Source organism: Mobula hypostoma, chromosome 5, assembly GCF_963921235.1.
Source record: "Mobula hypostoma chromosome 5, sMobHyp1.1, whole genome shotgun sequence".
NCBI classification, from domain to species: domain Eukaryota; kingdom Metazoa; phylum Chordata; class Chondrichthyes; order Myliobatiformes; family Myliobatidae; genus Mobula; species Mobula hypostoma.
The window spans coordinates 5,901,370-6,045,548 of record NC_086101.1 but is presented as its reverse complement, the minus strand read 5'-3'; the positions used below and the strand labels follow the sequence as shown (position 1 = coordinate 6,045,548).

Below are 144,179 nucleotides of genomic sequence, written 5' to 3'. Positions count from 1 at the left end.
AAACACCCTCAACATTCCTGATAACCCTGCAGTCCCTCTCATTCAATTCCACTTAGACAATTATTGTGAATCCCAAAGATATAAGCTGTGATCCCGGTGCGGGTCAATGGGAAAAGGTAGTTTAAATTGTTTCACAAGGTACTAGATGGGTCAAAGGGCCTGTTTCTGTGCTGTACTTCTTTGTAATTCTATAATAAAAATCACATGAACTGACACCATCACAACCTGAGAATATATTGGAATCAGTTTTGTAGGACTGTTCAACTTCTATTCCATTTTGCCATTCAAAGTGTACGTTAATCACCGATTAAAGCGTTGAAAAAGATTGAAACATCGAGACGAACGCGGAGGGTGAGGGAGTAAGAGTTTCGGTGTCGACTGCCTGCCTTTTGATCACTGCTGGAGAAGGAGTCTGTGAGTGGCCTATCGCTGTGGTAGGCAGGTAGGGTCTCTGCCTCGTGTGGTGTCCCTCTTTCTCGATGAGGATAGTATCATGGTTCTGTGTTTATGGATTGGACCATTGCGTTTCTGGACTGTGGACTTATTCAGACTTATGGGCTTTATGTGTGTTTTTATTACCTGTTCCTTTCTGTTTTGTTGCATGAGGGGAGGGTGTTTGTGGGTTGATGATCTGTTAGTTTTTTGTGCGGGGGAGGGGTTTTTTTGGGGGGGGGCTGATGTTCCTGCTTGTTTTTCTATGCAGCAGGGTTTTTTTTTGGGGGGGGGTCAATGTTGTTCTTTTATTGTACAGGGGGTGAGTTTGATGTTTCTCTCTGAATGTCATTCCTGTTCTTTCTTTGTTTCGTGGCTAGCTGGAGATTACAAATTTCAGAGTTGTATATGGATACATGCTTTGAGAATAGATCAATGTTTGAACCGTTGAACATACAGGACCTGAGCCAAATAATGTCTCGTGACCCCAAACATAATCTGAATGCATGCCTGTTGAGTAGGAAGCAACCACACAGAACAAGGAGGAAATCACTTTCTGTTTTATTGCAACACTCTAGTGAAAGGTACACGCAAAATGTCACAACCTTAATCAAATTGTTCAAGATTCCCAGAATAAAGATAATAAATCATCTTTTACAACATGATGTGGTTTTATTTTGTGTGTGGATGCAGCAAGCAGAAGATTGTTTGCAATTCCCACAATATAAAGCATGAAAATAAAATTTTGTAAAAGATTTGGAGCATTTTGTTTGGATCCAACAAACAGGATGGATAAAGATGAACCAGTGAGTGTGCTGGCTATTCAGTGAGGTGTTATATAAAAGAGCAGAGAAGTTGATAATGCAGAGGAAGGCCTCTGGGTTGTTTCCTAGGATGGAGTGCTACTTTATGAGGAATTGTCAAGCTATGTACCCTGACACTTTTTGGGATTATAAAAGCGGGAGATGACATTTCTGAAATATATAAGACTCTGCAGAACATAAAACAGAAGAGATGCTGAGTAGACATTGTCTCTCAAGGGCAATCAGAAACCAGGGGGTTGCAGTTTCATGATAAGGAATTGCCTATTTGTGTCAGAGGTGAAGTGGGATTACACTTCACAGAGAGTCACATGAGACATTGGAATCCTCTTATGAACAGGACTAGGGGGTCAAGTCATTGGAACATGCCAGGGGATGTAGTGGACACATCTACAGGAATATGCTGCCTTCATTTTAATGTCAACGAGGGGTTGAACGTCTAGAAGCACCAACAGTTCTGTGGTCAGCATATGAACAAATAATTTGAATGAAGGCACAGACTGTGCAATACAACTGGGATTTCTGCTCCTGGTTTTCCAGACTCTCCCTGTTGATGTCAGAGAGGTCTCCCAGAACCTGCACCACTGCCAGGTCCCCACACTGTCCCGCTGAGTCCTGGGGCAGAATATCGGCTACTCATTGCAGACTTCTAATTCTCTCTGGGTTTCCTGTGAGGGCTCCCTATCAATACAAGGTCTGGGAATGTTGTACCCGATGCTGGCTACTGTTTTATTCCAGGTTGGATCTTAATTCTCCTGGATTGTTACTCTGCGGTGACAGATTATCAGTGGGTCAGAATTCTTGCCGTCAGAATTAAGATATGGAGAGAAGTAAGGATATAGTTTCCCAGTAAATGTAGCAATGAAAGTGTAGATGTGGGACTGGTTATCCACATCATGAAAGGACACTTTCCTTCCTTCATAATCCAGGCAGATCCGGATCTTTCTCGGGTGAACACTCAGTGCTAGGCGTTTCCATGGCTGAGTACAGGCCGAGTACTCTGTCCCATTTCTCAGTGCCACCGCCCAATATCCATTATCCGGATTCAGGATGATATCCCCCTTCCTGTTGATGGAATCCTTGGCTATGCCAATGTCCCAGTTAGTCTTATTCCCCACGTCCACCTCCCAGGAATGTCTTCCTGATGTGAATCCTTCTGATCCCAGGACAGACACACAGGGATCAAACCTCTGTGGGTTCCTGGGAAGGTCCCTCCGTTTCCCGGTGTATCTCACACTTCTCAGATCATCGGACAGCAGAAGATACGGACTGGCTGTGTTGGGGTCAAGGATGACTGGAGCTGGGAACAGATGGACACAGAATGTCAGTCAGTCACACTCACCACCCTCCCGACAGCACATTGGCGGCTGTGGAATCAGTAGGGATCCAAAGATCTAAACACAGAGACAGACCGATGACCGGTCTGCTCCCCACCTGCACAACAGGTAAAGGAGAGCACGTTCCTACCCGATGCAGCTGGGGGAGAGTGAAAGGCAGAGAGCGTGCGCAGAAAGACCAGAGGCTCTGTGTGAGGTCATGTGCAACACAGAAAGGCCGTGTCTGAGTTGGAGAGTGCTCAAAGGACAGCTGTACACATGCACCCCCAGTGGCATTGATACCTCCTGATCCAGCCCTTCCCCACATCTCTCAACACTGGTCATCACCCTCCATTCCCTCTGTCCCTCTGTCCTGATGAAAGCTCCAGACCTGCAATGTCAACTGTCCGTCATCCTGACATCCCTCTGCATCTTTCTCACAGCCCACAATGGAAATTCGGTCTGTTTCATCAGCAGACTTGGATACTTTGCACCCCACTGTCACATCAAATCATTCATACAGATTGTAAAGGATCTGAGGCCCCTTTGACATCACACCTCACAGCTGACTGCATTCCATTAAAGAGCCCTTTCCAAATTCTCATTTCTCCAAAACTAACTGGAGATGCTCTCAGGACATTCTGTGGAACTGCACTCAATTCCATGGTAAAGAAACCACCTTGGTCTTCAGCCCTGGTGAGAGGGAACCCCCCTTCCGTACAGTGGTCGGATTAATTTGGGGAAGGAAAAGTGAACATCTGCAGTTTTCCTCATTTAACAGCTATGCGGGTTTGCCTTGTTCCGACAGCAGGAAAGTGAGAAGGTGTGCTATAGGTGGAAACAGGCACAGTTGAAGAAGCAACACACACAGCCTCTTTAATTCCAAATGACTGCAAATGGATGGTGAATGTCGGTGCATGGCGGTGGAGACGGTGGAGGAGGGTGTAAATCACAGAAACTGAAAGCACAAGAGATCAGAGACTAGTTTCTTGTGTTTGTCCTGAGTCTTTGAACATGCAGTCACACACACACCACTCACACTAACTTTTATCTGAAACTGCTCAAGAATCCTTTCATTTCTCCTTTGAAATGATCACTGGGGTAAAGGATGACTAGAACTGTGAAGAGATAGATGAATAATGTCAGTTATTCTCAAGTGAAGTCTCTGCCTCCTGACCATCACATTTCTTATCAGTCCATCCCACCTACAAAGTCTGCACTGCCAACAGGAAATAACACGGGCATGGACGAGCCATGTGCAAATAACCAACATTCGACAGACTGCCACCAGGCCAACAGACATCACGAGGTCAGCGTTCCCCACATCTGCTCCTTCATGCTTCAACGAGATTTCTGGCCCCAGGGATTTACCCATTAAAAGCTACAAGTCAAGTAATGCTGTAAATTGGCAAAAATATCAATTGAAATCAAATCAATGAGAGGTTTAAGAGCTGCATCACGAAGTCTCCACCCCACCTGCATTGATGATGGTCAGCATCTTCTTCCACACTCTGTACTGCAGTGAGCCAACATGCTTCCCCACATTTATTAAAGGGTAAACCTTCTGCAGCTCTGGCACAGGTCGCTTTGCTCTGGAAGAGATGACAATGTCAGTAGTGATCCATTGCCTCGGAGTTAAACCAAGTTAGAAATAGAAGTTTCAACTCATATCAACACTGGAAGTAAGTTACAGTATACCTTTTCTGTGTTTCTGGAAATCTCTGTGGAATAAAAACAAGTATTAATATTTATGTAGAGATAAGATTTCAATCACAAAGTAATCAGAATGTTCCTGGGAGACAACATCTCTAAGATTCTATCCTGGGCCCAATATGGTGATGCAGTTACAAAGAAGGCATGTTTGTGACTGCATTTCATTAGGAGTTAGAGGAGATTTGGTTTGTCACCAAAGATTCACAAATTTCTACAAAAGTACTGTGGAGAGCATCTTAACTGGTTGCATCACCATCTGGTATAGAGGGGTTACTGCATAGTATCAGAAAAATATGCAGAACGTTGCAAACCCAGCCAGCCCCATCATGGGCACCAGCCTCCCCAGCATTGAGGAGATCTTCAAAAGGTGAGGCCTCATCTGTCATAAAGGATCCACATCACCTCTTCTCACTGAGGCCGTCAAGGAGGAGGTACAGGAACCTGAAGATACACACACATCGTTTTAGGAACAGCTTCTTCCCTTCTGACACCAGGATTCTGAATGGACACTGAACCCATGTACACTATCTCACTATTTTTTTCTTTTTTGCCTCTCTTTTTCACTAATTATTTATTTTTCATATATCTCTAATTTTAAAACATTGTATTAGAATGTATTGCTGCTGCAAGCAACACATTTTTAATGACAATTGCCAGTGATACTAAACCGGATTCTGATTCTGATTCTGTGATTCTACAGACGGATATCCCACAACAGGAGGAATAGTACCAACACGAGTTTCCTGTCAGGAACTGACAGGATTAAAAACTGGAGGCATCACAGGGTGGTTAGAGCAGAAAACTGGCTCAGTCAGAAGACATTTGTCCTGCGTTCCCTCTTGGATTTACTTCTGATGCTCAGAACAATCAGAGCATTCTCCCACACTGCACAGTTATGGTCAAACTCCCGGTCTGAGACCAGTGAGTAGGGACAGACTGGACAGTGGTCACTGGAGTTTCACTGTAGATGTGCCGTGATTGAGAATGTTGCTGTTATTTCCAGATGAAGTTAACTTGATGAACCATGTGTTATTCTTATCACCCATTAGAAGAATGATGTGAAAACATTGGAAAGGATGCGTGTGACGTTCACCACGTTCACCAGGATGCTGCCTGGATTAGAGGGTATGAAATTTAAAATACGAGAGGACAAGACTTTAGGTAGTAGCGGAAAGTTTAAAGGAGATATACTGGGCAAAGATTTCACACAGAGAGTGGTGGATGCCTGGAACTTGCTGCAAGGGCTGCTGCTGGAGCTAGATAATGGTGGTTTAGAGACTTTTAGATAGACGTGAATAAACAGGAGGAGTGTGGTCCAGGTACATGAAGGAGGGGTTCAGATTAATATGGTATCATGTTCAGCAAAAACATCATGGGTCAAAGGGTGTCACCTGATGCGATGTGAGAGACGCTGAAGCAGATCGATATTTCACAGACTTCAATGCGAACAATGTTAAAGGGAAAAAGAAAACAATAAACAGGGCCATTGACTAAACACCCAAATTGAAAACGAAGCCTACACTGCGGCTGAAAAGAACAACTAAGAATAAAACGAATACCGCTGGTCTTCAGAGTCAGTTGACACGACAGTACAATTTCTCAGGCAAGGCGGAATGCATAATAGGTATGTCTAAGTCTCGACAAACATCAGGACGGAATGAATGGAGTTAAATACTATCACAATGAAATAATAATTAGCTGACACTTGCATGTTCACGAGTGCAATTGCCGAATCGGTGGTTGTGACAAAGGGTTGATCCTGTGCGGTTCTGTTCTATGTTCTTCACATTTTCATAATTTCACAGCAACAAGCTGGGACGAGATTTTAAAACTAGGTGGAATACTTATGCTACTGGACACCAGATTTAGTGAACCAAATGACACAAATGATGCACAAATGAATCTCAAGTTAGTATAAAGTGTCATCTACCTAATTTGATAATAAATGTGAATATGACAGGGGTTAGTGCATTTTATACTAGTGAGCAATGGGCATGTATTTTGAGATGGCTCTCTTGGTGTAACAAGTTTAGCACTGTGATCTCTAGTGCTACATTTTCCTCTTCCTGGTGAAGTATAACACGTCCTCTTTCTCAGCATTGAATTTCACCAGGCACCAAGCTACCACCCACCATCCTGTTTACATTACCATAACGTCTATTCATCACCATCTCATCTCATCATTTCACCAAACATGGTGGATCCAAAATATGTATTAGTTGAATAGATGGTGAAGCAGGGGATTCAAAGGGAAGGGGTCGCTTGCTCAAATTCAGATAATTAACTGAAGTAAAAGAAGTTTAAAACAGATAGAGAATAAGAGAGAGTTTTCAAACTGTAAAATTTGAGGTGAGACTGAAGCTGGATCATATAGTCATGGGTGTCAGGGGGTGGTAATGCTAGTAAACATCGCTGTGGGCCTGATGAGAGGAATGGCCTGACTCCATACCATTAGAGTAATAATAGTTTACGGTTGAATGGCAAACTGTTTGATCTTAATAGCAGTGCTAACAAAAGAATGGAGAGAATAAAATCAGGTCGAGGTACTGTTAAAAATTTGATGCTGTCCTCTTCCTTCAGCCCTTCTTCAATGTCCTGAATGGTGTCTGAAAGTGATGAGATGACTTCTGTTGCATCCTTGATCTTTCCCTTCATCTCCAGGAAGTTTCTCTCTCTCTCCAGTTCGAGATCTTCCAGCGCGATCCTTTCTTGGTCACGGAGAAACCGACGCAGTGTTTCGAACTCTGCTTTAATCTGTTTCTCTGCCATTTCTCCCTGGTCCTTTGGAAAATAAGAGAGAGTTTGAGCACTGACAGATATTGTGTTGTTACCAGAACCAGTGACCTCTCACTACTGGAAGCCAGGCAACAACTTAGTCTGAAGAGGAGGCTCTAACTAAGGTTAAGGTGGAGGCATATTAGTTTTCTCAGGATTTACCAGTACAGGAGGTCAGTGAGGGATAATTATGTTGACTGAATTATTCACTCGCAGTTTGAGTTTCAAAGCAAAACAAAATGTGATTGCAGCTTATGGAACAATGTGATATTATTATGTACCTGAATATGCTTTAATGTTTTCTCATAATCACTTTTTACAACAGCACATTCCTCCTTCTTGTCCAGGATTGGCTTCAGTGAGGTTTTCAGTTCTTCCTGCAAGAGATCAATTTCCTTTTACAATTTGGTGTCTCTGGAGGTCTGAAAACTAAATACTTTGTTAACAGAGATTCTTAGAAAGGTTTCATTCTCTTGAATAAAGCAGTATAAGTATTTCATATAAAGTGAGAAGTATGAGCACAATAGAATGAAACGATCTCCCCTAATATTTCAACCACGGAATTAATAATATCTGTGAACAAAACATTGGGAAAAGAGTTTTTAAGGATGCGCTTACAGGAAGAAAGACAGAAATGCAGTGACAGAGTTTAGGTGCCTGGTAGTGAAAGGCACGACCATCAATATGGATTATGATGGATATCAGCTGGGCTGTAAGATATCATCATTAGACCATGGCTGTGTCAGGCTTTTCCTTCTCTATGTGGCGTTCAAGATTATTTATTTGGAATTTAAGTCCAGAGATTATAACCCTGAACTCTCTCCATGTAGAATGTTACTTAATTGTAATGTTTTAAAATGAGATTATTGATGAAGAATATTAATAACATTACAATCAATTCAGTTAATGGAAATAATATGTGGAATTAGTAGGTTGTCCCATGAGAAATTGATCAGATTTAGGGTCTCAGCATGGACAGAGGTGCTTCATCTCTTTCTAGCTGTACTAATCCCACTTTATTGCCCTCAGATTCCACCCATCCAGTCTTATACTCAGCTACACACCACAAACAATTTATGGTGGCCAATTAAACCAATATCCTGCATACCTTTGTGATGTGGAAAGAAACTGGAGCACCTAGTGGAAACTCCCAAGGTAACAGACAGAATGTGAAACTCCACACAGACAGTAAATGGGTCTCTGGAACTACAGCTCCTAGAGCACTGTACCGCACGTGACTGACAGATATAAGATCCTGAAGGGTAATGATAGAGTGGATGTGGAGATTATGTCTATTCCTGTGACAGAATCTTGAACTTAGGGTCATATTCAAAACTAAGGCACTAGCCACTCCTAAAAGATTATTTTTCATTCCCTTAGAAGGTCATAAATGGTTGGAACTCCCTTCCAGTGAAAATGGCCCTGAATGTGGAGGTATCTTCTTGTGAAGCAAAAGGATGAAGGGTTCCTGGGGATGACAGGAATTGGATTGAGTCTACAATCCAATCACCCCTGATCCTATAAGCTGGTGTCATGAGGTTGGGGTCTCACCTATGACTGCTCATGTTTCCAAAAGAAGATTTTTTTTAAAAACTGAAGCTGGAAATCTGAAATCGACTGTAAATGTTGGAAATAATCAGTCTCTGAGTTTATGACCCAGTAAGTCTCTTTCAATGATTTCATGTGATTCTATGTTTGCACCTAACAATCTATCTATCTGTCTGCCTATCTTTCTAATGGAAGGACATTTCAATGGGTACATTCAATGTCAGAGAAATGTATTTAGATTAGATTAGATTTACAATATACATCCTGAATTTGTTTCCAGACTGATTCCCAAGTTGCTCAGGGAAGAGCATTTCCCGTACCCGGTTAAAGTGGATCGTGTACTTCGCTCTCTCCAGCTGAATCCGGCTGACGACGCTAAGCCGCGCACCATCTTGGCACGTATCCATCACTTTCAAGTGAAAGAGCTGATCCTGCTCTGCAGCAGACTACGACCTATGGGGTACAAGGGAAATAAAGTCTTGATCTTCCCGGACTATACTAATGAGGCGATGACTCAACGTCGTGCCTTTCCTGATGTACTGCAAACTCTGCGTGATGGAGGAATCAAGCACACCCTGCGGTATCCGGCTAGGCTCTATATTTATCATCAAGATGCCAGAGCGCCTATAGTATGCGACGACCCGATGCAACAGGATTCTTGGAAAGGAATAATGCACGCAAAAGGGGTAGATATATTGACACTGTTTATTCAGCTTATACTTGCGCCGGTTTGCATGTTGGGATAAGGGGAGGGACCTGCTTGTTATATGCAGTTTTATAATGCTGTATGCCGCACTGGGATTTCATTGCAGAGAATGTTCTAAATATGTCTGTTATTGTAATGGTTAAAGTTGAGTTGGTGTCATGAATGTCCAGCTTCAGGTGCGGACGCTGGATAACTCTCCCAAGCCCTAACAGCATTTGTTTAATGGTGTTATATAGTTTGTATTATAAATTTTCTCGGAGAGGGGTTTATGATAATTGTGTAATGTTAGTTACCCGCCCAGCAGCTCCTTTTGGGATGGAAATGGGGAACTATGTGTCTGGTTTAGGGAGACACGAAGGGGGGTAGGTTAGGGTGTGTGTTGTTCTTGTTTATGGCTCAGACATGTTTCTTTTGTGTACGTTGTGTTTTTATGAGGCTGCCAGCCATCTTGCATTGTCTGCTATGTTTGTACTCAACTCTAATAATCTCTTTTTTATTCTCATATGCAGAGGCCTTGCGGTAAAACGCAGCTGGGGGGTAAAGATATTACAATAGTCTCGTGGAATGTTAAGGGGCTTGGTCATGTTGTTAAGAGGGATAAAGTTTTTAGACATCTCAAATCTCTATCTGCAGATGTGATTTTTCTACAGGAAACCCACATCAAAGTAACTGAGCAACACAGATTGAGGTCTAGCTGGATATCACTGGTTTACCAGTCACCACTTACTTCTCATGCCCATGGTGTGGCTATCCTCTCTAGGAAAAATATTCCATTTCAACTCACTTCCATGACCACAGATCCTCTCGGCAGGTTTATCATGACCTCTGGCACCATTAATTCGTTTCCACTAACCTTCCTTAATATTTACGGTCCAAACACAGACGAGCCAAATATTTTTTAGGAAAGTTTTTGATTTACTTCTGGATGCCAGTAATTGAAATATAATAATTGGCGGTGACTTGAATTGCTATCTCGATGCATATTTAGATAGATTGTCCTCCCGCTCACCCTTAAATATCGTGTCAGTGCAGGTCCTGAATAATTTGAATTTAGTAGATATCTGGCGAGTTTAACATCCCACCAACAAGGACTATTCTTATTATTCGCATGTTCACAAATCTTATAGTAGAAGAGACTATTTTTCGGTTGACTCTCATTTAATTTCTCGTGTTACTAATACAAATTATCATAATAGATTAATTTCTGATCATAGCCCCTTGACAATGTCCCTAAATCCCTCCCTTTCCAAATGAATCTATTCCTGGCATTTTAACCCCTCCCTACTCACTGATAAGAAATTTATAAGACCATAAGACCATAAGACAAAGGAGCAGAAGTAGGCCATTCGGCCCATCGAGTCTGCTCCGCCATTTTATCATGAGCTGATCCATTTTCTCCTATTTAGTCCCACTCCCTGCCTTCTCACCATTACCTTTGATGCCCTGGCTACTCAGATACCTATCAATCTCTGCCTTAAATACACCCAATGACTTGGCCTCCACTGCTGCCCGTGGCAACAAATTCCATAGATTCACCACCCTCTGACTAAAAAAAATCTCTTCGCATTTCTGTTCTGAAAGGGCGCCCTTCAATCCTTAAGTCATGCCCTCTCGTACTAGACTCCCCCATCATGGGAAACAACTTTGCCACATCCACTCTGTCCATGCCTTTCAACATTCGAAATGTTTCTATGAGGTCTCCTCTCATTCTTCTAAACTTAAAGGAATACAGTCCAAATAGAATATATCCCCACCAGATTAAAAGATTTTATAGAAATTAACGATAACGGCGAGGTGTCAGCTTCCACACTCTAGGAGGCATTAAAAGTTGCAATTCGTGGGTATATAATTTCATACTGTATATGCTGATCATGGGAAAGCTACTGGGGCAGCAATTTTATCCCTTGATGCACAAAAGGCTTTTGACCAGATTGAGTGGCCTTACATGTTTGATTATAACACTGTTACAGGTTTGGGTTCAGTGAGTCATTTGTATCTTGGGTAAAACTGATATACGCCAGCCCAATTGTGTTCTATTATAACTAATGATGACAATTCAACTCTGTTTCCCCTACACCGTTCCGTCCAGCAGGGGTGCCCTCTCTCGCTGGCTCTTTTTGCCATTGCGGTAGAGCCCCTTGCCCTAAAAATAAGAAGTCACCCAAATATTGTGGGTTTGAAAGTGGGAGGTATTGAAACACTTATTAGTTTATATGTCAAAGATGTGATACTCTGCTTACAAAACTTAGAATAGTCAGTCCCTGTTCTTCTAGATTTAATCACCTCTTTTGGCAGACTATCGGGATATTCATTCAATTGGACAAAATGTGACTTCGTGCCCCTCTCCAATGTCTACACTCAGGGTTACCTGGAAAGTGTCCCGTTCAAAGTAGTTAAAGATCACTTTACTTATCTTGGCTTGGCAATCCCCAAAGATCTTAAGTTAATATTTAAATTAAACTTTACGAAGTTTATTTAAAAAGTTAAACAGAATATAAAAAGTTGGAAAACCCTACCTCTGTCCATGATCGGTCGTATAAATTCAATTAAAATGGTTTCCCTTCCTAGGTTTCTCTATCTTTGTCAAAATCTCCTCATTTTTCTTACATCAGCCTTCTTTAAAGAATTGGACTCCATAATTTTGTCTTATATCTGGAATTATAAGAATCACAGGATTTCGAAAATCCATTTACAAAAGCCCAAGTCTGAAAGAGGGCTGGGTATTCAGACAGTATTACTGGGCTGTCAATGCTAGGGCTTTAATATTTTGGCAACAGAGGGCTCTGGATAACTTAGCCCCTGGGGCTCCCTTGTGGCTATGTATGGAGTCTAACTCTGTTGTCAATTCCTCCTTGCCAACCATGCTGTTCTCTAAGTTAGAAAAGCCTGGGACTTCAAATAGTTTGAATTTTGTTTTGAAAAATTCTGTCAGAATTCTAAATCAGATTAGGAGCATTCTGAATTTACCAGAGACCTCTGTACAAACACCAATCTGTTTCAATCACTCCTTTCTACCCTCATGGTCAGATAAAACCTACCATGCTTGGAGGGAAAGTGTCTAGTTTCTATTGAAGACCTGTACATAGAGGGACAGTTTGCAACATTTAATCTGCTGAAACAGAAATTTGACCTGCCTCATTTGTACTTTTTTTGTAACTTACAAATTAGACACTACATTCAATCTAAGATTTATAATTTTGAAATCCCTCCAGGGAAGCATATATTTTTTGATATTTAAAAGATCCCTTGTGACTCCAAGCATCTCGTTTCTAAGTTTGTACTTTCGTTTGATAATTGCACTGTAGCACCTACTGTGAAGATTAGAGACACCTGGAGAGAGGAATTGGACATTGAGTTATCTGAAGCTGCCTGGGAGAAGAGTTTGTCTATGATACAGGCTTGCTCTGTTACCATCAGACACCAAATGATCCAATTAAATTTGTCCACCGTCTCCACTACTCTAAACTTTGATTGCACAGGATTTACCCTCCTGTCTTGCCAATGTGTCATAGATGCCAAGGGACAGAGGCCACCTTGTCACACACCTTTTGGTTTCGCCCATTACTGAGTGGATTTTCATCCAAAATACTTAACTGGTACTCAAAGGCCTATAAAAGATCCTTTCCCTTGGAAGCTGGTCTTGCCATCTTTGGCTGCTCGCAATCTACTATTTGTTTCTCTACAGCCATACAACAGTCTCTGATGCTGGGGATGACTGTCGCCAAAAGACTTATCTTGAGGGAATGGAAATCACCCTCTCCCCATTCCTTTCGGAGATGGATGGCTGACATGATCTCAGTCATACAGATTGAGAAACTTCGGTTCTTGAGAACCAATTCAATTTTTTTTAAAATCGGCTATCTGGGATCCATGTCTTGCCTATCTGGATGAGGCCATGGGCGGATGAACACCCCCCCCCCCCCAGCTGATTTCTCACGGCCCTCATTTGAGATTTAATGTTTAGTATGTTTGAGCACTTTGTGTAATAGGGATCCCTCTAAGGTTATATCCTTTTTTTTGCTTATTTCATTTTTACACATATCTGAGCTGGTATGTTCTTGATGATTTCATTTTTTTTTCAAAAATATTGAAAATGAAGTATATATAAAAAGCAGCAGCAAAGCCTCAATAAAGACACAAAATTGCAGTACCCTAAAGACTACTTGCTCACCTGGTCATTCAACACACCACAGGCTCTCTGTCTCTCTCCCTAATCAGGGAAAAAGAGGTCTCCCCATTTTACAGCGAGAGGGGAGACATAACAAACAACTCGCCGATTTATGGTGTTAAAAGCCTGTTCCATCGCTTCTTCGGAGCTCTGTGCCCAAAGAACTCGGGTCTCCAGGCACACAGCCAGCAGCCAACTCACAGCTTTCAATCAGAAGGACATTTCATGAGAACTGGGGGAATTTGTCAACAAGGTTGTGATGTGTAGGACATTCTTTCTCAAGATTGTAGTTCAATTGTTGAAACACCTACAGTTGGTGAGCTGTGTATCTGGGATGGGAAGTCCATGTGGTTTACAGAGCTGAGGAAAAGTTTAAGATGCATCTGGCTCACATCGATGTTTGCCCCCCAAGTTTTCAACTGATTTCCCTCAGCCTATCTGGTGCAGTGAGATCCCTGTCCAGGGAGCCTTCTGCATGAGGGTAGCTCTCAGAACCCTCACAAATGGATTCACTGATACAGTATGTATCTGCATCAGTCTTGACTCAACACATGCAAATGTCCTGGGCTGTTAATTATTTTCTGATTCGTGTTTGGTGTTCAAAGTACAAGACACCATGTGCACAAAACCTTCATTAGCAGAATCAGATTTTGCGATTATCAAGGGAATTTCTATAAATTATTTGGAATCTTTAAATAATTTATGCTTGGTACAGACTATATGATGTATGGTCATTTCAGGACTCAACACAGTGAAGCAAGAGTTTCAGATCATTCTGAAAGGAATTTTGCAGATCAGTGTGAATTTGTTGGTACCTGAATACAAACCCCACTCTGCAGAACAGTAGAGCACTAATGATATGAGGTTGGGTTATTCACAGAGAGTTACATATGTATGAATGTTGTGAATGTTGGGAAAAAGTTATTTGAACCACAAATGTGAGAAAATCTGCAAATGCTGTAAATCCAAAGCAACATACACACACACAATGCTGGAAGAACTCAGCAGGTCAGGCAGCATCGACACAATAGAGTAAACAGTGGACATTCTGAGCCAAGAATCTTCAAGGATCTTCATTATTTTAACTTTGGCATGCTAGGTTTCCCAGACTTGTTCAGGGAGAGTCCAGAATTCCAGCAACCGAAAGAATAATTCTTGCGGAATGCATCAGCTTAATGTGCAAGACTGTGTTGGTTTCATCAAGGAGAGGAAAACAAAAGGGGATGCGTTGCTCAGGGAGATTAAGAATCAATGTAATCACCCTACATAACATGAAAATTACAGCACTAATATTGCAGACAATTAAAATGCAGATGACATTCCAAGGAAAGGTCACATAAAGGTTATTTGCTGAACTGGTTGAACTGGTATTGGGCCAATTGATGGGAAGGTTTAGTCACAAACAAGAGATAATCTGCAAATGCTGGAAAGCTGAGCAGCACACACAAAATGTTGGAGGACTGAAGGCAGGATAATCTTGCCAAGGAGTTTCAGCCTGAAATGTCCACTGTACTCCTTTCCTTGAAGCTGCCTGGCCTGCTGAGTTCCTCCAGCATTTTGTGGGAAGGTTTAGTCATCATTTACCAGTTTTGCTTCAGTGAATACATATCCTCTTCTTGTCAGACCACTCCTTGGTGTCAAGGATGATGTGTTTCCATGCCCATTTAACTAATTAATGAATTAATTTATTGAGATTCACTGTGGGTCGACCCTTCTGGCCCTTCGAGCCACATTGCCCATCAATCCTCCAATTTATTGGTAGCCTAATCGTGGGACAATTTATGATTAAGTCCAACCGGTATGTCTTTGGATTGTGGGAGGAAACTGGAGCATCCAAAAGAAACACACGCAGTCACAGGGAGAAAGTATAAATTCCTTACCGGCACTGGCAGGAAAGTAGAAGAAGCACGAATTCTTTGAATGTTCCTGGCCACTGTGCAACAACTACCAGACAACACAGACAGAGTGGAATCTTTTCCATCATTGTTTCACTTTCCATCAGAGTACTTTGTGTGACTAAACTCTGGTTTTGGGAGGACATCTAGCAGTTTAACCTGAAGCATCACCCCACTGTTGTATCACTGTTCACCAGTGTAAACAAGGTCAGACCCTGTAGGAAGGTCTCTGAACATTTCCCCAGTATCTTCTCATAAGGACAAGGTGAGAGAGGATGTTTACAGATTAAAAAAAAAAATTATTGAGAAACAGAGTGAATTAGGCCCTTCCGGCCCTTTGAGACCCCTGGTTAACACCAGCCTAATCATGGGACAATTTACAATGGACAATTCACCTACCAAGGGAGAAAACCAGAGCATGTGAAGGAAACCCACATGGTCAAGTTGAGAATATACAAACTCAGTGGACCCAGATAATAAGGTTCATTTCCCACTGTGCCAGATAGAGGCAGTGGCCTGTGGGGTCTGTCTGAGATGATCACCTGCTCCACACCTGAGGACATCTCTGCCCCAGGGCAGATGGGAAGAGAGAGTACATGGATGTGGAGAGGATGTTAGTCTAAGACCAGAGGACACAGCCTCAGAATAGAGGGATATCCTTGTAGACCAGAGATGAGCAGGAATTTCTTTAGCCAGAGTAGTGAAACTACGGAATTCGTTGCCACCGGCCGTTTTCAAGTCTATTGAAGGCAAAGGCAGATAGATTCTTGATTGGTTAGGGCATAAAGGGATATGGGAGAAGGCAGGAGACTAGGTCTGAGAGGAAAATTGTATCAGTCATGAGGAAGCGGTGGAGCAGACTCAATGGGCCAAATTGCCTAATTCTGCTCCTATATCTCATGGTGTGTGTTGGCTCATTGGAAGCCTTCTGAGTGGCTGGGTTCACCCCAGATACGAAGAGTTGTATCTTTTTAATGTTGGGCATATTGCAAAAAGAATTACAAGGGGAGGATTGGGAAACATCAATGTTCAGGGACCTCCTGCGATTTGAACTCGAATTAGTTAAAACTCCGACACACAAAAAAAAATGGAGGAGGAATTCAGCGGGTCCGGCTCCATCTACAGAGGAAAATAAGCAATCGATGTTTCGGTCTCATTCTGGCTTCTGCTCCTGCCTTTCTAGTCCCGATTAAAGGTCTCAGCCAACACTTTGTTCCCCTTGAATTGCTGAGTTTCACCAGCACTTTGTGTGTTCTGGACCCTGTTCACCTGCGTTCCGAATAACGTTGTACAGAACTACGCCTTTAAACGGAAACCCATTACCTAAAGTTCGGACTCTGGAGATAAAACTGACACGTTTGGATGTTTTGATTTTCACAGTCTGCTCACCTTGAACTCCTGCACGGCCTCTTCCAGCAGCAACAGCTTGTGGCCACGATGATTCTTTGAATGCTGACAGAGCACACAGAGGGGCTGCTTGTCGGTCTGACAAAACAGGGTCAGAGTCTCCTTGTGGCGGTTGCATTCCTGCTGAGTTGTCTCCCGTTTCGCAAACGACTCTACGATGCCGGCGAGGGTGCGATTTGGCCTCAGAATTTTGGAGGAAGTCTCTCTCCTACATAGGGGACAAGCCGCTGTTCCGGGTCGCTTCCAGTACTGAGTAATACAGGATCGGCAGAAGCTGTGATCACAGTCGATTAAGACAGGATCTTGGAACAGATTATGACACACAGCACAAGACAGATGATCTTCCATATCCAAGGACTCACTGAGTTCTCAGTGACCAACTAAATTGGTGCCCGAAGAGCGAAAAACGCTGGCTTTCACTTTCTGTTCCTGTCTTCTTTGCACTACCCGGAACTACAGGACCAATCAACACACCGACTCAAATTATTCCTTCAAGTGGTCTTTCCCCCAGCTCGCATGCACCTCCGGCCATGCAGTACACGCAAAAAAAGCGGACGTGATAGAGTAGAAGTGGTGGATGCACGCTTGATTTCAGCATTTAAAATAAGTTTATATTAGTACAAGAATGGGAGAGCTATGGTCCAGGTGCAGATCAAAGGGGTAGGCAGAGCAGTTCAGCACAGACTAGATGAGTCGAATGGCATGTTCCACTCTCTATCTATGAACGTCTATGACTTAGCGTGCAAAGCAAATTCCACAAAGCAGAACACGGGAAACACAGCCGGCAGTAAGGAGAGATATAGATTTCCTTTACAGTAATGATTTCCATTACACATAGTGATTAGAAAAAACGTGCCAATATAACGAGCTGAGGGGAAATGGAAGAGCTAAAGCACGGAAGTGATAGGTGGATCCACCTGAGGAATATTGACAGGAGAATGGGAGAGGAGAGGGGCTGGAAGGCGATAGGTGGATCCAGCTGAGGACTGTTGACAGGAGAATGGGAGAGGAGAGAGGCTGGGAGGTGATATGTGGATCCAGCTGAGGAATATTGACAGGAGAATGAGAGAGGAGAGCGGCTGGGAGGTGATATGTGGATCCAGCTGAGGAATGTTGACAGGAGAATGGGAGAGGAGAGAGGCTGGGAGGTGATAAGTGGATCCAGTTAGGAATGTTGGCAGGAGAATGGGAGAGGAGAGAGGCTGGGAGGTGATAAGTGGATCCAGTTAGGAATGTTGGCAGGAGAATAGGAGAAGAGAGAGTCTGGGAGGTGATATGTGGATCCAGCTGAGGAATGTTGATAGGAGAATGAGAGAGGAGAGAGGCTGGGAGGTGATATGTGGATCCAGCTGAGGAATATTGACAGGAGAATGAGAGAGGAGAGGGGCTGGAAGGCGATAGGTGGATCCAGCTGAGGAATGTTGACAGGAGAATGGGAGAGGAGAGAGGCTGGGAGGTGATAGGTGGATCCAGTTAGGAATGTTGGCCGGAGAATAGGAGAGGAGAGAGGCTGGGAGGTGATATGTGGATCCAGCTGAGGAATGTTGACAGGAGAATGGGAGAGGAGAGAGGTTGGGAGGTGATAGGTGGATCCAGTTAGGAATGTTGGCAGGAGAATAGGAGAGGAGAGAGTCTGGGAGGTGATATGTGAATCCAGCTGAGGAATATTGACAGGAGAATGAGAGAGGAGAGGGGCTGGAAGGCGATAGGTGGATCCAGCTGAGGAATGTTGACAGGAGAATGGGAGAGGAGAGAGGCTGGGAGGTGATAGGTGGATCCAGTTAGGAATGTTGGCCGGAGAATAGGAGAGGAGAGAGGCTGGGAGGTGATATGTGGATCCAGCTGAGGAATGTTGACAGGAGAATGGGAGAGGAGAGAGGTTGGGAGGTGATAGGTGGATCCAGTTAGGAATGTTGGCCGGAGAATAGGAGAGGAGAGAGTCTGGGAGGTGATATGTGAATCCAGCTGAGGAATGTTGACAGGAGAATGGGAGAGGAGAGCGGCTGGGAGGTGATAGTTGGATCCAGCTGAGGAATGTTGACAGGAGAATGGGAGAGGAGAGAGGCTGGGAGGTGATAGGTGGATCCAGTTAGGAATGTTGGCAGGAGAATGGGAGAGGAGAGAGTCTGGGAGGTGATAGGTGGATCCAGGTGAGGAATGTTGACAGGAGAATGGGAGAGGAGAGAGTCTGGGAGGTGAGAGGTGGATCCAGCTGAGGAATGTTGACAGGAGAATGGGAGAGGAGAGAGGCTGGGAGGTGATATGTGGATCCAGCTGAGGAATGTTGCCAGGAGAATGGGAGAGGAGAGAGTCTGGGAGGTGATATGTGGACCCAGCTGAGGAATGTTGACAGGAGAATGGGAGAGGAGAGAGTCTGGGAGGTGAGAGATGGATCCGGCTGAGGAATGTTGCCAGGAGAATGGGAGAGGAGAGAGGCTGGGAGGTGATATGTGGACCCAGCTGAGGAATGTTGACAGGAGAATGGGAGAGGAGAGAGTCTGGGAGGTGAGAGATGGATCCGGCTGAGGAATGTTGCCAGGAGAATGGGAGAGGAGAGAGGCTGGGAGGTGATAGGTGGATCCAGCTGAGGAATGTTGACAGGAGAATGGGAGAGGAGAGAGTCTGGGAGGTGAGAGTTGGATCCGGCTGAGAAATGTTGCCAGGAGATTGGGAGAGGAGAGAGTCTGAGAGGTGATATGTGGAGGTGACACAGGTCTGCAGGTAGTGTAGTCTGATGGGAGAGGAACCTGGAGCATGGAACCACAGTGGGAGGTGGGCAGGGAAACAGGAAGAGTGGGATGATGGGACATAGTAGGATGGGTATTGGGGTAATGGACAGATGGAATGGGTGGAGGTGAGGAAAGAAATTGTCATGGGGACTGTGGGGACCTTGTCATGAGGACCAGGGTCTGGAACAAATCTTTTTCAGGAAAGCAGAGAACTTTCACAGTGACTGGGCATTAATTCTCCCCTGTTTGACCACAGTTTGTCCACCCCTGTTTGGACATGGATAGGAGAGCTTTGGAAGGATATGAGCCAAATATGGAAAATGGGACAAGTTTGTTGGCTCCATAGCCGGCAAAGAGGAGATGGCTGAAGGGCACATTTCTATTTTGTGTTAAACTGTGACTACATTGCTCGAAGCCCTGAGTTCACTGAGGCCCTCAGCTGTGTCATTCCCACTCGGCTCCAAACTTTCACCCTCATGGCATCCAGCAGTCATTCACCAACTTCCCACTTTTTCCCAGCAGCAACAGCAGGAAAGGCTCCAGTGAACCTGCAGCAGTTTAGAGCTTGTAGAGATTCAATGATTCTGTTCATCTTGAGAGGTAAGGTTCAATGCATACAGTTTGAGTTAACTGTATGAATTTAAATATCTATAAATGTTTTTGAATTTCACGAACTTGCTAATAGTGTGTTTAATGTTTCAGGGACGTTGAATAACTTTTAAATTCATGAATGTGGGGTGTCCACGAGCTGGAAGATGTTCAGCACTGAACTCAACAGAAGCACAAGGTGGGAATCATTAACATCCTCCTGGTGAAGGGCTTTGTTTGCGAGAGACTGGATTTTATTTATAAAAACTGTTGATTTTCCTTATAATCCCCAAATGGATGATGTTGCAGCAGGGACAGAGATGGTTACTAACAGAGCAGCATGGCATGGGAACATAGCCCGTGCCCCGTGTTGACTATTATATTTCCACAAGATATGAATATTCTCGGTGGCAAGAGTACTCTGAGGACTCTGGGGTTGGGGATGGGCCCCAGTGATGGGACAATCAGGCTCACGGTGAGCTGCTGACTGATTATCCAACTAAAGGAGGTGGGGAGTATTTTGTTGTCAGTCTTCTTTATGTTGGCCCCTGCACCCAAAGCAGTAAATGCTTTCCTGGTGGGCGTAACATTCACAGCTGCAGGCCCAGAGCATCAGTTAGTGTCCCTGATTCTTAACCAGGGTTATTTCAGACAACAACTGTTGACCTCAGGGATAGAAAAACAGAACCCAAGGCCAAGATACCAACTCAACAGTACTGCTTCGGCCATCTTCCAGTTGTAACTGCAGTATCGGATGTCTATATCAGGTAGAAAGTGAATGCTAATATTAATGTTTCTCCAGAATGGATGCACAGAGGAGTTTAAGCTTTAGATATGTTGTGGTGAATCTGGTAAAGGGACATTACCTCCAATTCTTCCCTCTTGAAATTTTGGCTTCCAATTAATATATTACTAATTACTCATTATTCAATTAACTAGCGTGTTTCCTGAATGAGAACACTTTCAGCTCTATGGATGAAAAAGCATTTAATTGTTTCTTTAGCCACTAAATAATATTTTGCTCCCTGCTTGAGTAATTTTATATCTGATACCTGGCGTCAAAGACGGCAGTGAGCTTGAACTGTTTGACAATTTTTCTGACAATCATAAATACGAAGCAAAACAGTTAAAAGCATAATTTACAAGTATGAAAAACTCATGAAATAATTATATTCAGACTAAATAACAATCAAACAATTCCATACATCTATAGGCTTTTATGAGAAGAATTAACTCCATTTAATCAACTCTTTTAATTTCACAAATGTAAACAGCATGAAACTTACCCATCTGAGTGTTAAATGAGTTGCCAGCACAAATGATGCCTGTGAGCTCGAATTCAACGTTTAAGAAAAGTTTGGATAAGTACATGGATGGTAGGGGTGTGGTGGGTTATGGTCCTGGTGCAGGTTTGGGAGTAAGCAGTTTAAATGGCTTAGCACAGATCAGATGGGCTGAAGTGCCTGTTTCTGTCTGTACTTTTCTATGACTCTGTGACTATAAACTCCCTTGAAACCAAAACCAAAACTGGTTCAATGTCCGGAACTCTGCGTCACTGCGGGGAAACGGTGGGAGGCCTGGCCCTATTCAGTCCAATCCTGACACACAATCAGTCTGAGAGTGGCAAGGATGTCTCAGGATTGGCAGCACTACAGTGTTTGCACATCCACCGGTCGGAGGTGAGTTGGTTTGTCAACCTGCTCATTTCTACAAAAGAACTGAACCTTTTATATCAAATGATTCACAAGAGTAATACGTGACGAAGTTTAAATACTTCCTCTCGTGAAAAAGACAGAATTATACAGAGTTGCACCATTCAGTACTGAAGTTCAGAAAAGATCTTTATAAACAAATTGAATTTAAGAGCCAGACAATGAATCGTTCTCTGTTATCTAGGGCGGTAAATTTACTGTGCAGTCTTGTAGTCCAGGAAATGTGCAGGCATGTCTCATATTGATGGGGCACTGGAATCACTGTCAATGCCACTATTCACTGTGAAGTCTTCATTGCCATGTGGCCACCTTGAGCAGGAAGGATATGCTCAGGATGCTGATAAATCAGGAGATGATTCACTCAACACTGGATACCTCAACTCCAACTTGCCCTTCAGTCACGTGTCTGATCCAGTAACATTTCTGGTCAAAGATCGTCACTCAGCATGTTAATGGTGGAGGGCTCACTGAGAACAACATTGTTTAAAGTGAAAGGTAGATTGTTAGACTTTGTCCTTTTGGAGATGTTAATACAGCTACTTTTGTGACTTGGCTGAGAATTGCCTCTTATCAGCCTCTGCAGGAATATTATCTGGGTCTTGCTGCATGTAGGCAATGTCTGGCTCTTCTAGGAGGAGCTTTTAATAAAACTGAACAATCTGTGGATGTCATTGCACATCTCATTTCTGATGGAAGGAAGGTCAGTGATGAGGACGCTGTCTGCAGTTCCCTACACAGTGTGTGTGGAAGCCATCTCTTCAGGAGATGTACTTAAAGTGAAGGTAGATAAAATTTTGCTAGATTGAGAAATGGAGTGTAGGAAGAAAAGGTTCAAAAGGATCATGGAGACCAGCCATAATCCATTAAATGGTGAGGCAGGATTGAAATATCTGTAGCCTGCCCCTCTTCCATTTTCCTGTGATCTTAAGACAGCTGGTCCAGGAAATTGCACTGAGGGGGATATTGTGGGGCTGGTTAAGTGACATATTTTATAAATCTACTGATTCCCAAAGTTACCTGGACTGTATTTCTTTCTACCCTATCTCCTGTTAAAATGCTATTTCCTTTTATCAGTTTCTTTGCCTCCACCACATCTGTTCTCATTTTTTTCCATTCCAGATCATCAGAGCTGTCCTCCTTCTGTAAAGAATGGGGTTTCGCTCCCTCTGCTATTTGTGTTGCCCTCATCCACACCTCCTCTATTTCCTGTACATCTGCACTCACTCCATCTTCTCAGCAATCATAATGTCCCACTTGTCCTACCACTCCATGAGCCCCCACATCCAACACATTATCCTCTGCAACTTTCACCATCTCCAAAGGAACCCTACCGCTAAACATATCTTATGTCCCCCTCCCCACAATTTCCATAGAGATCACTCCCTCTGTGATTCCCTTGTTCATTTGTCCCTCCCCACATCTCCCTCCAGTTGCTTATCCCTGCAAGTGGCCAAAGTGCTTACACCAGCCCATGTACCTGCTCCCTCACTTCCATTCAGGCCCCAAAGGCTCCCTCCAGGTGAGGCAACAGTTCACCTGTGAATCTGCTGTGAATCTACTGTGTCTGGTGCTCCCAATGCGGCATCCTCTACATTGGTGAGACCCATCAGAAATTGGGGTCCACTTCATCGAGCATCTCCTCACCATCTGCCACAAGTGGGACTTCCCAGTGGCCAAACATTTTAATTCCATTTCCCATTCCCATGCTGACGTGTTGATCCATGGCCTGCTCTTGTGCCAAGATGAGGCCGTCCTCAGGGTGGAGGAGCAACACCTTCTATTCCATCTGGGTACTATGCAAATTGATGGTATGAATATCAATTTCTCCTTCCTGTGAACAAAACTCCCCTCCCCACCCCCATCTGTTCTTCACTCTGACCTTCTTCTTCTTCTCAGCTGCCTATCACTTCCCTATTGGTCCCCTCCTCCTTCCCAATTTCTTGTCCACTCTCCTCTTTTGCCATATTGTTTCTTTTCCAGGCCTTGACCTGTCCCATCCACCTGGGTTCACCTATCACCTTCCAGCCGGCCTCTTTCCCTCCCTTAACAATTTAATTCAGACACCTCTCCCTTTGCCTCTCAGTCTGGGAGAATGGTTTTGGGCCAAAACGTTGACAGTTTGCTCTTTTCTGTTGACCCTGCCTGACCTACTGTGTTCCTCCAGCACGTTGTGTGTGTTGCATCCAACAATGTTGTTTAGTTTGGACCAAAGCTAAATGAAATCTGGAACAGGCTTTTCTGATTAAACCTCAATTAAGCTTTAGTAAGCAGGGTCTACGATGTACCAGCGGTGCTGTTAGATCTGCTAGCACCTTCCACAAATTTCACTGTTGATTGGGAACTGACAGGTTCTGCAGAACTTCCCCAGATTTGGTCTGATCTGCTCTTTGCAGGCAAATGTGCTGAGGTAACATTGCAGTACAGTTATGTTACCGGCATCTGTCTGTGAGGCAGGTTGGCTGCAAGTTGTGCCATTCATTCTACAGGTAGGAGAAATTAATGTGGGGAGAGAGTGAGGAATGGAGAATGGATTTTGATATCTTGGTCTGTCTCTATTGGTTTATTCATGTCCAACCTCCGGTAGGATTTCTGTCCATCCCTTTGGCTGTATTTGTTATTTGTTAGAATTTGGTTTCATTTCCCTTCTTCTACATGTTCCCATTAACCCTTTGACTAGTCATACTACACGACTTATCTCAATGACAACTCTGATCTCACCTCATTACCGAAATTCTTTTTGTCTAATCCAGCTCTCCTCAAGCTTTTCTGCAATTTAATGCTAACTTATTTTCACTATTCCACAATTCTTTGACATGAAATGTCAACTACTTTTGCCCTTTTCCATTTGCTGTTTCCATCATTTTCTGTTTTCCAGTGGTTTTTAGCTGAGCAGGGTTGGCACCCTACATTGTAATATAAAATAGAAATCCTGAAGCATCCCCACTGGTCAGGTAACAAATGTGGGGAAAACAGGGTCAACGTTACACATAAGGAACCTTTCATCAGAGCCAGAAAAGGACGATGACAAACTTGTTTTGATTTGCAGAGAAGAGAAAGCTGAGAGAAGACGGAATATCTTTGACAGGCTGTAGACAATGCTCATTAATGCTACAATATATTTAAAAGCAGCAAATGGAGGCAGGAAAGATAAATGAAATGAATTGAGACAAACAGATAGAGCTTTGGAGGGAGAGGCCATTGTGAATCTTGCAATGTTAAATCACTGATGGGTGTAATGCACTGTTAATGATGAGGGCAGTCTCTCAATATACTGTACATTGCACAATGCAGGATGTGGAAAACAGATGGGTCCATGTGGGACTGTGGTGAGGTATTCCAGTGACTGGAATTTTAATGCTCACACACTCAGATAGATAGAGACTTTTTGCAGCGTCATCATTCTACACCAGGGCTTTCCAACCTGGAGTCCATGGACCACTCAGTTAAAGGTTGGGGTCCATGGCATAAATAAGGTTGGGAACTTCTGCTCTACACAGTCATTGGACTATACAAAAGAATAATATGTCCTCTGGCACAACCTGTTTGGCAAAGTTGTCTTTCTGACTTTGTCCTATTGGCCTGTACTTGGCTGAAATGTCTCATCCATATGCTTGTCTAAATATCCTTTAAATATTGTTATTATACCTATCTTTACACCTACTCTGTCTATAGGTTTACTATACCAACAAGGTCAGAATGAAAATATTTCCTTTTATCGGTAGAGGGAGCTCTATCCCCTCTGAGGTTTTGGGTGTGTGTTCTAATTTTAGACACCTTTATTCTCGGGAAAAGAATGCAACCATCTAACTTATCTGTGTCTGTCATGATTTTATATCCTGTGTTTGGTTTCCCCAGTGTAGAGAGGATCACACTGTGAACACAGAATATAATACAAGTCTACCCCATCTAATTAAGTGGTTGATAGAAATTACAGTCATAGAAAAGTACAGCACAGAACCAGGCCCCTCATCCCATCTAGTCCATTTAAACTGCCTACTCCTAGGAACCTGCACGCAGACCATAGCCCTCGATGTTCCTTCCATCCATTCCATCCATGTACCTACCCAAACTTCTCTTAAACATTAAAATCAAGCCACAGGGACCGCTTGTGCTGGCAGTTTGATCCACATCCTCAAGACACTGAGTTAAAAGGTTCCCTTTCATATTCCCTTTAAACTTTTCAACTTTCATCCTTAACCCTTAATCCATGAGTTCTAGTTCTAGTCCCCTTGATGTTGCCAAAGAACACACTATCTAGTGAAACTTTGTGTAGCGGGAGGTATAGTGTTAACATGAAAAAGTTTGTGGGGGAAGGAGTGAGCTGACAGGAACTACAGATGCAAACAGTAGAATTGTGGTTATGTGACTCTGCATCATGCGGGATGGAAAGGAGAGGTTACACCTGAACATGAGAGGCAACAATATTCTGGCAAACAACTTGGAAAAGTTTCTGACAAATCTTTTGCAATTCTTTGAGGAAATATCAGACAGGATGGACAAAGAACGAAGGAAATAAAACGGTTTAAAGGCACTGACCTTTTTCTCTGTAGAATAGACTAGATACTGCACACCTTTTTCTGCTTCTTTTAGCAGAGGTTATCTCATGCAGATCACTCTTACTTGAACAAATTCAATAATGGTCGATTCTCTCCAAAACCGCCAAACGATTCCTTCAGGTTCCCGTCTTCACTCTTCAATATTACTGAAAAGTTACATCAACAAATCTGGCAGCTATTGGTGAAACTACCGGCCCAACACTTCTGTACCTAACTGAAAACTAACTGCGTCACCAGGGGTTTACACTTATATACCTGGTGAGAACGGGTCATCATGTGACCTCACATCGGCGGGCAAATTACATCATGTGTCCTCCGCAAGACCATTACATCATCCTTGTAAGACAATCACAAGATATCCATGAGTTATGCAACAATATTATGATTACGATTATGAGGACACACAGTCCCCTTTTATTGTCATTTAGTAATGCATGCATTAAGAAATGATTAAATGTTTTTTCAGAATGATATCACGAAAACACATGACAAACCGACTTAAAAACTAAAAAAAACCACATAATTATAACATATAGTTACAACAGTGCAAAGCAATACCGTAATTTGATAAGAACAGACCATGGCTCAGTAAAAGTCTCAGAGTCTCTTGAAAGTCCCATCATCTCATGCAGACGGTAAACCTCCAGCGCCGCAAGCTTGCTGGTGCAGCATCTTGGAAGCATCCGACCACAGTCCGACTCCGAGTCCATCCGAAAACTCCTAGCCTTCGACCACCTCTTTGACACCGAGCACCATCTCTGCCGAGCGTTTTGACCCTGGCCCCGGCAACAGGCGATACACAAAGCCGAGGATTTGGGGCCTTCGTCTCCGGAGATTCTCGATCGCACAGTAGCAGCGGCAGCGAAGCAGGCATTTCAAAAGTTACCCCAGATGTTCCTCTGTGCTTCTCACAGCTACCTTCATCAAATCCGGATTGTGCATGGCTCCCTAGTTAACACATTCGATATTCATTCGGAACGGCCACGCGTGCTGCGTCGTGTCGCCATCTCCTCCTCCCTGCTTTATAACAGGCACATAAAAGTTTCATATCTCAGAACTTACTTTGTTTCTGTCATTGTCTGAGGTCTTATAACATCTGTCTCCAGCACCTCTCCATGAACTGTTCTGGCCCACTGGTTCCCATCCTCTGCAACTCTAGTTTAAAATGCATGCACACATGGTCAAAAAATTCAGTTGTTCAGATCAAAGATCAGAATGGGGAAGGAATGTGATCCAAGTACCTTTAAATATGGAATGATTGTTGCTGTCAGACGGGACAGAGTGTCTCAGAAAATGCTGATCTTCTCAGATTTTCATGCACAACAATCTCTAAAGTTTACAGAGAATGGTGCCAGGTTCTGTGAGAGGAACACCTTGTTAATGAGAGAGGTAGAGGAGACTTGCAGACTGGTTCAAGCTGACAGGAAGGTGACAGTAACTAAGATAACCACGTTACAACAGCAGTGTGCAGAAGAGCATCTCTGAATGTATAACACGTCAAAGCTTGAAGTGGACGGGCTACAGCAGCAGAAGACCATGAACATACACTCTGCGGCCACTTTATTAGTTACAGGAGGGACCCAGTGATACTGTTCTCGAGATGCTCAGAAGATAAAGAGAATCAGTTTCCAGAGGATGCAGAAGCGGTATGGTTAATGGATGGAATTCCAGGACTTGGGATCTAACCAGGGTCTGAGAGTAGGAACGCCAGCGGTGGAGTGATGGAAGCTGTGAATGCAGAAGACCATGAATAAGTAAATCAATTCTGTATATTAAATAGATTTTTAAAATGTGCAAAAACAGATACTGCATATTATAAAAAGGTGAGGTAGTGTCCAAACATTCAATGTCCATTTAGGAATCGGATGGCAGAGAGGAAGAAGCTGTTCCTGAATTGCTGAGTGTGTGCCTTCAGGCTTCTGTACCTCCTTCCTGATGGTAACAGTGAGAAAAGGGCATGCCCTGGGTGCTGGAGGCCCTTAATAATAGACGCTGCCTTTCTGAGACACCGATCCTTGAAGATGTCCTGGGTATTTTGTAAGCTAGTACCCAAGATGGAGCTGACTAGATTTACAACCCTCTGCAGCTTCTTTTGGTCCTGTGCAGTACCGCCCGCCCCGCCCCTGCCAATACCAGACGGTGATGCAGCCTGTCAGAATGCTCTCCACGGAACAACTATAGAAGTTTTTGAGTGTATTTGTTGACATACCAAATCACGTCAAACTCCTAATGAAGTATAGTCACTGTCTTGTCTTCTTTATAACTACATTGATATGTTGGGACCAGGTTAGATCCTTAGAGATCTTGACACCCAGGAACTTGAAACTGCTCACTCTCTCCACTTCCCATCTCTCTGTGAGGATTGGTATGTGTCCCTTTGTCTTACCCTTCCTCAAGTCCACAATCAGCTCTTTCGTCTTACTGACGTTGAGTGCCAGGTTGTTGCTGTGACACCACTCCACTAGTTGGCATATCTCAGTCCTGTATGCCTCTCATCTCCATCTAAGATTCTACCAATGACGTTTGTATTGTCAGCAAATTCATAGATGGTATTTGAGCGATGCCTAGCCACACAGTCATGGGTATAGAGAGAGTAGGGAATGTGGTCACCCCAGCACAACCAGCATTTACTGTATGGTAAGGCAGTTCCCAAGTTGCTGCTCGGCAGTGAGATTTGCACTCCATGACCATGAAGGATCGGCTGATATGTTAATCAGCTAGAACTGTTTTCCAGGGTAAAGGGAAATTGGAGGAGAGAGAATGAACAAATTCCGATGTTAGATACCTTCACCAACCTGGGAGCAGCGGCAGAGACAGGAGCATAATGCAGGATTCTGGGAGACAAAGGGGCAGGAGAGAGAGCAAACTGATGGGTCAGTGAGGATTTTCACTCTGTGTGTAGACATTGGGATAGAAAGTTGCACTGATAGTAGTGTTCATTATTCAATCACCACCTGTTAATGGAATTCTGACCTCAGTAAACACTATTTAACATTTGTGTTAGGTATTAATTTAAATGGATGAGACCACACGGACTGTATCAGCTGAACTTGTTCATTTTCACGTTTTCAAGGGCAGTCTGCTGGCAGACTCACAGGTGAATTTTCACCACACCTGGAACTAGTGCTTTGGACCCTGGATGGTGGTGAGTGAGATGCCTGGGCTGGTGTAGCCCTTATCTCTCTTGCAGGGATGAGTGCCAGGAAGGAGATCAGTGGAGAGGGACAACTGGACAAGGGAGTCGCGTAGAGAGCTATCCCAACAGGAATCTGATGTTCGGCTCTCGTGGAAATATTTATGGCAGGTGGGTGACACGGCAACCTGGTGGTATCGCAATTGCTTTACAGCGCCACTGATCCCTGAGAGAATTCAATTCCTGCTGCTGTCTGTAAGCTGTTCATACATTCTTCCCATAACCGTGTAGGTTTCCACTGTGTGAACCAGTTTCCTCCCACATTCCAACAGTGGATGGGACCAGCAGGGAGAGTGGGCAGATTCCAATGTTCAGTGCCTTCACTGATCAGGGGCGTCAGCGGGGACAGAAGCACAATCTGGGATTCCGTGGGATGAGAGAGAGGAAATTGATTGGTCAGTGGGGATTTTCAGACTGGGCATAGAGGTGGAGATAGAAAATTGTACCAATAATAGTGTTGTTTTTCTCCCTGGAGCGATGGAGGTTGAGTGGTGACCTGATAGAGGTGTATAAGATGATGAGAGGCATTGATCGTGTGGATAGCCAGAGGCTTTTCCCCAGGGCTGAAATGGCTAACAAAAGGGGGAATAGTTTTAAGGTGCTTGGAAGTAGGTACCAGGAAAATGTCAGAGAGTAGTTTTTCGCACAGAGTGTTGGGTGCATAGAATGCATTGCCAGCAACAGTGGTGGAAGCAGATACAATAGGGTATTTTAAGAGATTCTTAGATAGGTACATGGAACTTAGGAAAATAGATAGTCATGTGGTAGGGATATTCGAGGCAGTTCCTAGAGTAGGTTACATGGTCGGCAGAATATTGTGGGCCAAATGGCCTGTAATGTACTGTAGATTTCTATGTTCTATGTTCTATTATCCAATCACTTCATCTATTAACAGAATACTAACCTCGATATTGCATTATTATTAAGGAATTGATTTAAATAGATGACAGCACACGAACTGTAGCAACCAATGTCATTCGTTTTGATCTTCTCAAGGACAGTCGGTGGGCAGTAAATGTTGGTCCTGCTGACGATGCCCATATTCCATAAACAATAAATTCTTGCCTGTTTCTTTCACTTGGACAATAAATTTACCCTACAAATATACCTCCTGAACTGGTGTGGATAAATTCATACACCTCATTTATTTATTTGCCTTTTGTTTGCATCTCTCAGAGTGGATGCCTGTGACGAGTGATGTGCCCCAGGGATCAGTGTTGGGTCCACTGTTGTTTGTCTTCAATATCAATGACCTGAGTGATATTATGGAAAACTGAATGATCAATCTTGGGATAGCTCCAAGATTGAGCCATAGCGGACTGCAAGGAAGACTAAAAATGGCAGATGAAATGTAATCCAAACAAGAGTTGCTGCAGTTTTTGGAGGACAATCCAGGGTAGTACTTACATGGTTAATGTTAGTGAACTAAGGAGAGCAGTAGAGCAGAGGAATCTGGGAATACAGTACCAGAATACCTTGAAAGTGGTATCACAGGTAGAAAGGTTGTAAAGAGATATTTTGGGAGATTTCCCTTTTATAAACTAAAGCAACTTTTGAGCTGGGATGTTAGGGTAAAGTTGTATAAGAAGTCATTGAGGTCTAATTTGGAGTATTGTCTGTAGTTCTTGTCACCTACCTACAGGAGAGATATCAGTAAGATCGAAGGAGTATTTAGAGGAAATGTATAAGATTATTGCCAGGATTTGAGGACCTGGGTTATAGCGTAATGTTGAACGGATGATTACTTAATTCCCTAGAGTTTAGGTGTGTGAGGACCGATTTGATAGATATACAAAATAATGAGCGGCACAGGACATATAGGGGAAGTACATGCAGGCTTTTCCACTATGTTTGGATAAGACTACAACTAGGGTGAAATATTGAAGGAGAATCTGGAGGGGAATGTGTTCACTGAGAGAGAGGTATGAGTGCGGAACAAGCTGCCAGAGGAAGAGGTTTGATGTCTGTATTTAAGTTTGGATAAGTACATGCAGGGGAAGCGTATGGTGGGCTGTTGTCCCGGTGTAGGTCGATGGCATTAGGCAGAATAACAGTTCGACATGGACTCGGTGTTCCAAAGGAGCTGATTCTGTGTTGTAGTTCTCCACGAATGGATGCCTATTTGCAGAATTTGTCCTCTTTTGCACATCGATTGCTTGTTTGTTTACGTATATTTTTCCAGAAATTCTATTGTATTTATTTTTCTGTAAACACTGACAGAAAATTAATTTCAAGGCTGTACATCGTGACATACTTTGATAATAAATTCGCTTTGATTTTACTCTCGCTGAGAGTGGCATTTTGTTTCTTTCCTTCCTGCAGTATTGGTTTCCAGCAGCAGATGGCGATCCTGCACCGTGAAACCGCACAGATAGTCCGGATGCTCGCCTCCCCATCCTCAGATTGAACGCGACGCTGCCATGAACTGAATTTATCTTACGTCCATCAACTGGACTGGCATACTCCTGATTTCAGAATATTAACAACGATGAACTACGGTTTTACAAAACAGCAGAATATCAGACCGGATGGAAAAGTGGATGTTCCAAAATTCAACAAATTCGCCAGCTTCCACAACCATGCTCACTTTAATCACAGGCAATTCATCAGGCCTCACTACTCTCTCATGTTTCTACACACAGACACTGATCACTTAGAGGACCTTTTATCTCCTTAGTTATACTCTTGATCCGAATAACTTTCTAAAATCCTTTATGATTCACCTTTACCTTGCAGGTAACTCTGGGAGAGCTCCGCTCCATCCGCCACAACAGACACTCTCTCCTCACAGTTTTGTCAATCCCACACTAATCCCACTGTCCCACTCTCTCCCAACAGCCTGTGTCAGTCACCACCCATCCCGCTGTCCAACTCTTTCCCCACAGCCCTGTATCAATCCCACACTAATCCCACTGTCCCACTCTCTCCCTGCAGCCTGTGTCAGTCACCACCCATCCCGCTGTCCAACTCTTTCCCCACAGCCCTGTATCAATCCCACACTAATCCCACTGTCCCACTCTCTCCCTGCAGCCTGTGTCAGTCACCACCCATCCCGCTGTCCAACTCTTTCCCCACAGCCCTGTATCAATCCCACACTAATCCCACTGTCCCACTCTCTCCCTGCAGCCTGTGTCAGTCACCACCCATCCCGCTGTCCAACTCTTTCCCCACAGCCCTGTATCAATCCCACACTAATCCCACTGTCCCACTCTCTCCCAACAGCCTGTGTCAGTCACCACCCATCCCGCTGTCCAACTCTTTCCCCACAGCCCTGTATCAATCCCACACTAATCCCACTGTCCCACTCTCTCCCTGCAGCCTGTGTCAGTCACCACCCATCCCGCTGTCCAACTCTTTCCCCACAGCCCTGTATCAATCCCACACTAATCCCACTGTCCCACTCTCTCCCAACAGCCTGTGTCAGTCACCACCCATCCCGCTGTCCAACTCTTTCCCCACAGCCCTGTATCAATCCCACACTAATCCCACTGTCCCACTCTCTCCCAACAGCCTGTGTCAGTCACCACCCATCCCGCTGTCCAACTCTTTCCCCACAGCCCTGTATCAATCCCACACTAATCCCACTGTCCCACTCTCTCCCAACAGCCTGTGTCAGTCACCACCCATCCCGCTGTCCAACTCTTTCCCCACAGCCCTGTATCAATCCCACACTAATCCCACTGTCCCACTCTCTCCCAACAGCCTGTGTCAGTCACCACCCATCCCGCTGTCCAACTCTTTCCCCACAGCCCTGTATCAATCCCACACTAATCCCACTGTCCCACTCTCTCCCTGCAGCCTGTGTCAGTCACCACCCATCCCGCTGTCCAACTCTTTCCCCACAGCCCTGTATCAATCCCACACTAATCCCACTGTCCCACTCTCTCCCAACAGCCTGTGTCAGTCACCACCCATCCCGCTGTCCAACTCTTTCCCCACAGCCCTGTATCAATCCCACACTAATCCCACTGTCCCACTCTCTCCCAACAGCCTGTGTCAGTCACCACCCATCCCGCTGTCCAACTCTTTCCCCACAGCCCTGTATCAATCCCACACTAATCCCACTGTCCCACTCTCTCCCAACAGCCTGTGTCAGTCACCACCCATCCCGCTGTCCAACTCTTTCCCCACAGCCCTGTATCAATCCCACACTAATCCCACTGTCCCACTCTCTCCCAACAGCCTGTGTCAGTCACCACCCATCCCGCTGTCCAACTCTTTCCCCACAGCCCTGTATCAATCCCACACTAATCCCACTGTCCCACTCTCTCCCAACAGCCTGTGTCAGTCACCACCCATCCCGCTGTCCAACTCTTTCCCCACAGCCCTGTATCAATCCCACACTAATCCCACTGTCCCACTCTCTCCCAACAGCCTGTGTCAGTCACCACCCATCCCGCTGTCCAACTCTTTCCCCACAGCCCTGTATCAATCCCACACTAATCCCACTGTCCCACTCTCTCCCAACAGCCTGTGTCAGTCACCACCCATCCCGCTGTCCAACTCTTTCCCCACAGCCCTGTATCAATCCCACACTAATCCCACTGTCCCACTCTCTCCCAACAGCCTGTGTCAGTCACCACCCATCCCGCTGTCCAACTCTTTCCCCACAGCCCTGTATCAATCCCACACTAATCCCACTGTCCCACTCTCTCCCAACAGCCTGTGTCAGTCACCACCCATCCCGCTGTCCAACTCTTTCCCCACAGCCCTGTATCAATCCCACACTAATCCCACTGTCCCACTCTCTCCCAACAGCCTGTGTCAGTCACCACCCATCCCGCTGTCCAACTCTTTCCCCACAGCCCTGTATCAATCCCACACTAATCCCACTGTCCCACTCTCTCCCAACAGCCTGTGTCAGTCACCACCCATCCCGCTGTCCAACTCTTTCCCCACAGCCCTGTATCAATCCCACACTAATCCCACTGTCCCACTCTCTCCCTGCAGCCTGTGTCAGTCACCACCCATCCCGCTGTCCAACTCTTTCCCCACAGCCCTGTATCAATCCCACACTAATCCCACTGTCCCATTCTCTCCCTGCAGCCTGTGTCAGTCACCACCCATCCCGCTGTCCAACTCTTTCCCCACAGCCCTGTATCAATCCCACACTAATCCCACTGTCCCACTCTCTCCCAACAGCCTGTGTCAGTCACCACCCATCCCGCTGTCCAACTCTTTCCCCACAGCCCTGTATCAATCCCACACTAATCCCACTGTCCCATTCTCTCCCTGCAGCCTGTGTCAGTCACCACCCATCCCGCTGTCCAACTCTTTCCCCACAGCCCTGTATCAATCCCACACTAATCCCACTGTCCCACTCTCTCCCAACAGCCTGTGTCAGTCACCACCCATCCCGCTGTCCAACTCTTTCCCCACAGCCCTGTATCAATCCCACACTAATCCCACTGTCCCACTCTCTCCCAACAGCCTGTGTCAGTCACCACCCATCCCGCTGTCCAACTCTTTCCCCACAGCCCTGTATCAATCCCACACTAATCCCACTGTCCCACTCTCTCCCAACAGCCTGTGTCAGTCACCACCCATCCCGCTGTCCAACTCTTTCCCCACAGCCCTGTATCAATCCCACACTAATCCCACTGTCCCACTCTCTCCCTGCAGCCTGTGTCAGTCACCACCCATCCCGCTGTCCAACTCTTTCCCCACAGCCCTGTATCAATCCCACACTAATCCCACTGTCCCACTCTCTCCCTGCAGCCTGTGTCAGTCACCACCCATCCCGCTGTCCAACTCTTTCCCCACAGCCCTGTATCAATCCCACACTAATCCCACTGTCCCACTCTCTCCCAACAGCCTGTGTCAGTCACCACCCATCCCGCTGTCCAACTCTTTCCCCACAGCCCTGTATCAATCCCACACTAATCCCACTGTCCCACTCTCTCCCAACAGCCTGTGTCAGTCACCACCCATCCCGCTGTCCAACTCTTTCCCCACAGCCCTGTATCAATCCCACACTAATCCCACTGTCCCACTCTCTCCCAACAGCCTGTGTCAGTCACCACCCATCCCGCTGTCCAACTCTTTCCCCACAGCCCTGTATCAATCCCACACTAATCCCACTGTCCCACTCTCTCCCAACAGCCTGTGTCAGTCACCACCCATCCCGCTGTCCAACTCTTTCCCCACAGCCCTGTATCAATCCCACACTAATCCCACTGTCCCACTCTCTCCCAACAGCCTGTGTCAGTCACCACCCATCCCGCTGTCCAACTCTTTCCCCACAGCCCTGTATCAATCCCACACTAATCCCACTGTCCCACTCTCTCCCAACAGCCTGTGTCAGTCACCACCCATCCCGCTGTCCAACTCTTTCCCCACAGCCCTGTATCAATCCCACACTAATCCCACTGTCCCACTCTCTCCCAACAGCCTGTGTCAGTCACCACCCATCCCGCTGTCCAACTCTTTCCCCACAGCCCTGTATCAATCCCACACTAATCCCACTGTCCCACTCTCTCCCAACAGCCTGTGTCAGTCACCACCCATCCCGCTGTCCAACTCTTTCCCCACAGCCCTGTATCAATCCCACACTAATCCCACTGTCCCACTCTCTCCCAACAGCCTGTGTCAGTCACCACCCATCCCGCTGTCCAACTCTTTCCCCACAGCCCTGTATCAATCCCACACTAATCCCACTGTCCCACTCTCTCCCAACAGCCTGTGTCAGTCACCACCCATCCCGCTGTCCAACTCTTTCCCCACAGCCCTGTATCAATCCCACACTAATCCCACTGTCCCACTCTCTCCCAACAGCCTGTGTCAGTCACCACCCATCCCGCTGTCCAACTCTTTCCCCACAGCCCTGTATCAATCCCACACTAATCCCACTGTCCCACTCTCTCCCAACAGCCTGTGTCAGTCACCACCCATCCCGCTGTCCAACTCTTTCCCCACAGCCCTGTATCAATCCCACACTAATCCCACTGTCCCACTCTCTCCCTGCAGCCTGTGTCAGTCACCACCCATCCCGCTGTCCAACTCTTTCCCCACAGCCCTGTATCAATCCCACACTAATCCCACTGTCCCATTCTCTCCCTGCAGCGCTGTGTCAGTCCCCACACTAATTCCCCTGTCCCACTCACTTACCACAGTCCTGTGTCAGTCCCCACACTAATCCTACTGCCCCAATCTCTCCCCACAGTCTTATGTCGGTCACACACTAATCCCACTGTCCTTTGTCAGACCCCACACTAATCTCACTGTTCCGCTCTCCCAACAGCCCTGTATCAGTCCTTGCTCTAACCCCACTGTCGCAGTCTTTCATCACGCCCCTGTATCAGTCCCCACACGAATCCCACTGTCCTGTATCAATCCACAATCTGGTTAAAATATCTTGACAAGTGAACTTCCATGCATTTCAATTCTGAACACAGGATTATTCAAACTCGTGTGTCCAAAACATAACTTTTCCCGTCGTTAACAGCCCTGTGTGAGGTCTGAACAGAGCGGGAAATGATAGAGCGATTTAGTCAAGGCTTGTTGGGTAGAGATGTGAGGACGTAACGAAGACAAAAGTAGCGAACGGGAGATGGTATTGAATGAGGGGAGCTGTGTAGAGGAAGGTGGCTGGCAGGTTTCTCAGAAAGGGGCAAATTCAGTATTGTCCAGTGACGAAGGCAGTGCAATGGACAGGATTTCAATAAAAGAAGTATTTACTTATTGCTGAACCTCCCTCTATCCTCTCACCCTCCCACCCTCCCCCTCCCCTCCTACCCCTCTCTCCCTCCCCCTCCCTCCCTCCATCCCCCTCTCCCCCCTCCCACTCCCTCCCACCCCCTCTCTCCCACCTCACCCCCTCCCCCTCTCTCTCCCTTCCTCCCTCTCTCGCCCTTCCTCCCCTCTCTCCCTCCCTCCCTCCCCCTCACAAACTCCCTCCCTCCCCCCTCTCTCACTGCCTCCCCTTCTCTCCCTGCGTAACCCCCTCCCACTTTCTCCCTCCATCCCTCCTTCACCCCTCTCCCTCCCTCCGTCCCCCCTCTCCCGCCCTCCCTCCTTCCCCCTCTCCCTCCCTCCTTTCCCCCCTCTCCCTCCCTCCCCCCCTCCCTACCCTCTCTCCCTCCTTCCCCCTCTCTCCCTATCTCCCTCCATCCCCCTCTCCCACTCCGTCCCTCCCCCTCACTCCCTCCCTCACCCCCTCCCCCTCTCTCCCCCTCCCTCCCTCCTGTCCCCTCTCTCCCTCTCTCCCTCCCCCTCCACCCCTCTCCCTCCCCTCCTCCTCCCACCTACCCCTCTCTCCCTCCCCCCCCGCTCCCTCCCTCCCCTCCCCCTCTCTCCCTCCTTTCCCCTCTCTCCCTCCCCCTCCCCCCTCTCCCTCCCTCCTTCCCCCTCGCTCCCTCCCTCTCTCTCCCCTCCCCCCTCTCCCTCCCTCCCCCTCCCCCTCTCCCTCCTTCCTTCCCCCTCTCTCCCTCTCTCCCTCCCTCCCCATCTCTCCTTCCCTCCCCCTCACTGCCCCTCACCCCCACCCCCTCTCTCCTTCCCCCTCTCCCTCCCTCCCCCCTCTCCCTCCCCCTCCTCCTCCCCCCTCGCCCTCTGTCACTCCCTCCTTCCCCCTCTCTCCCTCCCCCTCTCTCTCCCCTCCCCCCTCCCTCCCCCTCCTCCCCCTCCCCCTCTCCCTCCATCTCTCTCCACTCCCCCCTCCCACCCTCCCCATCCCACTCTCCCCCCTCCTCCCTCTCTCCCCCTCTCTCCCTCCATTCCTCTCTCTCCTCCCTCCCCCTCTAACCCTACATCCCCCTCATCCCCCTCTCCCTCCCTCCCTCCCCCTCCCTCACCCCTCCCCCACCCCTTTCTCCCCCTCTCACCCTCCCTCTCTCTCCCTCCCTCACCCCTCCCCCCTCTCCCTCCCCCTCTCTCCCCTCTCCCTCCCTCCCTCCCCCTTTCTTCCTCCCTCCCCCTCCCTCCCCCTCTTCCTCCCTCACCTTCTCTCCCTCCCTCCCCCTCTCTCCCCCTCCCCCTCTCCCTCCCCCCTCTCCCCCACCCTCCCACTCTCCCTCCCTCTCCCTCCTCTCTCCCCCTCACTCCCCCTCCAGCCTCCCCCTCACTCCCCCCTCACCCCCTCCCCTCTCTCATTCCCCCTCTCTCCCTCCCTCCCTCTCTCTCCACTCCCCCTCCCCTCCCTCACTCCCCTCCCCCTCTCTCCCTCCCTCCCTCTCTCTCCCTCCCTCCCTCCCACTCTTTCCCTCCCTCCCCCTCTCTCCCTCCCTCCTTCCCCCTCTCTCCCTCCCCCCTCTCCCCCACCCCCTCACACTCTCCCCCCTCCTCCCTCTCTCCCTCCCTCCCTACCCCTCTCTCCTCCCTCCCCCTCTCTCCCTCCCTCCCTCCCCTTCTCTCCCTCCATCCCTCTCTCTACTCCCTCCCCCTCCCCCCTAAACCTACATCACCCTCCCCCTCTCTCCCTCACTCCCTCCCCCCACCCCTTCCCCCCCTCACCCTCCCTCTCTCTCCCTCCCTACCTCACCCCCTCCCCCTCTCCCTCCCTCCCCCTCCCCCCTCTCCCTCCGCCTCCTCCTCCCCCCTCCCCCTCTCTCCCTCGCCCCTCGCTCCCTCCTTCCCCTTCTTCCTCCCTCTCCCTCCCTCCTTCCCCCTCTCTCCTTCCCCCTCTCTCCCTCCCTCCCTCTCCCCTCCCCCTCTCCCTCCCTCCCCCTCCCTCCCCATCTCTCCTTCCCTCCCCCTCACCCCCACCCCCTCTCTCCCTCCTTCCCCCTCTCTCCCTCCCTCCCCCCTCTCCCACCCTCCCCTCCCCCTCTCTCCCTCCCCCTCTCCTCCACCCTCCCCCTCCCACTCTCCCCCCTCCTCCCTCTCTCCCTCCCTCCCCCTCTCTCCCTCCATTCCTCTCTCCTCCCTCCCCCTCCCCCTCTAACCCTACATCCCCTTCATCACCCTCTCCCTCCCTCCCTCCCCCTCCCTCCCCCCTCCCCCACCCCTTTCTCCCCCTCTCACCCTCCCTCTCTCCCTCCCTCCCCTCTCTCCCTCCCCCTCCCTCCCCCCTTTCTTCCTCCCCTTCCCTCTCTCCCTCCCTCCTTCCCCCTCTTGCTCCCTCCCTCACCTTCTCTCCCTCCCTCCTCCCTCCCACTCCTCCTCCCATCCCCCTCCCTCCTTCCCCCTCTCTCTCCTCTCTCCCTCCCTCCTTCCCCCCTCTCCCTCCCTCCCCTTCCTCCTCCCCCTCGCCTTCTCTCCCTCCCTCCCTCTCTCTCCACTCCCCCCTCTCCTCTCTCCCTCACTCCCTCCCCCTCTCTCCCTCCCTCCCTCCCCCTCTCTCCCTCCCTCCTTCCCCCTCTCTCCCTCCCCACCCTCCCCCTCACACTCTCCCCCTCCTCCCTCTCTCCCTCCCTCCCCCTCCTCCTCCCCCTCGCCTTCTCTCCCTCCCTCCCTCTCTCTCCACTCCCCCCTCTCCTCTCTCCCTCACTCCCTCCGCCTCTCTCCCTCCCTCCCTGCCCCTCTCTCCCTCCCTCCCTCCCCCTACTCCCTCCCCCTCTAAACCTATATCCCCCTCCCCCTCCCCCTCTCCCTCCCCCTCTCTCCCCTCTCCCTCCCTCCCTCCACCCTCTCTTCCTCCGTCCCCCTCTCTCCCTCCCTCCTTCCCCCTCTCTCGCTCCCTCCTTCCCCCTCTCCCTCCCTCCCTCACCCTCTCACCCCCTCCCCTCTCTCCCTCTCCCCCACCCTCCCACTCCCACTCACCCCCCTCTCCCTCCCCCTTCCCCTCCTCCCTCCCCCCTCTCTGCTCCCTCCAGCCTCTCCCTCTCTCCCCACTCCCCCCTCCCCCACTCTCCCTCCCTCTCTCCCCTCCCCACTCCCCCCTCTCCCTCCCTCCCCCCACCCCCTCTCTCCCCACTCCCCCTCCCTCCCCCCTCCCTCCTCCCTCCCTCCTCCCACTCTCTCGCCCCCTCTCTCCCCCTCCCACACTCCCTCCCCTCCCCCTCCTCCCTCTCTCCCTCCCTCCCCCTCTCTCCCTCCATCCTTCTCTCTCCTCCCTCCCCCCCTCTAACCCTACATCCCCCTCCCCCTCTCTCCCTCCCTCCCCCCACCCCTTCTCCCCCTCACCCTCCCTCTCTCTCCCTCCCCTCTCTCCCCTCTCCCTCCCTCCCTCCCCTTTCTTCCTCCCTCCCCCTCCTTCCTTCCCCCTCCCCCTCCCTCCCTCACCTTCTCTCCCTCCCTCACTCCCCACTCCCCCTCTCTCCCTCTCCCTCCCCCCTCTCCCCCACCCTCCCACTTCCACTCTCCCTCCCTCTCCCTCCTCCCTCCCCCTCACTCCCCCCTCCAGACTCCCCCTCTCTCCCCGCTCACCCCCTACCCTTTCTCCTTCCCCCTCTCTCCCTCCCTCCTTCCCCCTCTCTCCCTCCCTCCCTCCCCACTCTCCCTCCCCCTCCTCATCCCCCTCCCCCTACTCCTCCCCATCCCCCTCCCTCTTTCCCCCTCTCGCTCCTCTCTCACTCCCTCTCGCTCCCTCCCTCCTTCCCCCTCTCTCCCTCCCTCCCTCCCTCCCCCTCCCTCGCCCTCTCCCTCCCCCCTCCTCCTCCCCCTTTCTTCCTCCCTCCCCCCTCTCTCCCTCCCTCCTTCCCCCTCTCTCCCTCCCTCCCTCCCCCTCCCTCGCCCTCTCCCTCCCCCCTCCTCCTCCCCTCCCCCTCTCTCCCTCCCTCCCTCTCTCTCCACTCCCCCCTCCCCCCCTCTCTCTCCCCTCTCCCTCCCTCATCCCTCTCTCCCTCCCTCCCCCTCCTCCTCCCCCTCCCCATCTCTCCTTCCCTCCACTCCCCCTCCCCCGCACTCCCCCCTCCCCCTCCCCCACTCTCCCTCCCTCCCTCCCCCTCTCTCCCCTCCCCACTCCCCCTCTCTCCCTCCATCTTTCCCCCTCTCTCCCGCCCTCCCCCCACCCACTCTCTCCCCACTCCCCCTTCCTCCCCCCTCCCTCCTCCCACTCTCTCGCCCCCTCTCTCCCCCTCCCTCTCTCCCTCCCTCCCCTTCTCTCCCTCCATCCCTCTCTCTCCTCCCTCCCCTCCCCCTCCTTCTCAATCCTCTAACCTCCCACTATTTTTTGCTCGATTATATGCCCTCTCTTTACCTTTTTGGGCAGATGAGGCTCATCAGCCTTGGACAGCAGCCTGCCTAGGAGGAGGAAAACTCTGAGAAAGAGGGAAGCATACAATATGTTACCTCATCCATGCCAAATCTTGCCTTACCCCTATGAGCCAAAACCGCTCTAATACTGGCACTCTCAAAAGAATGCTGCCCTGCGTGAATTTACGTTATATTTATCACCTTTTCTAATCAATCTCTCTCGTTGACTCGTTGCTGCCCAAATCAGAGAAACTGTAGCAAAGCACTGCCTTTTAAATCTGAACTGTGGTCCTGATTGAAGTTTAACTCTTTTTACGCACTCCTTTCATTGATTACCCAATCGCCAGGTATCAAGTGTTCCCAACACAAACTTCTGTCACCTGCCTGTCTCCTTCCCTAATATCACACCCTCCCTCATTGGGACTTCTAATTGGGACTTCGAAGTGAAGGAAACGTTCCTGAACTCATTTGACAAATTTTATCCCATCTGGTCTTTTTACAGTGTGGGAGTCCCATTCAATGTGAGGAAAGTTAAAATCACCTACTATCATAATCTTATGTTTTTTGCAACAGTCTGTGATCTCTCTACAAATTTGTTCCTTTAAATCCCTTGGACTGTTGGGTGGTCTGTAATATGGCCCCATTAACATGGTCATACCTTTCAATTCCTCAGTTCGACCTGTAACACCTCACTAGACAAGTTCTCCAGTCCATCCAGACTGAGCACCACTGTGACATTTTCACTGTCTAGTAATGTCACCCCTCCTCCTTTAATGCCTCCCGCTCTGTCACATGAAAAACAAGGGAAACCCACAATATTGAGTTGCCAGTCCTGTCCTTCCTGCAACCAAGTCACCCTAATGGCTATGATATATAATTTCAGGTGTTGGTCCATGCCCTGAGCTCATCTGCCTTTCCTACGATACTTCTTGCATTGAAATATATGCATCTCAGGACATCACTCGAACCATGCTCAACCTTTGATTCCTGACATCTGTCTCTACAACCTCTGAACTATCTGTTCTGGCACTCTGGTTCCCATCCTACTACAAATCTAGTTACCCCACCCCCACCACCGCCCTCTGTACAGCACTAGCAAACCTTCCTGCTGGAATATTAGTCCACTTCCAGTTCAGGTGTAAACCGTCTCTTCTGTACGGGTCCCACATTCCCTGGAAGAGAACCCAATGATCAAAAAATCTTATGCCCTCCCTCTAACACCAGTTCCTTAGCCACGTATTAATCTGTATAACTTTCCTATTTCTGGCCTCACTAGCATGTAGCAATCCTGAAATCACAACCCTGGAGGTCCTGTCCTTTATCTCCTTGAATGCTGTTTGCAGAACCTTGTCAATCTTCCGACCTGTGTCATTGGTACCTATGTGGATCACGACCTCTGGTTGCTCACCCTCCCACTTAAAAATGCTGAAGACTCGATCTGAGAAGTCCTGAACTGTGGCAGCTGGGAAGCGACATACCATCTGGTAATCTTGTTCTCATCCACAGAGCCACCGTTCTGTTCCCCTAACAAACGAATTCCCGATCACCACAATTCGTCTCCTCTCTCCCCATTTTCTTCTGGTTGGCAGAGCCACTCAGTGCCAGAGACCTGACCGCTGTGACTTCCGTCTGCTCGGTCATTCCCCCCTCTGCTCGGTCATTCTCTCCTCCCCCAGCAGTATCCAAAGTGATATACCTGTTGTTGAGGGGGATGACCACAGAGATACTCTACACTGGCTGTTTACTCCCATTCCCCTTCTTGACTGTCCTGCACCTTGAGTGTAACAATCCCTCTATATGTACTTCCTATCACCCCTCAGCCTCCCGAATGATCCAGATTTTATCCAGTTCCAGCTCCAAATCCTTAACATGGATTAAATCCACTCTCAGCACCATGAACATCTACCTACTGGGCGACTGTTTGGGAGTGGGATCTGCCATTTACCCCTCTAGGGGGATGGGATGATGCTCTCAATTCGGATGGTGCTCTGGACTTTTGTCTGACCATGAGTGGAATGTTATTTCAGGTTCCCGTGAACGTTGCTGTGGGATTCTCGAGGACAGGGTTTAGTCGTTGAGTGATGAAGTGGCAATATCTTCCAGCGATTCTCCTCCTGCTGGTCACCACGTCTCTTGCTAAGACAGTGCTGTGTTCCTGGGTTCCTCCTGCCCCAACTCCTCGGGACAACTTGCTTCCAATTGGGATGTCCTGGGTGGACAGTGTGGAACCTGCATCCTTGGCTGAGGTGGTTTACACTTAATAAACATTGAGTGACGAACCTCCCAGCATTGGCGGAGACGGGTGGGTTTAGGAAATCAGTGATCGAGGTGACCAGTGTCACAATCAGATCACAAGGTGTTGGAGCAGAACAAGGCTATTCAGTCCATCAAGTCAGCTCCTCCATTCATGTTCAATTGTACCATAGAACCATAGAAACTACAGCACAGAAACAGGCCCTTTGGCCCTTCTTGGCTGTGCCGAACCATTTTCTGCCTAGTCCCACCCACTGACTTGCACACGGACCATATTCCTCCATACACCTCCCATCCATGTATCTGTCCAACTTATTCTTAAATGTTAAAAAAGAACCCGCATTTACCACCTCGTCTGGCAGCTCATTCCATACTCCCACCACTCTCTGTGTGAAGAAGCCCCCACTAATGTTCCCTTTAAACTTTTCTCCCCTCACCCTTAACCCATGTCCTCTGATTTTTTTCTCCCCTTGCCTCAGTGGAAAAAGCCTGCTTACATTCACTCTATCTATACCCATCATAATTTTATATACCTCTATCAAATCTCCCCTCATTCTTCTACGCTTCAGGGATAAAGTCCTAACCTATTCAACCTTTCTCTGTAACTGAGTTTCTCAAGTCCCGGCAACATCCTTGTAAACCTTCTCTGCACTCTTTCAACCTTATTTATATCCTTCCTGTAATTTGGTGACCAAAACTGAACACAATACTCCAGATTCGGCCTCACCAATGCCTTATACAACCTCATCATAACATTCCAGCTCTTATACTCAATACTTCGATTAATAAAGGCCAATGTACCAAAAGCTCTCTTTACGACCCTATCTACCTGTGACGACACTTTTAGGGAATTTTGTATCTGTATTCCCAGATCCCTCTGTTCCACTGCACTCCTCAGTGCCTTACCATTAACCCTGTATGTTCTACATTGGTTTGTCCCTCCAACATGCAATACCTCACACTTGTCAGTACTAAACTCCATCTGCCATTTTTCAGCCCATTTTTCCACCTGGTCCAAGTCCCTCTGCAGGCTCTGAAAACCTTTCTCACTGTCTACTACACCTCCAATCTTTGTATCATCAGCAAACTTGCTGATCCAATTTACCACATTATCATCCAGATCATTGATATAGATGACAAATAACAATGGACCCAGCACTGATCCCTGTGGCACACCACTAGTCACAGGCCTCCACTCAGAGAAGCAATTCTCTACCACCACTCTCTGGCTTCTTCCATCGACCCAATGTCTAATCCAATTTACCACCTCTCCATGTATACCTAGCGACTGAATTTTCCGAACTAACCTCCCATGCAGGACCTTGTCAATGTAGACAATATCCACTGCCTTCCCTTCATCCACTTTCCTGGTAACCTTCTCGAAAAACTCCAACAGATTGGTCAAACATGACCTACCATGCACAAATCTATGTTGACTCTCTCTAATAAGCCCCTGTCTATGCAAATACTTGTAGATTCTGTCTCTCAGTACTCCCTCCAATAACTTACCTACTACTGACGTTAAACTCACCGGCCTATAATTTCCTGGATTACTTTTCGATCCTTTTTTAAACAACGGAACAACATGAGCCACTCTCCAATCCTCCGGCACTTCACCCATAGACAGCGACATTTTAAATATTTCTGCCAGGGCCCTCGCAATTTCAACACTAGTCTCCTTCAAGGTCCGAGGGAACACTCTGTCAGGTCCCAGGGATTTATCCACTTTAATTTTCCTCAAGACAGCAAGCACCTCCTCCTTTTCAATCTGTACAGTTTCCATGGTCTCACTACTTGATTCCCTCAATTCCATAGATTTCATGCCAACTTCCTTAATAAATACAGACGCAAAAAACTTATTTAAGATCTCTCCAATTTCCTTTGGTTCCGCATAAAGCCAACCACTCTGATCTTCAAGAGGACCAATTTTATCACTTACAATCCTTTTGCTCTTAATATACCTGTAAAAGCTCTTTGGATTTTCCTTCACTTTGACTGCCAAGGCAACCTCATGTCTTCTTTTAGCCCTCCTGATTTCTTTCTTAAGTATTTTCTTGCACTTCTTATACTCGTCAAGCACCTGATTTACCCCCTGTTTCCTATATATTTGATACAACTCCCTCTTCTTCTTTATCAGAGTTGCAATATCCCTTGAGAACCAAGGTTCCTTATTCCTATTCAATTTGCCTTTAATCCTGACGGGAACATACAAACTCTGCACTCTCAAAATTTCCCCTTTGAAGGCTTCCCACCTACCAATCACATCTTTGCGAGAGAACAATCTGTCCCAATCCACGCTTTTTAGATCCTTTCTCATTTCTTCAAATTTGGCCTTCTTCCAGTTCAGAACCTCAACGCTAGGACCAGATCTATCCTTGTCCATGATCAATTTGAAACTAATGGTGTTATGATCACTGGAACCAAAGTGCTCCCCTACACAGACTTCTGTCACTTGCTCTAATTTGTTTCCTAACAGGAGATCCAATATTGCATCCCCTCTAGTTGGTCCCTCTATATACCGATTTAGAAAACTTTCCTGAACACATTTTACAAACTCTAAACCATCTAGACCCCTAACAGTATGGAAGTCCCAATCAATGTATGGAAAATTAAAATCTCCTATCACCACAACTTTATGTTTCCTGCAGTTGCCTGCTATCTCTCTGCAGATTTGCTCTTCCAAGTCTCGTTGACTATTGGATGGTCTGTAATACAATCCCACTAATGTGGCCATACCTTTCCTGTTTCTCAGCTCCACCCATAAGGACTCAGTAGACAAGCCCTCTAATCTGTCCTGCCTGAGCACTGCTGTAATATTTTCCCTAACAAGCAACGCTACTCCCCCACCTTTCATCCCTCTGCCTCGATCACATCTGAAACATTGGAACCCTGGAATATTAAGCTGCCAGTCCTGCCCCTCCTGTAGCTTATTGTCATACATCCTTAACCATAGACACATATACAGCCAAACGAAACAATGTTCCTCCGGACCAAGGTGCACAATACAGTACACACAACTCACATACAACCGTACACATGTATACGGCCAAACGAAACAATGTTCCTCCGGACCAGGGTGCACAATACAATACACACAACTCACATACAACCGTAACCATAGACACGTATACAGCCAAACGAAACAATGTTCCTCCAGACCAGGGTGCATGATACCGTACAGATAACTCACAACCGTACACACGAATACGGTCAAATGAAATAATGTCGCTTGGGACCAAGGTACACAATACAGTAAACGCAACTCACATACACAACACATAAATTATTATTACCCCTATGACATGAAGAAATAACGCAGGGGATTCCCGATGCAAGATGAAAAGTAAACAGTATAATGCTGCTGGCATTTCATACCTGATGAGACCTGAGTGTTGGCAGGGAGTTCCATGGTCTCACAGCCTGGGGAAAGAAGCTGTTTGCCAACTTAATGCTCCAGTACCTCCTGCCTGATGGTTAGGTGTCAAAGAGATTGTTGACTGGTGGGAGGGATCACTGACAATGCTCAGGGCCCTGTGGCTGCAGCACTCCTGATAAATGTGTCTGACGGGTGGAAGAGAAACCCTGATGATCCTCTAGCCCGATGGCTGATTTATTAATCCTCTCAACACTATTCTCCTGCCTTCTCCCTGTAACCTTTGACTCCTGATTAATCAAGAACCTCTCAATCACCACTTTAAATATACCCAATGACTCGGCCTCCACAGCTGTCCAGGGAAACAAATTCCACAGATTCTCCATCCTCTGGCTAAAGAAATTGCTCCTCGTGTCTGTTCGAAAGTGGTGTCCTCCTATTCTGAGTTGTGTTCCCTGGTCCTCAACTTCCCCACTCTCCACATCCTTTCCACCTCCACTGTATCCCGGCCTTTCAATATTTGATAGGTTTCGATGAGATCCCCCCTTGTTGTTCTTAACTCCAACACTTACAGGCCCAGAGACATCAAAGCTCCTTGGTTGTTAACCCTTCCATTCCTGTGATAATTTTCATGAACCCCGTCTGGACACTCTCCAACAGCAGGACATCCATTCTTAAAGATGGATGGATGGTAAATGGCTTTATAGTTTTTAAATGTTATGATTAATATTGTAATAATTATTCAGGAATGCAACAGGTTAAGAGGCCCGTGTGCCTATGTCTGTCTGATATTCCCTTTCTCAAATTTTATTGTTATTGAACCACACATGAACACAGCCGAACAAAACAGTGTTCCTCTCGGGTCGAGGTGCAAACCACAGTCCCAATAGTCAGACACAGCACAACGCACATTCAGCACAGGAGACAGCAGTAAACATGCAGTTTCACAAAAATATAATCTAGACCAGGTCCCTGAATGTCATGCCCTGTGTTTTGATGATGCACAGGATGTTGTCGGCAAGAAGAAGCTGATGCAGTCCGATGATCACTCGCTTGTCGATCCGCAAACACGATCCAGGTTGTCTTCCACTGAGCAAACACTAGCGGGCAGCACGAATCGCTCTCATTAATTTAACGTCTCTGCTGCCAGAATACTGTACAATAAATTACATGCAGTTTAAGTCAGTGACGATAATTCTGTCTCTGTAAAGCCTCCGGGAGGTTTACTGTCCACACTCTGACTGCGTTTTGCCTGCATGTCTCCAGGGGAGTTCATCGTGATCACGCCGAGCGCGCCTATCGTGGTCGAGGTGGGCCAGGACGCCGTGCTGCTTTGCCAGCTGATTCCGGCCGAGGTCCTCGAGGAGATGGAGGTGCGCTGGTTTCGGACGGACTGGTCCCAGGTGGTGCACCTGTACCGGAAGGGGCAGGACATTCCTGATATCCAGATGGCACAGTACTCCGGGAGGACGGAGCTGTTCAAGGATGCCTTTCCCCAGGGGAACGTCTCCCTGCTGCTGAAGAAGGTGACGGTGGGCGACACGGGACACTACAAGTGCTTCGTAGTCTCCAAGGCTGAGGACCAGGAGGGCTCTCTGCAGCTGCAAGTTGCCAGTGAGTGAGGTGTCGCCGGACAGCAGAAAATAGGCTGTGGGGATGATCGGAGGGCACAGGTTTGCAGAGGACTGAGTGGGTGTACTTTGTCCCAGTGGTCGCAAGACTGTACAGGCAGCAGGAGGTTAGCTGGGGGGTAGGGAAGACTCCCACAGGGGATGAGCAATTGCAGAGGACCGGGGATGGAGTGGTTTCAGAGTGGACAGGAGGAATGTAGAAGAGCTGAAAAAGGTGAGAGGTGAAGAGGGTTTGAGGGGGTAGAGGGAGGGTACGATACTGGGAGAGGAGCGGGTGGGATGAGGGGAAAGAGAGGGCAGGGTGAGGGGAGAGGGAGGGATTTGGGGAGGAGTAGTGGGAGTGTGGGATGAGGGGAAAAGGAGGGTAGGTTGAGGGGAGTGGGAGGGCAGGATAAGGGGAGGGGAGCAGATTTGAGGTAGGGTGGAATAAGGGAATGGGAGTTAGGGAGAGGGAGGCCAGGATGAGTGGAGGGAGGGAGAGAGGGAGGGCGGGATGACGTGATGGGAGTTGGGAGGGAGGCCGAGATAAGGGGAGGGGGAGGGGGAGAGTGAGGGTGTGATAAGGGAAGGGGAGGGTTAGGAGAGAGGGTGGGATAAGGAAAGGGGAGGGGCAGGAGGGAGGGTGGGATAGGAAAGGGGAGGGGTAGGAGGGAGGTGGGATAAGGAAAGGAGAGGGGTAGGAGGGAGGGTGGGATAAGGAAAGGGGAGGGGTAGGAGAGAGGGTGGGATAAGGAAAGGGGAGGGGTAGGAAGGAGGGTGGGATAAGGAAAGGGGAGGGGTAGGAGTAGGTGGGAGGGAGGAATAAGGGGAGGGGGTAGGGAGGGTGGGATGAGGGGAGGGGAGAGGGAGGGCGGAATGATGGGATGGGACTTGGGTGGGAGGGTGAGATAAGGAGAGGGGAGTGTTGTTGAGGGAGTGTGGGTTGATGGGAGTTGGGAGGGAGGGCGAGATAAGGGGTGAGTGGAGTTGAGGGAGGTTGGGATGATGGGAGTTGGGAGGGAGGGTGAGATAAGGAGAGGGGAGTGGAGTTGGGGGAGGTTGGGATGATGGGAGTTGGGAGGGAGGGTAAGATAAGGGGAGGAGAGTGGAGTTGAGGGAGTTTGGGATGATGGGAGTTGGGAAGGAGGGCGAGATAAGGGGAGGGGAGTGGATAGTGACAGTGGGATGCTTGGAAAGGACGAGCAAGTGCAGAGGAGGACAGGAATCTGTGGGACAGTGTGCTGTGGAACGGCGGAGCTTGTGGCTGACTGAGACGGATGTACTGAGGGAGATGTTGGTACGTGTGGGGGGTGAGAGAGGTCATTATGGTGGGTCAGGGGGAATGCAGGGAGCAACATGGATATTCTCCTTTGTGAGCTCCTGTTTAAACTGAACTGGCACCATTGCCCACTGACACCCCTGCACCCTCCAGGTATGGGACACCCGCCCACGATGAAGATGGTGGGCTACGAGGGCAACAGGATCCTGGTGGGCTGCGTCTCGGAGAAGTGGTTCCCGCAGCCGTTAGTGTTGTGGCGGGACGCCGCGGGCCAGCTCATCAGTGCACGCCAGGAATCGGCAGAACCGGATGCTGGGCTCCTGAGGGTGGAGAGTGTCATCGCTGTGAGTCGCTCCACCCCTGGAGTGTACTCCTGTGTCATCCGAAACCAACTTCTGGGCCGGGAGCATGAGGGACGACTGGAGATATCAGGCCCATTCACCATGTGCGCAGCTCCGGTCAATTTTACAGATGGAGTTACACATCTCGAGGGGAGGGATACGGGCTTTGAAGGTGGTGCAGAGGAGGTTCACTAGGTTGAGTTCGGAGAGGAGGGGGTTAGCCTTTGAGGAGGGACTGAGTTGACTGGGACTATACTTGCTGAAATTAAATTTTACAAAATCAATTTATAATCAGAATGCATATATGTTACGATATGCTATCTTGAGATTCATTTACTTGATGGCATTTACAAGAATTATAAAGAAATACAATAGAATTTCTGATAAACTGAAAAACAACTAAAAAAGAACATATTTTGCAAATAGAAAAAATAATATTGTGAAATTGCATCGAAAATAGTTTCTGAAAGTGAGCACTACACACAAAATGCCGGAGGAGCTCAGCAGGCCAGGGAGCATATATGGAAAAGAGCACAGTCACCGTTTTGGGACGAGACCCTTCGGCGGGGGTTTGCAGTTGTAGAAGCAGATCAGACTTGTAGAGTGGAGTTGTCCATGCAGCTTCAGAGTCTGGGGTAATAATTGTTCCTGAACCTGGTGGTGTGGGAGCGAAGACTCTGGTTCCTCTTGCTTAGAAGAATGAGAGGGGATCTTCAAGGGATTAGATTAGGGATTAACTTTATTTATCACAGGTACATCGAAATAGGGGACTCAATAGTGAGGGGAACAGACCGGAGGTTCTGTGGATGTGAACGGGAAACCTGGATGGTATGTTGCCTCTCAGGTGCCAGCGTCAGGGAAATCTCAGATCACGTCCACAACATTTTGGAGAAGGAGGGAAACCAGCCGGATGTCTTGGTACATGTTGGTACCAATGACATAGGAAGGAAAAGCAATGAGGTCCTGAAAAGAGATTTTAGAGACCTAGGTAGAAAGCTGAGAAGCAGGACCCCCCAGGTGGTAATTTCTGGATTGCTGCCTGTGCCAAGCACCAGTGAGGGTTGAAACAGGATGATTTGGCAGATAAATGCGTGACTGAGAAAGTGGGGGGTGGGTACCGGAGTGAAGAGACTCAGGATAGAACGGACGGTAAAAAAGTAAAGATAGCGTGCAGTCAGGTTGGCAGAAAGGGCAGGCAGGTGATGGGACATCGTCACAGGCAACAGGGTGAGTATCAAAACATTAGGGATGTAGAATCAGAACGGATAGCAGATACGGTACTCAAGATGTTGTATCTCAATGTATGGAGTATAAGTGTCGCGGCTGCAGAAAAGATGGATGTCATGGAGGGATTGTCCACGGAATCTCTGTGGATGGAGGTTAGGAACAGGAAATGGTCCATAACTCTACTGGGTGTTTTTTATCCTCATAGTAACATGGATATCGAGGAGCAGATAGGGAAACAGATCCTGGAAAGGTGTAATAATAACAGAGTTGTTGTGGTGGGAGATTTTTAATTTCCCAAATATCGTTTGGCATCTCCCTAGAGTGAGGGGTTTAGATGGGGTGGAGTTTGTTAGCTGTGTTCAGGAAGGTTTCTTGACACAATATGTAGATAAGCCATCAAGAAGAGAGACTGTCATTGATTTGGTAGTGGGAAATGACTCTCCAGCACTCTCCTTCCCTACCACCCCCCCCCCCGCCCACCGCTCCTCCCACGCAACATTACCCACCGTCATACTTCATTGCAGACACGATATTCGACACCTCCCTGGAATCAGAGGATTCCTCGGCACCAATGTGGATGACATCAGGGGTCTGGGAGCCGAAGAGAAGGATGGCGTACCTCACACTCACCTCAAAGTGGCTGATCTATTTGAAGAGCCTGTTGATTAGAGGAGTGCTTGCATTTCCCCTCAACCCAATATCCTCTCCCTGGACAACCCATTCCATCCAGCGTCCACCTTACTTCCTTTTAGGGAGGACATGGAGGCTTTAGAGAGGTACAAAAGAGATTTACCAGAATGCTGCCTGGATTAGAAAGCATGTCTTACGATAGGTTGAGAGCTACTCAATGGTCCAAATTAGACCTTGTCAACACCCTTTATAACTGCAAAATAATATCCCTACTACTGTAGTCAATACATTGACTTAGAAAGCTTTTACAGTTCTATATACCCGTGACACCACTTTCACTGAGATATGGATCTGTATTCTGTTCTGCACCATCACACACTGTCATCTCGATTACGGCACAATTCCCACCATGCGTGAGTCCTACCCTGTGCTATTCCCACCTTGTGTAAGTCCCATTCAGTATATGTGCTATTCTTGTAAATCCCACACTTTTTAAGCCTACCCTGTTTACCTCCTATTCTATGTTAATCCCACAGTTTGTAACTCCCACCCTGTGTGAGTCCCGCCCTGCGTGAGTTCTACCATGTCAATGAACTTGCTTATTACAGGAAAGATGTTGAGGCTTTGGAAAGGGTACAGAAGAAATTTACCTGGATGCTGGTAAAGGAGGACTAGAGTTAACCTGATAGAGGTGTAGAAGATGATTAGAGACATAAATTGAATAGACAGCTAGAGACTTTTTCCCAAGGTGGAAATGGTTCATATGGGAGGACATAAGGTGAAGTCAATGGGAGGTTTCTGTACAGAGAGTGGTGGGTGCATGGATTGCCCTGCCAGGGGTGGTGGAAGAAGCAAATGCTCTGGGAGCATTTCAGAACCTCTTACATCAGCACTCATGGAGGGATGAGAAAAACGGAGGGCTGGGTTACAGTGGCACGGAGACAGCACTGTGGTGGACAGGAATGCTCTACAATGGGTGGTCAAAACTGCACAATACATCACTGGTACCAGCCTTCCCACCATCGAGGGCATATGCATATACAGAAAGGTGCTGGAAAAGGGCCAGTAACATCATGAAAGATCCCACTCATCCTGCTCATAGACTGTTAATCCCACTGTCATCAGGGAGGAGACTATGGAGCATCCACTCTAGGATCACCAGACCCAAAAGCAGTAAGGCTGATCAACCCCTCCACATCCCCAACCACCACCACTTTACCATTCAACGCTTCGTTGCGAACATCCATAGAGAGGCCTGCCCTTGCATTGGTTAACTTTTTCTTCAATAGTGATAACGTTTTCACTTTTCCAGGCTGTGCTCTCATCTAAGTTTAGTGGTGTTCACTTCTTATCAGAATTGCACATGTTCATGTGAAGTGTTGAACCCTGTTTTCGATGATGAAAATATATCCTTTGAAGTTTTATCTGACTGTTGTGTAAATTTGTAATGTCTGTTTTTCCTCCCTCCTTCTGTACTAGGTAGTGTTAATCTAAGTGCATTAGAATGTACGTAATGTTTTCTGAAATTTGTCATTTCAGTTCTTGCTTTTCTTTGCAAGTTATCCAGATGTCAGGGGCGTGGAGCAGGCATCCAATCACAGACCCAGTACTGTACACACAGTGATATCAATTGAGTAACAAATCCTGAGGTGCAAACAAAGTTGGCATCAAAGTTCAGGCAGAGATCAAAACATCTAGAGAAATCCAAAAACCAGAATTGGGAAACAGGCAGAATCGATATTCAGACAGACAAAGTACAGATACGAAAGCTGGAAAGGTTCAGGAAACGGTGAAAACACAGGACTGAAATACACCGAGCAATAGGACCCTGGTCAGACCCCACTTGGAGTACTGTGCTCAGTTCTGGTCACCTCACTACAGGAAGGATGTAGAATCCATAGAAAGGATGCAGAGCAGATTTACAAGGATGTTGCCTGGATTGGGGAGAATGCCTTATGAAGATAGGTGGAGTGAACTCGGTCTTTTCTCCTTGGAGCGACAGAGGATGAGAGGTGACCTGATAGAGGTGTATAAGATGATGAGAGGCATTGATCGTGTGGATAGTCAGAGGCTTTTTCCCAGGGCTGAAATAGCTGCCACAAGAGGGCACAGGTTTAGGATGCTGGGGAGTAGGTACAAAGGAGATGTCAGGGATAAGTTTTTTACTCAGCGTGCTGAGTGTGTGGAATGGGCTGCCAGCAACGGGGGTGGAGGTGGATACAATAGGGTCTTTTAAGAGATTTTTGGAAAGGTACATGGAGCTTAGAAAAATAGAGGGCTATGGGTAACCCTAGTAATTTCTAAGGTAAGGACATGTTCGGCACAACTTTGTGGGCGGAAGGGCCTGTATTGTGCTGTAGGTTTTCTATGTTTCTATGAAATAAGGTGGATAATCTTGTTGCAATATTACAGATTGCCAGGTATGATATCGTGGCCATCACTGAATAATGTCTGTAGTTGGGAGCTGAATGTCCAAGGTTACACATTATATCGGAGTGATAGGAAGGTAGGCAGAGGGGGTGGTGTGGCTCCTCTGGTAAAGAATGGCATTAAATCAATAGAAAGATGTGACATAGGAACATGTTGTGGAAACGGTATTACTGTACTCGGACACGAAGGGAGATCGCTTTTGAAAGTCTTTATTATAACATGATACGTATCATGGAGAGCTCAAACTCTTAAAGCAGAGTTCTTGAGACTCTGCCTGAGTACACAGACTTTTCTCGTTATATAGACATAGTGTATGTTATCAAAAGCTTCCAAGCATGTTTGTGAAATACAGCATGCAAGCAGATAATCCTTTGCTCAATAATCATGTCTTAGCACAGTACAGAAAAAGGTATAATTAAGTTACTATTTCCTTATCTATTCAAAGGCCTTGAAGCAAGAACAATTACATAGTACAACTAAAGAAGAAACAGAACATCACGTGATTTTGCTTTGATTACTCCTTTTCAGGCTAGTTTAGTCATTTAGCAGTCCTTCAGGAGCACTTTAAGGCTGCTGTTAAAAAAAACTCTTTAACCCCTTAGTATCTAGCTAGTAACAAAATTTCTTCCACAGTTCCCTCCTTGTTGATCTATTTTAGATCAACATTCCTCACATGGTAATTCCTCCTCTTCCTCATAAGGGGATTCATATCCATAGGGGAAGGGTCTTTCCTTTCCAGAGTACACCTTTCTGCCCCACCAGTGTTCTGTACTTGGTTTGTAGTTCATCATCTGGGACACCACCGGTACCTGAGGGCTTGTCAAAGTCCCTTTTATCAACTGACTACAGCCCAACCTTAAAAACCCACATACACAATACCCCAACATACATACCACAGTCACTATTATAATTCCATGCATGACCCATTTTCCCCATCCGGGAAACTATTCCTATAGCCCTTCCCACTAGTATCCTCCGCTATTAATTTTTTCAAATTGTTCTCCCATTTTCCTCATTTCCACAACCTTTTCCATTACGTGCTAGTTCAAGTCAGTTATATTTTCTGAAACATCAGGGATGTAGGTACAACATTCTTTCCCTATCATAGCATCAGTTCCCCCTTTTTTCAGCCAATGTAAAGTCAGGGGCCATTAGATTTTGCAAAACGGTCTGCCGTATGGCAATCATCTCAGTGGTCAAGTCATACACTTGGGACGGAGTTTCTTCCAGAGCGTCAGTAGTGTTATTAGCTAATCATTCTAGGGCAGCAGCTAATTTAATTATTTCTGTGGCGGTCCGACCCACTCCATAGCTAGGAAACATTAGCATCCTGAATCGTTCTGCCTCTGATTTGCCCCTTCTTGTCCTAGTCTAATGAGAGTGTTCCCTGGGATGATCTATAACCCTTAAATGAGGCACTACATACGCTAAATAGCAGCACACACTCCATTCCTTATTAAGACAATTTTAAAATATCAGCAGGCTCTCCTGGGAGCCAGGGGTCTGCCCTGCTCCCACACACCCAGTAAGTGCCACTTATGGTCGGGGAGGGTCGGCAGTGGTAAAGACGGTACAGCTGCTATTGCCCAGTTGATGAGGGGCACTAGAGTTATGATTACAATAACAAGTGGCATCCACCGGCTCAGAGGAGGGATCTATTTTAATTCCAAGTTTCAATTTTGAGAGATGCCTCGGGGTTGGCCGGAGGTACCATCCCTCAAAACAATAGGGGTAGCATTGATTCCTTCTTGGATTTCTTGTTTCAGAACAGTTTCCACCCCATTTTATTCCATTACCATACACCTGAAACAGAGGAATAGTATCAGTCTCATTTTGGGTGAAGGGAATCATGGACAAGAGGTACCATGGTTTTCCCATGCTGCGGTACTTAAGCACATACCCAACAGGCTCCCTGCTTTACCTGCTGAGCATAGGTAAGACAAAAGGATAAAAAGGTATCAGAGTGACTACTGCTCGCAATCTGAATAATTCCTCCCATGTACACCAACCCCCCACCTCCAATCTAATGCATCTTCGGTCCATTCTGACTCCGCTGGTTCTTAGTTGCTAGTTGATTCATTTGCCCTGCAGCTTTCCGCTTTCCATATAACCATATAACAATTACAGCATGGAAACAGGCCATCTCGGCCCTTCTAGTCCGTGCCGAACTCTTACTCTCACCTAGTCCCCCTGACCTGCACTCAGCCCATAACCCTCCATTCCTTTCCTCTCCAAATATCTATCCAATTTAACTTTAAATGACAACATCGAACCTGCCTCAACCACTTCTGCTGGAAGCTCGTTCCACACAGCTACCACTCTCTGAGTAAAGAAGTTCCCTCTCATGTTACCCCTAATCTTTTGCTCTTTAACTCTCAACTCATGTCCTCTTGTTTGAATCTCCCCCAGTCTCAACGGAAAAAGCCTATCCACGTCAACTCTATCAATCCCCCTCATAATTTTAAATACCTCTATCAAGTCACCCCTCAACCTTTTACGCTCCAAAGAATAAAGACACAACTTGTTCAACCTTTCTCTGTAACTTAGGAGATGAAACCCAGGCAACATTCTAGTAAATCTCCTCTATACTCTCTCAATTTTATTGACATCTTTCCTATAATTCGGTGACCAGAACTGTAGACAATACTCCAAGTTTGGCCTTACCAATGACTTATACAATTTCAACTTTGCATCCCAACTCCTATACTCAATGCTCTGATTTATAAAGGCCAGCATACCAAAAGCTTTCTTCACCACCCTATCCACATGAGATTCCACCTTCAAGGAACTATGCACCATTATTCCTAGATCCCTCTGGTCTACTGCATTATTCAATGCCCTACCATTTACCATGTATGTCCTATTTTGATTAGTCCTACCAAAATGTAGCATCTCTCATTTATCAGCATTAAACTCCATCTGCCATCTTTCAGCCCGCTCTTCTAAGTGGTCTGAATCTCTCTGCAAGCTTTGAAAACCTACTTCATTATCCACAACTCCTCCTATCTTAGTATCTGCATACTTACTAATCCAATTTACCACCTCATCATCCAGACAAACAACATTGGACCCAGTACAGATCCCTGAGGCACACCACTAGACACCATCCTCCAATCTGACACACAGTTATCCACCACTACTCTCCGGCGTCTCCCATCCAGCCACTGCTGAATCTATTTTACTACTTCAATATTAATACCTAATGATTGAACCTTCCTAACTAACCTTTACGACAGAGAAAGTACTCAGAAAGCTGAATAGTGTAAAGGTAGATAAATCTCCCGGACCAGATGGAATGCACCCGCGTGTTCTGAAGGAAGTAGCTGTGGAGATTGCAGAGGCATTAGCGATGATCTTTCAAAACTCAATAGATTCTGACATGGTTCCAGAGGACTGGAAGATTGCAAATGTCACTCCGCTATTTAAGAAGGGGGCAAGGAAGCAAAAAGGAAATTATAGACCTGTTAGCTTGACATTGGTCGCTGGGAAGTTGTTGGAGTCGATTGTCAAGGATGAGGTTACAGAGGACCTGGAGGCATATGACAAGATAGGCAGAACTCAGCATGGATTCCTTAAAGGAGAATCCTGCCTGACAAACCTATTACAATTTTTTGAGGAAATTACCAGTAGGCTAGACAAGGGAGATGCAGTGGATGTTGCATATTTGGATTTTCAGAAGGCCTTTGACAAGGTGGCACACATGAGGCTACTTAACAAGATAAGAACCCATGGAATTACAGGAAAGTCACATACGTGGATAGAGCGTTGGCTGATTGGCAAGAAACAGAGAGTGGGAATAAAGGGATCCTTTTCTGGTTGGCTGCCGGTTACCAGTGGTGTTCCACAGGGGTCTGTGTTGGGGCCGCTTCTTTTTACATTGTACATCAATGATTTGGATTATGGAATAGATGGCTTTGTGGCTAAGTTTGCTGACGATACAAAGATAGGTGGAGGGGCCGGTAGTGCTGAGGAAATGGAGAGTCTGCAGAGAGACTTGGATAGATTGGAAGAATGGGCAAAGAAGTGGCAAATGAAGTACACTGGCAGAAGTAATAAACGGGCAGACTTATTTAAATGGGGAAAGAATTCAAAGTTCTGAGATGCAACGGGACTTGGGAGTCCTTGTACAGGATACCCTTAAGGTTAACCTCCAGGTTGAGTCGGTGGTGAAGAAGGCGAATGCAATGTTGGCATTGATTTCTAGAGGAATAGAGTATCGGAGCAGGGATGTGATGTTGAGGCTCTATAAGGCGCTGGTGAGACCTCACTTGGAGTACTGTGGGCAGTTTTGGTCTCCTTATTTAAGAAAGGATGTGCTGATGAGGAATGATTCTGGGAATGAGAGGGTTAGCATATGAGGAACGTTTGTCCGCTCTTGGACTGTATTCCTTGGCATTTAGAAGAACGAGGGGAGACCTTATAGAAACATTTTGAATGTTGAAAGGCATGGACAGAGTGGATGTGGCAAAGTTGTTTCCCATGATGGGGGAGTCTAGTACGAGAGGGCATGACTTAAGGATTGAAGGGCACCCATTTAGAACAGAAATGCGAAGAATTTTTTTTAGTCAGAGGGTGGTGAATCTATGGAATTTGTTGCCACGGGCAGCAGTGGAGGCCAAGTCATTGGGTGTATTTAAGGCAGAGATTGATAGGTATCTGAGTAGCCAGGGCATCAAAGGTTATGGTGAGAAGGCGGGGGAGTGGGACTAAATGGGAGGATGGATCAGCTCATGATAAAATGGCGGAGCAGACTCAATGGGCCGAATGGTCGACTTCTGCTCCTTTGTCTTATGGTCTGCCGTGTGGAACCTTGTCAAAGGCCTTACTGAAGTCCATACAGAGAACATTCATCGCTTTGCCCTCGTCAACTTTCCTCGTAACCTCATCAAAAAATTCAATAAGATTTGTCAAACATGACCTTCCACGCACAAAGGAAGTGAATTGAAAAGAAGATGGCGGCGCGACACAGCGCCCGCTGCCACTCCGGCATGATATCTGTATTTGTTAAGTAGGATTCTGTGCACAATCCTGATTTGATGGAGACAGACCTGAGAAGTATGGAGAAACATCTGGAGAAACTTCTGAGCCGCTGCTACTGTGCGATCAAGAATCTCGGAGGGGAAGGCCCCAAAATCCATGGCTTTGCCTGTTACTTGGCAGATGGGGCCAGGCTCGAGGCGCTTGGCAGAAATGGTGCTCGTTGCTCGGTGTTGGAAGGCTGGTCGGAAGCTCGAAGTTTTCGGACGGACTCAACAGTCGGCTGTGGTCGGGTGCTTCCAGGTGCTGCATCGGCAAGTCTGCGGAGCTGGAGGTTCATGGCAGGGAGAGTTTTCTTCCTTTTACCGTCTGTGTGAGATGATGGGACTTTCGAGAGACTTTGAGCCTTTTTTTTTACTGTGCCCATGGTCTGTTCTTCATCAAATTACGGTACTGCTTTGCACTTTTGTAACTATATGTTATAATTATGTGGTTTTGTCAGTTTTCCAGTTTTGGTCTGCCTTGTGATATCATACTGGAGGAACATTGTTTCATTTCTTAATGCATGCAATACTAAATGACAATAAAAGACGACTGCGTGTCCTCATAATCTAATCTAAATCCATATTGACTGTTCCTAATCAGACCCTGTCTATACAGATAATTACATATACCATCTCTAAGAATACTTTCCATCAATTTACCCACCACTGATGTCAAACTCACAGGCCGATAATTGCTAGGTTTACTCTTAGAACCCTTTTTAAACAGTGGAACAATATGAGCAATACGCCAGTCCTCCAGCACAATCCCCGTTTCTAATGACAGTTGAAATATTTCTGTCAGAGCCCCTGCTATTTCCACACTAACTTCCCTCAAGGTCCAAGGGAATATCCTGTCCGGACCCGGAGACTTATCCACTTTTATATTCCCTAAAAGCACCAGTACTTCCTCCTCTTTAATCATTATACTTTCCATAACTACCCTTCTTGTTTCCCTTACCTTACACAATTGAATATCTTTCTCCTTAGTGAATACCAAAGAAAAGAAATTGTTCAAAATCAACCCCATCTCTTTTGGCTCCACACATAGCCATCCACTCTGATTTTCTAAGGGACCAATTTTATCCCTCACTATCCTTTTGCTATTAATATAACTATAGGAACCCTTTGGATTTATTTTCACCTTACTTGCCAAAGCAGCCTCATATCTTCTTTCAGCTTTTCTAATTTCTTTCTTAAGATTCTTTTCACATTCTTTATATTCCTCAAGCAGGTCATTTGCTCCAAGCTGCCTATATTTATTGTAGATCTTTCTCTTTTGCCGAACCAAGCTTCTGATATCGCATGAATACCATGGCTCTCTCAAACTTGTAACCTTTGCTTTCAACCTAACAGGAACATAAAGATCCTGTACCCTCAAAATTTCACCTTTAAATGACCTCCATTTGTCTATTACATCCTTCCCATAAAACAAGTTGTCCCAATCCACTCCTTCTAAATGCTTTCGCATCTCCTCAAAGTTAGCCTTTCTCCAATCAAAAATCTCAACCCTGGGTCCAGTCCTATCCTTCTCCAGAATTATATTGAAACTAATGGTATTGTGATCACTGGACCCGAAGGCTCCCCAACACATACCCCCATCACCTGCCCTATCTCATTCCCGAACAGGAGATCCAACACTGCCCCTTTTCTAGTTGGTATCTCTATGTATTGCTGCAAAAAACCATCTTGCACACATTTTATAAACTCCAAACCATCCAGCCCTTTTACAGAATGGGTTTCCCAGTCAATGTGTGGAAGATTAAAATCTCCCACAATCACAATCTTGTGCTTACTACAAATATCTGCTATCTCCTTACAAATTTGCTCCTCCAATTCTCGGTCCCCATTAAGTGGTCTATAATACACCCCTATAAGCGTTACTACACCTTTCCCATTCCTCAATTCCACCCAAATAGTCTCCCCAGATGAGCCCTCTAATCTATCCTGCCAGAGCACCACTGTTGTATTTTCTCTGACAGGCAATGCAACACCTCCCCCTCTTGCCCCTCTGATTCTATCACACCTGAAGCAATGAAATCCAGGAATATTTAGTTGCCAATCACACCCCTCCCACAACCATGTTTCACTAAAGCTACAACATCATATTTCCAGGTATCAATCCATGCTCTAAACTCATCCATCTTTCTTACAATGCTCCTAACATTAAAATAGATGCATTTAAGAAACTCTCCACCTCTTACTCTCTGTTTATCCCTAATGGTGCAAACAACTTTGTTATTGTTTTCTTCCTTGTGCCCTACGTCTTCGGTCTGAGTGCTCCCGATCTCTGTCCCCTGCCTATCCTCCCTCACACACTGTCTACTAGCTTTCTCTATTTACGAACTAACCTCCTCTCTCCTAGTCTCTTCAATTTGATTCCCACTTCCAAACCATTCTAGCTTAAAGTCTCCTCAGTAGCCTTCGCAAATCTCCCCGCCAGGATATTGGCCCCCCCTAGGATTCAAGTGCAATCCGTACTTTTTGTACAGGTCACACCTGCGCCAAATGAGGTCCCAATGATCCAAAAACTTGAATCCCTGCCCCCTGCTCCAATCCCTCTGCCACACATTTATCCTCCATCTCATTCCATTCCTACTCTCACTGCCGCGTGGCACACTTTCGACGGGTGATGTTTTCTGCATCTAGCTGCAGGAACCCAATCTTCTTTTCCGTCTACTCTCAGGGCCATCTGGGTGGGTAGCAGCACAGTGTAAGGTCCTTTCCACCTAGGAGAAAGAGAATCTCTGTTTAAAATTTTTACATATACTTGGTGTCCTGGTTGCAATGCATGTATGGGGGCATCTCCAACAGGGGCCTGTGCCTGTCTCATCCTCCCATGCAGTTCAGCCGCTGTTTCACACATGGCCTGTGCATAGGCCAGAGTTTGCTCATCATTCCATATCAGAGCCAATTTTTCGGCACATACTGGGGGTCTGGCCCTTGTGGTCATTCAGCGTCCCATGAGGCGTCACTCCTGTAGCTCTATTCTTTCTATTTTGCATTGAATTCAACACTATGGGGAGAGCTTCTGACCATGACAAGCTATTATCCTGACACACTTTGGACAAGGCATTTTTCAGTTCCCTATTCACCCTTTCCACTATCCCCGATGACTGAGGCTGATAGGGAACATGAAATGTCCATTGGAATCCCATGGCCTGCACTAAATCCTTTACTATTCTGCTGGTAAAATAGGTACCTCGGTCACTATTTATCCGCATCTAGGTGTTATTTCCTTCCACAATATTTTCACCACCGTCCTAGCATCATCTTTTCGAGTAGGGTAGGCTTCCACCCATTGAGTGAACATGTCCACTATTACCAGCATACACTTATATCCTGATCGGAGGACATGTGTGCGAAATCAATTTGCAGATTTTCAAAGGGTAATTTAGGCATCGGAAAGTGATCATACGTGGCTCCCTGCTTTCCTGGGTTGTACTGTTGACAGACGGGACAAGATCGCACAAATTTTGTATGACTAGGGTTATACCAGGGGTATTGAGGGTATGGTATTGATATGGATAGAGAACTGGTTGGCAGACAGGAAGCAAAGAGTGGGAATAAACGGGACCTTTTCAGAATGGCAGGCAGTGACTAGTGGGGTACCGCAAGGCTCAGTGCTGGGACCCCAGTTGTTTACAATATATATTAATGACTTAGACGTGGGAATTAAATGCAGCATCTCCAAGTTTGCGGATGACATGAAGCTGGGTGGCAGTGTTAGCTGTGAGGAGGATGCTAAGAGGATGCAGGGTGACTTGGATAGGTTGGGTGAGTGGGCAAATTCATGGCAGATGCAATTTAATGTGGATAAATGTGAGGTTATCCAGTTTGGTGGCAAGAACAGGAAAACAGATTATTATCTGAATGGTGGCCAATTAGGAAATGGGGAGGTGCAACGAGACCTGGGTGTCATTGTACACCAGTCATTGAAAGTGGGCATGCAGGTACAGCAGGCGGTGAAAAAGGTGAATGGTATGCTGGCATTTATAGCGAGAGGATTCGCGTACAGGAGCAGGGAGGTACTACTGCAGTCTTACAAGGCCTTGGTGAGACCACGCCTAGTGTACTGTGTGCAGTTTTGGTTCCCTAATCTGAGGAAAGACATTCTTGCCAATAGAGGGGGTACAAAGAAGGTTCACCAGATTGATTCCTGGGATGGCAGGACTTTCATATCATGAAAGTCTGGATCGACTAGGCTTATACTCTCTGGATTTTAGAAGATTGAGGGGGGATCTGATTGAAACGTATAAAATTCTAAAGGGATTGCACAGGCTAGATGCAGGAAGATTGTTCCCGATGTTGGGGAAGTCCAGAACGAGGGGTCACAGTTTGAGGATAAAGGGGAAGCCTTTTAGGACTGAGATGAGGAAAAACTACTTCACACAGAGAGTGATGAATCAGTTCCTTGGCTATATTTAAGAGGGAGTTAGATAAGGCCCTCGTGGCTAAAGGGATCAGGGGGTATGCAGAGAAGACGGGTATCGGGTTCTGAGTTGGAAGATCAGCCATGATCGTACTGAATGGCGGTGCAGGCTCGAAGGGCCGAATGGCCTACTCCTGCACTTATTTTCTATGTTTCTATGTTTCTGTACCACTGCTGATCAATTGCATGCTGCATCTCTCCTTTGCCCATGTGTGCCTGTGCATATAGTAGGCGACACAGGGGCAAAAACAGGGTTCTTGGACATACTACCCGCCCATCTGGGTGAAACCAAAATCCATCCCTACAGTAGCATTGTACTTTTTCCCATGTTTGTTTTTCTTGTGAGCTAGAGTTTTGCTGCGCAGCCTGCAACTCAAAGGGCTCCAAGACAGGGACAAGGGGTTCACTGGAAGTACGGAAAGCTTGTAAGACTGGCTTCTGGCTGGCTGCTACTCTCTCGGCAACATCATCAGCACGAGAATTTCCCTGGGAAATTTCATCTGTGGCTCTAGTGTGAGCTCCACATTTAATAATCGCTAATTGCTTTGGTAGTTGAATAGCTTCCAGCAAATTCAGCACGACTGAGAATGTTTGATGAATTTCCCCGCCGATGTAATGAATCCCCTGTTTTTCCATATTTGTCTGAAATCATGTACCACACCAAAGGCGTAGCCAGAGTCCGCATATACATTAGCTGTCTGACACTTATTAGCCAGCATACATGCTCGGGTTAGGGGGAAAAGTTCTGTCGCCTGTGCTGAAGTTCCCTGGGGCAACCCATAGGCCTCCACAGTCCGGTGTGAGTCCACTATGTGTCACATTCGGTCGGGGGGCATTGGGAGCAAGGGTGGACCCAAATGCAAGACACATCTTGTGAGGTTAATTAAATTGAGTTTATTGTTCGATACCAGGAGAGCAAAGCAGGAGCAGGAATAACGAACCGGACAAGGACTCAGGACGACGACTAGGCTGGGACAAGGGTCTGGCCTTGGACTCGGAATCGGATCCCAGAACTAGAGGCGACTTGAAGAGGCTACGGTATGGACTCCGAGCCAGGGACTGGGCAAGGACCCAGTACCTGGGTCTTGCCTCGGCCTCGGACCCCAGAACCAGGCAAGGACATGACATGGGCTAGGGAGAGGATGAACATGGGAACACAGAGCCTCGGTCTTGGGAGAGCAGCTACGTGGAACCATGGACACATACACAGAACACAGAGTCGGGACCCCTCCTTGGGTACAGGACATAGGGCCTGGACTCATGAACCCCCACGGGGCAACAGCAAGACGGCCTGACTTACCCCATGGAGGCGAGGACAAGACAAGACAAGGCATGACCCCCTGCGGGGCAACGGCAAGGCGGCCAGACTACTCTACTAGTTACATCCTCAAAAAATTCTATGAGATTCGTCAAACATGATTTTCCTTTCACAAATCCATGCTGACTTTGTCCGATGATTTCACCGCTTTCCAAATGTGCTGTTATCACATCTTGGATAAATGACTCTAGCAGTTTCCCCACCACCGATGTTAGGCTAACCGGTCTATAATTCCCCGGTTTCTCTCTCCTTCCTTTTTGAAAAGTAGGGTTACATTAGCCACCCTCCAATCCTCAGGAACTAGTCCAGAATCTAACGAGTTTTGAAAAATTATCACTAATGCATCCAGTATTTCTTGGGCTACTTCCTTAAGCACTCTGGGATGCAGACCATCTGACCCTGGGGATTTATCTGCCTTTAATCCCTTCAATTTACCTAACACCACTTCCCTACTAACATGTATTTCGCTCAGTTCCTCCATCTCACTGGACCCTCTGTCCCCTACTATTTCTGGAAGATTATTTATGTCCTCCTTAGTGAAGACAGAACCAAAGTAATTTATTCAGTTGGTCTGCCATGTCCTTGCTCCCCATAATCAATTCACCTGTTTCTGTCTGTAGGGGACCTACATTTGTCTTTACCAGTCTTTTCCTTTTTACATATCTATAAAAGCTTTTACAGTCAGTATTGATTGAAATGGATGAGACCACACGGACTGTATCAGCTGAACTCGCTCATTTTCACGTTTTCAAGGGCAGTCTGCTGGCAGACTTACAAGTGAATTTTCACCACATCTGGAACAAGTAGTTTGGACCCTGGATGGTGGTGAGTGAGATGCCTGGGCTGGTGTAGCCCTTATCTCTCTTGCAGGGATGAGTGCCAGGAAGGAGGTCAGTGGAGAGGGACGACTGGACAAGGGAGTCGCGTAGAGAGCTATCCCAACAGGAATCTGATGTTCGGCTCTCGTGGAAATATTTATGGTGGGTGGGCGACACGGCAACCTGATGGTATCGCAATTGCTTTACAGTGCCAGTGATCCCTGAGAGAGATTGATTCCTGCTGCTACCTGTAAACTGTTCGTACATTCTTCCTGTGACCGTGTGGGGTTCTACTGTGTGAATCAGTTTCCTCCCACAATCCAGTGGTGGATGGGACCTGGAGGGAGAGTGGGCATATTCCAATGTTTAGTGCAGACATCCCACGTCTCCAGGAAGTTCCAGGAGTCTCCCGCATATGAATAGCGGCTCCCTGATGCCCGCAAATTATATACAATATCACGGAAATCAATTTTTTTGAGAGCGAGCGAGCGCGAGAGAAAGCAAAAGAGAAAACATGAGAGCGACCACAAGAGACAGCGAGAGAGAGAGAGAGAGAGAGAGAGAGAGAGAGAGAGAGAGAGAGAGAGAGAAAGCATGCCATGGGAGAGTGTTCCAAAAAAAGAAAATATAAAACGTACATCACCCCAGACTACCCTAAAGTGTACCCCTGCCTAATAGGGGTCAAAAATAATGACAGTGTTGCTCGCTGCACTGTTTGCAACAGTGACTCCTCTGTTGCCCATGGTGGGTTAAGACTGTAAAAGACATGCTGAGGTGAGTTTAACAGGTGTCATTCCAGAGGATGGACAGGGGTATAGTGAGAGGGACAGAGGGAGAAAAAGGAGAGAGAGAAAAAGAATGTGTATATATAAATAAATAAATAACAGATGGGGTACGAGGGGAAGGTGGGGCATGAGTGGAAGTTTGAGAGGTCAATGTCAACACTCCTTTTTCTCCCTCTGTCCCTCTCACTATACCCCTGTCCATCCTCTGGGTTTCCCCCCCTCCCCCTTTTCTTTCTCCCTAGGTCTCCTGTCCCATGATCCTCTCATATCCCTTTTGCCAATCACCTGTCCAGCTCTTGGCTCCATCCCTCCCCCTCCTGTCTTCTCCAATGATTTTGGATCTCCCCCTCCCCCTCCCACTTTCAAATCTCTTACTTGCTCTTCCTTCAATTAGTCCTGATGAAGGGACTCGGCCCAAAACATCAACTGTACCTCTTCCTGGAGATCCTGCCTGGCCTGCTGCGTTCACAAGCAACTTTGATGTGTGTTGCTTGAAATTCCAGCATCTGCAGATTTCCTCGTGTTTGTGTTCTAGAATAGGTTACATGGATGTCACAACACTTTTGGCTGAGGGATCTGTAATGTACTGTAGAGTTCTATGTTCTATTATCCAATCACTTCATCTATTAACAGAATACTAACCTCAATATTGCATTATTATTAAGGAATTGATTTAAATCAATGACACTACACGAACTGTAGCAACCAAAGTTGCTCATTTCGATCTTCTCAAGGACAGTCAGTGGGCAGTAAATGCTGGTCCTGCTGACGATGCCCATATTCTGTAAACAATAAATTCTTGCCTCTTTCTTTCACTTTGACAATAAATTTAACCCGCAATTATACCTCCTAAACTGATGTGGATAAATTCATTCACCTCCTTTATTTATTTGCCTTTTGTTTGCCTCTCTCTGACTGCATGTCTGTGACTAGTTATGTTCCCCAGCGATCAGTACTGGGCCCACTGTAGTTTGTCTTCAATATCAATGACCTGGGTGACAATATGGAAAACTGAATCATCAAGCATGGAGATTGCCCCAAGATTGGGCCGTAATGGATAGCAAGGAAGACTATCAAAGCTTGAAGTAAAATCTTGACCAAATAGAAAAAAAAAAGCTGAAAATGGCAGATGAAATGTAATCCAAACAGAGTTGTTGCAGTTTTTGGAGGACAATCCAGGGTAGTACTTACATGGTTAATGTCAGTGAACTGGGGAGAGCTGTAGAACAGAGGGATCTGGGAACACAGAACCAGAATACCTTGAAAGTGGTGTCACAGGTTGTAAAGAGATTTTTTGGCAGATTTCCTTTTTATAAATCAAAGCACCTTTTGAGCTGAGATGTTATGGTAAAGTTGTACAAGATGTCATCGAGGTCTAATTTGGAGTATTGTGTGCAGTTTTGGTCACCTATCTACAGGAAAGATATCAGTAAGATCGAAGGAGTATTTAGAGAAAATGTATAAGATTATTGACAGGACTTGAGGACCTGGGTTATAGCGTAAGGTTGAACAGATGAGGAGTTAATTCCCTGGAACTTAGGTGTGTGAGGACCGATTTGAGCAAAATAATGAGCAGTACAGGACATATAGGGTAAGTACATGCAGGCTCTTCCACTATGTCTGGGCGAGACTACAACTAAGATGAAATATTGAAGGAGAATCTGGAGGGGAATGTGTTCACTGAGAGAGAGGTATGAGTGCGGAACAAGCTGCCAGAGGAAGAGGTTTGATGTCAATACTTAAGTTTGGATAAGTACATGCATGGCTGTTGTCCAGGTGCAGATCGCTGGGATTAGGCAGAACAACAGTTCAACATGGACCAGATGTTCCAAAGGCTCTGTTTCTGTGTTGTGGTGCTTCATGACTGGATGCCTATTTGCAGAATTTGTCTTCTTTTGTACATTGATTGCTTGTTTGCTTGCGTAAATGTTTCCCAAAATTCTATTATATGTACTTTGCTGTAAACACTGACAAGAAAATTAATTTCAAGGCTGTACATCATGACATATACCTATTTTCCCTTTCTTCCATGGCCTTTTTTGTCTCTTTCAACAATCAACTTTCTAGCTCTTTGCTTCATCCCTCCCCAACAAAGTTTCACCTATCGCCTGGTGTTTCTTTCTCCCATCTCCACCCCTCCACCTTTCAAATCTACTCCTCAGCTTTTTTCTCCAGTCCTGTCACCTGTACTTCTTTCCCCAGTCCCGTCGCCGGTACTTTTTTCCCATACACAAAGCCTGGCCTGCTGAGTTCCTCTGGCTTTGTATGTGTGTTGCTTGGATTTCCAGCATCTGCAGGTTTTCTCTTGTTTTGTGAGAAGGTTTCCCAGATTGATTTGTGGTAGGGTAGGGTGGGGAGTGGTGGTGGTATCCTCAGAGAGATTACACTGACTGGGACTGTCTCAGCATTAGGGAAATAAAAGGTGGTCTGACTGAGACAGACACAGTCTCACAGGGTATTGACAGGTCAGAGGGAGGAATGATGTTTCTGCTGGCTGGGGTGTGGAACCAGGGGGTCACAGACTCACAATCAGAGGTCACCTCAGCAGGACTGAACTGAGGAAAAATCTTCTCACCCAGAGTGCAGTGAATATTTGGAATTTTCTCCACAAATATTGAAAATTTAAAAGGCAAATTTAGGGGGTCAGCAATGATGGGAAAATTTGCAGGAAAGTGGCACTGAGGTCAAAGTTCAGCCATGTTCTGACTGTCCAATTCTGTGCACTAGCAACCCACTCTTCCCCATGCCAGACAGTCATGCAGCCAGTTAAAACATCTCCACATTGCATCTGTCGACATTTGCAAGTGTCTTTGATGTCATATGAAATTTCCTCAAATACCAATGAAATATAGCCACTGTCGTGTCTTCTTTGTACTACAATCCTCCATTGGCATCTCATTTGTTCCTAACTGCCTATACCTCCTTTTTTTTCCTAATCAGGGCCTCAATATCACTTGAAAACCAAGTTTCCCTGCACCTTTTAGTCCAGCAGTCACATACAAGCTTTGTGCTCTCAAAATTTCACTTTTGAAGGTCTCCCACTTCAAGTCACCTTTCCCAATCCTCGCTTGCCAGATCCTTTCTGATACCATCAAAATTGGCCTTTCTCCTATTTAGAATCTCAACCCACAGACTAGACCTATGTACGTGCATGTTTAGTAATAGTATTGTGATGACTAGATGCAAAGTGTTCCCCTACACAAACCTCTGTCACCTGCCCTGTCTCATTCCCCAACAGCAGATCAAGTATCACACTCAAAATGCCAGAGGAGCTCAGCAGACCAGGCAGCATTTGACAACCTCGATCCCATCTAGTCATTTTACAGTATAGGAGATCCAGTCAATATGTGGAAAGATAAAAATCACCCACTATAACAACCATATATTTCTTGCAACAGTCCATGATATCTCTATGAATTTCTTCCTCTAAATTTATGTAGATCTTCAGAAAGCCACAATACTAAACACCACTGGAGTGGTCCAAAAATTCCTAGCTATGGAAATCTGAGTCTGCTTGTCTAGGCCTAAACCTTAGGCTTTACCAGCTTGAGCGGAGGGAAAAAAAATAATAATAATGACTTACCCAACACTATTGATACAGATGATGTAGTTCAAAGTGCTTTACAGTGGGATAATGTTCAAAAATCAAAGTACATTTATTAGGAAAATACACAGACATTATATAACCTTGAGTTTCCTCCCCTAGCAAGCAGCCACGAAACAAAGAAACAAATAGAACCCATTAAAAAGACCTTCGAACAGCCAATATTAAGACGAAAAAAAACATTCCCTGCAAAATAATAAATTGCAAGCAAATAGCGTTCTGAACTGGTCCGTGAAGAGAGTCATAAAATAAAATAGACAATAAAAGACAGAAAATGTTGCTTAAAAGCACAGCCACCACAGAGGGTTTCTTATTTTTCAAAACACGACTTTACCTATCGAATTCCACAGTGGAGCGGTGAGAGCACCAGAGATCCACCGGCAGCCGCTGCGGTATTTCAGCAGCAGGAGTTAACTGCAGACGACAGGCCCGGAATCACGCGACACACACAATATGCTGGAGGAACTCAGCAAACCAGGCAGCATCTGTAGAAAGGACATTTCGGGCCGAGACCCTTCCTCAGGCGCGGATAGGTCGTGCACCCTCCGTGTAGCTGAAACATCTCACGGAATCTCCGCCAGAGTCTCCTCATCCCCGCCACTGAAAGGTTTCGCAGCCCCGGCGAGTGTTGCTGCTTTTACCCGAGGTGCAACTCCGGATCTCCGGCCTCTATCCGGATCAACTCGCCCCCGGTTTCAAGCTCCGGCCTGCGATCCGCTCCGAGCGTTCGGCGTCCCGCCCTCTGAACAATCCGCCGCTCCAGAACCGGATCTGCGATGCCAGGAGGGTGACTGGGGCGATTCATCTCCGTTGAGTTGGAGATGTCAGTCTGATAGAAGCGCGGAGTTCGTCTCAGGATCACTGGAAATTCCCCACAACTACTTCCTCAGTCTCTTCGTTTACAGCACACGCGATGTGAACTTAAGAAACTTGGTCACACACATCATTTGGCGTCAGATTCAATAATATATTTTTCTGAGTAGATTTGTATTGAGAGGTAAAGGGCAAATTTGGTGATACAGGTATAAGGAAAGGGACAGACAGTCAGAGACAGAGAGGGAGAAAGAGATTTTTCCTTCGCCAGCGCTCCGTCATCCGTTTTGCAAGTAGCCAGGGAAGAAGTTACGAGGAAGTCAACAACCTGCGGGAATACCAGATTTCCCATGAGCCTTTAATTCAGCCTCTTCCCAAACGCCTAAACCGTGTTTTGTGGATCGAGCCGCTGTTTCAGAACCGACCTGATGAGGCCAGGCGGCAAGTAGGGAATCTTCCGCTGTCTGAGGCGGAAGAAGTTTACTGGACAGGCCGAGAGAAACCACTTGCACCTTGTGAGTCCAGCCCAGAACAAGGAAAGCGGATTGGAACCGGATTGTAGGTGGGTGAAATCAGGCATCGTCTTCACCGGAAGGGCTTTGGAAATATGGACCTCACTGAAAAGCTAAAGCTAAACTTGTTCCAGGCCGTGGCGTATATTTTCTCTTTTTAGGTGAATAAATGTTTAACAGTTGTTCTAAGTATATATTTAACTGCCGTTTAAAACCGGACTGGGTCCCATTTTAAAGCTGTTCTTTTCTGTCCTGCTGCAAACTGCCGAGACCCTCTTTCTGAATTCATTGACTTTCAGTCCTGTTTGTTGTCTTCCTGACCCCTCCATCACTTGAGATCAGTTGGAAGGGAGTAGGCCGCCTTCCCACTGAACAAAAGCAGTAACATAATGTTCATTCCCTGAGACTGCAGCGCATCTAGTGGACAATCGCGGTACTGCAGGGGTTCAGCAGCTCCCCGACAGTGAAGGGATCCGGAACCAGGAAGTGCCGCAGTTAACATGGCTTCGAGAGGACAGGTCGAGAGTTGGAGCGAGGAGGCAATTTGTCCCATCTGCCTGGATTTCTTCACCGATCCGGTGTCACTGGAGTGTGGACACAATTTCTGCCGCTCCTGTATTACACTATGTTGGGAAAGTGCGAAAATAAATACCTGCCCGGAATGTAGAGAGGTATTTGCAGATGGTAAACTCAGGCCAAGTCGGGTCTTAGCAAGACTGGCTGAAAAAGCTCGAAAACTAAACCTGAATCCGAAAGAAAAGGAAAGTAAACTTCACTGCGAGGAACATGGGGAAGAATTGAAGCTGTTTTGTGAAACCGACAGGACACTGATCTGTGTGATTTGTGCAGCTTCCCAGGAACACAGAGAGCACCGCTTCCTGACGATTAAAGAAGGCTTCGAAATTTACAAGGTAAAAATAGCCTACTGTTGATAGTCTGTTTATGTTGCGTCATCTTTTTGTCTAATTCTTTCACTGTTTAATTCCCAGGATCGAGTTAAATGGTTCTTAGATTCTCTCACAAAGAAGAAATCAGACTTCGAGAAAATTGAGCAGCAACAGAAAGAGAAAATTTCCAGAGTCCGGGTGAGGCCTTCCTGAGCAGAATTTCGTATATTGTTGTGTAGTTTTGCTCCCGTTCATGCAGAATAGCAGAGTATCGTAGCTCCCGTGACCTGGGTTCAATCCCGACCTCTAGTGCTCTCTGAGTGGAGTTTGCATGTTCTCCCTGTTATCAAGATGGTTTCGCAGATATTACCGAGGGATGTTGGTTGAATGGTTAAGTCGCTACTGTAATTTGGTGGTAGAAATAAACGGGCAGACTATTATTCAGATGGGGTGAGAATTCAAAATGCAGAGATGCAAAGGGACTTGGGAATCCTTGTGCAGGATACCCTGAAGGTTAACCTCCAGGTGGAGTTGGTGGTGAAGAAGGAGAATGTACTGTTGGCATTCATTTCTAGAGGTATAGAATACAAGAGCAGGAATGTGATGCTGATGCTCTATAAGGCACTCGTGAGACCACTCTTGGGGTATTGTGTGCAGTTTTGGTCTCCTTATTTTAGAAAGGATATACTGACATTGGAGAGGGCTCAGAGAAGATTCACAAGAATGATTCCAGGAATGAAAGCATTACCAAATGAGGAACATCTGGCAGCTCTTGGGCTGTATTCCCTGGAGTTCAGGAGAATGAGGGAGGATGTCATAGAAACATTCTGAATGTTAAAAGGCCTGATCAGTCATTGGGTGTATTAAAGGCAGAGATAGATAGGCTCTTGATTAGCCAGGGCATCTAAGGGTATGGGAAAATAGCAGGGGAGTGGGGATGACTGGAATTAGATCAGTCCATGACGGAATGGTGGAGGAGACTTGATGGGCTGAATGGCCCACTTCTACTTCTATATCTTATGCTCTTATCTTATGTTCTTAACCTTGTGAAGATGTGTGGTCAGTGAATCACGTTGGAGTGGACAATTGGTTTCAGGGAAAGGTGAGGAAATGGGATTGAAGATCTGAGAATCAGCAAATAATTTAATGGGCTGAATGGTCACCTTCCATGTTACAGGGTAAACGGGGGCAATGAGTTTGACGGGAATTCTCTTAGCAGTGGCATGAACCTCAAGGGACTGAATTTTATAGTGTCATAAGAAAATACAACACAACAGTACAATGAATTAATCTTCAGCCTTCATTTGACAGGAACAGTCACGCAGCCTTCAGTCCCACATCATATCCCAGTTCGCTGAACTGCGCCAGATTCTCACTGAGAAAGAGCAGCACGCGCTCAGACATCTCAGGGAAGAAGAGGAGAGGATTCTAAATCCAATGGAGAAAAATCTTCAGGAGATTCAAGAGAATTTAAATTCTATCCAGGAAGAAATCTCAAAGTTACAGGAACAGATGGATCAACAAGAAAATGTGATATTTCTCATGGTGAGAGATTTCAGTTTGGTTCTGTAAAAGTGCACAGTCTCTAAATGATGTATTTTAAATCAATGTGGTATTTACAGATACAATCATTGTAAACAGATTTAAACCGGAGAGATGTTTTGACTGTTCAGGATTGTTGTCATTCCCCAAACCAGCCTCTCAGAACACCACAGGATAGTCTGCATCCTCTTCAGGAATGAGTTACTCTGATCGTAGCACTGAGCTGGTTCCCACGTATAACATCCCCTGATACTCAGAGTAACATCCAGTTACCATCACAGGCTGTGAGTGAGTCTGGTGTGGTGTGTGTGTGAGGGTCTCTCTGTCAATTATTAGGAACTGAGGTTGAATTGCAGAATGTGACCCACACATCAGATTTACCCTCTATATCTGCTTTGTATTAGGTTCATTGTTTCAGAGAATTTTGCACTGTCTGTTGTCTGTTTTCAGGTATATTTGTCATCAGATGATATCCCATTTTACATCATAGACTGTTTTTTCAGTCCATTCTCTCCTATCAGTTTCCCTGCTTCACAAGCCTCCTCCCACCTGCTTACCACACCCAGCAACAGTGACCCCAGCTCCATGGTCCCTCATGTGTTTATGCAGCTTCCCCATTACATTCAACCTCTGCTGTTCCACTTCAACCACTCCTGTGGCAGTGAGTTCCACGTTCTCTTCACTGAATTTCTTATGGGATTCATTAAAAATCACCTGGCTTTTTATCTTTGACCTAAGGTCTGCCCATAAATAGGGATAGAGTACTTTTCCACCTGCACCCAATCAAATCCATCACTAATCTTAAATTCCTCCATCTTATCATCCTGACACATATCCAGATAAAAATGCAGCCTTTCGTGTCAGTTTCATCCTCTCAGTTATGGTCTAATTTTCAGAAACATTCCTTGAAATTTACCCTGTGGTTCCGTGTTGTTCGTGTATTGTGCGGGAGTGGGAGTTTTCAACACCTTGTAATGAATTGGATGAAATTCAGGATGTGGACAGTAAGTCTAAGTCTATTCACGTTTGTGTTCTATTCATTTCAGGAGAAAGTTCTTCAGAAGAGGAGGTAGGACATGCTCTTTACTGACACCCTGTATGGATTTTTTAAATAGTTCCAAATTGCAGTTTAAAACCAGAAGTTTAATATTTACAGGATTAAGGATGATGTCCAGGAATTGTCAGTGACAGATGAGGTCTTTTCAGCTGCAAAATTTGATCACCCTTATTTGTTGAACACAGCTCTGAGAGAAACGCTTGATGCCGTTAATCAAGGTAAAACTTGCAAAAATTCATTTGAGCAACACACACAAAATGCTGGAGGAACTCAGCAGGCCAAGCAGCATCTATGGAAAAGCATACAGTCGACCTTACGGAACAAGACCCTTCAGCAGGCCTGGAGATAAAAAGATGAGGAGTAACTCTAATCCACATCTCTTTTCCTCCGGTCCTGCTGAAGGGTCTTGGCCTAAAATGTTGACTGTACTCTTTTCCATAGATGCTGCCTGGCCTGCTGAGTTCCTCCAGCATTTTGTGTGGGTTGCTTGGATTTCCAGCATCTTCAGATCTTCTCTTGTTAAAGATTTATTTGTCCTTGTTTATGAGGTACAATTAAGTCATCATTTGAAGCAAAGATTTGCTGCAATAATAGGCTGAAGGGAAACTGAAGTTTATTCCGCATCAACCCCACTTACTGGGAGGCACAGTGTCATGCGGTCAGCTGGAGACGTTAAATCCCTGAACACAAGAGCACAGGGGCACAATATAAACAATACACGGACTGTTAGATGAACCACTGCATCCTGATCCCATGCTCACTGCACTAACATGCCAAAAGATGAGTTTGAATCCTACCACAGTAGCTGGGGAATTCAAACTGACTTCATGAAATTGTAGGGAATAAAACCGGGTATCAATATGATTACCGGGATTGTCAGAAAAATACACGAGGCCTTCGTGCACCGCTCACTCTGCCTGACTCATCTGTGACTGGAGACTCTGGTTGACTCAGCTCTGCCCCCTGCTGGACTCACGAGTCTCACTGTTGTTATCAAACCACCATATTGAGGCAGTGTCAGCTGAGCCCGGACACACCAACCAGCATTGACCTCGGTCAAGATGTTATTTCAGAGAAGCCCACGCAGCACAATCGGCCTGGGAAAGCTCGCTCACACATGCACAAGAAGGATTTGCAGATTGTAGTCAGAGCATCAGCAATGCACATTGTTATTTCCCTCAGTAATCTGGAAACCATTTTCTTCACACACAAAAATTTATTGATTTTAGCAGCTCAAACACAGGTCACACATTGTTAATACACACCAGACATCTGAAGATACATTGTAACATACAAATACTTCAGTGTGCACACTGACCTTCAAAGTGTATACACACCCACTGAAATTTACCACATTCAGCACACAAACGAGGAGAACCACTAACACATACCCAGAGTGGGACACAGAGTCAAACTTAGCGTCACAAATTCCATTTACAAACTGTAAGAATGAATTCTTCCGTCCCTATACAGTTTGTCCATTCTGCGGCAGCTAACTGCCGTCGTTCGTGAAGTCACATCTACAGTTCACAGACTCCAGTATACGATTCCTCAGGAGGGTGATCTGGGAAAGGTTTTGGCAGATGTTCAACCCATGGCCCTCCTCATCTATCTAGAAAACTAAGATGTCTTCCTGAGCAAGTCCTATTTGCAGGTGTTCATTCTACATCCCTCTAACCATTTCCTATCTGTGTACCTGTCTAAATTTATTTAAAATATTTCAATTATACCTGTTTCTACAGCTTCTGCTGGCAGCAAATTCCATTTACCCAGCTCGCTGTCTGTGAGAAAGATACCCCATAGATCCCATATAAATATTTCCCCTCTCACCTAAAATACAGGCCCTCTGGTTTTGTACTCCCATGTTCTGGGAAAAAAAACTCTCACCTTACCTTTGCCCTTTATGATTTTATATAACTCGATAGTGGGTCACCCCTCAACACCCTACACTCCAAGGAAGCAGCCCCAATCAATGCAGTCTCTCGTTTTAACACAAGCCCTCTCGTCCTAGTTACATCCTCCTGAAGCTTCCTGTCCAGTGTAATGACATCCGTCCCATAGTCCGGGAACCAGGAATGTACAAAATGCTCAAAGCGTGGTTTTAAGTCCATGTGGACAATGTTGAAAAGGGTGACGAATACAGGACTCAATGCTTAATATTTGAATGTCCCATTGTAGCATGGGTAGAGATTGGCAGGTACGAGTTCTGTCTGAAAGAAGATCATGGTTGGAAGCTTACGGCACACATCCATCCATGCCAGCTTCCGAGGTTTAGATGATCCAACTCCCCGGAGTATGGATAGTTCGCCCCTTTAAAGATTCAGGACAGTCCCACTAATTGCCAGGTTAAAAAGACCATGATGGGAGTTATATGCAGGGCTCTAAATGCAGTAGCAGCCAGGATATGGGAAACAACTTACAACAGGAGTTAGAATTAGCATGTGAAAAGGACAATGTTATATTAATGGGGGACTTCAATGTGCAGGTAAATGAGGAAAATCAGATTGCTGCTGCATCCCAAGAGAGGGAGTTTGTAGAATGCATACAAGATGTTTATTTTTCAGCAGCTTATGGTTGAGTGCATCAGGAGAAAGGCAATTTGGACTGGGTGTTGTGTAATGAATCAGATTTGATTTGTGAACTAAAGGTAAAGCAACCCAAAGGAAAAAGTGATCATAATATGGTAGAATTCACCTTGCAGGTTGAGAGGGAGAAGATAAAGCCAGATGTATCAGTACAACTGTGGAGAATATAAAGGCAAGATAAAGGAGCTAGCCAATGTAGTTTGGAATGGAACACTAACAGGAATGACAGCAATAAAGGCTGGAGTTTCTGGGGACAATTCAGAAGGCGCAGAATGGATCCATCCCAAAGATGATGGTGTATTCTAAACAAACAATGAGGTAACTGTGGCTGACAAGGGAAGTCAAAGGCAGCATAAGAGGAAAAGAGAGGGCATATAATATAAGCAAAAAGTAACAGGATGATGGTTGGGAAGGTTTCAATAATCAACAGAAGGCAACTAAAAAGGCATAAGGAGAGTCAAGGTGAAATATGAAGAGAAGCTAGCCTATAATAATAGAGAAGAGGATGCCAAAAGTATCAGAGAGGTGAGAGAGGGTATCAAACCTCTAGAAAATGATGCTGGAGAAATGGTAATGGGAGACAAAGAAATAGTGGAGGAACTTAATAAGTATTTTATGTCAGCCTTCAATGTGCAAGATACTAACAGTGTATCAGAGATGCAAGATTGTCAGGGGGCAGAAGTGGGTGTTGTTGCCATTACTGGGAAGGTGTTTGAGAAGGTGAAAGATCTGAATATTGATAGGTCACCAGGACCAGATGGGCTACACCCCTTTTGCTCCAGATTCAGAAAGAGGTGGCTGAAGAGTTTGTGAAGGCATTAGAAATGATTTTTCAAGCATCTCTGGACTCTGAAATGGGTCTGGAGAACTGGAAAATTGCAAAAGTTACTCCACTCTTTAAAAAGGGAGGGAGGCAGAAGAAAGGAAATTATATGTGAGTTAGTCTGATTTCAGTGAAATAGTTGGCAGGCATGTGGTGTGCTTGGAAATATAGTGGAGTCCATTACTAAGGAGGTTTTGGGCTACATGGAGGCATATGATAAAAGAGGCCAAAATAATATTAGCATGGTTTCCTTTAAGGGGAAATCTTGCCTGACAAATTGTTGGAATTCTTTGATGAAGTAACAGGCAACATAGACAAAGAATGATTTTGGATGACTGAACTAATGCCTTTGTGGCCAAGTTAGTGGATAATATGAACATAGGTGAAGGGGCAATTAGTATTTAGGATGCTGGGTGTCCTCAGGGAGACACAGGCAGATTAGGAGGTTAGGCAAAGAACTGGCAGATGGAATGTAGTGTAGGGAAGCTGTGCTTGCACTTTGGTAAAATGAATAATGGCAAAGACTATTTTCTAAATGGGGAGAAAATTCAAAAGTCAGAGGAGCAAACAGTTCTTGTGAAGAATTCACTAAAGGTCGCAGGTTGAGTCAGTAGTAAGGATGACAAATGCAATGATAGCATTCATTTCAAAAGGACTAGAATGTAAGAGCAAGGATGTAATGCTTTGGATTTCTGAGGCATTGGTCAGATCGCGCTTGGGGTACTGTGAGCAGTTTTGGACATATTGTCTTTAAAAAAAAGATGTGCAGGCACTGGAGAGGGTCCGGAGGAGGTTCATGAGGATGATTCCGTGAATGAACAGGTTAACTTATGATGAGCATTCAATGATTCTGGGTTTGTACTCACCGGAGATTAGAAGAATGAGGGAGGAGACTTTCTCGCTGTAGTTGAGGAAGCTGCCAGATGAAGCTGTCAAGGTGCGCACAGTTACAAGGTTTTAATTTCCATGAGACAATAAGATATATAAAAGCAGAATTTGGCCATTTGGCCTTTTGAGTTTGCTCCACCATTTCATCATGACTGATCCATTTTTCCTCTCAGCCACAATCTCCTGCCTTTTCCCCGCATCCCTTCATGCCCTGACCTATCAAGAAAATGCCAACCTCTGCCTTAAATATACATAAAGATTTAGCCTCCACAGCTGCCTGTGGCAATGAATTCCACACATTCGCTGCTCTCTGCCTAAAGAAATTCTCCTCATCTCCAATCTAAAAGGACGCCCCTCTATTTTCAGGCTCTGGTCTGAGACTCTCCCACCATAGGAAACATCCTCTCCACATCCACTCTATCAAGGTCTTTCACCATTTGATAATTTTTAATTAGGTCACTCCTCATTCTTCTCAACCCCAGTCAACACAAGTCCAGAGCCAGCTAACACTCTCCATATCACAAGCTGCTTTTTCTTGGAATGGAATCATTTTCGTGAACCTCCTTTGAACAATCTCCAGTTTCAGTGCTTCCTTTCTTAGATAAAGGACCCACAAGTGCTCATAGCACTCCAAGTGAGGCCTAACCGGTGCTTTATAAAGTCTCAAAATTTGTATCTTATATTCTAGTCCTCTTGAAATGAATGCTAACGTTGCATCTGCCTTCCTCACCACACCACAGAATCAACCTGCAAATTAACCTTTAGGGAAGCTGCACAAGGACTCCCAAATCCCTTTGCGCCTCAGATTTTTATATTTTCCCTTCAGTTAGAGATTATTCAACCCTTTCATTTCTTCAACCACAGTGCATGACCATACGCTTACCGATGGTGTATTCTAACTGCCACTTCTTTCCCCTTCTCCTGATCTAAGTCCTTTTATAACTTTCCTATTTCCTCAATATTACCTGCCCCTCTACCTATATCGTCTGAAATCTTTGCAACAACACCATCAATTCCATCATCCATATTCTGCGAAATGAATCTGTCCCAACCCAGTCCCCTATGGAACACCGCTTGTCAATGGCAGCTAATCGGAAAAGGCTTCCTTTATTCCCACTCTTTGCCACCTGCCAATCAGCCATGGCTTTATCTCCGCAATGATATCTATGTAATTCCATGGACTCATAGCTTACTAAGCAGCCTCATGTGTGGCACCTTGTCAAAGGCCTTCTGAAGATCCAAGTACACAACACTCACCAATTCTTCTTTGTCCTGCATGTATTTCTTTAAACAATTCCAACAGGTTTGTCAGGCAGTATTTTCCCTTGAGGAAACCATTCTGATGACAGCCTATTTTAGTATCATGTGCCTCCAAGTACCCTGAAACCCCATCCTTAATAATCGACTCCAATATTTTCCCAACCACTGAGGTCAGACTAACTGGCCTATAGTTTCCTTTCTCCCCTTTTGAAGAGTGCAGTGACATTTGCAGTTTTCCAGTGTTCCAGAACCATTCCAGAGTATTGAAAGACCATTACTAATCTCCCCAGAAACTCTTCAGCCACCTCCTTCAGAACTCTGGAGAGTATACCATCTGGTTCAGGTGACTTATTGACCTTTCAGTTTCTCAACCTTCTCTCTAGATATCGTAACTTCATACACTTAATGCCACCTGACACCTGGAACTTCCACCGTACTGCTAGTGTCTTCCACAGTGAAGACTGATGCAAAATACTTCTTTCAGTTCATCCGCCATTTCCTTGACTTCCATTACTGCATCTCTGGCATCATTTTCCAGCTGTCCAATAACCACTCTTGCCTCACCTTTGCACTTTATATATCTGAATAAATTTTTGATATCCTCTTTAATATTATTAACTAGATTACTAGATTAGCTAGGGTCCAGCATATAATTCTCTGTAACTTCCGCCACCTCCAACAGGATCCCACCACTAAGCACATCTTTCCCTTCCGCCTCTCTCTGCTTTGTGCAGGGATTGCTCCCTACGCGACTTCCTTGTCCATTCGTCTCCCCATTCTTTCCCACCAATCTCCCTCCCAGCACTTATCCTTGAAAGCGGAAGAAGTGCTACACATGCCCTTACACTTCCTCCCTTACCACCATTCAGGGCTCCAGACAGTCCTTCCAGGTGAGGCGACACTTCACCTGTGAGTTGGCTGGGGAGATATACTCTGTTCGGTGCTCCCGATACGGCCTTCTATATATTGGTAAGACCCGACGCAGGCTGGGAGACTGTTTCGCTGAACACCTACACTCCGTCCGCCAGAGAAAGCAGGATTTCCCAGTGGCCACGCATTTTAATTCCACATCCCATTCCCATTCTGACATGTCTATCCACAGCCTCCTCTACTGTCAAGATGAAGCCACACTCAGGTTGGAGGAACAACACCTTATATTCCGTCTGGATAGCCTCTAATCTGATGACATGAACATTGACTTCTCTAACTTCCATTAATGCCCCACCTCCCCTTCGTACCCCATCCATTATTTATTTGTTTATTATTATTATTTTTTTTTCTCTCTCCTTTTTCTCCCTCTGCCCCTCTCACTATACTCCTTGCCCATCCTCTGGGCTTCACCCTCCCCCTTCTCCCCCTTTCTTTCTCCCTGGGCCTCCTGTCCCATGATCCTCTCATATCCCTTTTGTCAATGAACTGTCCAGCTCTTGGCTCCATCCCTCCCCCTCCTGTCTTTTCCTATCATTTCAGATCTCCCCCTCCCCCTCTCACTTTCAAATCTCTTACTATCTCTTCCTTCAATTAGTCCTGACGAAGGATCTTGGCTGAAACGTCAACTGTACCTCTTCCTATAGATGCTGCCTGGCCTGCTGCGTTCACCAGCAATTTTTATGTGTGTTGCTTGAATTTCCCCATCTGCAGATTTCCTTGTGTTTACTTTCTTATTCCATCTTTACCTTCTTAATTACTTTTTAGTTGCCTTCTGTTGGTATATAAGTTTTCCAATCCTCCAACTTCCCACTAATTTTTGCGCCCCTCTATCTTCTCAATTAGGCATTTATGTTGGCTTTGACTTCCTGTGTTGGACATGGTCATGTCATCTTGCCTTTAGAATAGTTCTTCCTCTTTGGGAGAAGTACCCAGTGCCTTCTGAGTTGCTTCCAGAAATTCCAGCCATTGCTGCTCTGTGTCATCTCTACCTGTGTTCTATTCCAATCTTTCCTGTCCAACTCCTCTCTCATGCCATGCCACTGTAATTTCCTTTACTTCACTCCAATACTGATATATCTAACTTTAGCTTCTCTTTCTCAAATTCCAGGTTGAATTCGATCATGTTATGTTCACTTTCCCCTAAGGGTTCCTTATGCTTTCTAATTGCTTCCGGTACATTACACAACAGACAATCCAGAATAGCGCTCAATCACAAGCTGCTCCAAAAAGCCATATCATGGACATTCTAGAAATACCCTCTCTTGGGATCCAGCACCAACCTGATTTTCCAAAACCATCTATATTGAAATCTCCCGTGACTACTGTAATATTTCCATTTTGGCATGTATGTTCTATCTCTTGTTGTAACTTGTTGCTGATATCCTTACTTCCATTTGCTGTCTGTACATAGCTCCCACCAAAGTCTTTTTACCCTTGCAGTTCCTCAGCTCTATCCACAGTGATTCAACACCTTCCGTCTCTAGGTAATGCCTTTATAATGATTTAATTTATTTGTTTATAATCATGGCCAAGCCCGCCAATCTGCCTTCCTGCCTGTCCTTTCGATACAATGTGTACCCTTGGACGCTCAGCTCCCAGCTATAATCTTCTTTCAGCCATGACACAGTGATGTTGTTGGCATCACTGTATCTGTATCTTGTGTATCTGTAACTGTGCCACAAGTTCATCGACCTTATTCCGTATACTGTGCACATTCAAATACAAGACCTTTCGTCCTGTATTCACCTTTCTCGATTTTGTCTGCCTTTTTCATTTCAACTCATCCCGTTCACTGCAATTTTGCCCTATCATCAGCCTCTCCTTGCTCGGAGTCTCACTACACATTGCCTCTGTTTGTAAACCAACTACCTCATCCTCGGCACTGTTACTCCGGTTCCCATTCCCCTGCCAAATTAGTTTAAATGCACCCAAGCACATCTAGTGAACCGGCCCACAAGGATACTGGACTACTCCAGTTCAGGTGTAACCCATTCCTTTTGTACAGGCTATACCTTCCCCAGAAGAGATCCAAATTGTTCATAAATATGAACCCCTCCCCACTGCACCAGTTCCGCAGCCCACATTAACCTGTGCAAGTCATCCTATTCTTACCCTCACTGGTACGTGGTACACGCAGCAATCCAGAGATTACTATGATGGTGGCCCTGTTCTTCAGCTTTCTACCTAGCTCCCTAAAATCCCTCTTCAGGACCTGTCACCTTGTCTACCTATGACACTGGTGCCATCCTTGCCCTTGAGACTACCATGGACGTGATCTGAGACATCCCTGATCCTGGCACCAGGGATGGTTGTCCGTCTGCTGCAGGTGGGTAAAACGTACGATCCGGGTGTCTCTATCACTCTCACATCGACGTCTTTGTTCCTCTGACTAAGGAATCTCCATTCAATATCTTGACAGGTACCTGGATAAGAAAGGTGTAAAGGAATAATGGGAAAATGTGACTAGCTCATTAAAACAAGTTGGTTGGCACAAACAAGTTGGGCTGAAGAGCCTCTCTGTCCTCCTCATTAAGTTTAAGTCATTCCAGTATTCACTACCCCTCCCCATCTGGATGCAGTTGTTGTCCACCAAGTGCGCACCCCCTTTGCTACTGCTTATCTACCCTCTTTCTTTCCACTTCTGAAGAAAGCTCTTGCTCAGAAACATCGACTATCCATCTCCTTCCACACATGCTGCTTGATGCGCTGAGTTCCTCCAGCATTTTCTGTGCATTAATCAAGAAAACTCCATTCTCATTCCCGGAGGAACTATCTCCGGAAGATGATGGTTGTCCATCTGCTGTAGTTGGGTAGAACCTCGGGAACTCCTGCCAGCTAACCGACTGTGCCTGATGTCAGCGGCCACTTCCCTCGACTCAGGTCTGCGCTGTCCGAGTCTCACCACCGCTCCCCCCCCCCCCCGCAACCCATTCGACCTATCCCCGCGTACTCTCTAATTCTCTGCTTCTTTTCCAGACTCTGTCACCCTGGATGTGGAAACGGTGAATCCGGAGCTAGAATTGACTGCGGATCGGAAGAGTATGAGGCTGACCGAGACCCGGAGGGACCTCCCTGACACCGGGAAGCGGTTCAGAGTCTGGGGTTGTGTGCTGGGATTGGAGGGATTCACATCGGGGAGACATTACTGGGAAGTGGAGGTGGCAGGGAATCGGTACTGGAGTCTGGGAGTCGCGGCAGAGTCTGTAGACAGAGGGGGAGGTGTTGGATTGAGACCGGAGACCGGATTCTGGATCATCAGCCGGATTGATGACGTGATATGTGTTCCCACCTCCCCTGAATCTCATCTTCCTGCTGGTCCCATCCCCGGGAGGGTGGGAGTTTATCTCAGTTACGAGTCCGGGACAGTTTCATTTTACAACGCGAAAACCAAGTCCCATCTCCACACCTTCACTGGGAATAAATTCGTGGAGAAAGTTTATCCATTTTTCAGGACATGGGATACAAACCATTGGCTGAGAATCTGCTCCGGTTCCGCTCCAGGTCTGTAAATGGGTCGAGTCCCGGGACCGGCGTCAGGAGTAAGTCAGCATAAATATAAATGTGCCGAGAGTGAAATAAACGTGATGTGAGAATTTTCGATCCTTTAATTTTACTCATTCACTGCGTCCGTCACATGCACAGAAACGCTGCGGATTCAGCAGCATCTGCGGTTGGCGGGTCCTGAGCTCCCCGGCTCCCCCGGGTCCTAAAGTCCACCGTGAGTGGTCCAGTGGGACAAGTGGTGGTGGTGCTGACTGGAAGAGGTGAATCTTGCAGAGAAAAGACATGTAGTGGTGGTAACCAGTGAAGTGCCAGAGAATCCCAGCATGTCAGGCAGCATCTGTAGAGGGAAAAGGACAATTGATGTCTTGTTTAATTAAAAAGGGAAATTGACAGACGGGGCTGGGGAAGCGATGATTGGAAGCTCGAAAATTCGACATTCATGAGTCTGCATTCCCACATGCTACATATTATTGCGGGCAGGTTTACTGGAGCTGTTGGGAGTGCTTTAAACTAATATGGCAGGGGAATGGGAACCAGGATGATAGAGCTGTGGATGAGCCAGCAGGTTTACAAATAGATGATGCATGTAACATGAATGTAAGGAAGGACAAGCCAATGACTGGCTACAAATGTAGAGCAAAGAGTTAAGTTGTACCATCGGCAAAATTCAAAATGGCCATAAGACCACAAGACAGAGGAGCGACAAAGGACATTCAGCCCAGCGAGACTGCGCCGCCATTTTATCATGGCTGATCCCGGATCACATGCAACCACATACGCCTGCCTCTCACCATATCCCTTCATTCCCCGACTAATCAGGAATCCAACACTTCCACTTTAAATACACACACAGACGGCCTCCACTGCAGTCTGTGGCAGAACATTTCACAGATTCAACAATCTTTGGCTTAAAGTTTCTCTTTACCTCTGTTCTAAAAGGTCACCCCTCAATTTTGAGGCTGTGCCCTCTAGTTCTGGATACCAACACCAGAAGAAACATCCACTGCACATCCACCCTTCTGGTTCTTTCAACATTGGGAAGATTTGAATGAGATTCCCACACATTCTTCTACATTCCAGTGTGTACAGGTCCAAAGCTGCGAATCATTCCTCATATATTAACCCCTTCATTCCCAGAATCATCCTTGCGAACCTCCTCTGGGCGCTCTCCAATGACAATACATTCTTTCTGAGATAAGGGGCCTCGAACTGTTGACAATACTCCAAGTTCAGCCTGACCAGTGTCTCATAAAGCTATGCAGGACTGCATAAATAATTCAGGGCTGAGGCGCTGTATTTAAATACATGTAGCATTCAGAATAAGGTGGACAAATTTCTGGCGCAATTAAGAGATTTGTTGGTATGATATTGTGGGCATCACTCAGTTGTGGCTGAAAGAAGGCAACAGCTGGGAGCTTAATATCAAAGGATATACTTTGTATCGAAAGGACAGGCAGTGGCAGTGGTGTGGTTCTGTTGGCAAGAGATGGAACTTCATCTTTAGGAAGAGGTGACAAAGGGTCAGAAAATGTTGATTTTTTTGTCAATGGAGTTAAGAAACTGCAAGGGTGGAAAAAACATTATGGGAATCATATAAATCCAAATAGTAGTCCAGAAATGGGGTTGAGATTGAAATGCGAGTTGGAAACGGCATGTAATATGGGTAATGTCACAATTGTAATGGGGGACGTCAATATGCAAGGGTTTTGGGAAAATCAGGTTGGTGTCGGAGTCGATGGGAGATTCCAAAGTCAGGGGAGCAGGAATGAGTTTCTGTGGGCACAGCAGAGAGATGTGTGTGGTATGTTGCCTCTCTGATGCCAGAGTCAGGGATGTCTCAGATCGGGTCCGTAACATTCTCAAGGGTGACGGTGGGCAGCCAGAAGTCTTGGTACATATTGTCACCAATGATATAAACAGACAAGGTGAGGAGGTCCTGAAGAGAGATTTTTGGGAGCTAGATAGAGAGCTGAAGAAGAGGACCACCAGCATAGTAATCTCTGGAGGCAAAGAATAGGATGATTTGCAAGGTGACTGCATGGCAGAAGAACTGGTGCAGAGGGCAGGGGATCAGATTTATAGATAATTGGGAGCTCTTCTGGACAAGGTACGAATTGCAGAAAAGGGTTACACCGGAACCCAAGGGGGTCCAACATTCTTGTGGGCAGGATAACAGAGTTGTTCGGGAGGTTGAAACTAATTTGGCAGGGGGATGGGAAATGGAATGATAGTGCTGAGGATGAGGTTGTTGGTTTACAAACAAAATAATATGCACCGTGAGTCCAAAAAAGAAGTGGCTGATGATGAGGCAAAATGGCAGTCAACAGAATGAGCAATGTAAAAGGTGGACAAAATAAAAAAGGGTGATTGACAACTGAAGGTGTTATATTTGAATGTGCACTGTATATGGATCAAGCTAGATGATCTTGAAGCACAGTTACAGATTGGCATGTATGATGTTGTAGGCATCATTGAATCATGGTTGAAATATTATAGCTCGGGGATTAATGTTGAAGGGTACACATTGTATCTAAAGGATTAGCAGAAAGGCAGATAAGGTGGCGTTGCTCTATTGGTAAAAAATGAAAGCAAATCATTACAAAGGTGACATTGGGTTGGAAGGTGTTGAATCATTGTGGATAAAGCTGAGGAACTGGAAGGGTAGAAAACACTTGATGGGAGTTGTATACAGATCCCAAACGGTAGCAAGGATGTGGTTGACAAATTACAATGGGAGCTAGAAAATGCATGCCAAAAGGGCAATGCTTCAATAGCCATGGGGATTTCAATATGCAAGTAGATTGGGAAAATCAGGTTGGTGCAGGACCCCAAGAGAGGGAATGTCTAAAATAGCTTTTTGGTGCAGCTCATGGTTGAGCCCACTGGGGATACATCTATTCTGGATTGAGTGTTGTAAAATAAACTGGAAATGATTAGAGAGTTTAAAGTAAAATACCTCTTGGGGGCCCGTGATCATAATATGATCAAATTTACCCTAAAATTTCAGAAAGAGTAGCTAAAGTCAGATGTATCATCTTTATAGTGGAGTAAATGGAATTACAGGGCCATGAGGAGGAGCTGGCCAGAATTGATTGGAAAGGAATATTGGCAGGGATGACAGCAGATCAGCAATGATTGGAATTTCTGGAAGCAATTCAGAAGACACAGGCTATATACATCCCAAGGAGGAAGAAGTATTCTAAAGACACGGTGACACAACCATGGTTAACAGAAGTCAAAGCCAGCATAAAAGCCAAACAGAGCAAAAATAATGGTAGTTCGAGGATTGGGAAGCTTTTAAAGACAAACAGAAGGCAACTTAAAAAGTCATTAAGAAGGTAAAGATGGAATAGAAAGTAAGCTAGCCAATAATATTAAAGAGAATACCAAAAGCTTCTTCTGATACATGAAGTGTAAAAGGGAGGCGAGAGTGGATATCGAACCACTGTAAAAAAATTCTGGTTAGGCCACAACTGCAGTATTGTGCCCAGTTCTGGCTGGCACACTATAGGAAGGATGTTGAGGCTTTGGAGAAGGTGCAAAAGCAGCTTACCAGCATGCTGACTGATTTAGAGGCATGTGCTATCACAACAGTCTGGGTAAACTTAGGTTGTTTTCCCTGCAGCGTCGGAAGCTGAGGGGGGATCTGATAGAGGCTTGTAAGATTATAAGGGGCATAGATAGCGTAGATAGGAGGTATCTGTTTCTACTCTACCACTCTATCTATGATAATCTATAACATTATTTTATAAATCTCTATCAGATCTCCCCTCAGCTTCCGATGCTGGTGAGTATCTGTTTCCCAGGGTTGAAACGTCGAACACCAGAGGGCATACATTGAAGGTGAGAGGCGATAGGTTCAAGGGGGATGTGAGGGGTTTGTTTTTTACTCAGAGCAGTGAAGGCCTGGGCAGTGCTCCCTGGTATAGTGGTAGAGGCAAATACATCAGAGACTTTTAAGAGATATTTGGATACGCACCTGGAGGCATATGGACATGGTGTAGTTAGGAGGGATTAGTGTTTGATTTGTCTTTTAGCTGGTTCGCACAGCATTCAGCATTGTGCTCGAAAGGCCCATCCTGTGCTGTATACTTCTATGTCTATATATTGGGTTGATACCTGCAGGCATTTCCACTGTGTTTCGGTGACACTACAACTAGAGTTCATAGGTTAAGGGTGAAGTATTTAACGGGAATCTGAAGGAGAATGTCTTCACTCAGAGGATGATCCGAGTGCATAATGAGCTACCATTTGAAGTGGTCCAATTTCAATATTTAAGTGAACTTTGGATAAGGAAATGCCTGGGAAGGATATGGAGGACTATGGTGCAGGTGTACGTTGATAGGATTAAGTAGACCAACTGTTCGGCATGGACTAGCTGGACTGAAATTCCTGTTGCTGTGCCGTAGTAGTATACGATGACTATTTCAACAAATTGTCGTCTCTTACGCATTGGCTGCTTGTTTATCATTATGTATTTTTTTCTGAAATTCCATTCTATTTGTTTAGTTTCCTGCAAACGCTGACAAGAAAATTAATTTCAAGGCAGTATATTTACTTTGACTTTGCTCCAGCTGAGAGTCCCATCATTTTGTTTCTGCCCTTCCTGCAGTCCCGGTTGTCAGCAGCAGGTGGAGCTGCACAGATCTCCATCCTCCGGCTGGAAACGACACTGCAATGAATAAACATGATCAGCTGAATTGGCGAAGTCCTGAATTCAGGGCATTTACAACGATGAACAACGGTTTTACGAAGCAGCAGAATATCAGATTCATGATAAGACGATAAAGTAAATGCCGATAAAGTCAACAAAATTGCCAGCTTCCTTATCCATCATCACTTTAAACACATGCAGTATTCAGACCTTACTAATCTCCGATGGCCACACACACACACACACACACACACACACACTCACCTGATCCTTTGATCCTTACGGGGACCTTTCTTTCCCAGTTATACTTCTGCTCTGAATAGAATTCAAAAATCACCTTTACGCTATAGATCGATGAGGCAAGTTTGTTTTATACAGAAGTTTGTTTTGTCCGGGAGGTGGTGGAAGGAGATACAACATTTCAGTGGCATTTAGACAGACTCATGAACAGACAGGAAATGGAGGGTTGTGGACCATGTACAGGCAGATGGGATGAGATTGAACTGGCACAATGTTCAGCACAGACTTGTGGGCCGAATGGCCTGTTCCTGTGCTGTATTGTTCAATGTTCTATGTTCAGCAGTTGTGGACGCAGCAGTCAAACAACAACATCTGGTACGGTCGCTGTGTAAATGCAGTGAAGTGTCCCGGGTGCTGACACAGACGTGTTTCTCACTGGATACAAAACAATGAATACAACAAACTCTGCATACTGTTACATGCATTGGAGACAGTGGAGTGAATACAGTCAACACGGGGTACAGAGGATGCTCTACACAGAGTGCATTGGTTACCACTCCCCTGTGTAACCCAACAGACTGAAGACCAAACAATTAAAAGACACAAAGATCAATTTGTGTTTCAAGAAAATGAGAAACTGGAGCAGGAGTGGCCATTCGGCCCCTTGCTCCTGCTCTGCCCTTCACTCCGAACATGGCTGATCATTGACCTCAGTGACAATTTCCTGCACCATCCCATCATCACTGTTCCCCTTAAATCCAGAAATGTTTTGTAGAGAATTTCAAAGATTCACCACACACTGGGTGAGAAAATAATTCCTCATCTCAGGTGACCCTGAGTTTGCGTCTGTGACCCTTGGTTCCACACCCCATCCAGGGGAAACATCATTCCTGCCTCTACCCTGTCAATACCCTGTGAGAATGTGTCTGTGCCAGTGAGACCACCTCTTATTCTTCTAATTATGAGACAGTCTCACTCAGTGTAATCTCCCTGAGGACACTACCTGAAGTGTAAAACTTTAAAGGAAGAGGGTCAATGTTGAACCGGGATGTTGAAGGCATGTTTTTGGACACAGTGAGTGGTATCTTCCTGGAATGCGCGGCTGAGATGGGGCTTGGTGGAAGCAGATACGATCGTGATGTTCAAGATGCATCTAAACAGGGACATGAACAGGCATGGACTGGAGGGTTTGGGTCATTTGCAGGCAAAGTTGATTACCGAGTTTGTGCCTCCTGGTTCCACGTCCCATCCAGCAGTAACATCATTCCTGCCTCTACCCTGTGACAGTGAGATCACCCTTTATTATTCTAATGATGAGACGGTCTCAGTCAGCGTTATTTCCTTAAGGACACTATGTGAGTGTAAAACATTAAAGTAAAAAGGTCAAAGATAAACTGGGATGTTCAAGGCATGAGTGGCATATTCCTGGAATGCACAGCTGTGATGTGAATTGATGGAGGCAGATACAACTGTCATGTTCAAGAGGCATTTAACCAGCCAATGTAGATCTACTTTCAGTTCAACTGGGAAAGTGGACAAGGAAGAGCAGAAGGAATTTCACTCAGACAAGTGTGGGAAGTTAATCCAGTGAATGGCAGGGCCCTGAGGAGTGGTGAAGAACAAAGATACCGATGGAATCAAGTACATATTTGCCACAGTGAAGATATCGTTAGGCAAAGTAGTGAAGAAGGCATTTGATAGTCTTGTCTTCATCAGTCAGTGTATTAAGTGCAAGAGTTGTCATGACATGGTGCAACTGTACAAGAAATTGGTGAAAACACACCTGGAGTATTGTACACAATTCTGGTTACCTGGTGATAGCAACGATGACGTGAAGCTGGAAATGGTGCAGAAATATTTCCGTCTGATGTTGTCAGACCTACTCCTTGAGTGATGAGAAGAAACAGGATCAGCCTGGACTGTTTTCCCTGGAGCGAATGAGGCTGAGAGCTGAGCTTATTGAGGTTTACAAAATACACAGATAAGGTAGAAGTTTACAGTCCTTTTCCAAGGGTCACAGAGTCTAAACCTGGAACACATAGGTTTAAGGTGAGGGGAAAGTGTGGTGACTTGTGGGATGAGCTGCCAGAGGAAATAGTGGAGGGAGGTCTAATTAAAACATCTGAAAGACAATAAATTATAATAGCGATAAGTGCTTGATAGGGAAGAGGGCAAATGGGACACGTTCATGATAACAGCTTGGTTTGCAGAGACATATTGTGCGTCTCTCCATACTGTCTGTCTCTCTACATCTATATATGAAGAGCAGGACCTCACAGCACAGTAAGTCTGGAAGTTTTCCTGCAGCCGTGTCAGTAATCCCAGTATACCCGTCACCTCTCAATGTCACGTTGCATCAAATTTCCCATCTCACTGAGAAAGTTGTTTGCCTGATAGTTTCACCACATATTTCACCACAGGACAGAACATAACACAGTAGGTGCAGGAACGAGCCCTTCAGCACAATATCTATGCTGACCATATATTTTTATTTACCCATCTTTATACCGTCCTGCTCCATGGATTGAAGGCCAGAACAGGCGCAAGGGGCCGAATGGCCACGCTTGCTCCTGTTTCTTATTTTCTAAAACACGTTTACCTCTGCGCCTTGTTCTCCCTTGGCCTACAGCCTGTCGGATTGCACAGGGAGAAGTGAGAGCACCAGAGATCTCAGCAGCAGGACGGGGTCCAGGAGGCAGCTGCAGACAACAACCTCCAATCCACGGCGGAGAAAGGCCGACCACTCCCACCCCCCCCCCCCTGTCATTGAACCATCTGACGGATTCTCCGCCATTCTCTTCACGTCTGCCATCGGTAGGATTCAAGACCCTGGTCGGTATTGTAGCTTTTGCCCGAGGTGCAACTCCCGATCTGCGGCCTCTCGCCGGGTCCGCCCGCTAACACTGGACGGGGCTGACTACTCCGCCAATGAGAGCCCGTTTTCCCAGAAGTGCTCGCTGATTGGTTGTCAGTGTGTCAGAGAATAGCCTGCTGCCAGAAGCTGGAGGCGTCGTTCTCAATTTGTTCTAGAATCAAAGGAAGCTCCCTGAAGCTACTTCGTTCATCACCCCTCGATGGGAACCCTGCGCAAACGTACTTGGTCACAGTTCTTTCAGAACAACAGCTTTGACCACAAGAACGTCAGGCATGGACAGCAGGGAGTGTCTTGCACTGGATGGACTGAGCCGACAGTCCAGACCGTAAGGCTGAATACCTCATCGCCAGATCTCACCAACAGTCACCGAGACCTTGCCTGCCTGGCGGTGAGGGGAGCCCCGCATACCCGGAGCATGACTCCTGCAGCGCGCTGCCTTGAAGTTATTACAGTGGAGATGAGACGTTCACTCAGCTCTTTGCAGACTGTGGGGCTCGCGAGAGGACGTGGAGAAAGATACAAGGGCCTGTGCCACGGCGGCTGAGTGACACTGATCTTCGGGTAGTTCCCAGGACGCACAGGAAACCGGACATCGAGTGCTGCCGTAAAATTACCAATTCGGCGAATGATACCCGAAACATATTGGTCTGCCATCACATCGAGATGTCCGCAGGGCTTCCCAACCTGGGGTCCACTGCCCCTCGGTTAATGGTACTGGTCCGTGGTATGAAAAAGGATGGGAACCCCTGCTGGAGAGGAGTGTAGCCGACTGGCACGTTCCAGGCTGCAGAGTACGTGCTGAGGGACGGGTTGAAGGGATAGGGTTCCTCTGCTACCGGACAGGGAGAGGCCGGGTTGGGTGAGGAAGTCTCTCTATTATTGTAGTAGTGAACCACCCCGGGGGCCACATGAGCGGCAACAGTCCTAACGGTTTTAATGAATGTAAAAGAGCGCTAAGTACCACATTGACCATGAACATATTGCACGGTTTATTATTGATAATATTTTGTATGTCATGGGGAAAAAAAGAATTCAAATTGTGGGCCGTGTCCAGAAAGAGGGAGAGCGGACCTTCCACTGGAGCCAGGACGGACATGGGTGAAGTCAGGAAGATTCTTCATTTGAAGAGCTGTGGAAATAAAACTTCACCGAAAAACTGAATGTTTTCCATCCTGTGACGTATAATATCCAGTCCTGTGCTTTTTCCTGCAGCCACTGGTCGGTCATCACCGCGGCACCTGTCTCCTCACAGCATAATATTCTCTCCACATCCCCACTTTCATGGCATGAATCAATGTCGCAGTTGATTTAAATGTTTATTTAACGGCTGTTTTACACCCCAGTCTGACTTTCTTTAGACCTCGAAAAAAATTAAAAATGAGCTGCTGGAGGAACTGAATAGGTCAGGCAGCATCTGTGATGGGAAATGGATAATCTACCTTTCGGGTTGAGGCAGTGTAAATGATGGATCTTGACCCGGAAAGCCGGTTGTGCATTTCTCTCCACAGATGTTGCCTGACCTGCTCGGTTCCGCTAGTATGTTGTTTCTAACTCGAGATTTCAGCATCTGCAGCTTCTTATGTCTCTCTTTTCAGAACTTGTCCCTTTCAGTCCTGCCTCAGACTGAACCAGGCTCTTCTCTCCGGCTTCACTTATGTTCTGCATCTTCTTATGTCAATCACGCTTACAGTGGTACCGGCTGCCAATGGCGCTTGTCAAAATTCCCTGTCCTGGGCCTAAGGTTGATCCTGTGGCTTGTCCTACCACCACACGACTTCGAACTTCTTGCAGGTGAAGGTCCTTCGTATCCCAGGGGTGAGGTCTTTGGAGATTCGGTTGACGTATCTGTCACACTGGGGTTTTACGGGATGGGGTTGCTGACCCATGCCAACCCTCTTCCTTTCGCATCCGGGATTGGGATCGTCCATGACTGAATTTTTAGTTATGTTCCCACATGTTAAATGTGTTTCTGATCTCAACTTGTTGAGGAAATTGCCGCAATTCCTCCCACTGAATACACGCAGCAACATAACGTACATTCCCTGCGACTGCAGCGCGTGTAGTGGACAATCGCGGTACTGCAGCGGTTCAGCAGCTCCCCGAAAGTTAAAGGAACCTGAATCAGCAAAGTGCCGGGAGTTAAGATGGTTTCCAGAGATGCGCGGGAACACAGGGAGCACCGCTTCCTGCCGATTAAAGAAACTGTTGCAGTCGATAAGGTAAAAGAAAATCGATTTTGATCACCTGATGGTTTTTCATTGCATATTTATTTTCTAACCCCTGGTGTATATGACAATAAACTGGCCCGAATCGTTACTGCATCTTTATTGTCTAATTCCTTCACTCTCTGCTCCCCAGGACCGGGTTAAATCTGCGGTAGAATGTCTCACAGAAAAGAAATCCGAGCTCGAGGAAATGGAGCGGCAACAGAAAGACAAGATTGCTGGAGTTCGGGTGAGGACTTCCTGAGCAGAATTTCCAATATTGTTGTGTAGTTTTGTTCCCTTTAATGCAGAATAGCAGAGTATCGCAGCTCCAGTGACCTGGGTTAGATCCTGACCTGTGGTGCTGTCTGCATGTTCTCACTGAGACCACGATGGGCCAACATTGCCCAGAAAGCCTGGTTGAATGTTTAATTCGCTACTGTATTTAACCCTGTAAAGTTCGGTGGTCTGTGAATCAGGTGGGAGTTAATGGGTCAGTGAGGAAAACACGGTTTCTGGGAAACGTGAGGGAATAGGATTGAGACCTGAGAAACAGCATAGAATCAATGGGCTGAATGGTTACCTTCCATTTTCTAAGTAGAGACTTTATGGCCATATAATTGCCGAACTGCACCAGATTCTCACTGAGAAAGAGCAGAGATCTTACTCGGAGATCTCAGGGAAGAAGAGGCGAGGATTGTAAATCCGATGGAGAAAAACCTTCGAAAGATTCAAGACAATTTTCTGTGATTCCCACTTATAATATCCCCTGATAGTCAGAGTAACAACCAGTTACAGTCACTGGCTGTGAGCGTGTCTGGTGTGGTGTGTGTGAGGTCTGTCTGCCGATCAGTGGGAACTGGGGTTGAATTGCACAATGTGACCCACACATCATCTGTATCCAATTTCTATTAGGTTCATTGTTTGAGAGAATTTTGTATAGTCTGTTTTTTTGCAGATATATTCTTCATCAGATTATATCCCATTTTACATCATAGACAGGTCTTTCAGTCTGTTCTCTCCTATCAATTTCCCTGCTTCACAAGCCCCCTCCCATCTACTCACCACACCCAGCAACAGTGCCCCTAACTCCATGGACCCTCATGTGTTTCTGCAGCTTCCTTATTATATTTAAACTCTGCTGTTCCACTTCAACCACTCCTGTGGCAGTGAGTCCACATTCCCTTCACTACATTTCAAGCAGATATACTTTCTCCACTTACACCCAGTCAAATCCACCACTATTCATAAACTTCTCCATTTGATCCTCCCTGACATCATATGCTGATTAAAATGCATAGCCTGTCCAGTCTTTCCTGTCAGTTCCATCCTCTCAGTTATGGTACAATCTTCATAAACATTCTAGCGATCTTGTCGTGAGAGGCCCCTTGGGTAAGAGTGACCATAATATAGTGGAATTCTTCATTAAGATGGAGAGTGAGATAGTTAATTCAGAAACAAAGGTTCTGAACTTAAAGAGGGGTAACTTTGAAGGTATGAGACGTGAATTAGCTAAGATAGACTGGCAAATGACACTTAAAGGATTGACGGTGGATATGCAATGGCAAGCACTTAAAGGTTGCATGGATGAACTACAACAATTGTTCATCCCAGTTTGGCAAAAGAATAAATCAAGGAAGGTAGTGCACCCGTGGCTGACAAGAGAAATTAGGGATAGTATCAATTCCAAAGAAGTAGCATACAAATTAGCCAGAGAAAGTGGCTCACCTGAGGACTGGGAGAAATTCAGAGTTCAGCAGAGGAGGACAAAGGGCTTAATTAGGAAGGGGAAAAAAGATTATGAGAGAAAACTGGTGGGGAACATAAAAACGGACTGTAAAAGCTTTTACAGATATGTAAAAAGGAAAAGACTGGTAAAGACAAATGTAGGTCCCCTGCAGACAGAAACAGGTGAATTGATTATGGGGAGCAAGGACATGGCAGACCAATTGAATAATTACTTTGGTTCTGTCTTCACTAAGGAGGACATAAATAATCTTTCAGAAATAGTAAGGGACAGAGGGTCCAGTGAGATGGAGGAACTGAGTGAAATACATGTTAGTAGGGAAGTGGTGTTAGGTAAATTGAAGGGACTGAAGGCAGATAAATCCCCAGGGCCAGATGGTTTGCATCCTAGAGTGCTTAAGGAAGTAGCCCAAGAAATAGTGGATGCATTAGTGATATTTTTTCAAAACTCGTTAGATTCTGGACTAGTTCCTGAGGATTGGAGGGTGGCTAATGTAACCCCACTTTTTAAAAAAGGAGGGAGAGAGAAACTGGGGAATTATAGACTGGTTAGCCTAACGTCAGTGGTGGAGAAACTGCTGGAGTCAGTTATCAAGGATGTGATAACAGCACATTTGGAAAGCGGTGAAATGATCGGACAAAGTCAACATGGATTTGTGAAAGGAAAATCATGTCTGACGAATCTCATAGAATTTTTTGAGGATGTAACTAGTAGAGTGGATAGGGGAGAACCAGTGGATGTGGTATATTTGGATTTTCAAAAGGCTTTTGACAAGGTCCCACACAGGAGATTAGTGTGGAAACTTAAAGCACACAGTATTGGGGGTAAGGTATTGGTGTGGGTGGAGAATTGGTTAGCAGACAGGAAGCAAAGAGTGGGAATAAACGGGACCTTTTCAGAATGGCAGGCAGTGACTAGTGGGGTACCGCAAGGCTCAGTGCTGGGACCCCAGTTGTTTACAATATATATTAATGACTTGGATGAGGGAATTAAATACAGCATCTCCAAGTTTGCGGATGACACGAAGCTGGGTGGCAGTGTTAGCAGTGAGGAGGATGCTAAGAGGATGCAGGGTGACTTGGATAGGTTGGGTGAGTGGGCAAACTCATGGCAGATGCAATTTAATGTGGATAAATGTGAAGTTATCCACTTTGGTGGCAAAAATAGGAAAACAGATTATTATCTGAATGGTGGCCGATCAGGAAAAGGGGAGGTGCAACGAGACCTGGGTGTCATTATACACCAGTCATTGAAAGTGGGCATGCAGGTACAGCAGGCGGTGAAAAAGGCGAATGGTATGCTGGCATTTATAGCGAGAGGATTCGAGTACAGGAGCAGGGAGGTACTACTGCAGTTGTACAAGGCCTTGGTGAGACCACACCTGCAGTATTGTGTGCAGTTTTGGTCCCCTAATCTGAGGAAAGACATCTTTGCCATAGAGGGAGTACAAAGAAGGTTCACCAGATTGATTCCTGGGATGGCAGGACTTTCATATGAAGAAAGACTGGATGAACTGGGCTTGTACTCGTTGGAATTTAGAAGATTGAGGGGGGATCTGATTGAAACGTATAAGATCCTAAAGGGATTGGACAGGCTGGATGCAGGAAGATTGTTCCCGATGTTGGGGAAGTCCAGAACGAGGGGTCACAGTTTGAGGATAGAGGGGAAGCCTTTTAGGACCGAGATTAGGAAAAACTTCTTCACACAGAGAGTGGTGAATCTGTGGAATTCTCTGCCACAGGAAACTGTTGAGGCCAGTTCATTGGCTATGTTTAAGAGGGAGTTAGATATGGCCCTTGTGGCTACAGGGGTCAGGGGGTATGGAGGGAAGGTTGGGGCGGGGTTCTTAGTTGGATGATCAGCCATGATCATAATAAATGGCGGTGCAGGCTCGAAGGGCCGAATGGCCTACTCCTGCACCTATTTTCTATGTTTCTATGTTTCTATTCCTTGTACTTTCTCCCAGAGTTCTGTGTCCCTTGTTGGTGTATCCCTTTCTTCGTGTGTGTCAAGGAAATGGGAATTTTCATCAACTGGTAATAACTTTGCTCAAGTTCCATCTGTAGGGAGAGAGTCAGTCTCAGTCAATTGAGATCTGTGTTTTATTTATTTCAGGAGGAAGCTCATCAGAAGAGGAGGTAAGACATGGTCTTTACTTAAACTCTGTATGGATTTGTAAAATAGTTCAAATATCACTGATGCTCAGTTTATAACAAGCTCTATAATATTTACAGTATTAGTGAAGATGACACGTCCCTGTCAGTGACACATGGCTTGCTACCTGTTGAAAAATTCGATCACCCCTTTTTGTTGAACACCACGTTGAGAGAAATGTTTGATGCAAGTAAACAAGGTAAATATTGACAGTTTCCATTCTCCTTGTTTGTGAACAATTTTAAGTGATACTTACTCACAAAGTTACTAATCATTCCAATGATATTCTCTTCCAATGAACCGATCCCTGTAGTACACCACTGGTCACAGTGCTCCAGTCTGGACAATACCTCTCCACCACCACCTTCTGTCTTCTACCCCCAGTCAATTTTACATCCAATTGAATAGCTCTCCCTGAATACTATGTGATCAAAACTTCTCTATGAGCCTTCTGCATGGAATCTTGTCAAAGGCCTGCTGACTTTTATGTAGGCAATATCTATTGCCCTATTCTCAATAGTCCTTTCTGTCAGCTCATCAAAGAGCAATTCAATCAAATTCATGAGACTATTTCCCAGGGATAAAACAATGTTGACTATCCTGAATCAGTCCATGCCTTTCCAAATGCTGGTAAATCTGTGTCTCAGTATCCATTCCAGTAATTTTCCCACTACTGATGTTAGGCTCAGCGGCCTGGAGTTCCCTGGCTTGACCTTCCAGTCCTTCTTAACTCAAGACACCACCTCAGCCACCCTCCAATCTTCCAGCAGCTCACCTGGGGTGAAATGTCCAAGAACATATATCTGCCAGGGCCTCTGCAATTCCTTCCCTAGTCTTAATGTACTCAGAGGTACGCAGTCACTGTCCGGGGTTCATCTAATACTTCCAGTATCTTCGCTTCTGTACTGTGATATGTTGCAAGATATTACTGTTCATTTTCCTTAATTCCTTAGCTTCCAAGACCCTCTTCCTGGGAAACACAGATGAGAAATATTCATTTGAAACCTCCCCCATCTCCTTTTATCGATGACCATATTGATCCTTAGGGTGACCTATTCGAGTCAAGGTGTCATACATTCAGCCCAATGTCCATGCTGACACCGCTGCCTAGTGAGCAGGTGCCACCCTGGTCAATAGCCCTGTAAAATACTTCCATCCATGTACATATCAACTATAGATCCTTTTAAATGTTGCTTATTTCTAGCAGCTCGTTCCATATATGCACCACCCTTCATGTGAAGATATTCCTCATGTCACTTTTAAATACATAAGGCCATAAGATATAGGAGCAGAATTAGGCCATTCAGCCCATTTAATCTGCCCACCATCCCATTCAACCCCGTACACCTGCCTTCTCACCGTAACATTTGATTCCCTGACCAATCAGGAAACTTTGCCTTAAATATGGTCTTGGCCTCCATAGCTGCCTGTGGCAGAGCATCCCTCTGTTTAACTATCCTCTGGTTAAGCAATTGTGCACTCTAGTTTTGGACACACCCACCATCGGAAGTATCCTCTCCACATCCACCTTATCTAGTCCTTTCAACATGATAACCCCTTCATTCCTTGTGTTCCTGTGGACAGCAGCTGGCCAAAGTTGATTGGAAGGATACACGATCAGGGATGATTCAAATTTCAAAGTTCAAATTAAATTCATTAAAGTACATTTATGTCACCATATACAATCCCGAGATTCATTTCCTTGCAGGCATGCTCAGTAAATCCAATAACCATAACAGAATCAATGAACAGGTATATTACCAGTGTGGAAAAGATGACAAAAGAAAGAAAGAAAAAAGAAGTATTAATAATAATTAATAAGCAATAAATATCAAGAACTTGAGAAGAGTCCTGAAAGTGGGTTCCTAGAATGTGGGAATAATTCAGTGATGGGCCAAATGAAGCTGGGTGAGGTCATTCCCTCCGGTTTAAGAGCCTGATGGTTGAGGAGTACTAATTGTTCCTGAACTGGTGGTGTGGGTCCTTAGGCTCATGTACCTTCTTCCTGATGACAGCAGCAAGATGAGAGCATGACCTGGGTGGTGAGGGTGCCTGATGATAGCCACTGCTTTCCTGTAATGGCTGGAGTTGTGGGGAGAAATTCAGAAAGCACGGGATAGATACATCCCAAGTCAGAAGAAGTATTCTAAAGGGAGGATGAAGCAGGGAACCTGCAGAAGGCCTTAGACAGATTAGGAGAATAGGCAAAGAAGTGGCAGATGGAATATAGCGCAGGGAAGTGTATGGTCATGTACATTGGTATAATGAATAAAGGTGTAGACTATTTTCTAAATGGGGAAAAAATCGAAAATCAGAGGTGCAAAGGGACTTGGGAATCCTTGTGCACAATTCTCTGAAGTTTAACTTACAGGTTGAGTCTGTGGTGAGGATTGCAAAGCAATGTTAAGCATAAATTTTCAGAGGACCAGAATATAAGAGTGAGGATGTGATGGAGAGACATTATAAAGCTTTGGTCAGACTACTCTTGGAGTACTGTAAGCAGCTTAGGGACCCTAGGATGGCAAGGTGGAACAAAGGAGCAGAGGGGGTGTAAGGCTTCCCTCTGCTATCCTGCAGGTTAACCTTGGGCAAGGTGTAACACCTGCTTAGACCCCACCTCCTCCCCCTACTAATCAGGGTCAAGTGAAGCCATGGGACTAGGTGATGGGTGGTCTTATGAAAAGCTGGTGCATATACAAGCCCAGATTATGCGACCACTGACTCCAGGCAGACAACCTCTGAAGAGTATTGATAATTTTTGGGTCTCTCGTCTTGTACAAACATTGCCCAGAAGCAGGCAATGATAAACCACTTTTGTAGAAAAATTTGCTAAGAACAATCCTGGTCAACAATTGAAGAATGAGGTGGGATCTCATTGAAACCTATTTAATATTGAAAAGCCTAGATAGAGTGGATGTGGAGATGATGTTTCCTATAGTGGAGGGGTCCAAGACCAGAGGAAACAGTAATAGAACAGAGGGGATTCCTTTTAGAACAGAGATGAGGAGGAATTTCTTCAGCCAGTGGTTGATGAATCTATGGAATTCATTGCCACAGATGTCTGTGGAAGCCAAGTCATTGAGCATGTTTAAAATGGAGGTGGATGGGTTTTGATTAGTCAGGTTGTGAAGGGTTATGGGAAGAAGGCAGGGGAGGTGTGTGGAGAGGGATAATATATCAGCCAATGTGGAATGTCAGGAATGACTCCATGGGCCAAATGGCCTAATTCTGCTGCTGTGTATTCACCCTATTTCTGCCCCAATGATCTTATATTCCTTGATCAGATCACTCCACAATCTCCAATGTTGTAGGGAGTAAAATTCTAGTCTACTCAACCACTCCATGTAATTCAGGCCCCCGAGTCCATGCCACATCATGATAAATCTTTTCTGTACTTTTTCTAGTTTAATAACATATTTCCTCTAACAGGGTGACCAGAACTGTGCACAGTAAGTGATGTTGTGGTATATCTGAGTCCAGCCCTCCAACCTGGGGAAACTGGCCTGCTATCTCTCACCCCTCCTCAGTTCACAGTCACCTCGTACCCTTGTCTCATCACTCCCCTTCTCCTCTCTATACTCGCAATCTCCACTCCCCACTCCATTATTGGAAATAATTAAGGTGGAGTTTGAGAAGATTTTGATAGATCGAGGAATAGAGGTTTGCGGGGAACGGGCGCAGAAGAGGAATTGATGCCGGGAGCGATCAGTCACTGTCACATTGAATGAATGGCCGGTTCCTGTGCTGAACTGTTTATGTTCTCTGTCCCCTGTTTAGAAGAATGAGAGGGATGTTAGGGAAACACAAGATTCTTTCAGGCCTCAAAAGGGGGGATATTTCCCCTGCAACACACACAAAATGCTGGAATAACTCAGCAGATCAGGCAGCATCTATGGAAATGAATAAACAGTTGTCATTTCCAGCCGACACACTTCTTCAGTCTGCGGAATTGAAGGTCAGGAGTCACTGTCTCAAGATGGGGTGTACCCTCGGAGGATGGTGTATCTTTGGAATTCTCTGCACCGGAGGCCTGTGGGGTCTCAGTCATTCAGTTCATTTAAAGTCACAGAGGCATTGTTGTACAGCACAAAAAAATGGGTCCTTCGGCCCATCACCTCTGTGCTGGCCTATTTACTATTTACCCATCTACACATGCCATTGATCAGCGTAAGGCCAGACTCGTTTGTGCCTTGCCTATTGAAATGCCTGTCCAAATGTCTCTGCAGCATAGTAGACTGGAGGCCTGTGAACTGCAGGTGTTGCTGCTGGACTCGTGATTGTTTGTCATTCATGATAATGATTTGGATGAGAATGTAGGTGACAAAGTCAGTTTCGTGTATTACACTAAAATTCATAGTATAGTGGACAGTGAAGAGGATTATCTAAGTTTACAATGGGCCCTTGATCAACTGGGCCAGTGGGCTGAGGAATGGCAGGTGGAGTTTAATTCAGAGAAATGTGGGGTGTGGCATTTTAAGAAGACAAACCAGGTCAGGAATTAAACAGCAATTGACGGGACTGTGGAGAGTGTTGTAGAACAGCGAGAGAGAGAGACAGGGGAGTTCTGGTCCGAATACTGAGTACAGGAGCTGGGACTTCCGGTTACGTGTGTGCAGGACATTGGTCCGACTGCATTTGGAGCAGTGTGTACAGTTCCGGTCACCTTGCTATAGGAGGGATGTCATTCAACTGGAGAGAGTGCAAAACAGATTTACGAGGATGTGACTGGGGCTGGAGGATATGGAATAGAAGCAGAGGTGGGATAGGCTTAGACTTTCTCCCTGAAGCTGAGGAGGCTGCCAGAGGAAGCTGCAGAGACGGGTACAGTTACAATGTCTTAAAATGCATCTTGGCTGTTATGTAGATAAGAAAGGTGTAAAGGAATAATGGGCAAATGGGACTAGCTCATAAAAGCAAGTTGGTCGGCGTGAACATGTTGGGTTAAAGAACCTCCTGTTTAAATCCCTCTAGTGTTCACTCACCCCTACCCACCAAATTCAGTTGTCATTCCACCCCTTCCTCACACCCATTTCTACTCTTTCCATTCTTGACTATGGAGATGATTCCACGGCCAAATCAGCCATGATCTTATTAAATGGTGGAGCAGGTTCGACGGGCCAGATGGTCTACTCCTGCTCCTATTTGTTATGTTCTTCAGAATCAGAATCAGGTTTATTAGCACCAGTACTTGTCGTGAAATTTGTTAACTTAGCAGCAGCTTAATACAATACATAATATAGAAGAAAAATAAAATAATAATAACAAATAAATAAGTAAATCAGTTAAATGTATATTGAATAGATTAAAAATTATACAAAAACAGAAATAATATATATTAAAAAAGTGAGGTAGTGTTCACAGGTGCAACGTCCATTTTGGAATTGGATAGCAGAGGGGAAGAAGCTGTTTCTGAATCGCTGAGTGTGTGCCTTCAGGCTTCTGTACCTCTTACCTGATGGTAACAGTGAGAAAAGGGAATACCCTGGGTGCTGGAAGTCCTTAATAATGGCACGGCTGCTTGAAGATGTCCTGGGTACTTTGTAGGCTAGTACCCAAGATGGAGCTGACTAGATTTACAACCATCTGCAGCTTCTTCCGGTCCTGTGCAGTAGCCCCTCCATACCAGACAGTGATGCAGCCTGTCAGAATGCTCTCCACAGTTCATCTGTAGAAGTTTTTGAATGTATTTGTTGACATACCAAAGCTCTTCAAATTCCTAATGAAGTATAGTTGCTGTCTTGTCTTCTTTATAGCTGCATCAATATGTTGGGACCAGGTTAGATCCTCAGAGATCTTGACACCCGGGAACTTGAAGCTGCTCACTCTCTCCACTTCTCATCCCTCTGAGGAATGGCATGTGCTCCTTGTTATGATCTGAAATATCGACTGTTTATCTCCTTCACACATGGCTCTTGACCCGCTGATTTCCTCCAGTACTTTGTGTGATTTTCAGGAACATTTCACTCTCCATCCAGAGTCTCCTTCAGACCCACCGATCCCCGGGGACTCTCTAATTCTCTGCTTCTTCTCCCCAGTCTCTGTCACCCTGGATGTAGAAACAGTGTCTAATGATCGGAGGAGTGTGAGATACACTGGGACCTGGAGGGATCTCCCTGACACCGGGAAGAGGTTCACAGTCTGGGAATGTGTGCTGGGATCAGAGGGATTCACCTCAGGGAGACATTACTGGGAGGTGGAGGTGGCAGGGAATCTGTACTGGTGTCTGGGAGTCACAGATTCTGGATCATCACAGGGGTTGATCACGTGATCTGTGTTCCCCCTTCCTCTGAATCCCATCTCCCTGCTGGTCCCACCCCTGGAAGTGTAGGAGTTTATCTCAGTTACGAGTCCGGGACAGTTTCATTTTACAACGCAGAGACCAAGTCCCATCTCCACACCTTCACTGGGAATAAATTCACAGAGAACCTTTATCCTTTCTCTGGACTTGGCATAAAATCCGGTGGCTGAGAATCTGCTCTGGGTCTGTAAATGGTTCGGGTCCCAGAACTGAAGTCAGGAGTAAGTCAGTGTAAATATAAATGTGTGGAGAGTGAAATAAACACGATGTGAGAATTATTGTTCTATTTGCTTTAAATCATTCACCACATCCGTCAACGGAACAGAAACACTATGGATTCAGAGCAGCCGTGAGTTGCGGGTCCTGAGCTCCCCGGCTCTCCCTGGTCCTAAAGTTCACTCACACTGAGACGGGTAACACGGTACAAGTGATGGTGGGCTGACTGAGGAAAGTCAAGGTGAATCTTGGAAAGGTGGGACATAGAAAACATAGAAAATAGGTGCAGGAGTAGGCCATTCGGCCCTTCGAGCCTGCACCACCATTCAGTATGATCATAGCTGATCATCCAACTCAGAACCCTGTATCAGCCTTCCCTCCATACCCCCGATCCCTTTAGCCACAAGGGCCATATCTAACTCCCTCTTAAATATAGCCAATGAACTGGCCTCAACTGTTTCCTGTGGCAGAGAATTCCACAGATTCACCACTCTCTGTGTGAAGAAGTTTTTCCTAATCTCGGTCCTAAAAGGCTTCCCCTCTATCCTCAAACTGTGACCCCTCGTTCTGGACTTCCCCAACATCGGGAACAATCTTCCTGCATCCAGCCTGTCCAATCCCTTTAGGATCTTATACGTTTCAATCAGATCCCCCCTCAATCTTCTAAATTCCAACGAGTACAAGCCCAGTTCATCCAGTCTTTCTTCATATGAAAGTCCTGCCATCCCAGGAATCAATCTGGTGAACCTTCTTTGTACTCCCTCTATGGCAAAGATGTCTTTCCTCAGATTAGGGGACCAAAACTGCACACAATACTGCAGGTGTGGTCTCACCAAGGCCTTGTACAACTGCAGTAGTACCTCCCTGCTCCTGTACTCGAATCCTCTCGCTATAAATGCCAGCATACCATTCGCCTTTTTCACCGCCTGCTGTACCTGCATGCCCACTTTCAATGACTGGTGTATAATGACACCCAGGTCTCGTTTCACCTCCCCTTTTCCTAATCAGCCACCATTCAGATAATAATCTGTTTTCCTATTTTTGCCACCAGTGGTTAACTTCACATTTATCCACATTAAATTGCATCTGCCATGAATTTGCCCACTCACCCAACCTATCCAAGACACCCTGCATCCTCTTAGCATCCTCCTCACAGTTAACACTGCCACCCAGCTTCGTGTCATCTGCAAACTTGGAGATGCTGCATTTAATTCCCTCATCCAAGTCATTAATCTATATTGTAAACAACTGGGGTCCGAGCACTGAGCCTTGCGGTACCCCACTAGTCACTGCCTGCCATTCTAAAAAGGTCCCGTTTATTCCCACTCTTTGCTTCCTGTCTGCTAACCAATTTTCTATCCACATCAATACCTTACCCCCAATACCATGTGCTTTAAGTTTGCACACTAATCTCCTGTGTGGGACCTTGTCAAAAGCCTTTTGAAAATCCAAATATACCACATCCACTGGTTCTCCCCTATCCACTCTATTAGTTACATCCTCAAAAAATTCTATGAGATTCGTCAGACATGATTTTCCTTTCACAAATCCATGCTGACTTTGTCTGATGATTTCACTGCTTTCCAAATGTGCTGTTATCACATCTTTGATAACTGACTCCAGCAGTTTCCCCACCACCGATGTCAGGCTTACCAGTTTATAATTCTCTGGTTTCTCTCTCCCTCCTTTTTTAAAAAGTGGGGTTACATTAGCCACCCTCCAATCCTCAGGAACCAGTCCAGAATCTAACGAGTTTTGAAAAATTATCATGTGGTGGTGGAGACAGGCAAAGTGCAGGGGAGTCTCAACAGGTCAGGCAGCAACGATAGTTGGAAATGAGTAATTGACGTTTTGCCTCGATACCCTTCAGCTGGACTGAAAGTAAGAAAGAGGGAGGCTGGAGGGTGGAAATGTGTCAGACGATGGGAGGTGAGAGGTGGCAGTGACAAAGATGATGGAATCTGGTCAGAGGGGAAAGTGGAGCCTGGAATAAAGGGAGGGAGGGGGGGAGGAAAGTGTGGGTGATGGACAGATGGAGAGATGGGGGTGGGAGAGAAGAAAGAGATAAGGTGACAGGGCTGGTGGATCAGGAGGATGAGAGAGGATTAAAAAGGGAATGTGACAGAAAATGTGGGGAACTAGTCCCAAAAGTTTTGGAATTCAATGTTCCTGGCCCTGAGTGGAACATGAACTGTTCTTCAAATTTATGAGAAGAATCAAGCCAGGATTAGAACGGATTCCCACATGGAAAAAGAAGAGAAAATCTGCAGATGCTGGAAATCCGAGCATACATTCTCTCCTGGAATCAAAACGCTGTCTGAAGCAGAAGGGGTTTACAGGACTGGCCGAGGGAAACCTTTTCTACCCGAGGGTCCCGTCCACAACCAGGAAAGGCTGACCTTCCATTGGAACTGGATCGCACTGGTGGAAGCTGGAAGCTTCTTCACACGAAGGGCAGTGGAAATCTGACTTCGCCGAAAAGCTGAACTTCTTCCAATCCATGGTGTACAATCTCTAGTCCTTATTTTCTGCAATGGCCGCAGTTCCTGTCACATTGCAACGCATCTTCTCTGTTTTGTAAAATAATTTGTTTTAACAGTTGTTCTAAATTTATATTTAACTGCCGCCTAAAACCGCACTGGTTCCCTTTTTAATGTTGTTCCTTTCTGTCCAGCTGCAAGCTGCCAAGCCCTTTATTCTCATTTCATTGATTTTCAGCCCTGTTTGTTATCGTCCTGATCCCTCCGTCACTTGAGATTAGTTGGAAGATACCAGGATGCCTTCCACTGAAAACATGCAGCAACATAATCACAAACTAGAGAAGATCGGCAGGTGCTGGAAATCCGAGTAATACACACAAAATGCTGGAGGGGCGCAGCCGGGCAAGGAACATACGTGGAAAAAAAAGTACAGTCAATGTTTCAGGCAGAAACCCTTCGGCAGGACACATGGAATCAGTAATTTGGTTTTGGTCACATTTTATCTGCAAGAAATGCAGGAAACACGCAGCAGATCTCAGTCAGGTTCCATGGAGCATCTGACACCAGAGATTGTGCAATAGCTGGAAATCCTGATCAACACACACAAAACGCTGGAGGAACTCAGCAGGTCAGGCAACATCAATGGAGGGGATGTTGCTCCGAGACCCATCATCAGAACTGGAAAGGAAGGGGAAAGAAGCCAGAATGACAAAGTGTACAAGCTGGCAGGTGACAGGTGGGGGCAGGTGAAGGGGCAAGGGGGGGGTGTAGGGGGGGTGTAGGGGGGGAGGGGTGACTAAGTAAGGAGCTGAGAGGTGATAGGTGAAAGTGGTAAAGAGCTGAAGACGGATTCAGATGGGGGTGAAGAGTGGACCATGGGAGAAAGGGAAGGAAGAGCAACACTGGGGGAAGTAATGATCAGATGAGAAGAAGGGCTGAGTGGGGAAACAGAATGCAAGAAGGGGAAAGGGAGTGAGAAATTAACCTTTTAGAAAAATTGAGGTACTGGACCTGATGTTGTGTAATGAGCCTGGTCAGGTGACTGACTTTCAGCGGATGAGCAGTTTGGGAACAGTGATTACAACTCCTTAACTTTCAGGATAGCAACAGATAAGGACAGATAGATTTCCTGTGGGAGAATCTTAAATTGGATTTGGGCCAATTACAAGGGCATTAGGCAGGACCTAAGAGTTAATTGGGAACACCTTTTTTCAGACATGTGGAGTGTGCTTAAAGATCAATTGCACAGAGTACAGGAAAGGTATATTCCTGTTGGGAAAAAGGACAGGGATGGAAAGATGAGAGAAACTTGGATGTCTAGAGAGGTGATGAATTTAGTCAAGAAGAGAAAGGAAAAGTATGTAAAGTTTCAGAATTAGGAAAGCCAGGAGGGATCATGAAAAGTCCTTGGCATTGAGATATAGATCATTTGCACATTCAAGCAGAGAAATGGCAATTGGAGTTTAAGTCAGATAAATGTGAGCTGTTTCACCTTGGTAGGGCAAATGCAAGGAGACAGTATATTGTTAAGGGCAAGAATCTTAAGTGTTGCTGGGCAGAGAGATCCTGTGGTCCAAGTTCATAGCTCCGTGAAAGTGACTACACATGTTGACAGAGTGGTTAAGAAGGCTTAGGGAATACTTGCTTTTATTAGGCTCTGCCCCTGGAAATGCTGGGAACTGATGAGAGCCCCTGTCCAATTGGAGGAATACATTTTCCCGGCCCCGTGGATAATCTGGGAGCCTTTTCCATTTTTAGACGATAACTTGGACCTGAGGGGACTCCCGTGTGGCTGGGGTGTGGGGATGTTTCAATATGAGAGGGGTGCTCTGTGTGGCCGTCTATTGTGAGCTGTTCAGAGAAATCACCCATGCCCTGTGCTACTTGGAAGGAGTAGGCAGGGAAGCTGACAGGATTCCATGAGCTGAGTGGAATTTCTGTGAATGTAAATTGCTTTCTGGTCGGCGATTAACCAGTGTGCCGGAATGGTCATTCACCATTGACTGTGGATCTAAAGCAGTGATGTGTGGCTCTCCGCAGTCCAAGCTTTCTCTTCACCCCTGTCCCACACAGTTGTCATTTCTCCCGTGTTTATCAGAACAACACAGCAGATAATGAAACAGTTCAAAAAGCAACAAAGCAACACCAACAAAGCAAGCCCTGTCCTGTTCCTCCAGTCCCAGCAAAGACAGTCTCTGACCTCCAGCGGAAGCAGAAATTGTCAAACATTGAGCCCTGTACCTTTGTGCAAATTTTCTTGCAGGGTGGTCTTCTGACCAATAAGACTATAAGACAATGAGACATAGGAGCAGAATTAGGCCATTCAGCCCATCGACTCTGCTTCACCATTCTATCATGGCTGATCCCAGATCCCACTGAACTCCATACGACGGCCTTTTCCCCCAAATGCTTCGATGCCCTGACCAATTATCCAACTTCCCACTAACTTTTGCTACCTATTATGCCCTTTCCTTGGTTTTATGCAGACTTTATCTACCCTTGTCAGCTATGGTTACCTACTCCTGCCATTTGATTACTTCTTCTGTGGAACATATCTATCCTGTGCTTTGTGAACTATTCCCTGAAACTCTAGCTATCTCTGCTCTGCCATCATCCCCACCAGAATCCTCTAATCTAAACGGGCAAGCTCCTCTCTCATGCCTTTAATTCCCTTTATTCCATTGTGATACTAATACATGTGAGTCATGCTTCTCCCTCTCAAATTGCAGTATGAATTCAATCATATTATGATCACTGTCTCCTCAGGGATCCTTTACGTTAAGCTCCCTGATACGATCTGGTTATTACACAACACCCAATCTCAAATAGCCTTTCTCATAGTCGGCTCAAGCACATGCTGCTCTTAAAAAAAACCCATCTCAAATGCATTCAACAAATTCCCTCTCTTGCGATCTGACACCAATGTGATTTTCCCAATCCCCTTGCATCTTGTTTTTTTTTCCTTATCCTTATAACATGCATTTCCCAGCAGTCAACCCGACATTTAGGCTTCTATTTGGAGGGCTATATACGATTCCCGTAATGGTCTTTTTTCCACCCTCGCAATTTCTTAACTCCACCATAAAGACTGAACATCTCTGACCCGAAATCGCCTCTTTTTAAAGATGTACTTCCATCTCTTACCAACAGAGCCACACCATTGCCTTTGCCTGTCCTTTTGATACAAACTATATCCTTTGATATTAAGCTCCCAATTATGGCATTCATTTAGCCACGAGTCAGCATTGCCCACAATGTCATACCGAACAGTCTCTAGTTGTGCCATGAGTTTGTCCACTTTATTCTGAATGTTACGCAAACTTAAATACAAACCTTCAGTCCTACATTCTTCGCTCTTTTGAATTTTGCCACTGTGGTACAATTTAACTCTTTGCTTTGTCTGCACTGGTGCCCAATCAGTGGCTTGTCCTTCCTTATATTCATGTTACACCCATCATCTCCTTGTAAACCTGCTGGCTCATCCTCATCTCTAACATGCTGGTTCCCATCCCCGTGCCATATTAGTTTAAACCTGTGACCTCCTCTATAGCGGGTCAATGTCTGTCTGTCTAGATACCATATCCGATGCGGACGTTGGTGACCATGGTTTTCCATATAGATCTATCCCTCATTCTTTGGGTGACGTCCATTTCCTCAATGTATAGCCACCTGGCTAGGCTTTTGATGTGCATAAGCCGAGGTCTTCCTCTAGGTGTCAAAGGGGGCGCTGTAGCGGACCCAAATGCAAGACACAGGCACTGAAGTACAAGGAACAGGACTTGAGTAGAGTAGGGACGTGACGGGATACAGACAAGGAGCAGGGACAAGAACTCAGACTTGGGCTAGGTGTAAAGCATCCTCTGTACGCTGTGTTGACTGTATTCACTCCGCTGGCATCCAATGGATGTAACAGTATGCAGAGTTTGTTGTATTCATTGTTTTTGTACCCAGTGAGAAACACGTCTGTGTAAGAGCCCGGAACGCTTTATTGCATTTACACAGCGACTGTACCTAAAGAACAGTTGTTGTTGACTGCTGCGTCCACAACTGCTGAACATAGAACATTGAACAATACAGCACAGGAACAGCACATTCGGCCCACAAGTCTGTGCTGAACATTGTGCCAATTCAATCTCATCCCATCTGACTGAACACGGCCCACAACCCTCCATTCCCTGTCTGTTCATGTGTCTAAATGCTACTGAAATGTTGTTGTTGTATCTGTTTCCACCACCTCCCCTGACAGCACGTTCCAGGCACCGACCATTCTCTGTGTAAAACAAACTTACCTCATCAATCTCCTATAAACATTCTGCTCTCACCTTATATTTACTCCCTGTAGTATTTGACTTTCCACGCCTGAGGATAGAGAGACCGAGTCAATTGTTGCTGTTGACTTTTTCCTCGACACCTGCTGAAGCACCATGTTCCCAGACTTCTGTACCTTGTGATCTCCTCAGTCTGTGATGCCCTCCTCTCTGGTAAGGAGGCAAGGGGTGTGGGCCAGAGTAATTCCCCACAACTCCTGCTGGTCATTGGGGAGCAGCGAGTGTGCACTTACCATCTGTTGACGCACTCTGTCCCGGCTGGGTGAAAGCAGAGTGAGAGAGCGAATAAATGGAGCAATTCCCCCACCTGCTGGCCGCACAGGGAAATGCACCTTCCCCTCCAGAACTCTCCCAGAGTTGCCTGTCAAGTAAAGGTGAGCCAGTAAGGATTTTATTTTCATTTGTCTTCATTTGCACATTGTTTGCTTGTTTTAGTTTAAGTATATGTTCCCCTAATTTCTATTATATTTGTTTATTTTGCTGTAAACACTGACAAGAATTTCAAAGTCGTACATCGTGACATATACGTACTTCGACAATAAAATTACACTGACTTTACTCCAGCAGGGAGTTGCAGAATTTTGAGCCTGCCCTGCTTGCAGTACCGGTTCCCAGCAGGAAGGAGAAACTGCACAGATATTCCGGCTGCTCGTATACCCCATCCGTGGATTGAACGCAGTACTGCCATGAACCGAACTTTCTCACATCAGACAAAAGAATACATGTCCTTGATGGCCGTGATACACTGAGTAGTACTTTAGACTGTTGTGAAATCTTATCTCGATCAACCTTTCCACATAAAACATGATGTCTAATCTAGACAGCATCCTGTAAATCTCTGCACATCTTCAGCTATTTTATATAGAACTTGTAGAGCACGGACCTCTCCACAGAGAGTAATGTTGGTTGGTGCAGGAAGCAGAGTGCCAGAGAACCTGGTGTAATCCTGACCACAGGAGCTGGTTGTCAACGGCTTGGACCTCGGGGATGAGGCGGTCACTGTTTCTCTCCCCAAAGATTCTGCCTGACCCACTGAGTGCTTCTGGCATTTTCTGTGGACTTCAGAATCAGAATCAAGTTTAATATCACTGGGATATGTCCTAAAATTTGTCGTTTTGCAGCGGCGGTACATTGTACATAATAAGGAAAAACTACAAGTTACAAGAAGAAATGTATTTAAAATAAAAGAACATAGATAAAGAAAAATAAAGAAAAAAGCGGATGTGTTCACAGGTTCACTGTTCATTCTGAAATCTGATGGTAGGAGGGGAAGAATTTGTTTCTGAATAGTAGAAGCATAGAAAACCTATAGCACAATGCAGGCCCTTCGGCCCACAAAGCTGTGCCGAACATGTCCCTACCATAGAACTACGTAGGCATCACCCATAGCCCTTTACTTTTCTAAGCTCCATGTAGCCATCCAGGAGTCTCTTTAAAGACCCTATCGTTTCCGTCTCCACCACCGCCGCTTTTAGCCCATTCCACGCTCTTGCCACTCTGCGTAAAAAAAAACTTACCCCGAACATCTCTTCTGTACCTGCTTCTAAGCACCTTAAAATTATGCTCTCGTGCAAGCCATTTCAGCCCTGGGGAGAAGAAGCCTCTGACTATCCAGCCGATCAATGTCTGTTATTATCTTGTCCACCTCTATCAGGTCACCTTTTTTCCTCCATCGCTCCAAGGAGAAAAGGCCGAGTTCACTCAACCTATTCTCTTAAAGCATGTCCCCCAATTCAGGCAACGTCCTTGTATATCTCCTCTGCACCCTTTCTGTGGTTTCCACGTCCTTCCTGCAGTGAGGCGACCAGAATTGAGCACAGTACTCCAAGTGAGGTCAGACCAGGGTCCTATATAGCTGCAACATTACCTCTCGGCTCTGAAACTCTATCCCACGATTGATGAAAGCAAATACACCGTATGCCTTCTTAACCACAGAGTCCACCTGCGTAGCAGCTTTGAGTGTCCAAAGGACTCGGACCCCAAGATCCCCCTGATCCTCAACACTGCCAAGAAGCTTACCATTAATACTATATTCTGCCATCATATTTGATCTACCAAACTGAAGCACCTCACAATTATCTGGGTTGAACTCCATCTGCCACTCCTCAGCCCAGTTTTGCATTCTATCAATATCCCGTTGTAACCTCTGACAGCCCTCCACACTATCCACAACACCCCCAACCGTTGTGTTATCAGCAAATTTACTAACCCATCCCTCCACTTCCTCATCCAGGTCATGTATAAAAATCGCAAAGAGTAGGAGTCCCAGAACAGAGCCCTGAGGCACATCACGGGTCACCGGCCTCCATGCAGAACATGACCCATCTACCACCACTGTCTACTGTGGGCAAGCCAATTTCTGAATCCACAAAGCAATATTTCCTTGGATCCCATGCTTCCTTAGCTTCTCATAAAGCCTTACATGGGGTACTTTTTCAAATGCCTTGCTAAAATCCATATACTCTACATCTACGGCTCTACCTTCATCAATGTGTTCAGTCACATTCTCAAAAAATTCAATCAGGTTCGTAAGGTACGAGTGCCTTTGACAAAGCCATGCTACCATGCTAACTGTTCCTAATAATATTATGCCTCTCCAAATGTTCATAAATCCTGCCTCAGTATCTTTTCCATCAACTTACCAACCACTGAAGTAAGACTCACTGGCCTATATTTTCCTGGGCTATCCCTACTCCCTTTCTTGAATAAGGGAACAACATCTCCACCTTTCAATCCTTCGGATCCTCTCCCATCCTCATTGATGATGCAAAGATCATTGCCAAAGGCTCAGCAATCTCCTCCCTCGCTTCCCACAGTAGCCTGGGGTACATCCCGTCTGGTCCCGGTGACTTATCCGACTTGATGCTTTCCAAAAGCTCCAGCACACCCTCTTTCTTAATATCTACATTCTCAAGCTTTTCAGTCAACTACAAGTCATCCCTACAATCGCCAAAGTCCTTTTCCGTGGTGAATACTGAAGCAAAGTATTCATTAAGTACCTCCGCTACTTCCTCTGGTTCCCTACACTTTCCTCTGTCACACTTGATTGGTCCTATTCTCTCACGTCCTATCCTCTTGCTCTTCACATACATGTCGAATGCCTTGGGATTTTCCTTAATCCCGTCTGCCAATGCCTTCTCATGGCCCCTTCTGCTTCTCCTAATTTCAGTCAAAAGCTCCTTCCTGCTAGCCTTATAATCTTCTAGATTCCTATCATTACCTAGCTTTTAAAAAAAACTTTTCGTAAGCTCATCTTTTCTCCTTGACTAGATTTACAACAGCCTTTGTATACCACGGATCTTGTAACCTACCACCCATTTCATGTCTCATTGAAACGTACCTACGTATAACCCCACGCAAATATCTCCTGAACATTTGCCACATTTCGTCCGCACGTTTCCCTGAGAACATCTGTTTCCAATTAATGCTTCCAAGTTCGTGCCTGATACCCTCATATTTCCCCTTGCTCCATTTAAACATTTCCCAAACTTGTCTGTTCCTATCCCTCTCTAATTCTATAGCAAAGGAGATAGAATTGTTATCACCATCTCCAAAATGCTCTCCCACTGAGAGACCTGGCACCTGACCAGCTTCATTTCCCCATACGAAATCAAGTACAGCCTCTCCTCTTGTAGGCATATCTACATATTGTGTCAAAAAACCTTCCTGAACACACCTAACAAACTCTATCCCATCTGAACCCCTCACTCTAGGGAGATGCCAATCAATATTTGGGAAATCAAAATCTCCCACCTCAACAACCCTGTTATTATTTCTCCTTTCCAGAATCTGTCTCCCATCTGCTCCGCGATGACCCTATTACCATTGGGTGGTCAATAAAAAACACCTGGAATGGTTATTGACCCCTTCGTGAAAGAAGTAGCTGTGGAGATTCTGGAGGCATTAACGATGATCTTTCAAAAGTCGACAGATTCTGGCATGGTTTCGGAGGACTGGAAGATTGCAAACGTCACTCCGCTATTTAAGATGGGGGCAAGGAAGCAAAAAGGATATTACAGACCTGTTAACTTGACATCGGTGGTTGGCAAGTTGTTGGAGTCGATTGTCAAGGATGAGGTTACAGAGTTCCTGAAGGCATATGACAAGGTAGGCAGAACTCAGCATGGATTCCTTGAAGGAAAATCCTGCCTGACAAACTTATCACAATTTTGTGAGGAAATTACAAGTATGCTAGACAAGGGAGATGCAGTGGATGTTGTATATTTGGATTTTCAGAAGGCCTTTGACAAGGTGTCACACATGAGGCTACTTAACAAGATAAGAACCCATGGAATTACGGGAAAGTTACATACGTGGATAGAGCGTTGGCTGATTGGCAGGAAACAGAGTGGGAATAAAGGGATCCTGTTCTGGTTGACTGCCAGTTACCAGTGGTGTTCCACAGGGGCCCATGTTGGGTCCGCTTCTTTTTACATTGTACATCAACGATTTGGATTATGGAATAGATGGCTTTGTGGCTAAGTTTGCTGACGATACGAAGATAGGTGGACGGGCCGGTAGTGCTGAGGAAACAGTCTGCAGAGAGACTTGGATAGATTGGAAGAATGGGTAAAGAAGAGGCAAATGAAATACAACGTTGGAAAGTGTATGGTTATGCACTTTGGCAGAAGAAATAAATGGGCAAACTTATCTAAATGGGGAGAGAATTCAAAGTTCTGAGATGCAACAGGTCTTGGGAGTCCTCGTACAGGATACCCTTAAGGTTAACCTCCTGGTTGAATCGGTGGTGAAGGCGGCGAATGCAATGTTGGCATTCATTTCTAGAGGAATAGAGTATAGGAGCAGGGATGTGATGTTGAGGTTCTATAAGGCGCCGGTGAGACCTCACTTGGTGTACTGAGGGCAGTTTTGGTCTCCTCATTTAAGAAAGGATGTGCTGATGTTGGAGACGGTACCAAGAAGATTCACTAGAATAATTCCGGGAATGAGAGGGTTAACATATGAGGAACGTTCGTCCGCTCTTGGACTGTATTCCTTGGAGTTTAGAAAAATGAGGGAAGACCTCATAGAAACATTTCGAATGTTGAAAGGCATGGACAGAGTGGATGTGGCAAAGTTGTTTCCCATGATGGTGGAGTCCAGTACGCGAGGGCATGACTTAAGGATTGACGGGAGCCCATTCGGAACAGAAATGCGAAGAAATTTTTTTTAGCCAGACGGTTGTGAATCTATGGAATTTGTTGCAACGGCGGCAGTGGAGGCCAAGACATTGGGAGTATTTATTGCAGAGATTAGTAGGTATCTGAGTAGACAGGGCATCAAAGGTTATGGTGAGAAGGCGGGGGAGTGGGACTAAATGGGAGAATGGATCAGCTCATGTTAAAATGGCGGAACAGAATCGATTTGCCGAATGGCCGACTTCTGCTCCTTTGTCTTATGGTATTTCTAACTTCCACCCACAGAGTCTCCATAGATAATATTTCCATGACTTCCTCCTGTTCTTCAGCCGTGACACTATCTCTGATCAACAGGGCCCCTCCTCTTTTGCCTCCCTCCCTATCCATTCTGAAGCATCTAAAGCCTGGCACTTGAAGTAGCCATTCCTGCCCCTGCAGCATCCAAGTCTCTTTAATGGCCACAACAGCATAGCTCCAAGTGCTGATTCACCCTCTGAGCTCGTCCGCTTTATTCATGATACGCCTCGCAGTAACATAGACACATCTCAACCATCGGACTGAGCGCGTCCCTCCTCTATCACCTGCCTCTCCTCCATTTCGCACTGTCTCCCAGCTTTCTCTATTTGTTGGCCAACCTCCTCTTCCTCCGTCACTTCTGTTTGGTTCCCCCCCCCCCCCCCAGCAATTCTAGTTTAAACTCTCCCCAATAGCCTTGGCAAACCTTCCCGCCAGGATATTGGTCCCCCTGGGATTCAAGTACAACTCGTCCTTTTTGTACAGGTCAGACCTGCCCCAGAAGAGGTCCCAATGATCCAGAAATCTGAATCCCTGCCCCCTGCTGTAATCCCTCAGCCACGCATTTATCCTCCACCTCATTCTATTCCTATACTCACTGTCACGTGGCACAGGCAGTAATCCCGAGATTACTACCTTTGAGGTCCTGCTTCTCAACTTTCCTAACTCCTTGTAGTCTGTTTTCAGGACCTCCTCCGTTTTCCTACTTGTATTGTTGGTACCAATATGTACCACGACCTCCGTATGTTCTCCTTCCCACTTCAAGATACCGTGGACGCGATCAGAAACATCCCGGACCCTGGCACCTGGGAGGCAAACTACCATCCGCGTTTCTTTCCTGCGTACAGAGAATCACCTATCTGACCCTCTAACTATAGAGCCTCTCTTACCCCTGCTATCCTCTTCCTTTCCCTGCCCTTCTGAGCTACAGGGCCAGACTCTGTGCCGGAGGCGCGACCACTGTTGCTTCCCCCAGGCAGGCCGTCTCCCCCAACAGTACACAAGCAAGAATAGTTATTATTGAGGGGGTCAGCCACTGGAGTACTCTCTGGTACCTGCTTCTTGCCCTTTCCTCTCCTGACTGTTACCCACTTCTGTCACCTGTGGTCCCGGGGAGGCTACCTTCATTCTCCTTGACCAGAAGGTCATCGAGCTGCAGCTCCAGTTACCTAACATGGTCTATAAGGAGCTGCAGCTCGATGCACTTGGTGCAAATGTGGTCGTCCTGGAGGCCGGGAGTCTCCAGGACCTCCCTCATCTGACACCGAACACAGAAAACCGGCCTCACACACATACTTTTTGTCTTTATTTTAAACAGATAACCTACCTGGCCTCAGCCCCTTATCGCCGAAGCCCAGTTGAGTCAAAGCCTTCCTACTCTGCCTCCCACTATGACGTCCGCTCCTCCGACGCCCGCTCTGTAAATCTGTCTTCTTTTTAAACTCTTCCCACTGGCCGAGCTCCACACGCTTGCGCAGTCGTGCCTCGTTCAAACCGCTGAAGAAATAACTGAGTGTGCGTCTTCAGGCTCCTGTACCTCCCGCTTGATGGTAGCAATCAGAAGGGGGCATCTCCTGATGATGGGGGATTTTATGATGAATGCTGCCTTTTTGAGGCATCATCTGCTGAAGATATCCTCGATGCTGGGGACACCAGTGTCCATGATGGAGCTGGCTGAGTTGACAACTCTCTGCAGCTTTTCCCGATCCTGGGCAGTGACTCCTCCATGCTAGATGGTGATGCAACCCACTAAATTGGTCTCTATGGTACATCTGTAGAAATTTGTGGTAGTCTTTGGTGTGTGTCACTCACAATTTTATACACCTCTATAAGGTCACCCTACAGTTTCCTGCGCTGTGAAGAATAAAGTTCAGCCTGCTCCACCTTTCCCTGTGACTCAGTCCCTCCATGACTGACAGTGTCCTTGTAAATGGCTTTTTGTAGTGATCGGTGGGGTGGTCAGCGACTAAATCGGCTCCTCCACCAGGCTGGCCTGGTGAGAAGCGTGGCTAGACACCCTGCAGGACGAGAAACAAGACCTGTCAAAGGGCGGATGAACCCTCTCGTAGGGTCAACGGCCATCTCGCAAACACGTGCCGTGAAGCGCGGAAAGGGCATCCCTTGCATCGAAGCTTGGTCTGGCCATTCGCTGCAACAGAATTTACCCCAGCCGTCTTGGACCCCACCATGCCGCTGGGAGACAGACAGACTCAGCAGGTCAGGCAGCATTTGAGGCCCCTCATTGTTCAGGCTTGACTATGGAAGTTGCATCCAAGCTGTCTACATTGCCAGTATACAAGTCAGGACAGTACGATATGGAGAACAAGCTGTTGTCCACGCAGGAGGCTTCCTCTTTCCATGTAGCTGAGGAATCCAAAGGACGGGTAGAGACCAATACAGTCTGACACCAGCTTCGTTGCAGGCTTTGCCAGTCAGCATTGAACTCAACGTAGGACTGCCGCAGGGACTCCAGCTCAGGACTTTTTCTCGGGGTTTACCACCGATGCCTTCCCCATGAGTGGGTATGGCTGCAGAGCAGGGGAGGTTTGAGATCAGAGTTTTCTTTCTCTTCTATGAGCAGCCAGCCACGGGTGACTAGCTCCGTCTATCCGAAAGGCAGCATCTATGGAGAGGAATAAACCATCGACATTTTAGGCCATGACACCACATCGGTGTTGCTCTGGGAGAATGAGCCCCACTGAGTGTATCGCACCTTGGATCTGGCCAGCGTTAGGTTCTCACCCTCTGGGGATGCAGTTGGAGCCCACACCCTGTGCAGTTGGAGTTTGGGGAAAGAGTTGTGTTGGTGCGGTTCCCTCCCCAACTCCATGGACTGAGATCGGTTGAGTTATGTAGCTCCTGTCTATCCTCTCCTGACACTCTGTGAGGCAGTCTGGTCTATAAGACCCAAATATATTGGAGCAGAGTTAGGCCTTTCGTCCCATCCCCTCTTCTCTGCCATTCCAACATGGCAGATTTATTATCCATCTCCAACCCATTCCCCTGCCTTCTTCCCATAACCTTTGATACCCTGTCACAATGGCGGGGGCATAGGGAGCAAGACCCAAATGCAAGACCCATCTTGTGAGGTTAATTAAATTTAGTTTATTGTTTGCTATCAGGAGAGCTAGGCAGGAGCAGGAGTAGCGAACTGGACAAGGACTGAGGACTAGACTAGGCTGGGACAAAGGGTCTAGGCTAGAACTCAGAATCGGCTCCCAGAACTAGAGGGGACATGAAGAGGCTAGGGTATGGACTCCGAGCCCGAGACTGGGCAAGGACCCAGTACCTGGGTCTTGCCTCGGTCTCGGACCCCAGAACCAGGCATGGACATGACATGGGCTAGGGAGAGGAGGAACATGGGAACATAGAACCTCGGTCTTGGGAGAGCAGTTACATGGAACCATGGACACATACACAGAACACAGAGTCCGGACCCCTCCTTGAGTACAGGACATAGGGCCGGGACAAACACACAGAACAGAGAGCCAGGACCCCCCCTTGGGTACAGGACATAGGGCCGGGACTCATGATCCTCCGCGGGGCAACGGCAAGACGGCCTGACCTACCCCACGGAGGCGAGGACGGGTCAAGACAAGACCAACACAAAAACACACCAGACAGTACCTATCTAGCTCCGGCAATGGAACGAGACCGAAGTGCAGGCGGGGGCTGCAGACGAGGGCTAGAGGCGAGAGGAGCAGAGAAGGGATTCAGACAAGGGGGTAGGACAGGAATCACAGACCGCCAGGGCCAGGACGTGGTCGTGGTACCTGGACGCCGCCGGAGCCGGGACGTGGGCGTGGTCGTGGTACCTGGACGCCGCCGGAGCCGGGACGTGGGCGTGGTCGTGGTACCTGGACGCCGCCGGAGCCGGGACGTGGGCGTGGTCGTGGTACCTGGACGCCGCCGGAGCCGGGACGTGGGCGTGGTCGTGGTACCTGGACGCCGCCGGAGCCGGGACGTGGGCGTGGTCGTGGTACCTGGACGCCGCCGGAGCCGGGACGTGGGCGTGGTCGTGGTCGTGGTACCTGGACGCCGCCGGAGCCGGGACGTGGACGTGGTCGTGGTCGTGGTACCTGGACGCCGCCGGAGCCGGGACGTGGACGTGGTCGTGGTCGTGGTACCTGGACGCCGCCGGAGCCGGGACGTGGACGTGGTCGTGGTCGTGGTACTTGGACGCCGCCGGAGCCGGGACGTGGACGTGGTCGTGGTCGTGGTACTTGGACGCCGCCGGAGCCGGGACGTGGACGTGGTCGTGGTCGTGGTACTTGGACGCCGCCGGAGCCGGGACGTGGACGTGGTCGTGGTCGTGGTACTTGGACGCCGCCGGAGCCGGGACGTGGACGTGGTCGTGGTCGTGGTACTTGGACGCCGCCGGAGCCGGGACGTGGACGTGGTCGTGGTCGTGGTACTTGGACGCCGCCGGAGCCGGGACGTGGACGTGGTCGTGGTCGTGGTACTTGGACGCCGCCGGAGCCGGGACGTGGACGTGGTCGTGGTCGTGGTACTTGGACGCCGCCGGAGCCGGGACGTGGACGTGGTCGTGGTCGTGGTACTTGGACGCCGCCGGAGCCGGGACGTGGACGTGGTCGTGGTCGTGGTACTTGGACGCCGCCGGAGCCGGGACGTGGACGTGGTCGTGGTACTTGGACGCCGCCGGAGCCGGGACGTGGACGTGGTCGTGGTACTTGGACGCCGCCGGAGCCGGGACGTGGACGTGGTCGTGGTACTTGGACGCCGCCGGAGCCGGGACGTGGACGTGGTCGTGGTACTTGGACGCCGCCGGAGCCGGGACGTGGACGTGGTCGTGGTACTTGGACGCCGCCGGAGCCGGGACGTGGACGTGGTCGTGGTACTTGGACGCCGCCGGAGCCGGGACGTGGACGTGGTCGTGGTACTTGGACGCCGCCGGAGCCGGGACGTGGACGTGGTCGTGGTACTTGGACGCCGCCGGAGCCGGGACGTGGACGTGGTCGTGGTCGTGGTACTTGGACGCCGCCGGAGCCGGGACGTGGACGTGGTCGTGGTCGTGGTACTTGGACGCCGCCGGAGCCGGGACGTGGACGTGGTCGTGGTCGTGGTACTTGGACGCCGCCGGAGCCGGGACGTGGACGTGGTCGTGGTCGTGGTACTTGGACGCCGCCGGAGCCGGGACGTGGACGTGGTCGTGGTCGTGGTACTTGGACGCCGCCGGAGCCGGGACGTGGACGTGGTCGTGGTCGTGGTACTTGGACGCCGCCGGAGCCGGGACGTGGACGTGGTCGTGGTACTTGGACGCCGCCGGAGCCGGGACGTGGACGTGGTCGTGGTACTTGGACGCCGCCGGAGCCGGGACGTGGACGTGGTCGTGGTACTTGGACGCCGCCGGAGCCGGGACGTGGACGTGGTCGTGGTACTTGGACGCCGCCGGAGCCGGGACGTGGACGTGGTCGTGGTACTTGGACGCCGCCGGAGCCGGGACGTGGACGTGGTCGTGGTACTTGGACGCCGCCGGAGCCGGGACGTGGACGTGGTCGTGGTACTTGGACGCCGCCGGAGCCGGGACGTGGACGTGGTCGTGGTACTTGGACGCCGCCGGAGCCGGGACGTGGACGTGGTCGTGGTACTTGGACGCCGCCGGAGCCGGGACGTGGACGTGGTCGTGGTACTTGGACGCCGCCGGAGCCGGGACGTGGACGTGGTCGTGGTACCTGGACGCCGCCGGAGCCGGGACGTGGACGTGGTCGTGGTACTTGGACGCCGCCGGAGCCGGGACGTGGACGTGGTCGTGGTACTTGGACGCCGCCGGAGCCGGGACGTGGACGTGGTCGTGGTACTTGGACGCCGCCGGAGCCGGGACGTGGACGTGGTCGTGGTACTTGGACGCCGCCGGAGCCGGGACGTGGACGTGGTCGTGGTCGTGGTACTTGGACGCCGCCGGAGCCGGGACGTGGACGTGGTCGTGGTACTTGGACGCCGCCGGAGCCGGGACGTGGACGTGGTCGTGGTCGTGGTCGTGGTACTTGGACGCCGCCGGAGCCGGGACGTGGTGCTTGGAGCCTCCGGGTAGTGGCGAGCTCTCGACTCGGCCCGGGAACAGTAGACAGCGGCTCTTGATTCTCTCCGGCGGGTTAACTGACAGACCCATCTCGGCGAGGAAACTTTGCAGGCTGGCTTCGGTGAGGTAACTGGACAGGGTTGCTCCGGTGAGGAAAAGCGAATTACCGGCACTCGCTTCGGGCGGAGACCAGACTTGCTCCGGCCAGATGACATTGGCACGCCATGGCGCTGCAGCCGCTCCCGCCCCGAACGGCTGAAAGCCGGAGACTATAAACTACCGGTTCAGCCGAGTGTTAGTTGTCTCTAATCACCAAAGTCGAGGGACACGGGAAAACAGGGAATCAACGGTCCGGATCGTAACATAAACAAGCTAAATTTAAAGGGACCCCGATCGGGACCATGACATACCCTTACTAATCAAAACTATCAACCTCCATATTAAGTGTTCCTAATTACTTGTCTTCCACAGAAATCTGTGGCAATGAATTCCATACACCCACGACCATATTGGGAAATAAATTCCTCCTCATCTCTGTTCTGAAGGGGCGTTCTCCTATTCTGAGAAGGTGACCTCTGGTCCCAGACTCCCCACAACAGGAAACATCCTCCACATCTACTCTATCAGGGCCTATCAATATTCAGTTGAATTAAATGAGATCCATCCACACCCCTTATTCTTCTAAACTCTTGTGAGTACAGGGCAGAGTCATCAAATGTTCCTCATACATTAACCATTTCATTCTCGAGATTATTCTTGAGTACCATCTCAAATGCCGTCAGATTCTATCTTAGATTAGGGGCCCAAAACTGTTCACAATACTCCAAATGTAGTCTAACCAATGCCTTATAATTCCTCTGCATGACATACATAAATAGGATAAAATGGATCAGCTCATGATAAAATGGCAGAGCAGACTCAATGGGCCGAATGGCCTACTTCTGCTCCTTTGTCTTATGGTCTTATGGTCTTATGATTTTATATTCCAGACATTGTGAAATGCATAATGCATTGTATTTGCATTCCATACCACAGACTTAAACTGCAAGTTGCTCTTTTGTGAATTCTGCATGATGACCCATTGAATTAGCTCCACCTTTTGAAAATATTCTATACCTTTATTCCTTCTACCAAACTGCATGACCATCAACTTCCTTCACTGTACCTGCCACTTTAATGAGACTTTGGATGCAGAAATCTGAAGCAACACACAAACAGATGGAAGAATCCAATGGGTTGATTATTTTCTCAATAGAGAGAAAATACCAAAATCTGAGGCGAAAAGGAACTTAGGAGTCCTAGTGCATGATTCCCTAAAGGATAATTTTCAGTTTGATTCTGTGGTGAGGAATGCAAATGCAAGGTTAGCATTCATTTGAAGAGGACTAGAAGGTAATGTTGAAACTTTATAAAGCACTGGTGAGGCCTCACTTGAGGTTTTGCCAGCAGGTTTGGTCCTCTTTTAGAAAGGATGTGCTGAAACAGGAATGAGTTCAAAGATGGCTCAGAGAATGATTCCAGGATTGAATGGCTTGTCATATGAAGAGCGTTTGACGGCTCTGGACCTGTATTCACTAGGATTCAGAAGAATGGGGGGTGAACTCATTGAAACCTATTGAATGATGAAAGGCCTTGATAGAATGAATGTGGAGATCATGTTTTCTATGGTCTAAGACCAGAGGATATAGCGTCAGACTACAGGGGCATGCTTTGAGAATGGAGATGAGAAGCAACTTCTTTAGACATGAAGTGGTGAATCTGTGGAATTCTTTGCCACAGGCAGCCGTGCAGCCCTGGTATTTATGTATATTTAAGACAGTTGTTGATGGATTATCGATTGGTCAGGGCAGGAAGGGATACACGAAGAAGCAGGAGATTGGGTTGGGGCTGAGAGGAAAATTGGATCAGGCATGATTAAATAGTAGAGCAGAGTCAACCGGCCAAATGGCCTAATTTAGCTCCTATATCTTAAGGTCATATGATATGTTTGAATGATAATTAAACACCTTCACTGTCCACCACACAACCAATGTTGGTGTCATCTGCAAGTTTACTGATTAGGTCATCCACATTCTCATCCAGAGCATTAATGTATCAGTCTCTATATCAGAACATAAAAAGAAATAGGATGATAAGAATTATTATTTAATAATTAGAAGACTATGATTTCTGCAAAGTTCTATTAAAATCCACCTCGGCTTGCAGCTTTTTCCATTTTCTCTGTGGAGAATGTTTCCTTTCAGATCTTCTTAAATATTTTCCACTCTCACCTCGCATCCATAAAATTACTGACTATGGCAAATGTTTCATCCATTTGTCCAGTTGCCCCGGGATCCAATGCCGAATGGTCTTTCTTGTGCTGTACTGTTCTGTTTAATGTTCCAAATATCTCAGCCGTGGCCCCAGCAATTATGTCCCTGGATCCCCACAAGGTCCGAGGATGCATTCGGTCAGGCTCTAGGGATTCATTCAATTTTGTGTTCAAGACTGACAGCACCTCCCTGTTGCTATGTTTCAGGTCGTTACTATTCTCTTCCCTTAATTCCCCAGCTTACGTGTCCTTCTCCACAGTAAATACAAATGAGGAATCAGACCTCACACATCTCCCATAGCTCCACACGCAGATGACCAAACTGATCCTTAAGAGACATTTTCTCTCCCTATTTACCCTTTTGCACATAATATCTTTTATAATATCAAAAAATATTTTATGTCACACCGTTACTTGATATCAAACCCTGTCCCGTGTCCTCTTTTTGCCCCCTGACTTCCCTCTCACATCCCTTACGGTCTTCAAAGGATTCACTTGATCCAACCTGCCTTTAACCTGACACATTCCTGCTTCTTTTTTCCTAATCAGTGCCTCATTATCCATCATCAATCATAGTTTCCTAATCCTACCATCCTTGCAGTAATATGCTGAATTGAACACAGGTTAAGGCCAGATATGCCCTGACCTGTGAACAGCCTCGACCAGTCAACCATCACGTTCCTGCCTGATCCCATCAACATCTCACTTTGTTCCCATTCAGGACGCGTTCACAAGTATTTCCAGAGCTATTTTATATCTAACAGAATGATGGTCACCGGTCCCAATATGACGCCCCCCCCCCCAATGACACGTCAACCACTTCCCAGATTGATGTCCTGAGAGGAGGTCAAGTGTGACTCCTTCTCCAGTCGGGCATCTACACATTGCTTGTGAAACCATTCCAGACCACTCTCATAAACCCTACCCTGTCAAATCCCTCAGCACAATGCTGATATTCCTACAGTTATTTGCATTCACCCTACACATGGACTTTTCTGATTCTCACTGATACTTGGGATCCTATAGAACAATCTCAACAAAGTGACCATCTCCATATTTCTGACTCCTACCAATATACTCTCACTGGCCGTTCCCCACAAGGATCTCTCTCAGTGCTGTGGTGATGTTCTCCCGAATCAACATCACAACTCCCCCTCCTCTCTGACCTCCACTTCTGTCACGTCCTTTGCATCTGTAGCACAGTGAGGTGGTTTTGATCCTATTCAGTGGGAGAGCAGGTGTGAGGGGCCGAACAGCCTCCTCTTGCTGCTATTTCTGATGTTCAGAGCAGTGAACAGACTGAACTGAGGGAGGATAGAAGGGGTCAGGGAATAAATGAAGGTGTTGAACAGCAGTGTGGTCCCAAGTAAACAGACATCCGGCAAGTGAGCGGCTTTAAAACTGAGTCTGTAAAGGTTCAGGATCAGCCTGTCCCTGTCAGAGTGAATGGCGAGACTGGAGGGATGAGGGAACCCTGGCTGATGAGGGTTAGTGAGGCTCTGGTGTCTCGGAGGAAACAGGCTGGAGTCCTTGAGGAGAAAACTGAAAATCAGGAGGGCAAAAAAGGGGACACGAGATAGCTTTAGCAGGTCAGATAAAGGTGATTCTGAAAAAAAAAAAGATTCTGTGAGTCTGTGGAAAACAAAAGGGTAACTGGTCAGGGAATATGTCCCTTGAAGGATCAGTGTGGTCACCTGTGTGTGGAGACACAGCAGATGGGTGAGGTCTGAAATAAATACTTCTCATCTGTATTTACTGTGGAGAAGGTGATGGAACCTGGGGAATTCAGTGAGGAGAATACGAATTTCCTAAAACATAGCGACATTACAAAGGAGGCTGGCCAGTTTAAACACATAAAGCTGAATAAATCCCAGGGGTCTTACTCAGTCTATCCTCTGACATGGTGGGAATCCAGGGACGAAATTACAGGGTCCCTGGCTGTGATATTTCAAACACTGAACACAGAACAGTACAGCACAGGAACAGGTCATTCTGCCCACGCTGTCTATGCTGACCATGATGTCATCACAGTTGCCTGCAAATAATCCATGCCTTCCATTCCCTGCCTGTTCATTTCCCTGTTTAAATGTCTGTTAAACAGCACAATCTTATCTGCTTCCACTACTCCCCATCCCGGCCGAGGATTCCAGGAAGATATCACTCATTATGTCCAAAAACATGCCTTGAATATCCCGATTCTACTTTGGCCCTGTTTCTTTCAAGCTTTACTCTTCACGTAGTGTCCTCAGGGAGATTACACGGACTGAGACTGTCTCATAATTAGAAGAATAAGAGGTATTCTCACTGGCACAGACACAGTCTCACTGGGTATCGACAGGGTAGAGGCAGGAATGATGCTTCCCCTGGAAGGTATGTGGAACCAGGGGTCACAGACTCACAATCAGTATGTAAACGGGTAACACGGTCGGTGAAACGTAGCAGTCTGTTTTTCTGCAAGAAACCGCTGAAGATTAACAGATGTGCTAATCTCGCCATTCAAAGTTGAGCCATATTTCTTCTTGCAGTCAGACAGTTAGTGTTTCAAGGTCATTGTTTCTTTGTACTGTCATGCACATAGATAAGACCGGCTCCAGCTTGGTATGTGTGGGTGTATGTGAGCAACTATATCTACTCTGTAATAGGCATTGCTAATTAGTTGGGTGCACTGAAGAGTGCCTAACCGAAGTGACCGGAGGCTTTGAGTGAAGGGTTTCGACTTATACGTTCTCTGAATGACTTTATCCAGATTTGATTTCCACATCTGGCGCTTGCGAGCAGGGTACCAATATAGGGACTTTGACACGGAGGCGGGCTGAGTAAGCGACATACCGAACATCCTATCTACGGGGACCGATCGGGTCGCAAAGACGAATTGCTTTCATCGCTCACTAGGGAGAAATTTCATAGTCATAGTCATAGTCATAGTCATACTTTATTGATCCCGGGGGAAATTGGTTTTCGTTACAGTTGCACCATAAATAATAAATAGTAATAGAACCATAAATAGTTAAATAGTAATATGTAAATTATGCCAGTAAATTATGAAATAAGTCCACGACCAGCCTATTGGCTCAGGGTGTCTGACCCTCCAAGGGAGGAGTTGTAAAGTTTGATGGCCACAGGCAGGAATGACTTCCTATGACGCTCTGTGCTGCATCTCGGAGGAATGAGTCTCTGGCTGAATGTACTCCTGTGCCCACCCAGTACATTATGTAGTGGATGGGAGACATTGACCAAGATGGCATGCAACTTAGACAGCATCCTCTTTTCAGACACCACCGTCAGAGAGTCCAGTTCCATCCCCACAACATCACTGGTCTTACGAATGAGTTTGTTGATTCTGTTGGTGTCTGCTACCCTCAGCCTGCTGCCCCAACACACAACAGCAAACATGATCGCACTGGCCACCACAGACTCGTAGAACATCCTCAGCATCGTCCGGCAGATGTTAAAGGACCTCAGTCTCCTCAGGAAATAGAGACGGCTCTGACCCTTCTTGTAGACAGCCTCAGTGTTCTTTGATGAGTCCAGTTATTTGTCAATTCGTACCCCCAGGTATTTGTAATCCTCCACCATGTCCACACAGACACCCTGAATGGAAACAGAGGTCACCGGTACCTTTGCTCTCCTCAGGTCTACCACCAGCTCCTTAGTCTTTTCCACATTAAGCTGCAGATACTTCTGCTCACACCATGTGACAAAGTTTCCTACCGTAGCCCTGTACGCAGCCTCATCTCCCTTGCTGATGTATCCAACTATGGCAGAGTCATCAGAAAACTTCTGAAGATGACAAGACTCTGTGCAGTAGTTGAAGTCCGAGGTGTAAATGGTGAAGAGAAAGGGAGACAAGACAGTCCCCTGTGGAGCCCCAGTGCTGCTGATCACTCTGTCGATCACACAGTGTTGCAAGCACACGTACTGTGGCCTGCCAGTCAGGTAATCAATAATCCACGACACCAGTTGCCACAGGTGGCTGTGGAGGCTGGGTCGTTGGGTGTATTTTGGGCAGAGATAGATGGATTCTTGATTGAGCGTGGCATCGGGGGGTGGGGGGCGGGGTTGAGTGGAGGAATTGGATCAGACCGTGATTGAATGGCGGGGCAGACTCAATGGGCTGAATGGCCTACTTCTGCTCCTATACCTTATAGTCTTATCGTCTTAATTACATCTTTAGGTGGCCAAAACTGAACAAAATGCTCCAAATTAGGTCTCACTAATGTTTTATAAGACTTCAACATAACATCCCATTTCCTGTACACAGTATTTTGATTCTTGAGGTCAATGTGTCAGACAGGATGGAGTGTCTCAGAACATGCTGATCTCCTCAGATTTTCATGCAAAACAATCTCGTAATGTTTACACAGAATAGTGCAAAAACAAATAAAAACATACATTGAGCGAGGTTCCCTGAGTGAAACACCTTGTTAATGAGACAGTTCGGAGGAGACTTGCAGACTGGTTCAAGCTGACAGGAAAGTGAGAGTAACTCTAATAACCGTGTTACAACAGCAGTGTGCAGAAGAGCATCTCTGAATGTATAACACGTCAAAGCTTGAAGTGGACGGGCTACAGCAGCAGAAGACCATGAACATCCACTCTGCGGCCACTTTATTAGTTACAGGAGGGACCCAGTAATACTGTTCTCGAGATGCTCAGATGATAAAGAGAATCAGTTTCCAGAGGATGCAGAAGTGGTATGGTTAAGGGACGGAATTCCAGGACTTGGGATCTAAGAGCCAGTTCGGACAGTACACTCCCTCGAATCACACAATTCTTCACAATTTAAAACATTGAGCTTCACGTACGCAGGAAATCTTACAATTACACAAGTTAAGACAGTTTTAGAATAGTTTCGATCACATGCTAAGCTACTATTAAATGTAAAATCATCATTGGTTAGTAATAATTATTTTCTACTAAAGCTAGCCTGGATACAAAATCAGCTCATTATGTGGACACCTTCCCCTTTCTCTAGAATGTTCTGTACCCTATGCTATCCTTCCCATATTTAGTTATACCTCGAGATGTCCCTTCAATAATTCTTATACCCATATTTATTTATGCCTCAAGATGATTCTTCGATTCGTCTATTCCCATATTTAACTATACCTATCCCTCTACCTCATCACTTCGGGGTAGGTCATGACTACGGAGCTCTTTGGGAATGCGAGGTTTCCTCACCGCCTCAGGATATCCTATTAGCAATGCTACATTTGTACAGAATCTCCTCTTTGTCTTGCAACTTCCAAAGACATTGGCCGTTATCAAAGGCTCCACTCATACCCGCCAGACTAATAAAATCTCCACCGGTAGCGCCATGGCCGATGAGACTGCCAAAGCCGCGGCCCAGACACTCGAAATTATAGTCCCACCAAAACCCCTTGCGCCTCTCATGCAGCACCGGTATACCAGACATGTAAGCTGTACGTACGTTCCAGGGGACGTCCTGAGGAGGAACGCAAACTATGGTCATAGATCGGCTGTAAAGAGGGTCCCGTGACGGGCCTCTGGTTCAAGTCTGTCTCCCTTCCCGATTTCTACCAATCCTCCTTGATTATATTCCTACTTGTACTCACCTCGGAAAAGAGGGAATGGCAACCAGTTTGCTGCAAACATGGTAGCATCCGAAATTGCAGCAAGTGGCAGCAAAGAGGCAAAAGCGTGTTTAATATGCCGTAAGAACAACCTGGGAAAGGGACACCCTGTGTGCCGGGTGCCACTCCCTTACCTGGAGTCCCCTTTTCATGTTTGCGAATTGATTTTATTGAAGTTCCTGCAGTGCATTGTTACAAATCATGCTTAGTGATCACAGCTATGTTTAGTAAATGGGTCGAGGCAATCCCTGCCACCAATAATACAGCCCTGACAGCAGCTAAAATACTGTTGCAAGAAGTGATCTCCTGTTATGGGCCACCAGAAATATTGAGTTCAGATAACGGTCCCCACTTTGTAGCCAAGATAAATGAGGAAATATGCAATGCCTTATCCATTCAACAAAATTCCATTGTTCTCTCCATAGTGGAAAGGGCAAATAGTACGTTAAAAAAAAACAAACTGCAAAACTCACGGAGGAAACGGGCCTTAATTGGTTAAAGGTATTGCCCTCAGCATTATTCCATCTGACGGCCATCTCCGAGAAAAAAATGGGTTGTCACCAGCTGAAATCATCTTCGGGAAGCCCCCAAGAGCTCCATGGGGTTCCGACTGGCCTCCCACTCTTGATATAAACGGGCTACCTAACTAAGACACTCCGAGCATTACATTCACAGGTGTGTCAGACATACAAGGACGAAAACGATACAAGAGAAGGCGATCCCGGGGTTACGTACTAATTAAGTACAGGAACCGTGGCAAACTAGCATAATGGTGGAAGGAACCATTCCAAGTACTGCTCACCACGCCCACAGCAGTCAGGTTGGAAGGACAACCGCGGTGGATACATCGTACTGACTGTAAAATAATTGCCGACTAGGGAGCCTATTCCGGACTTTACCATGTACTGGGACGTTTTCCTTTGCGTTCTCTTTGGGTGCCTCCAGTCAACTAGAGTCATGTTTAGGGGGCGGGAGCAGTGGCCACTAAAGACATGTTGGCTCTCCAGAGGTTAAAACCACCTTTTCCTCAAGGCCCACACTGGAAGCAGAAACATAGAAACATAGAAATCCTACAGCACAATACAGGACCTTCGGCGCACAAAGCTGTTCCCATCATGTCCTTACCTTAGAACTAATTAGGCTTACCTATAGCCCTCTATTTGTCTAAGCTCCATGTACCCATCTAGGAGTCTCTTAAAGGACATTATCGTTTCCGCCTCCACCACCGCTGCCGGCAGCCCACTCCACGCACTCACCACTCTGCATAAAAACCTTACTCTGACATGACCCCTATCAGGCCACCTCTCATCCTCTGTCGCTCCAAGGAGAAAAGTCCAAGTTTACTCAACCTATTCTCATAAGGCATGCTTTCCAATCCAGGCAACATCCTTGTAAATCTCCTGTGCACCCTTTCTATGGTTTCCACATCCTTCAAATAGTAAGATGGCCAGAATTGAGCACAGTACTCTAAGTGAGGTCTGACCAGGGCCTTATATAGCTGCAACATTACCTCTCGGCTCTTAAATCGCACGGTTGATGAAGGCCAATGCACCGTGTGCCATCTTAACCAGAGTCAACTTGTGCAGCACTTTTGAATGTCCGATAGCTTCGTAACCCAAGATCCCTCTGATCTTCCACACTGCCAAGAGTTTTACCATTAATATTATATTCTGCCATCATATTTGGCCTACCAAAATGAACCACCTCACAGTTATCTGGGTTGAACTCCATCTGTCACTTCTCAGCCCAGTTTTGCATCCTATCAATGTCCCGCTGTAACATCTGACAGCCCTCCAACCTATCCACAACACCCCCAATCTTTGTGTCATCAGCAAATTTACAAACTCATCCTCCACTTCCTCATGTAACCATATAACCATATAACAATTACAGCGCGGAAACAGACCATCTCGGTCCTTCTAGTCCATGCCAAACGCTTACTCTCACCTAGTCCCATCTACCTGCACTCACCCCATAACCCTCCGTTCCTTTCCAGTCCATATACCTATCCTTTTTTTTTAAATGACAAAATCGAAACTGCCTCTGCCACTTCTGCTGGAAGCTCGTTTCATACAGCTGCCACTCTGAGTAAAGTGGTTCCCCCTCGTGTTACCCCTAAACTTTTGCCCCTTAACTCTCAACTCATGTCTTCTTGTTTGCACCTCCCCTACTCTCAACGGAAAAAGCCTATCCACGTCAACTCTATTTATCCCCCTCATAATCTTAAATACCTCTATCAAGTCCCCCCTCAACTTTCTAAGCTCCAGAAAATCAAGACCTAACTTGTTCAACCTTTCTCTGTAACTTAGGTGCTGAAACCCAGGTTACATTCCAGTAAATCTCCTCTGTACTCTCTCTATTTTGTTGACATCTTTCCCATAATACGGTGACCAGAACAGTACACAATACTCCAAATTTGGCCTCACCAATGCCTTGTACAATTATAACATTACATCCCAACTCCTATACTCAATGCTCTGATTTATAAAGGCAGCATAACAAAAACTTTGTTCACCATCCTATCCACATTAGATTCCACCTTCTGGGAACTATGCACTATTATTCCTAGATCCCTCTGTTCTACTGCATTCCTCAATGCCCTACCATTTACCATGTATATACTATTTTGGTTAGTCCTACCAAAATGTAGCACCTCACAATTATCAGCATTAAACTCCATCTGTCATCTTTCAGCCCACTCTTCTAACTGGCCTAAATCTCTGTGTAAGCTTTCAAAACCTATTTCATTATCCACAACACCACCTATCTTAGTATCATCTGCATATTTACTAATCCTATTTACCACCCATCATCCAGATCATTAGTGTATATGACAACAATATTGGACCCAGTACAGATCCCTGAGGCACACCAGTAATCACCGGCCACCAACCTGAAAAACAGTTATCCATCACCACTCTCTGGCATCTTCCATCCAGCCACTGTTGAATCCATTTTACTACTTTAATATTAATATCTAACGATTGAACCTTCCTAACTAACCTTCCGTGTGGAACCTTGTCAAAGGCCTTACTGAAGTCCATTTAGGCAATATCCACCAGTTTACTCTCGTCAATTTTCCTCGTAAGCTCTTCAAAAAATTCAATAAGATTTGTCAAACATGACCTTCCACGCACAAATCAATGTTGACTGTTCCTAATTAGACCCTGTCTATCCAGATAATTATATATACCATCTCTAAGAAAACTTTCCAGTAAATTTACCCACCACCGACTTCAAACTTAAAGGCTGATAATTGCTGGGTTTACTCTTAGAACCCCTTTTAAACAATGGAACCACATGAGGATACGCCAATCCTCCGGCACCACCCCCGTTTCTAATGACATTGGAAATATTTCTATCAGAGCCCCTGCTATTTCCACACTAACTTCCCTCAAGGTCCTAGGGAATATCCTGTCAGGACCCGGAGCCTTATCCGCTTTTATATTATTAAAAGCGCCAGTACTTCCTCTTCTTTAATCATCATAGTTTCCATAACTGCTCGACTTGTTTCCCTCACCTTACACAATTCAAAATCCTTCTCCTTAGTGAATACCGAAGAAAAGAAATTGTTCAAGATCTCCCCCATCTCTTTTGGCTCCGCACATAGCCGTCCACTCTGATTCTCTAAGGGACCAATTTTATCCCTCAATATCCTTTTGTTATTAATATAACTGTAAAAACCCTTTCGATTTATTTTCACCTTACTTGTCAAAGCAACCACATACCTTATTATAGCTTTTCTAATTTCTTTCTTAAGATTCTTTTTACATTCTTTATATTCCTCGAGCACCTCATTTACTCCTAGCTGCCAATATTTATTGTAGATCTCTCTCTCTTTCCAAACCACGTTTCCAATATCACTTGAAAGCCATGGCTCTCTCAAACTTTGAACCTTTCCTTTCAACCTAGCAGGAACATAAAGATTCTGTACCTTCAAAATTTCACCTTTAAATGACCTCCATTTCTCTATTACATCCTTCCCATAAAACAAATTGTCCCAATTCACTCCTTCTAAATCCTTTCGCATCTCCTCAAAGTTAGCCTTTCTCCAATCAAAAATCTCAACCCTGGGTCCACTCCTACCCTTATCCATAATTATATTGAAAGTAATGTCATTGTGATCACTGGACCCGAAGTGCTCCCCAACACATACCTCCATCACCTGACCTATCTCATTCCCTAACTGGAGATCCAACACTGCCCCTTCTCTAGTTGGTACCTCTATGTATTGCTGCAAAAAACTATCCTCCACACATTTTACAAACTCCAAAGCATCCAGCCCTTTTACAGAATCGACTGCCCAGTCTATGTGTGGAAAATTAAAATCTCCCACAATCACAACCTTGTGCTTGCTACAAATACCTGCTACCTCCTTACAAATTTGCTCCTTCAATTCTCGCTCCCCATTAGGTGGTCTATAATACACCCCTATAAGCGTTACTACACCTTTCCCATTCCTCAATTCCACCTAAGTAGCTTCCCTAGACGAGCCCTCTAATCTATCCTGGCAAAGCACCTCTGTAATATTTTCTCTGACAAGCAATGGAACACCTCCCCCTCATGCCCCTCCAATTCTATCACACCTGAAGCAACAAAATCCAGGAATATTCAGTTGACAATCACACCTTCTCCTTAACCATGTTTCACTAATAGCTACAACATCATACTTCCAGGTATCAATCCATGCTCTAAGCTCATCCAACTATCTGACAGTGCTCCTGGCATTAAAATAATGCATTTAAGAAACTCTCCAGCTCTTACTCTCTGCTTATCCCTAATGGTACAAACAACTTTATTATCTTTTTCTTCCTTCTCCCCTACATCTTCAGACTTCATCCAGGTCACTTATAAAAATCACAAAGAGTAGGGGTCCCTGAACAGACCCCTGGGACACACCACTGGTCACCGACCTCCATGCAGAATATAACCCATCTACAACCACACTTTGCCTTCTGTGGGCAAGCCATTTCTGGATCTACAAAACAATGTTCCATTGGATCCTATGCCTCCTTACTTTCTTAATAAGCCTTTCATGGGGTACTTTATCAAATTCCTTGCTAAGATCCATATACACTACTTCTATGGCTCTGCCTTCATCAATGTGATTAGTCACATCCTCAAAAAATTCAATCAGGCTCGTAAGGCACGACCTGCCTTTGACAAAGCCATGCTGACGATACCTAATCATATATTCCTCTCTAAATGTTCATAAATCCTGCATCTCAGGATCTTATCCATCAGTTTACCAAACACTGAAGAAAGACTCACTTGTCTATAATTTCCTGAGCTATCTCTACTCCCTTCCTTGAATAAGGGAACAACATCTGCAACCCTCCAATCCTCCGGAACCTCGCCCGTCCCAAATGATGATGCAACGATCATTGCCAGAGGCTCAGCAATCTCCTCCCTCGCTTCCCAGTGTAGACTGGGGTACATCCTGTCTGGTCCCCGTGACTTATACAACTTGATGCTTTCCAAATACTCCAGCACATCTTCTTCTCTATTATCTACATGCTCAAGATTTTCAGTCCCCTGCAAGTGATCCCTACAATCTTTTCCGTTGTGAATACTGAAGCAAAGTATTCATTAAGTACCTCTACTACCTCCTCTGGTTCTGTACACATTTTTCTACTGTCACACTTGATTGGTCCTATTCTCTCATGTCTTATCTTCTTGCTCTTCACATACTTGTAGGATGCCTTGGGGTTTTCCTTAATCCTGTCCCGCATGGCTTTTTCATGGCCCTTTCTGGCTCTCCTAATTTCATTTTTAAGCTCCTTCGTGCTAACCTTATAATCTTCTAGATCTCTCTCATTGCCAAGTTTTTTGAATCTTTCGTAAGATCTTCTTTTCTTCTTGACTAGATTTACAAGCCTTTGTACACCACAGTTCCTGTACCCTACCACCCTTTGCCTGTCTCATTGGAACGTACCTATGCAGAACTCCACGCAAATGCCCTCTGAACATTTGCCACATTTCTTCCGAAAGTTTCCCGGAGAAAATCCGTTTCCAATTTATGCTTCCAATTTCCTGCCTGATAGCCTATTTCCCCTTGCTCCAATTAAACGTTTCCTGAACTTGTCTGTTTCTATCCCGCTCCAATGCAATGGCAAAAGAGATAGAATTGTTATCACTATCTCCAAAATGCTCTCCCATTGAGAGACCAGGCACTTGTCCAGGTTCATTTCCCAATACCAGATCAAGTACAGTCTCTCCTCTTGTAGACTTATCTACATATTGTGTCAAGAAACCTTCCTGAATAAACCTAATAAACTCCACCCCATCTAAACCCCTCACTCTAGGGAGATAGCAATCAATACTTGGGAAATTAAAATCTCCCACCACAATAAATCTGTTATTACTACACCTTTGCAGAATTGATCTCTCTATTCACTCCTCGATGCCGCTGTTACTATTGGTTGTTCTATAAAAGAACAGGCAGTAGAGGTATTGACCCCTTCCTATTCCTAATTTCCACCCACAGAGACTCCATAGACAACCCCTCCATCACTTCCTCCTTTTCTGCAGCCATGATACTATCTCTGATCCTCAGTGCCATGCCCCCATCTCTTTTGCCTCCCTCTCTGTCCTTTCTGAAACATCTAAAGCCTGGCACTTGAAGTAGCCATTCCTGCCCCTGCACATCCAAGTCTCTGTAATTGCCACAACAGCATAGCTCCAAGTGCTGATCCATGCTCTAAGCTAATGCGCTTTGTTCATCATACTCCTCGCAGTAAAGGGTCTGAGCGCGTCCCTTCTCTACCACCTGCCTATCCGCCTTCTCGCACTGTCTCCAAGCTTTCTCCATTTGTGAGCCAACCTCCCTGCCCTCCGTCACTTCAGTTCAGTTCTCACCCACTCCCCTAGTAATACTAGTTTAAACTCTCCCCAATAGCCTTGGCAAACTTTCCCGCCAGGATGTTGGTCTCCCTGGGATCAAGTGCAACCTGTCCTTTTTGTATAGGTCACACCTATAGTAATCCTGAGATTACTACCTTTGAGTTCCTGCTTCTCAACTTCCTTCCTGACTACCTGTAGTCTTTTTTTCAGGACCTCCTCCCTTTTCCTAGCTATTTCCTTGGTGCCAATATGTACCACGACGTCTGGCTGCTCTCCTTCCCACTTCAGGATATCGTGGACGCAATCAGAAACATCCTGGACCCTGGCACCTGAGAGGCAAACTAGCATTCGCATTTCTTTTCTGCGTCCAGAGAATCGCCTATCTGACTCCATAACTACAGAGTCCCCGATCACTGCTGCCATCCTTTTCCTTTCCCTACCCTTCTGAGCCACAGGGCCAGACTCTGTGCCAGAGGCGCGACCACTGTTACTTCCTGCAGTAGTTCCCCAAGTGCCGTGGACAAAACATCCCCCCGCCACCTGATTTCGCCAATAATACCTTCCTGAATGGAGCCGGTGCTGCTATCTAGCTTACCTAGTCCCCAACCTAAGGGTAGTGCCCGAGCTGTGGGACCACCCGAAATGGCAGAGGCAGAAACGGAGAGTCACGGAATCAGACAGGTTCTGTATGATTGCCTTCCCATCTTAAGGCATGGCTAGGAACTCCCGAGAAATCATTAGGCAGCGGCCCCGGAGGAATTGGCAAATGAAGCTGCCAGAGCTCTATTAGGCACCCAGACTCCGGTGGCCGGCGTGACCACAGAAATGATAGCGATCCGACAAAACAGTCCTATAGAATCATATGGCTTTAGATTTTATCCTAACTGAGAAAGGGGAAACCTGTGCTGTCATTGGCATGGAACGCTGCACCTATATCCACGTTAAGTCTACTAACATTACGTCCCTCTCCGAGCACATTGCCAAGGTGACTGACAATATCAAGAAAGTAAGGCAGGGTTTACATGGATTTACAGACGGATCTAAATGTTGGTCGTTCGAAGGCCTGTTCTGTAACATGTGGGCATGATTTTGCAATAAGGCCTAATAGTTGTATTTATCATTGTTATAATTACTGTTGTACGTTGTTTTTACCCATTGATAACTCAATGCTGCCCTCGGTCGCTTTCTCTGTAAAAATTACTCCTTTGTTGATCATGTAATGATCAAAAGGAGGGAATGATAAAGTATGTAAAGGGTTAATACGGTCAGTTGCTTATTACTTGCTACATACACCTGTTAGGGTGCATTCTCCAGTTACCTTATAAGGTAACCGTAGCCTTCAGCCAGGAGCAAATGTCATCAGGTGGTTCCCAACCTTCACCGAGTGTTTCGACCCTTAACCACGACACTCTCCAGTTGGTGGGCCGGCAGTGGTGGCCAAATCACTGCCCATCTGCTCCTGGCTTCCAGCTCCCCTCCTCTCGCCTGCTCCAAATCCAACAAGAGGCTCGTGCTGCCTCTTCCCCCATCCTACGAGCTGCTTGTTTTTTTTGCTCCTTTTGTCCAGGTCCAGATCTGACAACAACCTCCATGCTGATTTGGCTGGGAAACCTCTGCAGCCGATCTCCACAGGGCACACCGATGCCTGCCATCCCTTGTCTTTACACTCCTGCAGTAAGGGCTGGTACTTCAAGGCCCTTCTCTCGTGGGCCTCTTCCCATCCCTCCTCCCACGGCACAGTCATCTCAACCAGAATTATTTTCTTGTCTTTGGTTGACCACAGTGCAATGTCCGGGCGTAGGGTTGTGTGCACCACAGCTGAGAACTGCAACCTCCTTCCCACATCGACCCTCATCTCCCAGGACCTGGCCGTTAGCAGCAGATCTGGCTTTGGTTGTTTGGTTACGAAAGGCCTGGCTCCTTCTTTGATGAAGGTGATGGCCTTCCTCAAATCTGTGCCAGCCTGTTTATCTGCAAGAAACCGCTGACGATTAACAGGTGTGCTAATCTCGCCATTCAATGTAGAGCAATATTTCTTCTTGCAGTAAGACAGTTGGTGTTTCTAGGTCGTTGTTTCCTTGCACTGCCATGCACGTAGATAAGACCGGCTCCAGCTTGGTATGTGTGGGTGTATGTGAGCAACTATATCTATTGTGTAAGAGGAATTGCCAGCTAGTCGGTGGACCGAAGACGAACAGTCACAGACGCTTGCTGTTTGAGCGACTAACTGAAGTGCCCCAGAGGCTTTGAATAAAGAGTTTATACGCATTTGGTCTCTGAGTGACTTTATCCCGATTCAATTTTCACAACATCAGCAGGAGTCGGATGAGGAAAATTTCCTCACCCAGTGTGTGGTGAATCTTTGGAATTCTCTGCCAAAGATTTTTAGATTTAAGGGGTACAGCGATGCTGGGGTGATGCAGGAAATTGTCACTGAGGTCAATGATCAGCCATGTTCTGAGTGAAGGGCAGAGCAGGAGCAAGGGGCCGAATGGCCACTCCTGCTCCTGTTTCTCATTTTCTTCAAACACAAATCGATCTTTGTGTCTTTTAATTTGTTGGCCTTTTGTCTGTTAGGTTACACAGGGGAGTGGCAACCAATGCACTCTGTGTAGAGCATCCTCTGTTCCCCGTGTTGACTGCATTCACTCCACTGTCTCCAATGCATGTAACAGTATGCAGAGTTTGTTGTATTCATTGTTTTTGTATCCAGTGAGAAACACGTCTGTGTAAGCGCCCGGGACACTTTACTGCATTTACACAGCGACTGTACTTGAATACCAGTTGTTGTTGTTGACTGCTGCGTCCACAACTACTGAATATTGAACGTTGAACAATACAGCACAGGAACAGGTCATTCGGCCCACAAGTCTGTGCTGAAGATCTGCCAGTTCAATCTCATCCCATCTGCCTGTACACGGTCCACAACCCTCCATTCCCTGTCTGTTCATGTGTCTGTCTAAATGTCACTGAAATATTGTTGTATCTTCTTCCACCAGGCAGCGACCACTTTGTGTAAATAAAACTTGCCTCATTAATCTCCATTAAATCTTCTCCTCTCACCTTATATTTACTCCCTGTAGGAAATGACATTCCCACACTGAGGATGAAGAGACTCCGACTGTCTATCATGTCTGTGTCAGTTGTTATTGTTGACTATTTCCTCTGCAGCTGCTGAAAAACCGTGCTCCGAGAATCCTGTACTTAGTGATCCCCTCAGTCTGTACCGCTCCCTCCAGGGTAAGGAGACAGAGGGTGTTGACTAGAGTAACTCCCCACGGCTCCTGCTGGACAGTGGGGAGCAGCGAGTGTTGGCAGAATCCGTCCCAACTGGGTGAAAGCAGAGTGAGAGAGCGAATAACTGGAGCAATTCCCCCACCTGCTGGCCGCACTGGGAAATGCACTTTCTTCCCCAGCAGTCTCCTGTGAAGCTGAGTCACAGAGGATTTTAGAATTATTCTGAGAACAGAAGTATAATTAGGGAAATAAAAAGGTTCCCTTCAGGATCAGTCTCTGTGTGTGGAACCGTGGGAGATTGCTGTCGTCTGATTACTTGCCTGTGTTTAAAGTGAAGATGGGTGTGGGAGCTGAGGAATTTGTTGAATTTTCAATCTCATCTGATGTCCTGCTGCTTTGTAAAACGGTAGCATATCGTTTAAATATCCTGAATTCAGGACTCTGCCAATCCAGCTGATAGATATTCGAAAATTCAGTTCGTCGCAGTGCCACCTTCAATCTGAGGATGGGGATGATAAGCAAAAGGTTTGTTGTTTTGTGGCGCAGTATAAGACCATAAGACCATAAGATATAGCAGCAGAAGCAGGCCATTCGGCCTATCGAGTTAGCTCTGCCATTCAATCATGGGCTGATCCATTTCTTCCAGTCATCTTCACTCCCCTACCTTCTCCCCATACCCTCTGATGCCCTGGTTAATCAAGAAGCTTTCTATCTCTGCCTTAAAATCACCCAATGACATGGCCTCCACAGTCGCTCATGGCAACAAATTCAAGGATTTAGCACCCTCTGACTAAAGTAATTTCTCAGCATCTCTGTTCTAAAAAGACGTCCTTCAATCCTGAAGTCGTGCCCTCGTGTCCTGGACTCCCCTACCTTGGGAAATAACTTTGCCATATCTAAACTATTCAGGCCATTTAACATTCGGAATATTTCTATGAGGTCCCCCCTTGGGGCTCTCTTGAACCCCATGGAATACAGCCCAAGAGCTGCCAGACATTCCTCATACGGTAACTCTTTCATTCCTGGAATTATTCTCGTGAATCTTCTCTGAACCCTCTCAATGACAGTATATCCTTTCTAACATAAGGAGCCTAAACCTGCACACAATACTCCAAGTGTGGTCTTACAAGTGCCTATACAGCTTCAACATCACATCCCCGCTCTTATATTCTATACCTCTGGTAATGAATGCCAACATTGCATTTACCTTCCTCACCACCGTCTCGACCTGGAGTTAAGCTCTCGGGTATATTGAGGAATTTAAGCTGGGGCGTTACATGGGAGGCAGGGTTTGAGGGTCGGCACAACATTGTGGGCCGAAAGGCCTGTACTGTGCTGTACTATTCTATGTCCTATGTTCTATGTATCCTGCACAAGGACTCCTAAGTCCCTTTGCATCTCGGCATTTTGAATCCTCTCTCCATCTAAATAATAGCCTGCCCGTTTACTTCTTCCACCAAAGTGTATGACCATACACTTTCCAACATTGTATTTCATTTGCCACTTCTTTGCCCATTTCCCTAAACTATCTAAGTCTCTCTGTTTCGTCAACACTACCAACTCCCCATCTATCTTTGTATCATCGGCAAATTTAGCCAGAATTCCATTTATCCCATAATCCAAATCATTGACATACATCGCAAAGAACAGCGTTCCCAACACCAACCACTGTGGAACTCCAATAGTAACCGGCAGCCAGCCAGAATAGGATCCCTTTATTCCCACTCTGTTTTCTGCCGATCAGCCAATGCTCCACACATGCTCGTAACTCCCCTGTAATTCCATGGGATCTTATGTTGCTACGCAGCCTCATGTGTGGCAACTTGTCAAAGGCCTTCTGAAAATCCAAGTACACTACTTCTACTGTCTCCTTTGTCTACCCTGCTTGTAATTTCCTCAAAAAATTGCAGTAGGTTAGTCAAGCAGGATTTTCCTTTCAGGAAACCATGCTGGGTTGGCTTGTCTTGTCATGTGCC

General features: G+C 46.4%; 2 protein-coding genes and 1 long non-coding RNA gene across 3 annotated transcripts; 1 reads left to right on the top strand and 2 right to left on the bottom strand.

Annotated features, from left to right (window-relative positions):
• Positions 1–1,111: 1,111 nt before the first annotated feature.
• LOC134346525 (zinc-binding protein A33-like) lies at positions 1,112–17,129 on the bottom strand. Its single transcript, XM_063047937.1, has 6 exons — positions 16,764–17,129; positions 7,339–7,434; positions 6,830–7,063; positions 4,268–4,290; positions 4,046–4,161; positions 1,112–2,553 (listed from the first exon to the last, which is right to left on the bottom strand). Exons 1-6 carry the CDS (start codon positions 17,127–17,129, stop codon positions 2,000–2,002), a joined length of 1,389 nt encoding a protein of 462 aa, XP_062904007.1. The 3' UTR covers positions 1,112–1,999.
• A 9,654-nt stretch (positions 17,130–26,783) lies between these two features.
• On the bottom strand, positions 26,784–43,249 carry LOC134346529 (uncharacterized). The gene is made up of 3 exons (XR_010017942.1): positions 43,110–43,249; positions 41,636–41,696; positions 26,784–28,094 (listed from the first exon to the last, which is right to left on the bottom strand). It is a non-coding gene; the product is annotated as an uncharacterized LOC134346529 (long non-coding RNA).
• Positions 43,250–48,551: 5,302 nt separating this feature from the next.
• Positions 48,552–105,953, top strand: LOC134346424 (uncharacterized). Its single transcript, XM_063047793.1, has 14 exons — positions 48,552–48,871; positions 50,216–50,591; positions 52,239–52,329; positions 71,357–71,536; positions 71,834–72,120; positions 72,544–72,985; positions 73,064–73,159; positions 74,273–74,506; positions 75,550–75,572; positions 75,660–75,778; positions 85,023–85,547; positions 93,804–94,030; positions 95,678–95,773; positions 105,554–105,953. The coding sequence occupies exons 1-14, from the start codon at positions 48,625–48,627 to the stop codon at positions 105,890–105,892; spliced, it is 3,282 nt and encodes a 1,093-aa protein (XP_062903863.1). The 5' UTR covers positions 48,552–48,624; the 3' UTR covers positions 105,893–105,953.
• Positions 105,954–144,179: the final 38,226 nt, after the last annotated feature.

What these genes read in the sequence shown, in the direction of transcription:
- LOC134346525 (XM_063047937.1), bottom strand. Translation starts at nt 17,129, where the DNA reads ATGGAAGATCATCTGTCTTGTGCTGTGTGTCATAATCTGTTCCAAGAT. An exon ending in TTTCCAGAAACACAGAAAAG is followed by an intron (nt 4,162 to 4,267) that starts GTATACTGTAAC and finishes CATCTCTTCCAG; the next exon opens with AGCAAAGCGACCTGTGCCAG. An exon ending in GCTGACCATCATCAATGCAG is followed by an intron (nt 2,554 to 4,045) that starts GTGGGGTGGAGA and finishes ATCTGTTCCCAG; the next exon opens with CTCCAGTCATCCTTGACCCC.
- LOC134346424 (XM_063047793.1), top strand. Translation starts at nt 48,625, where the DNA reads ATGGAGGTGCGCTGGTTTCGGACGGACTGGTCCCAGGTGGTGCACCTG. An exon ending in TCTGCAGCTGCAAGTTGCCA is followed by an intron (nt 48,872 to 50,215) that starts GTGAGTGAGGTG and finishes GGGGGAATGCAG; the next exon opens with GGAGCAACATGGATATTCTC. An exon ending in ACAAGATTGCTGGAGTTCGG is followed by an intron (nt 95,774 to 105,553) that starts GTGAGGACTTCC and finishes CACCGGGAAGAG; the next exon opens with GTTCACAGTCTGGGAATGTG.